The 114,869-nt window shown below is 40.4% G+C and overlaps 3 protein-coding genes across 8 annotated transcripts; all 3 read right to left on the reverse strand.

The window, feature by feature from the left end:
- Positions 1 to 1,768: 1,768 nt before the first annotated feature.
- On the reverse strand, positions 1,769 to 38,332 carry LOC124864728 (Na(+)/H(+) exchange regulatory cofactor NHE-RF1-like). The gene is made up of 6 exons (XM_047359603.1): positions 37,335 to 38,332; positions 17,280 to 17,450; positions 10,745 to 10,898; positions 6,337 to 6,380; positions 3,429 to 3,548; positions 1,769 to 3,342 (listed from the first exon to the last, which is right to left on the reverse strand). Exons 1-6 carry the CDS (start codon positions 37,947 to 37,949, stop codon positions 3,205 to 3,207), a joined length of 1,242 nt encoding a protein of 413 aa, XP_047215559.1. The 5' UTR covers positions 37,950 to 38,332; the 3' UTR covers positions 1,769 to 3,204.
- A 3,614-nt stretch (positions 38,333 to 41,946) lies between these two features.
- LOC124864746 (ras-related protein Rab-37-like) lies at positions 41,947 to 71,328 on the reverse strand. 2 transcript variants are annotated; one of them, XM_047359646.1, is made up of 9 exons: positions 70,764 to 71,321; positions 67,866 to 67,976; positions 65,081 to 65,122; positions 62,814 to 62,880; positions 62,637 to 62,689; positions 62,190 to 62,255; positions 60,518 to 60,574; positions 60,362 to 60,438; positions 41,947 to 45,258 (listed from the first exon to the last, which is right to left on the reverse strand). In XM_047359646.1, exons 1-9 carry the CDS (start codon positions 70,872 to 70,874, stop codon positions 45,153 to 45,155), a joined length of 690 nt encoding a protein of 229 aa, XP_047215602.1. In that variant the 5' UTR covers positions 70,875 to 71,321; the 3' UTR covers positions 41,947 to 45,152. The 2 variants fall into 2 exon arrangements, with proteins under 2 accessions (XP_047215602.1, XP_047215603.1); XM_047359647.1 differs by lacking the exon at positions 67,866 to 67,976 and having other exon boundaries at positions 70,764 to 71,328.
- A 17,278-nt stretch (positions 71,329 to 88,606) lies between these two features.
- On the reverse strand, positions 88,607 to 106,119 carry LOC124864745 (xylosyltransferase 2-like). 5 transcript variants are annotated; one of them, XM_047359643.1, is made up of 12 exons: positions 105,981 to 106,119; positions 104,609 to 105,620; positions 99,615 to 100,128; positions 98,552 to 98,727; positions 97,280 to 97,482; positions 95,153 to 95,233; positions 94,838 to 95,054; positions 94,348 to 94,524; positions 93,444 to 93,700; positions 93,151 to 93,346; positions 92,663 to 92,996; positions 88,607 to 91,550 (listed from the first exon to the last, which is right to left on the reverse strand). In XM_047359643.1, the coding sequence occupies exons 2-12, from the start codon at positions 104,738 to 104,740 to the stop codon at positions 91,228 to 91,230; spliced, it is 2,610 nt and encodes an 869-aa protein (XP_047215599.1). In that variant the 5' UTR covers positions 104,741 to 105,620; positions 105,981 to 106,119; the 3' UTR covers positions 88,607 to 91,227. The 5 variants fall into 5 exon arrangements, with proteins under 5 accessions (XP_047215599.1, XP_047215600.1, XP_047215598.1 ...); XM_047359644.1 differs by having other exon boundaries at positions 105,512 to 105,620; positions 105,699 to 106,105; XM_047359642.1 differs by having other exon boundaries at positions 105,699 to 106,105.
- Between the last annotated feature and the right edge of the window lie 8,750 nt (positions 106,120 to 114,869).

Consider the following 114,869-nt stretch of genomic DNA (forward strand, 5'->3'; position numbering starts at 1 on the left):
TTAAAAATAAAAAAATCATTTGAAAAGCATAACTCCTACAGTTTCTTTTTAATATTAGCTAGAACTAGTGCTGATTCTTTGCCAGGATTCTCTTATCAAGCAATTATAACAATCACTATAATCCACATTGTTGGAGTATCTTCTTACATTACCAATTTACTTGATTGTACCCTGATGTCCCACAATGTCATAAAGCCCAATTAAGTTCATTATCCCCCCAGAGAGGGATGGTGAGCGGCTCACAGAGTGACAGAGAGCTGTAGTAATGATGCCACGGCTGGGAGGAGAGTGGAGGAGCAGAAATGCCAAGGCCATTAGAGCGAGGCAGAGTGACACGTTGAAGGATAAGTAGATGTTCGCGCTGTCAGACGGGAAAATAGCGAGAAGCGGACAGCACAATATGACAATAAGTGGTATAGTTACATTAATTAAGGCCAACTTTAAATTTGTGCTTGCTAAATGTGATGTTTAGTCACCAGCTAAAGGAAAACACATCATCGCATGTCAAGCATGTTTGCATCAATGTGGACCTAAACATTGAGGTGCACAAGCAGGTTGAGTAGATAAATACTGCCTCATAAAACAACTTTTTCACCTTGTTTTTGTTACAGCCACAAACCTTACAGTATTTTTAGGGATTTTGTTTAACAGATAAACACAAAGTAGTGCAAATAAAAACCTGAAATGTGTGGTGTTCAGAGTTATTCAGCTCCCTCTACTGTGGTACCTCAAAATAAAATCCAGAGCAACCACTGGTGTACAAAAGAAACTCTGAGTCTGTTTGTTTGTGATTTAATCTTTGCTACCGAATATCATTGAAAAACAGCAACTTGAAGATCAAGGAACACAGCAGACAGGTCAGGGATAAAGTTGTGCAGAAGTTCAAAGCAGGGAGCACTGATCAATCCATCCACTGAAAATAAGAGGAGTGTGGCACCACTGCAAAGTCTGGAGGAGCTGCACAGACCTACAGGGATGAAGTTGTGAAGAAGTAAAACATTATACCAAGCTTCACGCATCTCACAGATCACTGTTCAATTCATCATCTGAAAATGGAAACAGTATGGCAGAACAGCCAACAAGGATGTGGCCATCCACCTAAACCAGCCAAGATGTCTCTTGCTTAACTGTTGACAGCACAGGTACCATCTGTGCACTTGCCAATTCTGGATTATATCAAATGGTGGCTAGAAGAAATCCACTGTGGAAACCTAGCAGATTGACCCGAAACATAAAGCCAAAGGTTTAGATCAAAGCATATTCATGTGTTAGAATGGCCCAGTCAAAGTCCATACTTAATTCCAACTAAAAATCTGTGAGAACCCCTAAAAGACTAACACAGGGAATTGCAGCAAATGTACAAAGTATTTGAATGTGCTTTACTTATTAGGTAACCTTTGAAGGCAGTTCTAACAATATCATCGTTTTAGGGGTGTCGAAGCAAAGGGGGCTTACTTTGCTAGCCATTTATTAGTTTTGTTATGCACTGACTAGAAAGCGATGGATGTTTTTTTGTGTGTAATGCACAAAATGACAAAGTTTATTCACTGATCATTCATACAAATGCCAGCCACACTTTTCAGGTTTTTATCTAGAAATGACTGTGAAACACAAATATGTTGTACTTAGTGTTTGTCATACAATCCCATTAAAATACAGTGAAGGTTTGACAGTACAGTGACAGTGTGTGAAGGCTCTGCGGAGATAGAGACCTTTGCAAGGAACTCTTCAGGGTTCAGAATTTTTCAAGCACATCAACTCAAACACATGGACTTGAGAATATTTTTATTCATTCTCAGATAACACAATAATGTTGCCATGACAGACACACTACAGAGTGGAAAATCCTTATTGCTTGCACAAAGTACAAATATCTTTCCTTAAACTCAGTTGTTGTCTCCACATTTCCCAACTCCAGTTATTACTTATGGAATCTATTGAAGGATAGAAATCCCATGTGAGGATCTAAGTGACACAGAGTAACAGTTTTTAAGACATCTCTTACATTCTCATTTCTCCTGGAGGAAGAAAAACCTCTAGCTGTTAACGTTTGTGATCCGAGCACCAATGAGCAGTTACAGCGATGGCCATAAGGGGGCGCTGAAAGTTTCCCATTTTACAATGTGGCTCACACTAAAGTACACATTTGTTATGGCTGGATAAAATCTTAAGAACTTAAGTCAGAAGTCTAAAAACATACATGATAAAAGACATATACACATACATATATTAAACAAGAATGCAATTTAAAATATAGTTAATTCCAGGTTTAAGCTGTTCCCCCTAAGAGCTGGATCACATTAAAACAATTTTATAACAAAGCAGCAATGTTTATCTTAGGTGAAAATTTAAAGAATTCATATGGGGGTTTTAGTTTAAAATGTCAACAAATATAATTTTAAAGGTGACAAGAAGGACAAATGATGGAAGCCCCGAAAGGCAGGTGATTAACTTTTCTTCCCCCCCCCCCACATAATATTTACATTGTCTCATAAAGGAATGGTATGACAAAATGTTCTATTTTCTATTGGCTTTATGGCTTCTTAGCAGGTAAAAGTAATCTTCTGACTAATTACTTCTGTAAAAATGAGGAATAAAAAATCTTTTTCACCTAAAATTAATGAACAATACATGAAACATTAATCATTTTTGGCTCGCCTTTCAGGACGGACAAAATAAAAGCAACAATAGGTATAAGAACGACAGATTTGTGTTTTTTTTTTAAAGGTTTTGCCCCAACCATTAAACCCAACCAAACCCGTCACACTTGGTCAGGCTGTTGGTCATGTGGGTGTTTGGACAACAAAAAAAGTCAGTGGTTTCAATGATTTTGGAGTGAGTCAATAAAATCTGCAACTCCTTCACATCTCCTCACGTGCCAAACAGACATGCTTGATCATACACAGACACTCACCAGAAATGAAAACAAAAACAAAAGAAATATCTAGCCCCACCTGAACAGAATATAGATCTCTGATTCATTGGCATATATAATTTCTGGTTAAAAGCACAGAAAAATATACATTATTATAAATGGGTTATAATAACATGAGGCATAATACCTAGAAGAATACTATATTTTACAGAACAGCATTAGTTTTCTAAGGTGTGTTTCTCTTTTCTCATAATAAAATACCTTTCTCTGATATCTCTTGGGAAGATTTCCTAAAATAAAAATGTGTGTTTTAGGTAAGCGGAGGTGTCCTATAGGTTGCTGAAGAGCTCGTTTTTCTTGGTCCAGTCCATGGGTGGAGCTCTCTTGTTGGATCGTTTCTGGTGGGTGAGCTCCTTGACCTGCTGCAGGGTGAGGTTAAGTGCTGGGATGGCATTTGTGATTGGACCCTGAAGGAAAAAAAATGTTATTAGCTGAAAAATGTTAACTCACCTATATAGAAGATGGCTAAAATCATATCTTTTCTGTGATGTACCTCAGGCGGGGTGTGTGCAGTTGGGGTTGTGAGTGAGGCGTTGGACGACGCATTGGACGGAGAAGGACTGATGGAGAGCTTTGAGTTCCTCTCTGGCTCTTTGGCCACTCTACCATTCACCTACACAAACAAATATTCATTAGAATCCCTTAATCATATTTAACCAAAGATCTTAAAGAGTTTATGCAATAATATTCGGATTTCAGTAAGTTAGCATCTTTCTTGTAGTATCTGAGTTGGCCACATGGGGGCACAGTTGGATTGGAGATGGTTAAGAAAAGAGACAGTTCTGACTCATTTTATCAAAATGTTAAGGTGGACTGGCTCAAATTCCTTAAACATTAATTAAATATTTTATTAAACGTCAAGTATTTATTGCTATTTGTTAAAATTTATAATCCTTTTTTGAAATAACTAAATAATCTAATTAAAAATAACAAAAAAATGTTTACCTATTTCGTCCTCGAAAAATTTTTTACTTGCTGCTGAATCAGCGGAAACATCTCCAGCTTATTGCTCATGAGCCTGTTAAACTGTTACCAGTTCAACATTTTTAATCACTAAAAATGGAGTCCTTCACCTCACCTCCAGCTTCGTCTCCTCCCTTCATAGCTCATCACTGGTTGTAACGCAACAATATGCGGAACAATTATCTTGCACATAACATTCCTGAATAACAGGAACTGCCGGTCAAGTTTCACTCTGCATATCTGGCCCAAAGCCAGGGTCAAAATGGTCAGCATAAACAAAGGAGTTTCTTTAAATTCTCTGTCCTGGTGTAGTCATCCAAAACAACATCACTAACTGTTATTATAGAGTATTTACACAGAAACTTTACACTAGGTAGCTGGCACTCATAGATTGTCTAGTGATGCAACATGGAAACAACAAACACAAATGCAAGGTTATGAGTTTTTTATTTTGTATCTGCAGTACTAGATTTCAAAGAAAATGTTTAACAATTTGGGAGATTTAGTGAAAAAGTAAACATTTATTTAAATGTTGCCTGCACCCCATATTACTCACTTTTTACACTGATGTCATATGTATTCTTCATTAAATTAATTAAAAAATTAATTAATTAATAGGCTTTCACGTACAAGACAGCCCATGTTTCACAGCTTCACTAATTGTTTTAAGTAAAAATGTATTTGTTTTTTAATGGAAATCCAGTCATACCTGGCAAATTAGCTGAAAGTGACTAGTATCAATTTTGAGATCTGGGAATGTTTGGTAATTTTACTTGATTTCACAGGTATATCAAATTAAAATGCTTATGTCAGTTTTCTCAGAGACAGAGAAGTTTCTAGCTTGCTAGTTTTAAACAGGCACAAAGACTATGAAGAGACCTGAAAAATTATTTCTGCTTTCATCACAGATCCATTAAACAACTTAAGTAGTTATTGCCTCTTCTTATTTAATTCAAAACTTGATAATATCGGAGAAATATTAAGAATGCACATTATCAGAATGTTACAACAAAGAAGAAATCAATGAATTTTTTTTTTTATCAAAGTAATGTTTGTTTCAGGATAATATATAAATGGCAGGGTTAGTTTAGCTGCAATAGCAATTATAAAAAATATAGCTGATATTGGATTACTTTAGTTTAGCTTATCTTGGTTTGGCTTATTTTAGTTTAGCTTTGCATAGCCTATCTCAACCTTGCACAGTTTAGTTTATTCTAGTTTATCTTGGTTTAGTTTAGATTAGGTTGGTTGTTCTAATTTTTCTTCTAGTCTATGCTAATTTATCTTAGGTTAGATTATTTAATCTTAGTTTATCATGTATTAGTTTTGTTTTGTTTAATCTGGCTCTTTTTTTCTTGTCCTAGTTTATGCTAGTTTATCTGAGCTTATTTTCATTAAACCTAGCCTACGTTTAAGTTTAGCTTAGCACATCTTAGCCTATCCCAGTTTAATTTTGCATACCTCAATTAAGCTTAGTTCATTTTGGTTTATATAAGCCATCTTGGTTTAGCTTAGTATAGCCAAGTTTAGTTTAGCTTATCTTGGCACATTCTATCTTATCCCAGTTAATTTCTCAACTGAACTAGAATCAGCTTACCTAAATATGTGTACATCAATTTAGTTTATCTTATCCTAGTTCAGCATAACTTCTCTTAGTTTAGCTAAGAATAGCTCAGTTTAGTTTATCATAGTTTAGCTTCGAATGTTGCCTAAGGCAGGAGAAAAACAACCAGCTTTCTCTATAAAAGATAATAAATCATGGCAAGTCTGGAAAAAATAAAAATGTGTCCCATTTTTCTTGTTCTCAGTTATTTTTCAACTTGTAGTACAATTTACGCTACATTTTCTCCATCTCACCTCAAACTCTAGCTATCACTTTTATGGACCTTCTAGTTGCATGCTACACAGCGGATCACATATTTTTATGTTCTAAATTTTTTTTATGAATACTTCATTTACAGCCTGTCAAACACACAAATCATGCAAGCATTAATGGGGAGTTAGTAGGGTGGAGTCTTTTAACAGATCCCCATACAATTAAGACAAGAATGGTCAGACAATAACAGGAAAGGCTGTTCTGTAAACGTCTCTGATTAATAACTCACTTCATCAGCGTTTCAGTTCTCTGATGTAACATGCCACTTAAGCAAAAAAATAGAGCACTACATCTTTGTTTTGAACGTCCTTGATTTGTTGAGCTGTATTGTGCCACACGAGGAGTTCTTAAAGCAGAAAATTATTTAGTTGTCTTTCTGCCAGGAAGAAGAAGCAGGATCAAAAGAGAGGGAAGTAACCTCTGTGGGAGACTGGTCACTTTTGCTTACTTTAAAGTTCAAATCTCACAGTTAGCTTTTATTTTAAAGGCAATTGTCAACAAAATACTATCTCTGAAAACTCAGGCTCCTCTCAGAGACGAGTCTGTTGCTGGTTAATCTTACCTTCTCTTCTGTTTCTCCATTAACAACAGGCTCTGGAAGTGGACCTGCAAAAAAAAGAAGATCATCACCGTAAATTATGCAAACAGAAATGTCCCAATCTGACCCAGGTAAAACGTTAATTCAGCTAATTTTATTGAAAAAAAGATGCACCAGTTCCTTTATAAACCGCATGTTGAAATGTTGCAGACATCATTCATCTTTAGCCTTACCTTCCATCCCATTGGCCCCCTAACTGCATGAAAAATCTTTAAACCAAACGATGACTATTTACTGTTAAAAAATCTATTTTTGAAGGTAATTTCAGATTTAAGGCCCCACATCTTGGTTGCTTACATATGTTTGTGACACATACTCTTAGAGAGGCCTCTACATGTCCTAGCCTGACATAAGTGATCACTTGGAGCAAGCACTTCATTAACCAAAGTGCTGTGCATCGAGGCTGCTTGGAGAAATGTAGCAGTGTGTGTCGGTTTGCCGAGTGATTGTGGGCAGCGTGTGGAGAGCTGGCAGTTACCTGGGAAACACCTCGCTGGAATCTTTCTTCTGAAAAGACCGTTATTATTTCTAATTCTGGACTGAGCAGAGAATGTATCTTACCACAAAAATATAGGCATGGGTCTGTAAAATATTCTAACAGTATGATTACAATTAGTTGGGTCATCTGCTCTGGTAGTGATGCTGCTGCCGGTTGCTTCACAAACCTGCTTGCCAGCTGTAGTTTTTAAACAAAACAACCTTAATAAGAGTCATGGGTGGCACTCCTTCCTTTAGTTTCTATTTCATAACTGATGGTGCTTTTGCAGAACCTGAATTTTTCTGTCTTATAAACAAAAAATGACCATAGAAATACGACACAAGCAATAAAATAGCATAAATAGTAACAATAACACAAAATAAAAACTCAGTTCTAAAACATTTCAACATATTTCAATGTACAAAACGTGCAAAATTATAAATAAAAAAATAGGACAGTTTTTAGTGTAACCCAGGGGTGTCCAGCTCCTGTCCTCAAGGGTCTTAGATATGTCCTAGGATGTTGCCTAGCTCTGCAAAGGCCTGATAACAAAACCATTCACTTGATTCAGATATGCTGAATCAGGGCAACATCTAAAACATGCAGGACTTTGGTCATTGAGGACTAAATTTGGACACTTCTTATGCATGTTACCACATAAGCATACAAATCATTGCACACAAAATATGCCATGATTTGTTCAATTAGTACAATTTATCTTATTTTTGCCATTAAAGGTGGACCCACAAACACAGAACTGATGAAAGGGAACCAGTCTGCTTCTAAAATTTTACCTCTCAAAGTCCCAAGAGGCTGAGCTAAGGAATTACTAAGCATTACTAGGGAACCACTGAACCAAGTAAACTTACATGCTTAATATAAGGAGACTAAAATTACAACCTTTTTGAAACAAAATAGAAACTTTGGGTTGTGAAATAGGGTCCTACTACAGGTCCTTCTCAAAATATTAGCATATTGTGATAAAGTTCATTATTTTCTATAATGTAATGATGAAAATTTAACATTCGTATATTTTAGATTCATTGCACACTAACTGACATATTTCAGGTCTTTTATTGTCTTAATACGGATGATTTTGGCATACAGCTCATGAAAACCCAAAATTCCTATCTCACAAAATTAGCATATTTCATCCGACCAATAAAAGAAAAGTGTTTTTAATACAAAAAACCTCAACCTTCAAATAATCATGTACAGTTATGCACTCAATACTTGGTCGGGAATCCTTTTGCAGAAATGACTGCTTCAATGTGGCGTGGCATGGAGGCAATCAGCCTGTGACACTGCTGAGGTCTTATGGAGGCCCAGGATGCTTCGATAGCGGCCTTTAGCTCATCCAGAGGGTTGGGTCTTGAGTCTCTCAACGTTCTCTTCACAATATCCCACAGATTCTCTATGGGGTTCAGGTCAGGAGAGTTGGCAGGCCAATTGAGCACAGTGATACCATGGTCAGTAAACCATTTACCAGTGGTTTTGGCACTGTGATCAGGTGCCAGGTCGTGCTGAAAAATGAAATCTTCATCTCCATAAAGCTTTTCAGCAGATGGAAGCATGAAGTGCTCCAAAATCTCCTGATAGCTAGCTGCATTGACCCTGCCCTTGATAAAACACAGTGGACCAACACCAGCAGCTGACACGGCACCCCAGACCATCACTGACTGTGGGTACTTGACACTGGACTTCTGGCATTTTGGCATTTCCTTCTCCCCAGTCTTCCTCCAGACTCTGGCACCTTGATTTCCGAATGACATGCAGAATTTGCTTTCATCCGAAAAAAGTACTTTGGACCACTGAGCAACAGTCCAGTGCTGCTTCTCTGTAGCCCAGGACTGGGGAATGTGGCACCTGTAGCCCATTTCCTGCACACGCCTGTGCACGGTGGCTCTGGATGTTTCTACTCCAGGCTCAGTCCACTGCTTCCGCAGGTCCCCCAAGGTCTGGAATCGGCCCTTCTCCACAATCTTCCTCAGGGTCCGGTCACCTCTTCTCGTTGTGCAGCGTTTTCTGCCACACTTTTTCCTTCCCACAGACTTCTCACTGAGGTGCCTTGATACAGCACTCTGGGAACAGCCTATTCGTTCAGAAATGTCTTTCTGTGTCTTACCCTCTTGCTTGAGGGTGTCAATAGTGGCCTTCTGGACAGCAGTCAGGTCGGCAGTCTTACCCATGATTGGGGTTTTGAGTGATGAACCAGGCTGGGAGTTTTAAAGGCCTCAGGAATCTTTTGCAGGTGTTTAGAGTTAACTCGTTGATTCAGATGATTAGGTTCATAGCTCGTTTAGAGACCCTTTTAATGATATGCTAATTTTGTGAGATAGGAATTTTGGGTTTTCATGAGCTGTATGCCAAAATCATCCGTATTAAGACAATAAAAGACCTGAAATATTTCAGTTAGTGTGCAATGAATCTAAAATATATGATTGTTAAATTTTCATCATTACATTATAGAAAATAATGAACTTTATCACAATATGCTAATTTTTTGAGAAGGACCTGTATTGTTGCCTAACAATGCTACAGATAAATGTCCTTTTTATTTAAACATTTCTGCCTGGGTGCAGGGCGCTCCTCTTTATTTCGTTGCCATGCGGTGGTGAGCATGTTTATATGAGTGATCACGTGACACAGAGTGGTTCTCAGGCTGTTTAATAAACCCAGACATGTTGACTCTCTGAAGCCACTATTCCACACAAACACACAAACAATACAAATCGCTAAGAATTGCTCAATTTTAGTATTCGTGTGGATTCTTGGCATTGGCATTTTCAGGTCCAGAACTGAGTACAATTTACAAGAATCTATTAAGAATACTGCATCAACGTTAGGAATCAGTTAACAATATGCCAGATGCATCTAAGAATCAGGTACGATTACATTTGAATTTGTTACTATTCTTGACAATTTGTGGGATTTTCCATCAAAATATAATAAAAAGTGATGAGTGACTAGCACCAGTTACTGTTGATATTTAGAAGTTAAAATCTTTTTAAGTGAAGTAATTGTTTTTTCTTATGAAAACTAAAAACTAAAGTGCTGTTTTTTTTAACAGAAAATGTAATAAGCTAAATGCAATAAACTAAAAAAAGAGAATTTTACTGTTTTATATTCCTTAATTTTTTTTATTATTATTGTCCTTATTTCTTTTTTCCAAGGGCAAAAAACAGCTTTAGGCGGTACAATGGCCTTGAAGGGTCAAGATAAAACTTCGTGAACCCCAGATTGAGTTAAGAGCTCCCTCTAGTGGTTTGTTAGATAAACTAGTTTAAATAGGGCCTGTTCTTTGCATTTTGTCTTGCATGCAAGGATTCAAAAGCTGACTACTGCATTTAAAAGTAGTTTGTGACCTTCACCTGCAGACTGAGACATTCCCTTACAATAAAATAATCACGTTTGAGAAAAGGCTGTCATATTATTCAAATATGTTTTTTTTTTATATTTCTGGTATTAATTAGCACTGACAGGCTCAATTCCAGAGAAAAAATCTCTTTGCCATCAAACGTAAACAACCCGGTTAGTTAGAGCCGTCTCACACTGATCCGTCTGATCTGATGTATTTATGTCGAAAAGATTAACTTTCCCTGCAGGGCGACAACATTAGGTGGGGGGGCAGGAAGTGGCTTAGTGTTTGTGATCCTCGACAGAAAAGAGAGAGCGAGTCATGGAGGAAAGAAAAGAGAGAAAACTATAGAAGAAGCGAGCCAAGGAACAAGAGGGGAGGCAGTAAAGTGGCTATAAATATAGCTGGTGACTGACAATAAACCTGGAGAGAAACATTACGAGATAATTGCAGTCATGCAATCAGTCACTGCCTCACAGTTGCTGCTGATGAGGGTAGGGGGTGGGGGCGGGTGAGGGGGTAAAGCATCTTCTCACCAGTTAAGTGCTCGGAGGTGGGGGTCACCCTGCATCTCTTGAAGAAGGCATCGGTGTCGGAGTCCACTACGAGCAACCGGGTCACGTCCCCGCCCGCTTTAATGGTGGCGACCACCTCTGAATGCGTCTTCCCCTCTACAGAAACACTGTTCACCTGCAGAAGATAAAAATACAATATTAAATATTTTTACTTTGACTAGGAACAGATCAGAAATAAATACACACATTCTTTATTCTTTCTTTTTCTGTATGTTTGTTCCCACACAGTTTATTACTGTTAGGACGTCTTTTTTCAACATTATCAAGCAGGAAATCCTGTGTCCACACACAAAGATCCTGCACACATTCTTTCATCTATTTACTCTTTTCAGGGAGCATCGTCCCTTAAGAACTGCAAAACCATCATGTTTCAGCCTTGAGATCAGATGATTATTTTTTGGTATAAATCTCCATGGGAAAGCATGTGAGAAATGTCTCAAACCTTGTGTGTGCTTGAGTGTGTGAGTGTGTTTAGGTCACTGGGTGGACCTCCAAGACTAAGCCCAGTCCTACAGAGGAAGCTGGACAATAGCTGCTTGGCCCGCAACAGCAGTAACAATGGCTGTCCGCTCCTCACAAAGCCCCCCCCATCCTCAGTGGGTGGCGTGGCTGTCTGGGGCCCACTCAGGGAGTGGAAACCTAACTCGAGACTCTGAAACACACCATGGTGTCCATTTAATCCCTCTGTTCGTCCTTTCATTAGCTTTTTTGTAGTGTTTCTTATTTTTAGGTGTTGCATTATTTGCAAGGAGGCATGCACCAGACCATGCTCTGACTGAACCATGTGGTGACATTGTTTTTCTTGCAGTATTGTCATTTTTTCTGCATGCCTACCTTTTTTTCTCCTATCTAACTTGTTCTGAAATTCGGTTTCTATGTAGATTTGGCCGAAGGTTTCTTAGGTGTGATGTAAAGCAATCGCCCTTTTGAAAATTTGCATAACAGTGATTATTTATTTAAGTCTGACTGAGGATTCTTAGAGTCCACAGACCTACCCAGCCTTTGCAGGGTTCGATTAAAGGTATTTAGGATTTAAGTATTTAACCTCACCTTATATTGGGCAAAGTCTCATTTCATTCTGACAGTAAGCAGTATATTTATTTAGTTCTGGAAACTGTATAGTGCCATAATAGCTGCAGATGCAAATTAAAAATTACATTTAATAAAATCTAATTTTTACAAACTTTGGTTCGATGTCTGACTTGGGGAAAAAACAGGAGGAAATTCAGTCGTTTATCCTATCTTAGTAATAGATCATTTCTCCATACATTTACTGACTTAACTTTTGCAAACCATTATAGCTACAGAGCCACATTTAAGGGCAATCCTGGTGTAAAAACCCTTAAAGGAGCTTAATGTCACTGCTCCAGTTGCCTAAAACTTATTACTCTGACAGTAGATATGAGCCATTTTAGGCAGATATATTTTCATGTAGCTATTTGTTGACATGTTGACTGTCATTGCCTGGGATCAAATTAGACTAAACCTTCCCTCATTTTAGTCAGTTAAGATTATCTGAATTATTTTTCTGCTAAGCACCTGTATAATATTATAGATAGTTATTTAGAGAAACTTTTATTACTTTTTTTCAAAGTTAGATGTACTACTTCTGCTTCAACAGGAACTGGGTCTCGGAGGCAGCAGACTCAGTAGAGACACCCAGACGTCCCTCTCCCCAGACACCTCCTCCAGCTTCTCCGGGGGGAGCCCAAGGCGTTCCCAGGCCAGCCGAGAGACATAGTCCCTCCAGCGTGTCTTGGGCCGTCCCTGGGCCTCTTCTCGGAACTCCCTACCTGGCGTCCCAGGCCCCCCCCTGAACCGCCACCTTAACCCCTCCTTTAACTGCCACCTTAACGTGGTGGAGGGGTTTGAGTGCTCGAATAATCCTAGAAGCTATGTTGTCTGGGGCTTAAATGCCCCTGGTAGGGTCTCCCATGCCAAACATGGCTCTGGGTGATGGGTCAGACCCCCATGGTTCAAGACGCTTTCATAAGGACCACAAAATCAAGGCACGTGATGCCGCCTGGTACGGCGGAGCCGGGGTCCCACCCTGGAGCCGGGCCTGGAGTCGGGACTCGTCGGAGAGTGCCTGGTGGCTGGGTTGCTCCTCGTGGGACACTGGGCCAACCCCCAGTGGGCCCACCCCCTGCAGGGGGAACCATGAGGGACCGGTGCAAAGAGGATCAGGCAGCGGACGAAGGTGGAGGCCTCGACGACCCGATGCTTAGGCTGGCTCTAGGGACATTGAAAGTTAGATGTTTTTATACAAATTCCCTTAGTATTTGGTAGCATTGCTCTTGTATGACAAACATTTTAGGTTTCCTTCCACAAGATTATCAAAATAGTTTCGGTCCATTCCTCCTGATAGAACTGGTGGAACAGAAAGGTGTTTAAGCTACCTTGATAATACAACTTTTCAGTTCTGCCCATAAAGTTTTGATGGGACTGAGATCAGGGTTAGTTGTCCTTAAAACAATTTGTAACTAATTTATTAAGTTTGAAACACCCATTTGTGCTTTAGTTTTAACAGGCCTATGTCTTAAGATGCTCCTGTAATGTTTCCATATAATGTAATTTTCAGTTCATGACAGAAGCGCACCAATCCATCCTGCAGCAAAACACCCCACAACATGATATTGCAACCCCCATACTTCACTGTTGGGATGCTGTTCTCAGGCTTGCATGCTTGCCTCTCTTTCCTCCAAATGTAACAATTGCCATTATGGTCAAACACTGAAATGTTAGTTTTAGCAGAACACAGGACGTGTCTCCGAAAATGAAGTTTGTCCCTGAGTGCATTTGCAAATTGTAATCAGGATTCTTTACATTGCTTTTGGTGCAATGGCTTCTTCCTCTCCGAGTGGCCTTTCAGCTCATGCCGATGCGGGACTTACCAGCGTCATCTTCACAAGGCTTTTGCTTTTTCCTGCTGCCGATGCACATATTTCCCACCTAAACACATTCCTCTCAAGGACACAGAAAAGATGAATGTGGCACCTTTATGTATTTGTAAATTGTACCTATGGCTGAACCAGATTTGTTAAGGTCCAAAGTTCTCTTTCTGATATTTTGTCTAATTTCTTTTGATTTTTTCATGGTGTAACAGAAGGAAGCAGTGTGTTGGGGTGTGTCTCCAATTAGCACAAATACATTACCAAACCGTCACATTCACTTGGGCTTTCCCAAATTGTTTAAGTGTCTAGTAAACTCAGAGTATGTAAACTTTTAGAATCTGAAGAAAGATCTTTTAAGAAAATCCCCTATTATTTTGACATTTAGCAAATAGAAGTCATTTTGCCCGTTCTGGATATATATCTTGATACAATGTTTAGTTTCACCTATACAGGTCCTTCTCAAAATATTAGCATATTGTGATAAAGTTCATTATTTTCCATAATGTAATGATGAAAATTTAACATTCATATATTTTAGATTCATTGCACACTAACTGAAATATTTCAGGTCTTTTATTGTCTTAATACGGATGATTTTGGCATACAGCTCATGAAAACCCAAAATTCCTATCTCACAAAATTAGCATATCATTAAAAGGGTCTCTAAACGAGCTATGAACCTAATCATCTGAATCAACGAGTTAACTCTAAACACCTGCAAAAGATTCCTGAGGCCTTTAAAACTCCCAGCCTGGTTCATCACTCAAAACCCCAATCATGGGTAAGACTGCCGACCTGACTGCTGTCCAGAAGGCCACTATTGACACCCTCAAGCAAGAGGGTAAGACACAGAAAGAAATTTCTGAACGAATAGGCTGTTCCCAGAGTGCTGTATCAAGGCACCTCAGTGGGAAGTCTGTGGGAAGGAAAAAGTGTGGCAGAAAACGCTGCAGAACGAGAAGAGGTGACCGGACCCTGAGGAAGATTGTGGAGAAGGGCCGATTCCAGACCTTGGGGGACCTGCGGAAGCAGTGGACTGAGTCTGGAGTAGAAACATCCAGAGCCACCGTGCACAGGCGTGTGCAGGAAATGGGCTACAGGTGCCGCATTCCCCAGGTCAAGCCACTTTTGAACCAGAAACAGCGGCAGAAGCGCCTGACCTGGGCTACAGAGAAGCAGCACTGGACTGTTGCTCAGTGGTCCAAAGTATTTTATTCAGATGAAAGCAAATTCTGCATGTCATTCGGAAATCAAGGTGCCAGAGTCTGGAGGAAGACTGGGGAGAAGGAAATGCCAAAATGCCAGAAGTCCAGTGTCAAGTACCCACAGTCAGTGATGGTCTGGGGTACCGTGTCAGCTGCTGGTGTTGGTCCACTGTGTTTTATCAAGGGCAGGGTCAATGCAGCTAGCTATCAGGAGATTTTGGAGCACTTCATGCTTCCATCTGCTGAAAAGCTTTATGGAGATGAAGATTTCATTTTTCAGCACGACCTGGCACCTGCTCACAGTGCCAAAACCACTGGTAAATGGTTTACTGACCATGGTATCACTGTGCTCAATTGGCCTGCCAACTCTCCTGACCTGAACCCCATAGAGAATCTGTGGGATATTATGAAGAGAACGTTGAGAGACTCAAGACCCAACACTCTGGATGAGCTAAAGGCCACTATCGAAGCATCCTGGGCCTCCATAAGACCTCAGCAGTGCCACAGGCTGATTGCCTCCATGCCACGCCACTTTGAAGCAGTCATTTCTGCAAAAGGATTCCCGACCAAGTATTGAGTGCATAACTGTACATGATTATTTGAAGGTTGACGTTTTTTGTATTAAAAACACTTTTCTTTTATTGGTCGGATGAAATATGCTAATTTTGTGAGATAGAAATTTTGGGTTTTCATGCCACAATCATCCGTATTAAGACAATGAATCTAAAATATATGAATGTTAAATTTTCATCATTACATTATGGAAAATAATGAATTTTATCACAATATGCTAATATTTTGAGAAGGACCTGTATATCCATTCGTTTAGAGGCATGTTCTTGGGTTTTTCCCATTTTGAACAGTGAGGGAAATGAGCTTCTGTCTCACATTGGTTGTACACCCCAAGGATTCTGGATGTCATAGATTGCTAATTTAAATCCATTTAATACTTATCACTTTAAAAAGTATAAATAAGAACGGTTTAGTTATATACATTTTAGAGTAGGCTGTTAGGAAGGTTGACTTTGTCTAAAAAATAGGACCTTAATGGGATTTTTTTTTTATAACACACAGTATGCATTATGCTTATGCAATGAAAGATATTATTATTTTAAATATGTCCACATAAGTTTACCAGTGGTGTCAGAACAATTTGGAGGGTACTATAAATATATTATGTAATAACTTGTCAAGTAGAAAGTACTTGCAGGCCACTAAATGTTTTTTTTTAACAGAAATTGCAAAAGCCATTTTATCATTTTATTTTTACTTGCTCAACAATAAAAGAAACACACAATATTTTAATGAAACAAACAAAGTAGTTTGATTTCTGCTGAAAAGAGATCTATAAATCACTGCAGATTTGAAACATAAAAAGGGTCTTGCAGGCTTGCATGGTTACAAAAAATAATATCCAAATTTTTTGTGGTTGATCATCTTTTTCTAGGTCTTTTTGTGTCTTTTCAGCAACAAAACCAGAATATGGCTCATTCTTGCTTTACTTTGCCAAGTTCAATAAATAGGAGAGCCCAAGTCTGCTTCTTTGTAAAAGTCACGAGATGTTTGCTGTCCTATTTACAATGAAATGAAATGAAATTAAAAGCAAAACATGTCTGACAAAAGATTAATACTTTGTATTGCACCTTATGTTTTCCATTTTAAGAAGATTTATATTTTTCTGTATCTCAGTCAAATTTGCACCCCAACATTTCTTTTTAATGTGTATCTGCATCAATCGCCTGAGTAAGCAAACCACATTTAGGCCTTTCTTGAATTGTGATTGAGGGCCACCCAAAATCGCTCTGAAGGCTGCAAATAGTCCCTGACTCGCTTTCCTTTTTTCTTCTTTTTTTGCCAAACTAGTTTTTCTTGTTGCCTGTTCAGCAAGTTCATACCCCCAGCCAGAATCTGCTACACATTTGAGACTACTCAAAATTGGCAAGAAGCATTCAAATTTCTAAATGTAATTTTTTTTAAATCACTTTATCTTTACTTCATTTAAGAACAGTTGAAACTGGTTCATATAGAAGACATTATTTCATTCCCTTACATGTAAAAGTCAGTGGATCACAGAGAGGTCCAGAACAAGGAACATAAAAGGCTTTCAGTCCTTAACCACACTGTAGGTGAGGCCTGATTACACAACAAACAATTCTTCTCCATTTTTGTCCAAGAAACCCCAGCCTGATGAGAGCGGAAGTATGCAAGACTAATCAGGATATGCCTGTGAGAATGTTTTCTGGTCAACTTTAAACTTTATTTCTATATGACTATTACAGGACTGATCCAATCAGACATCTAGTTAGTTTTAATGGTGCTTAATAATGTCTCCATTTATTACCTGTGGTGATTTACAGCCCTGTGTGGCATCAAAGTACTTCAGCCTTTTAAAATTACCTCTACTATCCTGTCCTGGGGCTGCAGACCGGCCCTCTCAGCTGGAGAGTCTTCATCCACTGCTCTGATGTACTGGCCCGGCCGCGCCCGCTCGCTATGCAGGTTGAAGCCATATCCGTTGGGCCCTCGCTGGATCGCGCAGAGACGTGGCCGCAGCTCACTGCGCACCTCCTGTAGGAGAAAACATGTTAGTGATCTAACCTGCAGGAGTGCCACAACAGGTCAACCCATTAAGAAAAATATATAAAATACTTTCACCATGGGTGTCGGTTCAGAGAGAACAAGGGGCACAAAGATGACGGAGAGCTCCTGTGAGTCGTTTACCATGAATATAAAGCCGAGGGTGAACATACAGGTGTCTGCTGCTGCATGCTGATGTGTTGTGCGTTGTGTTTTCAACAATCAGGGGTAAAGTTTAGCGGCCGTTTTCAGCCCACGTGATTCCGAGTGCTAGCCAGGAAGGAAAGGGGTCTGTGATTGGAGGTCTGTGGGGAAGGATTTCTGGAGTATTTGTGAAGGAGGCTCTACGGAAAAGGGACAGGTTCCGGAGCGGCTCCGAGGAGGACAATGGGAACTGGGTGTTGACCTCTGACCGCCTCTCCCATCTCCGTCTCGGCCAATCCTGCTCTGCGATGGCAGGAAGAGTATCGTCATCCAGGAAAAAACTTCAGCCTGATCCCAGAACCTCCCTTCCGCTGTTGAGATCTAACAAGTTCTAATTTTAGCTTATTTTAGCTCATTTTTAATTTTAGCTTCAGGGGGGTTAATTTGTTGTGTCATCAGAGGACATGCAATGTAATGAGCAAAATGCAAGAGCTTCAGCGTATACGAGAGTCAAGGTGATCTTTGTCACAGATGACCTGACCCTCCCTCACACAACAGAACAAGTGCTCACTCCCTCCCTTGCCTGATTAAAAGCACTTAAAACCATTAACTGTACGCATTTCAATACCTGAGGCAGCCTGACACAACAGTTTGTTCTGTAATGTACAAAGTATTGAGTGAGTGTCACTTCACTGTGTTGTGTAAGCCGGCCGTTCTGAGCTAACACCCCTCCCACATCCATCAAACTGCCCTGTTTTTCTGCCTAAGAAAGCACCTAAAATGTGAAATTCACAGCCAGGTTCAACGGAAGTCAGAATGTTTGGAGGAACATCTATAGAATACAGAAATGGAAACCAATAAATGCCACACTTTCTATACTGGAGGATGCAATACTAAGAACCTAATTTCATGTGGCGTTGCAGACGAAACTGGTAGCACCATACTTGTGTTTAATAAACCTGGATGCCTGTGACCCAACGGCTGACAGAAACAGAAAACTTAACGTCTGAGGTTAAATTGACTTAATATGAGTCAGCTAAAAGTCATCAATCAAAATGTCATATCAGACAAAAATAACCTGAGTAAATACAAAATGCGGTTTTAAAATTATAATTTTATTCATTAAAAGGTGGAAAGCTATCCAAAGCAACCACCAGCCTAGAAACTGCCCTCAATGTTAAATCATGAATTAACTGAGATTAAAGAGGAACTAAACCCCAAATCAACTTTTTTCAGCAGATAAACTGTAAAAAATGGGCCTTAAGTGTGCTATCTTTATGTTACTGTGCTATTTTTCTTAATTTCATGTAAAGTTGTTAAATTCTGCAATATTTGCTCTAAAACCGTCTAAGTGCTGCCCTCTTTGGGTTGAACGCTGGTTACTGCAGTTGAATTTTCCAATTGGTTCAAACAGTACCGCTTGGTACATGCTTACGTCACAGCCCCCGCGTTTGGGTAAAACCATCTCACTCCGACACACCCCGTAGCGAGTCAGGTGTTGGAAATGCTTCTCCACTGCCTCGGTAGCGCTGGCTTTGGGCATCGCAGAGTCAGCACCTTGAGTCAGCAGCTCAAACTGATAAGACTCAGGCCCGCTGGGCTCTGTAGAGCCTCTCTTAACCTTTGATGATGAGGGGGTGCTGCCACTTCTCCTCATCTTCCTGACCACAAATATCCTCAGCCAAGCAAGTTGAATTTTGAGAAATGCAGAAAAAAGATGTGCTTTCTTCCAAGATGTGATTTACAAATTTACTAAAGCAGGAAAGCTTAACTTCAGCATAAACAAAGAGAATGACAAGATAATTCAGCCTGAAGGATAAATTACCATTAACACTGAAAACAGGGGAAACAGTCTAGCGGACTTAAAGTACTATTCCAGATATCATTTCGCAATTCTTTCACTGTCTTTTTCTTTGTTTAATCCATTACAACCAACGTGTTCAAAACAACAGTTTACATGTGATAAATCCACCTCCATTTGAGGTCTAAAAGGAAAAAAATAGTTAAAAATTTAATCAAGTCCTTTTTCACCGCTTCAGCAGGAATGTTAACAGATTTATTACACTTCTAATGGTTATACAAGATCTTTCAACTTATTCAGTAGCAAGGATTTTATATCACTACACTGGCTCCCTGTATGTAAATTGATAGATGTATAAATTCTGATATATAAGGTACTAAAAAGTCTTGGGCCAAAATAAAATTTAAGTTGCTTCACATGTATGAACCATCTAGATCCCTCAAGTCATCAGAGACCTGCTAAACAACAAGAGGCACTATTTGGTTTCTCTGCAGTGATTACATTAAAATTATAATTTTAACAATTGTAAGGTTTTGTCATTTGAATGTTTTTCCTTTGATTTTGTGTAAAGTGCTGTGAATACCTTGTGTAAAGTGCTGTATATATAAGCTTGTTTTGTCTGGCTTTATATGAGTGCTTTAAATTACAAAGATGCAAGTAAAATTACAGAGCGAACAAAAAGGTGGAGTCTCCTTCTTATGCTTCATTTTGCGTCAGAGTGTCTAAATTAGTAGACTGTTTTCTCCAGTTATTGACGTTCCCTCAATCCTGCAAGAGCCCTTTGCACCATTTTTAGACAATGTTCAACCCAGTAAAGCATCATCTCTTGTGCAAAATTAAAACCTCCTTTGATTCACTGTTTCCTGACATCTGATCCCATACGTGCTAATCAACGAAACCCTCTATTCTCACGACACTGTGCGTAAAGTATGGGTTTCAGTGGTACTTGTTTTCGTGCTGATTTCTCTTTCAAGTTAGGAAATTGAGCCAACAGACGGAAGAATATTGAGGAAAGATGTGTCAACGGTTCCTGTGCTTCACTTCCTCTCTTCTCAAAGGGAAAGTATGAGTGCCATTGATTGTGTTCATTTCAAAAACATGCTTTAATTCTGGGAGGAACATTTCACAAAGCCTAAAAAGACAGCGTTTGAATTTGATCTTTCATCAAACTGCAGCAAATATTGATAAGCAAGCCAAGATGTTGGGGATTATATTTTTAGATACCTCAGAGATGAAGCGCTTTGAACGGGGGAGATTATGCTGTATTATTGTGTGTCATGTTACAACGGGAAATTAGGGATTTTCATAGCCCCTCTGTAGGCTTTGCATAACCAAACCAACCCTGAGTAAGCAGCATAAGTGAAGGATTCAGTCTGTTTTCCTTCCACATATCATATTCCTTCACATGATTTTGGATCTAGGAAGAAAACTAAAACAAATAAAATGTCAAGGATTATACAAATGCTACTGAACTGAGCTGGCCTCGGGCCAAGACTGAGACTGTAAGAAATGAATGCTCTGTTCAGTGTACACGATAGAGCATTGATTGTCTGTATTTGCATTGATAAGACGCTGCAGTATAAGACATGCTGCTGGATCAGTCAGTTCTGACGGATAGGTCCAACACAGTTTTAATAAACATGATTCCTCAGAAACATTATGTTTTAATGGACATTATCTGCTTGTCACATTAAAGCACTGAACAGCTGAAGTACAATCACATTTGCCAGTGTCTTGGATTCCTATCCCGGCTTGTGTGTGTTCAGCAGATTCCACAGACTGCCGACCCGCGTGGAGATTCCTAGGCCCTCCACTCCCCAGCGACACAAACTGTCCTCTGTTGTCTTTGCCAGAGTGTGTTGCATCCTGTCCAAAGTCACAGGATCTCTAACGTCAGCTGGGGTGCCCACCAAGGACCATGGAGTCCAGTGCCACAGCTGTAACACTCAATATTTCCCTGTCTGCTTTAAAAATCAACCTAAGCTCCTGCCTTTGTGTGCATCAATATATTTAATGTCTACAAAATAAGATTAATATGATCACAAATCATGTATGATTTGCGAGAGCACACATATTGCAAATAGCTTCTTCCAAGTAGTTTCTACAAATTGAAAAATGCACAAGTCAGCTGTTGGATGATTTTCAGCTCAATCTGCACTGATCTGTGAATGGCAGGTCCAAAACAAAATACAATTATTTCTTTCTATAAGTAAATGCACCATCCTTGTGTTTTTCCAGGTGGCACACCCATCAACACTCTTCAGTCTGGAAATTGCAACCAAGTGAAGAAGATTCAAAGTTAACTATTTTCAGTTTTGTGATGGGCTTGAATTGAAGGCGGAGGCAGCTCAGAGATTTAAGATGCTAAAAGAAATCGATTTTCAATTACATGGCTTTGCCACTTTATTTAGCAAGTTTTAGACCCAAATGAGCACTCCGTTTTAAAAAGCAACCAGTGAAAAAATATTTTTCCGGTATTATTGAAGCCTTTTGGAGAGCTTTTTATCCTGTTGCTCTGGGTTCACGGCACTCTGTGTAGTTCTTATTTTAAATAAACATGTAGCTGCAGAGACAGGAACATCTGGAGAATCTTGAAGAAGCATACAGTACATTCCAGTTGAACAACACCAACTAAACAATCTGACCTTATAGTTGTTATTTTTATGCATTCTTTAAAGTTTAAGTCACATTTCCAATTGATATACTTTCTGTGATTATATTCAACCATGCATATGCTTTTGAAAACAAACGTGCTTTCAAACTGCTTTTCTTGTTTGTGGTTGTTGGTTCTTAAATAGATCATAAGGTTAAAACAGAAGCCAGGCCTAAGAAAACTAATAATTTAAAAATAAATTTATAAACAAACAAACAAACAAAATCCTATCTAGCTCTGCCGGGGTATTTCTTTGTGGTCATTTTTTCAGCTCCACGCCCAGATAACGAGGGACAGTTACAACTTTAACATTAAGATTAGTTAGAATCAACAGAAGATAATTCTGTTGTACTTTTGAACATATTCAAAATGTTTGTTTTTTTTACTCATTTTGTGTTAATCACATAAAATTATTTCTGTCTCCAATAGCATCCGTTACAATGGCATGCACCTGGCTAATTATGCAAATAGTGATGTAATTTAGCAGATAAACGACAGCCAATGGCAACTTGCCTTACAGAAGAGTGAGACTTTCAGGAGACAACAGAAAAGCTGAACGTATGATGGCAAAGTTGCTTTATCATTTTGAGTTTCCAACCTACATTTGTTATGGAACATACATTTGGAAATGTTTGACAGCCTTTTGGGAAGTTCAGAGCTAAGATAAGTATCTAAATTGCTAAATTAGCTAATCACGCTAAAGACATCTTAAAATCGGAACCCCATTATTGTTCTGTGTTTGTTTGCTTTACATTCTGAATACTGTTCTTATATTATAGTTGTTAAACAGAAATTGGAGTTAGACTAGTTAAAATCAGTAGGTCAAAGCTTTACAAAAACTTTAGATTGGAAATCACCCACAAAACCTCTGACTGGTGGATCTCTAGACATGTCTGGCATTATCTGTTAGCTCCGCAGGGTGGACGATAAGATAATGAAAGAAAACCCAAGCACCATGAGAAAGCTAGAGAGCAAGAGATCTGAACATGAGGTTTGTGCTTGTTTGAGTGTCATACAACACGGGGATGGGGCTGAAAATCCAACGTAAAACCTTACTCATAGGACATGATACCCTTTAAAGTACTAAAACACTGACATCATTCTGGTAAAAAGTTAAACTGAGGTCACCGAACAACTAAATAAATGGCAAGCCTTTGGTTTACTATTTGTTTCCACTGACTCAAAAGCCCATTTTTATCATTGTGTGCTGCAGATTGTCATGCAGTTGTAATCTGTCTCCAGAAACCTCGTATATGAGAATACTTCACGTGAAAATCAAACAAAACTTTTTTTTAATTCTTCCTCACAAATAAAAAATAGAAATAAATCTTAAGCTTCAGCTCATGCTTTGTGTTTTGAGATGCAGTGAACAGTCATCCACATGGTCTGATGTGAAGTTGTTAAGGTCTGTTCTGGGTTTCCTCAGGAAGCTCTGATAGAAAGGACATATCACAATAAGGCAAAGTTCCGTTTGAGATAATGGCACCTAAAATTGAACAGTAGGAATAGCTTGTATTCTTGTTTTGTTTTTTTTTGCAAAAGATAAGACAAGTTTAAACATTTGAAAGTCACAATGATTTTTTTTTTTTTACCCTTTTATGGTTCTAGAAAATGCCTTTTGTGTTTGTTTTGTATTTTTTCCCTATCGCATAAACACAAAGAGGACATCTTTTGAACTTATTTCCTCTGCTTCCGCACATCAACAAGCATCCTGAGGACAAACATGGGTTGCTGTGGTTTGCACCCAACCTTTTTTTGACACTACTGATTGAACCAAAGAGCTTTTTATCAAAAACTCACCAACTAAATATGGACCACACACACACACACACACACACACACACACACACACACACACACACACACACATACAAAGCAGAAGAATCTACCCTAGTGGCCCGGTTGTTTGACAAAAAAACTAGTATCAATAAGGGCACTGAACAATTCTTCAATATTATGTCAATAAATCACATTTATCTCTCCTATATGCTTAAAACGTTACACACCAATAGTGAAACAGTCATAATATTTATTTCCTTATAGGAAAACTTGCAAAAACATACATCTGTAAAATCAGAGGAACTTCCCCAACTCCAACCTTCGAAATCCAAGATGGCCGCCTTATACATTTTTAAATGTTGCTAGCCTAGCCTTTTTTACACAAAGTGAGGGTAAAACTCTCATTGAATGTATTGGCCCCTTATTTGTATGTGTTGGATAATGCATGCTATAAAATGCTTACCTAACCAAAGAAAAATCCCCACTGTTTTTATGAGTCTATATGTCTGACTTCATATATAGTTAAGTGTCATATTTTCTTGTCTTTCCCATTTTGAAGAGATGCTAAGTGAAATGGGCCTCTGTATCAGATTATATTTACACTCCAGAGAAACAGGAAGTCACAACTTAAAAGTTCCTAGACACTCTAGATCAATTCAAAGAAGTCAAGCAGAAATCAACAAACGCTTTGATTATACTTCATTTTCAGGACTTGCTGTGGGTATAATAATTGTGGAACCATTGATTAAGCAAAATATGTATATTGTGTCTGGATATTTTTAAATGTTTTACTGTAATATCATGCCACTACAATAGAAGATGAATTTATCTCAAGGTTTTAAGTGTGGAGGGGACAACATAAGGATCTTATATGTCCTGAGAACATAATATCAGCCACATATAACATGCAAACCTATTCAAAGCATGACGTGTAATGCCTTCATTTTAAGTAACTAGTTGAGTCTTGATTTGTTTTATGGTGTCCTAAACAAAACAATTAAATAAATGCTGACAAAGTTGAAAAAAAGGAACATTTGAAAGATAAATTTATTACAGTTAATTATTTGACTTTAGATAATGTTTTAGAAATCTATGTGATTATCTCTAAAACATTTCAGTCAGGACTAAAACAATGGGCCAAAAATCATCCACACTCAATAGCAATTAAAATATGTTGCATATCAACAGGTAAACAGGATCTTCAGTTCTGAGTTCCAGGTAAGCTTGACTTATATGATGAATCTTCAGGGAGCGGCAAATGCTATGATAAACACCAATCATGTTTATCACCCTCCGACTGAGCCAGCAGTCATTTTGCATTATGCAGCTTGCTGCGCTGATAATGTTCAATGGAGGAGAGCTGGGGCTGTAAACCATCCAGTCTCTGGCATAAAGGGAGCAATCCAAGTGTGAGATTTCAGCTGCTGCTGCCCTGTCAATCAGCCATCCACTTAATTCATACTTTCCCTCATGCTCAGCCAATTTGACTACAGGCATAAAAATTAGAAGAAGAGCAAGCATTAAAAAAAAAAAAACATATAGCATTTATTTCAAAGTGTCCTTCTAAATTTTCCTTTAAAGCCACAGTGGTGCATATCAGCAGTTCATCTTCATCCAGAACAGCAGACATGCTTTGAAATCACACTTTCTGTAGATCATCAGTGACAAGGTGTCACGCTAATGGTGAACTGCCATTCCTCAGTCAGCTCTCTGTGTAGACTTTACCCCCCTTCCCCCTGTCTTCAAATGAAATAAGACAGCTCTCTCAGCAGTTTGGACTCTTTGATCAGCATAAACAATAACCACTAAAGTGACATGCAGCAAAGCACCATGGTTATTCAGTGACACGGGACACCATAAGCCTTGTGGTCCTTGTGATTGTCATGAGCACCCTCTGATGAAGATTAACAGCCTCAAGGTCAGAGTCAATAAATGTTGAACCTTGGTCGTTCTAAGGCACAGCACACATTTTTGTGCTTTTGGGGTGTTTGGACTAGATCGTTTTTTAAGCCAGGATGGGGGTGTTGGATTTCAAGCTGGACCACTGGACCAGGTGGAGGCTAGGAGAGAGGGGAACAAAGCCCCCTACAACAAAACTGGCCTCTATGGAAGAATGGCAAGAAGAAAGCCATTGTGTTAATAAAATCATAAGAAGTTTGGTTTAAAGTAGTTACAAGCCTTGTAGCTGACACAGCAAACATGTGGAATACGGTGTTATAGTCAGAATTGACCAAAATTGATTTTTTTGGGATTACAAGAGTAGGACTATGAGGAAAAGTAGTGCTGCACTAAAACCCTCATTACTCTGTTCCCACTATGAAACACGGTGATGGCAGCATCATGCAATCGGGATGCTTACTGAAACTGGTCAGAGTTGGCTAGAAGATGCTATCCATCCGTCCGTCGGCCCGTCCGTCCCTCTCCCTCTCTATGACATTCTCCAGCTCATTCTGGGGGGACCAAAGGCATTACCAGGCCAGACGGTATATATAGTCCCTCAAGCAAGTTCTGGGCTTCTCCAAGGTCTCCACCCAGCAGGACATGCTTGGAAAGCATCCAATTGGAGGCGTCAAGTGGGCATCCTGATCAGATGCCCAAAGCACTTCAACTGACTCTTTTCAATGTGGAGAAGCAGAGCTTCCAACGATAACAGAGCTCCTCATCTCTAAGGCAGGAAGCTGATTTCATCTGCTTGTATCCGGGATCTCATTATTACAGTCATGATCCAAATCTTATGACCATAGGTGAGGGTTGGAACGCAGATGGACCAGTAAATCTAGAGTTTTGCTTTTTGGCTCAGCTCTTACTTCACCATAACAGACCAGAGCAGCGCCCGCATAACTGCAGACGAAACTTAATCCATCTGTCCATCTCCTGTTCCATCAAACCATCACTCATGAACAAGACACCAAGATACCTAAACTCCTCCGCTTGAGGCAGAAACTGACCCCCAACCCAGAGGGGGCAGTCCACCTTTTTCTGGTTAAGAACCATGACCTCAGATTTAGAGAACCTGACGCTCGCTGCTCCACCCTTATCAGCAAACTGCTCCAGAGCACGCTGAAGGTCATGACCTAAAGAAGCCAACATAACCACATCATCTGTAAAAGAAGAGATCCGGAAATTCTCAAACCAGACACCCTAATATCCCCGACAACCCCATGAGATCTTGCCCATGATCACCACAAACAGGATCGTGACAGGGGCAACCCTGACGGAGTCCAGCGCTGGGAACAGCCTCGACTTCGTGCCGAGAATGCGGACACAGCTCTTGATTTGGACATGCAAGGGTCGGATAGCCCTTAAAAGAGACATATTGGATGATGGATGGAGTTAATGCTGGGTAATCCTGAAAGAAAACCTGTTGGAGGCTGCAGAAGACTTGATAATGGGGTGCTAAACATACTGTAAGTGCTACAATGTACTGGTTTAGATCAAAGGATATCCATGTGATGCAATGGCTCAGTCAAAGTGCAGACTAAAGTCCAATTAATAATCTGTGGCAAGAAAATTCCTATTTACACAAAGGCTCTTCATTTAATCCGTCTGAGCTTGATCTGTTTTGCAAAGAAAAGGCGAAAAACTGAACAACTGTCCAGTTGTTTTGTTTTTAACCTTGGATTTACCATGTCCTATATGACTAAGAATTGTCACCACCACATATAACATTTTCATTTTACTTCTGAATTATGCACTACTTTGTGTTGGCCTATCACATAAAATCTCGACAAAATACATTGAAGTTTGCTGTGTTAACATGGCAAAATTTGAAAATAAAGTTTGAATACTTTTGCGAGTGTGAATACTTTTGTGAGGCCCACTTCATCAGTTAAAGATCTTTGTTTTGGCATTTGCTCAGATTTATTTATTTTAATCAGGATTGCATGAAATCCACCCAGTAGCAGGGTCACCCATTTATACACCATAAAAACAGTCACACGTTAAATAATGTAAAAATGTAAAAATAATTAAGTTCATCATGGAAACAGGGTAACACGAAAAATAGAAGTGGTGACATTGAAAAAGCTGAGCAATCAGGGTTTGTTGAAAACAAGCAGAACTGGGCACGACATGAACTGGGCACGACATGAACTGGGCACTCTGTTCCTGTGGCCTTGCTGTGACAGTTTTAAAACCAAAGACCCTGGAAGCAACGCGATTCATGGCTCACTTGGCTGGGTTCTAACACTGGTTCACTTATGAGCCTGTGCTGTAAAGTTATAGATTCAGATTTGTTTTTGTGTGGGACCGTTTAGACAGACATTTATCTCACTACTACAGGGGTGATGGGTCTGGAAATGGTAGGTGGAAGGATCTATTCTTTTTCACCATTTCTTGTTTTACTTGGTACTCTCATCCCAGTGAATCTTTAGAATGTAGATGTAACTGTTATGTTTTGCAAAGGGACAGTGAGCCATGTGCTGTGACTTATACAGGACAAAAATATAATCCCAGATAGGTTTGAAAGCCCAAATTTGGGCTACTAAAAACAATTATGTCACATCTGCTGTGCAGAACCCAACATACTTTGTCTTCCCTTCTGGGTATTACTCCTCTCACTAAACAATAATGGATATATTAAAAAAAGACAATCATCAGCTCTTCTGGCTCATCTTGAAAAGAAAGTTGGAAATTCAATGTGGGAAAATTTCTAATTTAATGAAATGATGCCCGTTGGCCTCAACATGGTAATTGTGCCCCAAATTGGAAAATAATGTTGGAGTGACCACGATCTAGCAAATAACTTAGCTTTTGGTTAACAATAGATAATATCATTTACATTTTCTACCAATTTATCCACAATAATATCGTTTCTTTAAATCAATACTAGAGCCTCAAAAATAACAGTGCATTCGACAGGAAATTGACTCTGGATATAAATAGAAAGGGGCTGAGAGTATTACAGGGTGAGGGTTGAGTAATTTCCCCCTCCACCCCCTACAGGGCGGGGCGACCCTCCAGCTCATTGTCCAACAAGGGCGGTAAACCTTTCGCATAATGAAGTGGGGACTTGGAATGCCCCATTGTGAAGTCTCTGTCCAGTATCCCATGAGACCCAGTCACCATCAACACACACCCACAGAAAGGGTTCAGGTTCCACTCCTGACCTGAAGACAGTGGCTCTGTTGTTTGGGCTGATGTCACAAATGTTTCAGCAGGAGACAGTGCTGTGAATGGCCATGATGGCATATTGTGAAGCACTCTGCAGGTTGATTATTTGCTGTCACCTTGATTAATAAAACAATGCAATGTCCTTCACCTATTCAACTGATTCTGAACATTTACTGGAGGAAGCTTTTGTTCAGTATCGTTTGACATTTAAGCAACATAACATGGGAACATGAGCTGACACAAAAAATCTCACAGAGATTTCTTTGTTGGCTAAGGGTTAAAATGATAGGGCTCCCCACTAAAGGCCAGCGGAGGATTTTTGTTGCCCTACCCTTGTTTCTTCCTCCTCTCATTGCCTGTTATTGCTCTGTTTGGTTTTTATAAAATATATATATATATATATATATATATATATATATAAAAACATCTAAACAATAGAAAAATAACACCTTCTTTCTTTAACCAGTTACAATGTTATTCACATTTGTTTCTCTCTTTAGGTGCAAATAATGTGCAGGAACATCTCAGAAAATATTGCCTGTGGATATTTAATATTTTATGACCACACTTTACTTTAGGTTTCCCCACGATTACCTCTGATAAGGCACATGTCAGCTTTTAAGTTTTTAAGTCAAGGCAGCAACAGGAAAGACGTAATTGTAATCGAAATCTTTCTTTAGGCAATCCTCATGTATAAGCGCTACCAGATTGAGGTAACAACAATTTTTGGTGCTGACGCTGTTACTGACAGAAGAACTCTTAAATGGGCCATTCTCAGTATCATGAGGAAGTAAAGACATTTAAGAACCCATTTAACATCAGTTTTTAAGAAGAGAGTATTTTCTACAACATGCACAGACACATCAGCTTTTTATTCAGGCTGCGAGAAAGTGAGAAAGAGCAAGACTTTAGAAGAAAACAGAAAGGCTGAACAGAATGCAGCAAAAGTGACCTACTTAAATAAAAAAAACTGCCTCTCTGCATGTGGAGAACTATTACTGGAGCTGGAATGTATTCAGACTTTTTGTTTTATTTATTTATTTAACATTTTGTCTGCTTTCAAACTACCGTATTTTCCGCACTATAAGGCGCACTTAAAAACCTTTAATTTTTTCACAAAATGACAGTGCGCCTTGTAATCCGGAGCGCCTTATATATGGATCAATTGGTTAATTGGTTGATCCATACTGGTTGTACACGGCGCTCTGTCAAAATGTTTCAGTACGACTGGTAAACTACAAAGCCGCACCGCTTGCAGCATTACGGCTACCGTAGTCAGGGGTGTCGCCGAAGTAATAGCGGTAAACACCTGTACTGTGCTTACTCCTAGTCCAACACCACTTGTGTGTGTATAACGTTTGAATGTACTGTTGCAGGAATTGCCTGAACTATATGTGATTAGAAGCTCAGTGTGTGGGGTGTATGTTTCGTGTGTGTGTATGGAATATGTTGACATTACTCCTCCGGACAGAGGTGGCGCTGTGTGCTGCCGTAGCTGAGAATCAAGAGTGAAGGAGTGACGTCGATATTATTGTGTGTGTGGGGTGGGTAGAGACGGCGACCGGAGCAGCGGTGTATGAGTCTGTAAGCCCTGTGTTTTTACGTGCTGCAAAGTCATTAAAAAGAACCCCGAATCTCGTCAACAACTCAGTGTTTTGATGCTGTTTCTTCATGCTCAACTCAGCAACGTATAAGTGAGGGAGTTAACCCCGAGGAAACTAGTAACTTCGGCCCTGGAGAAAGTGTCTCCCCTGTGTCATCAGACTACGGTCAGGGGACAGAAACAGGAAAGGTTAACAGTACTAACGTTTGATTTAGTGCATCAAACTGTTTCTTTTACGTGTTTACTGAATCAGGGAAAAGTTCCCTTTCACGTTTTAACTAACGTTTGATTTCAACTTCCACTTCATAGACTCCAATGCTTTCCTAACGTGCGGTTGGCTCTATTCAATAGAATTCTATGTAGAGGAGACCTTACCATGAGAGTGAATGGAGTTATCAGAATGCTGGTTTGTAGTGTATTAATAAAGTTTGACTGACTGACTTATCTGACTGTTTTCTTGACATTCTCTTTAGCACAGCTCCATCTAGTGGATGCATAACGCAACCCCAGTCAAACGTTTGACTGCAGTAGCTTCTATTCTATGCGCCTTATAATCCGGTGCGCCCTATATATGAAAACAGTTCTAAAATAGGCCATTCATTGAAGGTGCGCCTTATAATCCGGTGCGCCTTATAGTGCGGAAAGTACGGTAAATACAATAACTTAAACAGATCATACATTTTCTTTGAATTTGTTACACAACCAAGGACACATCTACTATGAGGGTAAGCATTACATGATTTCTGATCTGGTCCTAATAGCAGTATTATAGAAGTGCTGTATATGTGCATTTGGTGTATTTCTTTATCTAGCTTGTGTTAATAAACAGAAGAATTGATTAAGCTTTTTGTAGACTAGAGGTACATATCAAGCTATACCTCTGGTGTCTCGTAAGGGAAACATGTTGCAATCAGAACTGCACAAAACTCTACCACAGTGCAAGTCTTATAAACAAGATAGAATTTGCTCCCAAATGCACTTGCACATACAAACATGGCCACACCAATATGTGCATACACATCACTGTGAAACACCCACACAGAACAAATATAAACGCAACTCATGTCCAAGTGAGAATCTGCAGGTGGTCAGAATGAATCATGCAGTACATCTGATCCTGTCAGACGGCACTTCACTATACAAACAAGGGATAATAACCTGGCTTTGTCACAGTAACTTTAATAGTAACCAGAGTCAGAATAGCAAAACCATCGGCTGGACAAATTGTTTACTTTTAGCCACAACTGAGAATCAATTGTTTGCCCTTGAGAGATGGATCAGAAAGGGATCAAGCTGAAGGATGTGGGAGAATCCTCCGCCAACAACAATGACAGGAAACCAGCACTAACGTCCTGAGGTCTGAACCTCCCACTGACCATCCTGGCTGAAATAGTTACTGTAGGTGTGCCCATTTCTCCGTCTAATGCAAATAAATTTCTCAAAGCTGACGTCTGTTCTATTATCAATCTTGTCAACCAGCTAATCCTTAATGTGTGCCTTTCAATATCAGTAACTTGAGAAATTGCTGAAACTATTATTGAATCATTGAACCTTTTTTTTTAATTCCAAGCACTTGCCTTCAAAAATCAATCGTAAAAAATTTGTACACATGTCCACTTGTAATTTATTCTCAGTATAACTATAAAGCCTCAGAAGTTTGTTAGAAAACATTTGTGAACATCATAAAGGCCAAGTAACACAGCAGACATGCCAAGAATAAAGTTGTGGAGACGTTTAAAGCAGGGTTAGGTTAAAATCCCAAGCTTTGAACATCTCACAGGTTGAACAATCGTTCAATCCATCATCTGAACATGGATACAATGCATCTGCAAACGTAACCAACGCACGGTCATTCTCCTAAATTGACAGGCAGAGCAAGGAGTACATTAATGTCAGTCATGACTGGAGACACGTTGGTTCCAACATCTTTAATAAGCAGCTTTTATAGGAATTAGATTAGAGAGAAGAAATGACAAACCCAGGGCATTTCAACAAAAAGTCTACCTCGTGTTTTACTAAATCCCCTCAGCAATGCGTGTGGTATGTATGAGTTGCACACACATACACACACACACACACACACACACACACCCACACATACACTAACACACAGATATAAACTTAGAAACGCCTCACTGCATTTGAGATTTCATCTGGGCACAGCCAATTTCATCTGACACAAGTACTCTTCCTCTTCTGTAATTACTGTTTAAAGACAAGCTTATGAAAGCAGCCAGCGGTGAAGAGCAGAGCTTACAAAAAAACATATCACACCCTCTTACTGCAATCTAAATCGTATACACTGTTTTTATTGGAAACACAAGAACAATTTGCTACAAATATACAATTTAAAGTTTTATGCATTTGGATGATTATTTATCTGCAAAGACTTTGATTAATGATTAAAAGAAAACACGTTTGCTTACCTAAGAGAAGATTTTCACATGGATCAACAATCATAAACCCTATAATTTCGGCTTTTTGTTGAAAATTATGTAGTTAATCATTTCTCTTGTCCTGCTAGGTGCTGGTTACATTTTAAAACAACTGGCTTATCAGGTCCAGGTTATATAACCACCCAAATTTACTCCCACTGTTTTTGTGCAGCTGCATTTATCAATAAAAAAACTATACTAAACTGAAAATTAAAATGATCATATCTTATACAAGAATTAGTCAAAAATAGTCAAAGTGATGTGCAAATTGAGAATGTTTTAAAAAAAAAATAAGGATTGTGTTTAATATGAAACCAACAGAGCTATTTGAAAAAAAAAAGGCTGACCTGGGGCATTTTAATGGCAGTGTTGGCAATTCTGAATACGTGTCTTTTTAATATTTAAGCTCTTTTAAAGATAAAGGTGTTTCTTTATTCTTTAACTCTACAGGCATGATGTCGGAAGAAGTCACAATGTTGCTCCAAACCCTAAGCATTTAAAGGGCATTAAAGGATGTGAAAGTTACCTATATCATTTGCACAATTCGGTCTGTCATTATTACCTCGATTATTAAAAATTTAGATAACATCTAAATATGTATTTTCATTTCAAGGTAAAAATCTTGATATGAGTAAAATTTTTGGGTCTCTTGAGGGACTTGTCCGTCAAATGTTGCTTTTTAATTTATAACAAGATTAGTTTTGTTTTATATGGGGTTGATTACCTTTTTTTGACAACCTTAATGACCAGTACATGGTGCACCTGCTTCACCCGCTGAGCTATGCAGTACCCCATAAAAAACTTAGTTCAAACAAAAACGAAACGTTTGAACTGAAGAGAGACTTATCAGAGTGCAACATTGTTTATGTTTCTCCAAAATGATACGACCTTGAGAACTATTTACTGCAGGTCAGACACTGACTGCTAATAAATACTCCACAGAACCCAACTTAAAATAAAAGAGTAAGCTATTACTTTAAGATATCAAGACATAGACTTGAAGAATATCACCATATTCTTCAAATCACTAAATTCTAGACTGTTTATGTACAAATTTCTCTAACAATTACCTCCTGCTCAGATTACCTCTGTTATACAATCTGGGCGCTTTATTTTTTAATATCCAGTCATTTACCGACGTGCTGTTACTGCATAAGCTTTCTTAAATAACTTTTGAATTTTAAACATTTAGCTAAATTGCTGTTGTAAAATCTAAGTATTAGCTTTGATTGACTACATAATTAAACTACTGCATTCTAAATTTCCATGCATTTTACTCCTAGTTCCAATGTTTTTATTAATGGGCTTACAGTGGAGGCTACATCCTCCAGGCACTTTCTTGCACAATGACAGAGTAAAAATTTTACAGCCTGGTAAACAGAGCAATGACCTTTGGAACGACTGATGTGTTTTGGTCTGTTTTTCCGTTCTGCAGTGACGATAGCGGATTCTGCTCTCCCGGGGCAAACAAAACGTTTTTGACCCTTAATCACTGCTCATCCATTTTTACACCTCCCTTCTCTTACACGTTCTCACTTCCACCTACCTCCATCCTCACGCACAATTCACAAGGCCTGCAAGCACGCACCCACATATACACACACACACACACACACACACACACACACACACACACACACACACATATATACACCATCAGTGTTGCCATAGCAACAACAAGCTTAGCCTCCTCATCTTCCAAAGACCACATTTGAAGTTCAGGCGCAAAGGTGAGACCAGACAAGTACAATTCGACTGTTGAACCAGGATGCAGGAAGAAAATTCCAGAAACAGTTTAAGTAATGCAACATACGCCCCGAGGTGGCACTGCAAAACAAAGACATAGCTTAAAAGAGTCTCTTAGAAGAGTCCAATTTTCACCCCGATGTGCTCTGATGTCTCCAGTTTGCTTTCTCACCTTGGGAAATCTTTCTTAGTGCAAAGAGAATTCCCAACGGGGATGGCTGCTCAGCATGAATTACTCAGAATCTTCTATTTTTTCTGCTATGGTAATGCATTTTGGGAAGCTGCTGAATCAAAACCCCAACACTTAAAACTGACTTTGTTGGGGAGGGCTATTGTTTGCCTCGACACCGCTTCCCCTCGGGTTGCATGCCAGACTTAAGTGAACTACCACAGCTCCATTAGGCCATCTGTGGCGAGTATCGAGAGTAAACACAAGAACAATTGCTGTGTATTCCTAGGACAAACAACATAACCCAGCAATGCTCAAGTACAGAGCACAAACAAACGTGGGCAGCTGCTATTTTCATGTGAGAAGGAAAGAAAAAAAATCTCTTAAATACCAGAAACATTAATCTAAATGGGACTGCCTGCACTTGAGAACCCAAAGCAGTCATATTGTTATGAATTAAGATGGATGTAAAGCAGCATTGGCTCTCACTTTTCAGATTCATTCAATCAACATAAAGGGTTTAAACTTACAAGACAGGGGCTTCTGTGTCTCACATATTTTTAAGTTTTAAGTGTTTGGCAGGAGAAAAAGTATGTGAACATGGCATATTCTACAATAAAAGCTGCAGAACCGTTCATCTCCAGATTTACATTTTTCCCTACACTGATTTGTCAACTGTCTAAACAGGAAAGAGGAAGAAAACAACTGAAAACTAAGAAAAAGTTTATATTTAACCAAGATATCAATGCAGCACTTGTTTGATACTGAGAGATAAATTAAACAAATGAGGCAAATAGCAGATCTTGCCACATTTTTTTATTTCTTAAAAACAAGCAATTAAAAGACGGTGAGTCAATAAGTCACGTGAACATGATTTCTCTATCAAAATCTAGTAGATTATAATGATTATGAAAAAAATATGTTGAGAACGTTATCAGGCAAAAAATAAACCAGCTTATCAGCTGTGAGCTGTCCTACTTTTCAAAAATTGGCTTTGGAATCAACCCATAAGAAAACTCTTATGGATCCAGTTTAGTTAATGTAATGATTGATTTTACATTGAACAGACTGATTCCTCTTAACTCTTATGTTTTCTATCTCTTGCCAGGCTCCTACAGCACAGTGGAAACTGACTGTAATTCAGTTTGTACAACATGCAATAAAAGAAGCTATAACAGGTTTTATTCTGCATTTTTCTGCCCTTTTTCCCATCATGAACTGAGGATGAGTGTTGGACACAGACAGAAACTGCCTCGGGGATAAACAACCAAGGCTCAACGAGGGGGCACAGCTGTCCTCGACTGGAGCGTCTTCTCCAGTGCTTTGAGTGAAACACAGCCTCCCTCTCACACACACACACACACACACAGACACACACACAGCTAGAACAGCGTGGCAAGAGAAAATAAAAGCAGACAGCAACAAGTGGCTGAGGAAGAATTTTTCCCCATAACGTCCAACAGGCAAAAATGAAAGCGTGACACAAAATCACGTAAGGGGATTCATTTCGTGAATATTAAATAAATGGAACCAAATTATTCCCTCCTGTTTGTGGTGGACGGTGCAGAAATGGAAGTGAAAGTCGATGGCATCTAACGCAGGAGCAACCTTTTTTTTTTTCTCCCTGACTTTCCTCTGCTTGTTTTTTCTTCAACCTTTTCATCTGGCTTAATAATTAAATATAGATGTGTCAGAATCCAGTCTTAAGTTTTCAGGTATGTGCTCGTTGAGATGGATCAGGAGAAATCAGTTATTTGAGAGCAGTGGTTGGCTTACATATGAGCATTATGGCTAACCGCTCAGGGTGCAACATTCTGGGGGTCGCCATAAGCATTCAAAAAAAAAAAAACTAATTATACATCTTGTCAGAAATGACTTTCTAATTGTTTATTTCTGGGTCCACCACAGTTAGCTAATGGCGCTAAAGTTGATAACTGCTTTGTTTTTGTTATTGTTCATTATTTGTTTTTTTCCCCTATTTGATCATCTCTTATTCAAAATCTAAAATACGAAGCCAGTTCAGGTTAGGTCTGAATTGGACTCTTCTAGTCTGAAAAAAAATTATTTAAAAAGCAATATAGAATTTATGAGCCCTTTATTTCTAAAAACAAAAATAAGAAATCTGTACGTTTTTTTTTTTTTTTTTTGGCATTGGGACCACCTTATATTGAGATAAGTTTGAGAAGCATGGGTGGTGGGGGCACAGCTAGGTCAGTAACTCTATTTCTGACACAAAGTACCCTTTCTTTGAGAAGCCCCCCCATCCAAAACTCTCCACCCCACCTGACTCTGAATGAAAGGACCAACCTGTCAGCTGCCATCAAAGCTTGATAATAATCAAGTCATTAGAATCAGGTGTGTTGGGACCCTATTAAAGCATCCGACAGGTGGATGTTGTGAAATGATGCAGGAACGTTCCTGTTTTTCACTCACCTTCTCGGAGCTGATCCTCAGCTTCTTCTCCACCTGTCCATGGACCTCTCCGTTCCTATCCGGTAACACAGGGGCCGGAGTGGGCTCCCTGGGTGTCTCCTCTTGCTCCTGCTCTGCCACCTCCTCTTCATCTTCCATCTCTGTCACCTTCACATCCCCGTTTTCTGTCCCGTCTGCCTCCGTGTCCTCCTTCACCACCACCACCTCCTCCTCTGCCACTTTCTCATCTTCCACCTCCACCATTTCCTCCACCTCCTCCTCTTCCAGAGGTACGGGGAGCCCCTCGGAGACGTACTCCTTTAGACACTTTAAGTTGTGCTTCTTCAGAAGCTGCTCCGTCTCCGGGTCCACCACGATGAGCTCCAGCGGGCCCACGGTTGCTCGTATCCGGGACACGACCTGCTGGTGGCTCTCGCTCTCCACGTCCTCGCCGTTGACGAACACCAGCCGGTCTCCGGCGCGCAGCCCCGAGGTCTCGGCGGGGCTGTCGGGCTCCACCAGCCGGATGAACTGGCCCGTCTTGCCCTTCTCCCCGTGGAGGTGGAAACCGTAGCCGTTATCCCCCTTGTGCAGCGTGCAAAGCCGGGGGCGCAGATACTGGCTTTTGCTCGGCATGGTGAGCTTCTCTCTCCTTCACAGTGCTGCTCAACCTGTTGCTCCCTCACAGTGGAAGTGACTGAGACTTCTCAGGATGCTGCTGGGGAGGGTATGTTTATGTTAGAATGAGTGGTATCCCTTAAAAAACATCCAGCCCCCGTCCTGTTGGGGAGATAAGTCCGCGCTGCAGAGTGTCCCACTCTCTTCTCCTCACTTTCACACAAGTTATTGCGAGTTCGCCTGGTTTAATCCTAACTGTGCTCTGGTGGGTCCTGACCTGGGTCTGCCAATCGGATCTGAGCCTGATTAAACCCACTCAGCTGTAAAGGCGTTTCGGTGCTGCTGCAGAAGTGGAAAAGCCGCTCAGGAAGAGGGAGGTGCGTTCACGGAACAGCCCAGCTGCTGGTTTATGCAAAGGGGGATGAGTGACTACAAACGGAGGCTATCCAGGAACACTAACTGTTCTTGCATGAACGGCTCCCTGGTATGAGGGACCAAAAATGACAAAATGAAAAATAAATATGTAAATAAATAAATACACATGTAAATAAATAAATACACATATAAATGTATAAATACATGAATAAATACACATATAAATGTATAAATACATGAATAAATACACATATAAATGTATAAATAAATAGATATAAGAAGAATTAAATACCCATATAAATATATAAATGCATAAATGAATAAATATAAAAATGAATAAATGCACATATAAATGTATTTATCTATTTATTCATTTATTTTCTCCTTTTTGTGCATTTAAACATTTATGTATTTATTCATTCATTTATTTATACATTTTTTCATTTATACATTCATTATTTATACTTTTATTTATTTATTCCTACATTTATTTCTGTATTTCTACATTTCCACATTTATTTATTTTTGCTTTTCTGTCTCCGTATGTTAATGAGGTGGGTGGTTCTAACATTTGTCCTCAGCACCATTGGTTAGAATTGTGTGTATGAACCCGATCCTGCTGCTACTGCCTAGATTCCGGTACCGAAGTTCTTTTGGTAGACACAACGGAGGGTTCTCTTACAGCCATTGCCAATGATTTAAGGTCATTGGCAAATGATATTGACCAAAATGACTACCTCCATTTTCGTTTTGCACGGGTCATGGAGGATTTCAATCAGCTCCAAGCTGAGATGGATGTGGAGGTTGACTCCACTATATTGGACAGTGGAGGAAGTTGGTCGTCAACTTACTTCGGTAAAGTTAGAAAGATATTCACAGATTTGGCTTTTCCGGATCAATAATTCATCAGCGGAACATTGCCTCTACAAAACCAACAGTTTTTTGGCACTACAACATGCTATAGTGAAGTTATTGACCATTTTATGCATATTGTATTGAATATTTGGCTATTTAAGCTATAGTCTTTGGGAAATTCAAATTGTTTTAAGTATTAATTTCCAATCCAAGAAATGTAGTATGAAAAACGTGACATCACATACACATACAATGATTTTAATGACAATACACCTCTCCTTGGTGATTTTATTGAATATTTCTCCATCATATTTTTCTGGTGTTGCAATTTGCAGATGGTCCCTGCGCATTTGAGGAGCAGCGAGCTCTGCATAGAGGCCAATGCAAGTCTCCCAGCGCTGTGTTAGGCTCGTTTTGAGGAAAATACGATTGATGCTCACTGTCTGCCTTGCTGTGGTTGCAGAGAGGTGTTGGTTTTGTAGAGGCAATGTTCCGCTGATGAGTTATTGATCCGGAAAAGCCGAATCTGTGAATATCTTTCTAACTTTACCGAAGTAAGTTGGCGACCAACTTCCTCCAGACTGTCCAATATAGTGGAGTCAACCTCCACATCCATCTCAGCTTGGAGCTGATTGAAATCCTCCATGACCCATGCAAAACGAAAATGGAGGTAGTCATTTTGGTCAATATCATTTGCCAATGACCTTAAATCAATGGCAATGGCTGTAAGAGAACCCTCCGTTGTGTCTACCAAAAGAACTTCGGTACCGGAGTCCAGGCAGTAGCAGCAGGATCGGGTTCATACACACAATTCTAACCAATGGTGCTGAAGACAAATGTTAGAACCACCCACCTCATTAACATACGGAGACAGAAAAGCAAAAATAATTAAATGTGGAAATGTAGAAATACAGAAATAAATGTAGGAATAAATAAATAAAAGTATAAATAAATGAATGTATGAATAAATAAATGTATAAATGAAAAAATGTATAAATAAATGAATGAATAAATACATAAATGTATAAATGCACAAAAAGGAGAAAATAAATGAATAAATAGTTACATACATTTATATGTGTATTTATTTATTTTTATATTTCTTCATTTATGCATTTATATATTTATATGTGTATTTATTTCTTCTTATATTTATTTATTTATACATTTATATGTGTATTTATTTATTTATTTATTTATTTATTTATATGTGTATTTATTTATTTATATGTGTATTTATTTATTTACATATTTATTTTTCATTTTGTCATTTTGGTCCCTCATACCCTGGGCCAGCCCTTCCTTTTCCGCCCCATTTACAAAAATATAAACTTATTTGTAATTTGGTCAAGGTTTTACCAGAAAACATTGCAGTTTTTACTCTTCTTAGGTGGCATTTATTAAAAACATTCAGCTATGGAGAGAGTATCTATCTATCTATCTATCTATCTATCTATCTATCTATCTATCATGCAAGTTATTTACTCAACACATCCTGACTGATTACACTCCATGTAGAGTCCTGTGTAAAAGTCTTAAGTTCTCCCTCATTTCTTCAGATTTTGCTCCGTAGTACTTTCTAACAGCCTTTTAGATGTGTTGTATTAATAGTTTCATGTGGTCCTAACCAAAACCCTTTCTTTAGACGTTTTCTGTTTTTTTTGTTTGTTTATTTTTATTTTTTTGTCAAGCCATAAAATGCTTATCTATTTTTATGAAGCATAACAAAACACCATTAACCTAATGGATGACTCAGTGTGTTTACAGAAACAGTTTAACAATGAAACTGTTTTGAATGGCATCTTTGGGCACTTTGTCAATACCAACCTGTCACTGAATCTACCCTGGAAAACAGTTTGATGGGCATAAAACAGTAGGTCAGCACCGGTAACATGATGTTCAAAACGTTATTGGCTGAAAACCTGGCATTCAGTGCATGATCAGATAAAAGATGATTAATCTCTCAAGTCTTTGCCGATTTCTAATATTTTAATCCTGGATCATCAGTCATGCTATATTTAAATGAGTTTGTTTTTTTACTGACCAGTTCTGATTTCAGGCCTCCATTTGGCCAAATGGTTTTTAAAAACCTTGGATAAAAGTTTGGGTGCTTGTGGTCAGAATATGTTTTGCTCAAGTGGCATTGGTGCCATCAATTAATTAATCCTTCAGAAATGTCCCATCATATCAGAGTGAGCATGAACAAACATGTCATTTCGGGAGATATCCCAACTCTTTTTCCTTTCAGATTATTATTATTATTTTTTTTTTGCCTATCAGCTTACCATAGAAAGTACTTCAAACTGATTTTCTTTTCAAATCAAAGAACAAAAAAAGTCCATAAACTAATTTCTGCATCTGCAGTGTGACTCATGCTATAGATGGATGTGAGGGGGCGAGTATAGGTGTAACAGCATACAGAGAATCACACGTGTTACATCACCCACTGTTACTTAAAAAAACACACTAATCCACCTCACTGCAACACACCATTAGCAAACACACCACAATTAAAAAGAAATTATTCATCCTTTTAAAGAGTTGCCTGTTTGATTACTATTAATTATAGAATCAACACTTAATTGCCATCTGTCCTGCAGTAGTAAAGGTGTACTTATTGCATTTATACACAGAGGAGAATAAACAGGGAGCTGCTGCCACACTGTGGCTCATTAACCTCAGCACACCCTGTTATACAGGATGGACTCCGGCTGTTTGACCAACACACACACACACACACACACAGCACCACAGACAAGACCGACTTCAATAAGGCAACATCACATACATTACAAAATATGCTTTTTATATCTTGTGTATGATAACAAAGCACTTTAATGGCACTTTGTGATCACTGTGACGCCTCCATAGAGGGAGAGACAACCAAACATTCATAATGAACAGTGTACAAAGTAATACACAATGCGGTGCATGAACAACTAGAGCTTGGCACAGTCTCAACAACAACATCCATCATTAGAAGAGACAACAATGCTTGGGGCAGTGGAAAATCTGAGTGAGTAAAAATACGGTTTTTTGTGTGTGTTAGCCAGTTAGACGTTTGCATACTCACAGGCATGATTGTCTCAGTAAACTTGCACTTTTAATGATTTATTTGAACTGTTCTTCTCCCTGAATTGACTGATGGTGCAACAAAAAACTTCAAAGATTCTTATAAACAAGAAATTTTAATTTGTTGTGCATTTTTTCTAATCCACATATGGCTAAAGTTATATGAAAAGGCTCAAATATAAACATACACCCCCACCCACTGACATTTGGAGAAAACTCCCTTTTAGCAAGTTGTAAAGAAACTTCACCCCTTTTGTAGTCATCAACAAGGGCCTGGCAATATTTGAACACTCTTTGAGGCAGAATAGGTAGAGTTCATTTAAATTGGCTGGGCTACTGAAAAAGGCCCAGCTTTCAATCACAGTCAGAACATTTATTATAGAGTTGAATTCTCAGTCATCCCAGAAGCTTAATGATAGTCTGTTTATCCATTCCAAACCCAGTTTTGATAGGTGTTTGGGATCATTGTCCTGTTGGAACACAAATTATGTAGAAGTTTTAATGACTTGACCCAAACAGCCCCCTTCAGATAAAAGGAAATTGTTAGGATGTTCATGAACAACCCAAGGATCACCGAGGGTTGAGGTTATCATGAACTAGAAAATTTTAGAATACCATTGTCACTCTTCACAAGGCTTTCAGACCTAAGAGCACTGTACCAGCAGTCAAGCATGGTGGTGGGAGGATCATGCTGGGGGCCCTTTTTGCTGTCAGTGGCACTGGTACATTGTACAAAGTGGATAAATTCTTACATCGCCATGGACTGAGAGGGTGTCAACCAAGAAAGACAGATGTGCTTTAATATCCACACATTCAAGTTCAACTGAAATTCGCAGCTGCCAACATGGACAAGCCAAATGCCTGGGGACAGGTTTTATGTTCAGATTGGGACAAATGTTGACCTGTATCAGGCACTTTCACACCATCATTGTTTGGTACTCTTAACACGAACCAGAGTTTTTTTTTCCCTTGGATAGTCTGGTGTGAATGGGTAGAGGTGAAAGCTCATTGAAACTCTGTTGTGGAGCTACTAGGTGAACCATGATACCTAAAAATGTTTGCTCACAGTGAGAATGCAACCAGACTATCCAGTGAACCAAGGGGAGGAAGTGAACAATAGGGAGGAAGTTACATATGATTTTTGGCTATTTATGCAATTACAAAACTTTTAAATTCTTGCAATAACTTGCTCAACATTAGTCCTTGCCTGCAGCTTATACTGAGCAGCTTGTTGTGATAGCGCCTCAAACATCTAAATGTTGTAACTGCATATATTGTCCAGGCAGTTTGGTCAAAAGCTTAGTGGGAAAGTAAACCAAACCAAATGAAGGGGTGAAATTTCATAAGGCGGCATTCCCCGCCTAATCAAACCGAGTTCCTTGGTCTTTCCCATTGTGAAAGCATCCTTAGCCACAATAACAAGAAGTGAGTTTAGAGGAGCCAAGGTGAAGCTTTCAAGCCTAAGAACACTGCACAAACTGCCAAGCATGTTGATGGCAGGATCATGCTGAAGGACAGTTTTGGCATTGTACTGGCTGATTGCTCAAGGTGCAGGGAATAATTACGAAGGACTACCTATAAATTCCTTAACTTCATTTGAAAATCAACAACTAGATCGTTGAATCTTGGGACCGGTTTGGTGTTCCAACGGGACAATGATCCGAAGCTCACAATAAAACCAGCTTTGGATGGACAAAGCCAGCTATTAATAATCTTCTTGAATAACCTCTCCAAAGCCCAGAGCTTAAGGCTACTGGACATTTACAGTTTATGTCTCTAAGCTGGGTCTTCCCTAGGAAACCAATTTAAATGAACTGTTATAGTTCTGATATGAAGAGAATTTAAAAATAAGCCAGAATTATGCAAGAAGCTTGTTGATGGCAAAAAAAAATTGTGGTTCCTCTGCAACTTGCTAAAGGATATTACACAACTAAAATCATGAGCATCTTCCAGTAAACAATAGCAATTGAACCAGTTCCTTTATAGCTAAAGGACATCCAAAATACAGAACAACTTTCATTGTGCAAACTTACTGTAGGCTAAAAGTTTCACACCATCTATGATCAGTGTTAACGGACTAATTTGACCCCCTGTGAATAAGAGAAAAGCCTAATAAATGAAAAATTGTGCATCCAGTTCTTTTTTTGGAAAAAACATTGAAGTTTAATGTTGTTAATGCAGCCCACATAGAATAGAACTGTCAAAAATAAGATTAAAAGCCTAAATTATTGTGACATTAACACCCATGATGAGTGTATGTAAACTAACTAACTGGAACTGTACATCTACAGTCTCTTGATATGAACGTAATGACAGACACGAGGTTGGTATTGCCCTCAAAATATTGTCTTTGTTCTATCTAACAGCAGTACAGATGTGAACAGACGGGGCCATTTAGCTACAATCTGACTGTGAGCTCTTGACTGAAGATAAAGACTGCAAAGGCAGGAGGAGGGGGCTCAGTTAACAGCCTGGTAAAACTGGAATGAAGCAAACTCTGATGGCAAAAAAGAAATGCTATATCCACATAAAGAGTCATTTGGGTGGTCCATGAAAACCTGCCGCTTATCAAGGGAGTCCCTGCAGACGGGTATAGAATTTCAGACTGTAAGTCTTGACGTGTACTCTGATACAACTGTCACCACAAAGATCACGAACGTTTCTACACATTACACAAACTATTTAAATTCACATTTCAGCAAGGGCAGTAAGTCCAGATTTGCTTTCACTCAGCCATTAGCTCCGCACAGAAGTCGAGAGCATCTGCCTCTCAAGGGGGTATGGTTGCTTGGATTGGCTTTTCATAAGAGAGACATTTTTCTTTATTCTTTTACCTCAACCCCATCTTCAATCCCACCCTTCCTCCCTCCATCTTTCTTTATCTTGCATCCGTCTCTCTGCGTGGCGTTCCAACATCTGCTACCCGAGGCTGCAGCAGCCAGACTTGTGCTTCTGAGAATCAATGTAGTCGTGAATCTTGAACTTGGGCTCATTTGGCTGCTGTGTCGCTCTGTGCTTCAGCTCCCTGACAGAGAAAAGGAGAAGGAGAGAGAGGGAGGCAGAGAGAGGAAGTTAGAAGCAGAGAAGTGGATGTGTGGGATGGAGCACAGAGAGGGAGAACAAATCAAGAATATGAAAAAGGAGGAGGGAGAAAGAAAAGCAGAGACATTGAGATTTTATCAAAATGCCTCTGGTGGAATGTCATTTATCACAGCTTATGCTTGAAACCAACAAATCGTCTATACTTAAGCCCAAAGGTGGATTTTTTATTTCTAGTGAACTCTGCTGAATATTAATCAAACGAAGCTCAATTGAGGGAAGATGTTCTGGATGTGGAAAAATTCTCGTCTCTGTTGCCAAACCAAATGCTGTCACCAAACAACTCTCCTTTCAACTCAGTTTAAAACACAGACTTTATGTCTGGCATATTATATTATTGGGATTAGGTATTGCAAGAAATAGAGCTTGTATGTTAGATTTTGTGAAATAAGTCCTCCTTATGCAGTATCTATGGAGACCAAGGTTTTGATCTGCTGGTATCTTTTCATCAGTAAGACCTTAGAAAAGATTTGTTTTGATTCATACTATATCTCTCTTTTAAGGGCAGTCTGTTTTTTTTACTACTCTACTCCATCCTTCTGTCTTTTCCATTTTAATTTTGCTCTACATGGTGACCAGTGACAGAGGCTTTCTCAGCTCATCTTCCAGTAATATGCAGCTGAATCAAACGTCTCTCAGCTGAAGGTCAGCAAACCTGTAATAAAACGGTGACAAACTGAATAGTTTTTTGGCCTTCAGTGGTGAAGAAAAACTACAATTTTGATGCTACTTCTTGACATGTTCTTCATCAGAGACTCTGGCGAAGACGCAGATTAATACCATATCATTGACTCTATTTGCATAAATAAAGCTGTAAAATATATTTCCAACCCCGGCACGAACACTGTTTAAAAAACACGCAAACCATTTTGTTTCTCACTGACATAAAATCGGGGTTGCTTAAATTATTTGTTTTCTAAATGCCACAATAATGAGAGATAATTTCTTTTTACATTTTTCAACCAGTTTTGTCAAGTTACACTCAGAAGTGTACATACATGTAATTAGCATGTGGTAGCATTGCCTTTTTATACTATATGGCATATGTCAAACATTTTGGATATCTCTCTACAATGCTTTGCTGGGATTTTGGCCCATTCTTCCAGACAGAACTAGGGGCTGAATCTGGTTTGTAGGCCACCTTCTCAAATAACTTTTCAGCCCTCCCCACAAATTTTCCCTGAGAGAAAATCGAGATCAGGGCTTTGTGGTGGCCACACCAAAATGCCAGCCACTTTGCAAGTAATTTGGCAGCATGCTTGGGTTTTATGCACAACTTTAAATTCTTGGCTGATGTCTTGAGATGTTGCTTCAATATTTTTGGCATCATGTTCTTTCCAATTTTTCCTGACTTGTTTATATTTTTCCATAATGCCACAAACGGAAGAACTGTGTTTGAAGTGTTACCTAAAGACACATCCACACCTTTGCCTCTGTGTATCTTAGATGTTGTGAATTAATGTATCAAGAGCTAACATAGCCATGACATCATCACCTGGTCTTTCAAAAATTGTTTAAAGGTGTAGTAATCTTAGTATATGTGAACCTCTGAATTTGACAAAAGTCTTTAATCTGTTATACTTAAAAAAAATATTATTTTAGTCCTAACTAACCGAAAGCAAGAAATATTAAGTCTGATTTATTGTCAGTCCGTGTGGAAAAGGGGTTTGTCTTTTATATAGTATAGTATGGTTTTAACTGGATGTTTCTTTATTCGACTGTATGTTTGTAGGTTGTTCTTGCAAGTGATCAGCAATACTGTATTTCATATTGGACCTTATTGTTTCAGACATGACATGCAATTGACAAAAAAACAAAAGATAGGCAGGAATCCGCTGATTACAGTTTATATGCGACTGTCTGAAAACCAGGTGTACAATTTCTGCCCTGATCTCAGATTTGGGACTTGTGTCCATACTTGCCTTGTGATACTTCAATACTATATTTGATACCGTCAAACACAATATTCTTTTATAGAGGCTGGAACATGTTCCATGGATCAAGAAAACTGGACTAGGCTGGTTTAAATCATACTTGATAGATTCCAGTTTGGTCTTGACTTACACATCAGAGTAACAGTGATGTGATAAAACATCTGCTTCTTAAAGATTTCTTCTCTTTTTGCGTTTGTAGTCACACTTACATGCAAACGATTCTCAACAACTTTTTAATATCAGAAAATTGTAACTTGAGTAAATATAAAGTACAGTTTTTAAATAATGATTTAATTTATAAAGGAATAAAACCTACCCAAAGCAGTCTTACCCTATGTAAACATATAGTTGCCCCCTTTCTAAATCATGAATTACCTTGGATTAACCCCTTTTTTTTGAGTGATTCATTTCACCCTGATCTGATAGCTGCTTTTTAAGAAATCATTTAAACAGAACCTGTCTGAAACATAAATTAGGATAAAACATCCCAAAAAGCAACACATCATACCAAAATCTAAAGAAATGCAAGAATGAATGAGAAAGTCTCTGACATCTGCCAGTCTGGATAAGATTACAAAGCCATTTCTAAGGCTTTAAGACTCCAGTGAACAGCTGTGAGAGCTATTATCCACAAATGGAGAAGAAATGGAACAGAAAGTGCATCAAAAGAGCCTAGAACAACATCTAAACACAGCAGGTCTCAGTTGCCTCAATAATAAAGAGACTTAGCAAAAATGGCATCCATGGGACAGTTCTAAGGTGAAACCACTGTTGACAAAAAACAACAAAAAGGCCTGTCTCCAACCTTTGTGTTATTTTTGCTCAGCAGTAGTTTTCACCTTGACATATTCCCAACAGTCACCAAATTTTATAAAAAAAACCATCTTGATGGTCTTTTAGGAAACTTTTAGGAAAATATTTGAACTGACGAAGCAAAAGTGTAATTTATGCAGAAGGTGTGTATCTCATTACATGTGGGGTAAGGCTAACAGTGTAATGGTCTGGTTCTGCTGTACTGCTTCTGGACCTGGATGACTTGCCTTAATTAAGGGAACCATGCTAGATCTGCTTTCTGTCCCAGTCAAAGTCCAGACTTAACTCTTATAGAGATGTGACAAGACCTTAAAAAGACTTTTGATACTTGAAACCCCACCAGTGTGGCGCAATTAAAAACAATTCTGCAAAGAAGAGTTAAACAAAACTCCTCTACATCTATTTAAAATACTATTTGCCAGTTATCACAAATGCTTAATAGCAGCTGTGGCACAACCAGTTAGGTCTGGAAGCAATTACTTTTTCTCATAGCTCATGATGGTTTGGACAGTTTTTTTCCCTTGATAAATTAAATAATCATTTGTATCTACCCAGGTTATCTTTGGCTAATATTAAAATTTGTTTAAAGATTTGAACTGTAACAAATAAGCAGCAGAAAAGAGTTGTAAGGGGGCAAATACTTTTTTATAGCTCTGTAGTTATGGAGTAGGGCAAGACTTGGTGCTTGGGCCAATTGCCTATAATTTCTATATGGGTTCATTTAAAATTCTTAGACAGCATGAGATGCATATCCATTATGTTGATGATACTCAACTATATTTATTTATGAATGAATGTTGGTTAAATTGAACCAACAGTATTTTTTGAAGACATAAATGCTTGGATAATGTTTCATTATCAGCTTTTGAATTCAGACAAAAACAGGTTGTCCTCTTTAAACTAGTGTTTCTGAAGAACTTTCTGGTTTGACAGTCACTCTACAACCCCAATTCCAATGAAGTTAGGACGTTGTGTAAAACGTAAATAAAATGTATTCAACCTATGCGCAGTTGAATATATTATAAAGACAAGATATTTAATGTTCAAACGGATAAACTTTATCATTTTCTTTTTATATTCACTCATTTTAAATTTGATGCTTGCAGCATGTTAAAAAAAAGCTGGGACAGGGGCAACAAAAGACCGGGAAAGTTGAGGAATGCTTAAAAACCCCTTTGGAATGATTTGGTATAACAGGAGCATCCCTGGAAGACTCAGTCGATCACAAGAAAGGATGGGGCCAAGTTTACTACTTTGTGAACAACTGCAAGGGCAAATACGCCAGCCGTTTAAGAACGTTTCTCAACATACAATTGCAAGGAATTTAGGAATTTTATCATCTACAGTCCATGATGTCATCAAAAGAATCTGGAGAAATCTCTGCATCTAAGCAGCGAGGCCGAAAACCAGCATTGAATGCCTGTGACCTTCGATCCCACAGGAGGCACTGCACAAACAATCAACATCATTCTGTAACAGATATTATCACATGGGCTCAAGAACACTTCAGAAAACCATTGTAAGTTAATAAAGTTCATTGCTACATTTACAACTGCAAGTTAAAACTCTACCATGCAAAGCAAAAGCCAAAAGCACCGAGAAACGTTGCCAGCATCTCTGGGGCCGAGCTCATGGACTGATGCAAAGTGGAAAAGGGGCATTGGTGTCCTCAGTTCCCAAACGCTTACTGATTGTTGTTAAAAGGAAAAGTGATGTAACACTGTGGTAAACATGCCCCTGTCCCAGATTTTTGAAATGTGTTGCAGGCATCAAATTCAAATTGAGTGAATATTTGCTAAAAAACAATGAAGTTTATCAGGTTGAACATTAAATATCTTGTCCTTGTAGAGTATTCAATAACATACAGGTTGAACAGGATTGGCAAATCATTGTAATCTGTTTCTGTTTACGTTTCACACAACGTCCCGACTTCATTGGAATTGGGTTAGTAGATGGGATTCATTAGGGCTTTGAAAGCATTTTCTTTAGATGGAAAGCATCTAACATAAAATGTAAATACATTTCTTAATGTATGTACTTAAAAAAAATCTTGCAAACATATTGACTCACCATCTTTGTTTTTAGATGTTTATATTGTTTTCGAGAAGCAAGAAACCTGCAGCACTGACTGAAATTCACCATAAATCTAATGCTTTTATTGGTGTAAATGATTGCTCACAAAACTGAACATGCTGTCATATGGTAGTGAGTGGAACCTGAGCTGTAAAAAAGATATATAAATACATAAAAAATGTTTTTTGCCCTTCAGCTTGAAAGGCATCCACACAAGGAAAATAAATTACACTGTAAATGTCTGACACCAGGTGTCTCCAACACAAGCAATACCATTAAAAAGAGACAACAGCTGCAGACACCAAATTAGCTAATAACCATTACTTTGGATTAGACGCTGGAATCAGAGACGAGACAGTATCCGTGCACAAATTACAACAATAAAAATCCCTGAGAGGAACAGCAAGGTTAACTCAGAAACGATTAACTGCAAGCATGAAGAAGATAAAAAAAAAAAAAAAACTCCCTAATATGAAACATAGTCGTCTGACCCAAATTAAGAATGATTCTCCATAAATTAAATTTTCACTTTTCTTTTATAAGCAGTGAAAGGTGCAGAATTTAGTGAAATAAATGGGTAGATTAACTTTTTTACTGCAGGTTATTCTGTTGGTAAAAGCTAACTGGGGTTTTGAAGTGAGAAGTATTTAATTTGGTAATACCTTTCAGAGGAAGAAATTAAATTACCTAATTTAAAGTTGCTTCAAATTTAGTGTAGGATGCACCATAAAGCCTATGCCTGATTATCTAATTATATCTTAAAAATGAAGGATTTCAGCATTTTCTTTCTCACAAGGTATTTTCAGGTTTTATAAAAATCTGAACAGTTGGGAGAAAACCGGTAAACAAGTAATGAGGGTTTAGGCAATCAAAGTTGAGCCTCGAGGAAGAAAGAAAAAGCCTGTGTTGGCAGATCTGACAGATGAACCATCAAAGCTCAAAATACTGAAATGGTTCATGCAGGTTTCAGTATATTCACTGTCTTGGGAAAGTATCCACAACCCTTGAACTTTCACATTTTGTCATGTTACGAGCATAGACTTTAACGTATTTTGTCAGGATTTGATGATATAGATTTTTTTTTCAAATAAAAAAAAGCTTGATGATCACTTGTATTCAGCCTCCGTTACTCTGATACTTCCAAATAAAATCTAGTGCAACACATTTCCTACAGACGTCACCTAATTAGAAAGTAGAGTCCACCTGTGTGTATATTAATCTCAGTATGAATAGAACTGTTCTGTGAAGTCGTCAGAGGTTTTTTAGAGAACATTAGAGAACAAATGACATCAAGGAACAAAGCAGACAAAGCAGGGATGCAGTTGTGGAGAAGCTTTCAACATCTCACGAGGCTCTGCTCCAGTTATTTGGACATAAAAATAGTACAGCACAACTCTGAAGCTATCAAGACATGGCAATCCACCTAAACTGTCAGGCTGCACAAGGAGAGCATTGGTCAGAGAAGAAGCCAAGAGGCCAATAGACAATCTGGAGGAGCTGCAGAGATCCACAGCTCAGTTGGGAGAATCAATTGACAAGACAACTATTGGTTGTGCGCTCTGCAAAACTGGCCTTTATAGAAGAGGGGTATGAAGAACGCCCTGAGTTGCAGTTTACCACAAGTCTTGTAAGCAACACACCAAACATGTGGAAGAAGATGCTGTTCTACAACGGAATATTAGAGCCAGTCTTTTTAATTACGAGAATAAAGTGGTAATATTACAAGACTAAAGTCATAATATTACGAGAATAAAGTCGTAATATTACAAGAATAAAGTGGTAATATTGTGATAATATTGTAATTTTATGAGAATAAGGTCGGAACGTTACGAGAAAAAAGTGATGACAACTCCTTTTCCACAAAACAAGCAATTTCTTCCAAGTCCTATGACATATGCACAATCATTTCAAAGTCCTGATACTGGTAATAACTTGATGCTGATGTGCTAAAAGAAAAATAATGTCCTTTGTGAAACTGATACTAAAGCATAACTTCACAAAATGCTCAACATTCCTCAATTTAATGCATGAAAGGCTGCGCTTTTTTGTAAGAGTTCTAATAAAAATTCAGACTTTATTCTTGTAATATTCCGACATTATACTAATACTCCGTCGTAATGCTCAGATATGCAAAACGCCATGTGCGGTAGGAAACACTGAACAGATCTCGAACACACCATGATGCTGCCACCACCATGTTTAACTGTGAGGAAGCTTTTCTTCAGCAGGGATAGGGAAGCTGGTCAGAGCTGAAGGTGGATGGAGCTAAATTTAGGGCAATCCTAGAAGAAAAACACTATTAGAGGCTGCAAAAGACTTGTGACTGAGGTGGAGATTCACCTTCTAGCAGGACAACTCTAAACACACAGCCATGGTTGGTTTTCCAGTTGTCAAGAGCTGGCATCCACCATATTTTAGATACTTCCCCGTCATTAGAATGGCCTAGTCAAAGTACAGGCCTAAAACCAATAGGAAATCTTTAGCAATTGTCAAAATAAGGTGAGATCTTTCCATGTAATCCATGCAACATTTAGTAACTGCTCACAGTTAACTCCATAAAAGTTACAATAAATATCCTTATGTGTAATCCATGCAATAGTTATTATCTTTTGCATAAGTATAAACAACAAATATCCAATGATGTAGAATGATTTCCAAGTATTAAATGCAATCAGCGATCTTTTCCATTTTTTTACAAGTATTAAATGCAATCAGTAATTTTTGATCATTAAGTAAAAAGATATATGAGTGAAATGTGGGTAAGAACTGAGAATTAAAGTAAAAAAACATTAAGGTTTGACATTCTCAATCATGAAAGAGATAATCATTTATAAAGCATGAATAAAAAGAATGAAGTGATGGTTTTGCAACTGTGTTTTAAAGTAAATGTTGAAAGCTGCAGAATGGAATGTGTAATACTGTGTAAAGTTTAAAACTGAGCAGATTAGGGAGAGAACTGTAAAATGACTAGGAGTGACGAGAGCCAGCTGCATGCTGACATCGAACCTTTTGAAGGCTAATGGGAGGAAGGGAGGATGCGACTACAGCCAGCTGCGTGGCTATTACCAGCATCTCCAAGGCCGAGAAACAGCATCAGTAGGTCACAATGACCATGACTAAAGTATTGAGCAATGACCAAGAAGCTGAGCTGAATAGGTTGCGCAATAACTGAGAAGCCTAATAAGGGGCTGACTGGTGAAAGCATCAAGCACCATAAAAGCAATGCTAAAGGAGGGAACGGGTTGTTTCCTCGCAGAAGACCAGCGAACAAGATCGGACGGAGAAAAGAAGCTTAGATGGAAAAGGAACAAAGACACAGCCCAACTGATCGACTGCATTAAAAAGAGGATCAATCCGTGGGCCCAGAAAGGACTGTGCCTCAAGATTAAGACTCTGATTTCATCTAAAGCCTTTTTATAAAGACAACAGAAGTGAACTTGATCGGTGAACAGCTGATTGCTCTAGGTTTCAGGCTTCTGGAAGTCCTCAATCAACCTCATTTATGTCTCCGGGTTTCCTTCAACTCTTTAGCCTCTGGAAACTACTGTCTTCGAAGACATATGACAACAAAGATCCTGTTTAACCATCGAAGCCTGGAGCATCAGTGCCTGCCACTTAAAGGAAGAAAACTGAAGATTAAGTCGTATTCCCTTCAAGAAACCACTCGTTGTTACCAGAAGAATCTTCTCCATCAGGTGCATGGATGAGCCTCCGTCTTCAAAGCCTCTCCAAACTCACTAGTTTCAGCATCAGGGAAAGACAGGTTGAGTGGATTGATTCATTTCTATTATTGAAATTATTTTGTGTTGCCGAATTTAAGCTGTTACTGACCCCTGCAAAAGCGTTACTAATTAAAGAAAGCATATAAAATTCTAGTTAAATCGTGGACATTGAGTTATTTGAGTCACCATATTTTTTGGTTTTTCATTGGTGGTAAAAAGTCTTGTTGCCTGGTTCTAAGATATTTTAGGAGGTTTTTATAGGTTCCCTTAGTCAAGTTTGTTAAAACAGGGCCCTTGGGGCTCGTGCCAAGCCAATAAAATTAACCTAGCCCATATACCAAGAGCCAGTTGTAAAATTAGGGAATGAGCAGCCGTGAACAAAAGTGACTGTTGAAAGTGTGAATGACTGCGATAGGCTACTCAGTCGTCCAGACCTCCAGTTGAAGGCTGTCAGAGGCTAGGCGAGTCATTTCCCGACACCAGCTTAAACGGAACTTTCAGTAAACCTGCTTAGTAAGATCTTTCAGGTTTAGGGAAGTCCGGACCCGTTGGATGGAGAGCTGGTTTGAGCAATCCCTTTAGACATAGGGAAGTAGGAGGGAGGGGTTAGCTCATCGGACAACAAAAGGTGCCGCCCAAACAGGGACGCTGACAGAGATAACGGGGCCCCAGAAGAAGGATGCTCAGCAGAAGGACGTCTCTGCCTGAGCACCCCGGACTGACAGCCTGAAAGGGAGTAAGGTTGTCTGTGACTGATAAGGCCGTCAGTCACAACCCTCGCAGTAACTGCATAGCATGCAGGTAAGGATAGGGCTTTATTGAGGGTAGACTGACCAGACCCAGACAGTAAAGCTAGTAGCCAAATAGTCTTAATCCATCCCTACTCGAAGGATCCTCGAGAGGCTTTGGAGACGGACAACTCGAGACGACAAAAACATATCGATGGACAAAGAGACTGAAACGCAGGAATGGATGGAGCGGGGAGCTGAAGGACCTCTCCCGTCAACCGACATCAACACCGTTACAGCTACACCGCTTACCTACCGAGTTGCTGTTAGGTGGGGACGGATATTTAACATGGGCTTCATCGGTAAAGAAAATGTTCTTCAGTTTCAACAAAGAGCAATCGAAAGAAGAACTAGAGAGTCAGCTAGCATACCACCTACAAAGAGATGAAGCATACTATTGTTCAGAGATAAAACATGGATTTAGACTGGTTGTGATACCATGCCCCAGAGCAGTCCAGAGGAAGGAAGACATTAATCGATGGTTACGATGGTGGACAGGGTTCCTTGAACTTTGGGGACTGGGGAAACCGGTGTTACTGCACAGTCCATCCGAAAAATATGACCCAATCGTAAAGATGGTTTCCAGTGAGTCTGGACTGAACGGGTACCTCACAAACCCCAACACTAGAGCCACGGCAAGGTTGAAAGAGTATGAAAAAGAGACCAGAAAGATGACCCAGTTCAAAGAAAAGCTCCGAGCCATCCAATATGATGACAAAGAGAGTTTGCTTGAGGAGTGTAATGAGTATGGCAGACCGGATCATAGAAAAGACCACAGAGCTGACTCAGAGATACCAACTTATGATTTAATGAAAGAAACAGAGAGTGAAGAAGAGGGCAACGAGTCAGAACAAGAGCAAGACCCAAGAGGAGCTGAACCCAGCCAAGGACCAACTATTACCCCATTCATCACAAGGCCGACGAGTGAAATCCATCAACGGATTGCTCAGGCCAGACAAGAACTGCAAGCGACTACCGGGCAGGAAGTCCTCTTATCAGCAGCCCTCGAGTGCCATAAGGGAAACCTCCAATGGATGGCCAACACCCCAAGCCACAGGGAGCATGACCCCACACAAAGTAAAGTAAGAGACCTTACCTTCCAATTTGAACAAGAAGCCAAAGAAAACAGTGCCAGTAACCAACTCAGAATGACAGGATTTTGAAGGAAAAGAGCCAAGAAAGGTTAGTCAGTAGTCAGACAGAGTCATAATGAGGAAAGTCCTAGACCCGATGCCCACAGATGCAAGACGGATTTCCCTGCAAAACGGGACTCGACTATACCAAGTTATCGGAGACCCCTGGGAAATAGGGAGATGGACTGTTAGTTTTCACAAATGACAACTTCAAGATCCACAATACCAAATTCAGGAAAAGGTTAAGAGCCCAGGCAAGGGAAAATTACAAAAAAGAGGTTCGAGAGCTGAGAAGACAAGTGAGCCAGAACAAAGCAAGCAAAGTGCATCTGACTAGTGGGGCCAACCTCACTTATTATACTGTCATCCACGCTCCCATTGCCGCTTACAAAAAGGGAGAAGATTTGAAAGAGTATAGAGAAAAAATGTGGGTAGTCCTGGAAGAAGGACTGAATGGTGCCATCAACCACAGCCTGAGAAGGATAACAATATGCCTAGACAGACTGAGATCGCATAACCTGCCATGGGATTTGGCATAAAAAGTAGCCGTTGCAACAGCACACCATGTAGTCAAGAATCTGCTGACAGATGCCTCACTGACCGAAATAGTCATCGTCACTTCCTTTAGCCAGCATGAGAGTCGGAGGAAGAGAGAGCTGGCGTTAGTAGAAAGGATGGATGAGAAGAAGTCGAAAGATCTAGTTGTGATGCAAGGCGCTAGACCCTCTTGCTTGAGGGTGTCAATAGTGGCCTTCTGGACAGCAGTCAGGTCGGCAGTCTTACCCATGATTGGGGTTTTGAGTGATGAACCAGGCTGGGAGCTTTAAAGGCCTCAGGAATCTTTTGCAGGTGTTTAGAGTTAACTCGTTGATTCAGATGATTAGGTTCATAGCTCGTTTAGAGACCTTTTTAATGATATGCTAATTTTGTGAGATAGGAATTTTGGGTTTTCATGAGCTGTATGCCAGAATCTTCCGTATTAAGACAATAAAAGACCTGAAATATTTCAGTTAGTGTGCAATGAATCTAAAATATATGAATGTTAAATTTTCATCATGACATTATGGAAAATAATGAACTTTATCACAATATGCTAATATTTTGAGAAGGACCTGTACATGTCAATCAGTACCCTGTCAGAAGTGGGGTTGGCTTATGAGACCTATAGACAAAGGCGGGCCATAGACGGATATAACCTTGCAGGACCACAGATATAACCTGATCATTGGCTAGTCTACCAGTGGACATGGATGTGGAAGGGGTTGGAACCTGGATTGCCTTACCCATCACCCATTTATCAAACCCTGCTCAAAGGACGAGTGGACAGAACTGAAGAAGCAGATCAACTGGAATTAGCAGGCTATTCCCAAGGATAACAATGCCAGAGACTTATTCAGACATGAGTCCTCTCAGTTATTTAGCTACTTTTAATGCCTAAGATGAAGAGCCTCCTGACAACCCTGACAACACAAGTCCCTTTGCTCGACCCAAGCTATGGAAACGGATAAAGATTACAGATAGAGCGTCTTTTGTTTTTCTTATCAGCATTATTCTTTTGTTAGTTATACTTTACCAAGCTGGAGTGGGACCATGGAACTTAACCCATGTTAAGGTCGCTCATGGCTCTTCAAAATATGCCAACCAAACTTGCTGGAACACAATCTCTCTGAACGTCTTTTTGCCTTGGACAGAATACCCTCCCCTAAAGAACCAGTCTGTGTTCTTTCATGAAAGCCAAGAAACCAATTTCACCAGACTGAAGAAGGTTCTACAGAGAAACCCAACATGGATAAACGACTCCACGACCCAACAACTTGTCAATCACAACTGGTCTATCTCCAACCTTGAACTCACTGAAGGAGTAATAATATGGGTGAAAATTTTGCACCGACTCATCCGTTGTACAATTCGCTGCAATTGGATTCACCCTGATCGAGGGGTCCCAAAGTGACACTGCGACTGGGCCTGTCAGCCCTTGGTACAGTTTAGAGGCCACTGTTATTGGGAGCCTGAAGTTATCCACAAGGCTCCTTCAAGAGTTGTGAGTTGCCCAGCCTGGTTTCCCCGTTGGGAATTTTGGGGGAAATATCAGTTAAATTGTGACGAGAATGTGTCCACTAAACCAGACGCATCCCAGCACACCAGCAACCACACCGACTGGGGCCTTGTCATCCCCGCAGGAGGATCCAACGCCACAGCGCAGAATGGCACATGCCTTCCTGACACTCCTAGGCCTAAAAACACTTTGTCAACCAGAAACCGTACAAATTACCCGTTGGCTTTTCGGAATCGAGAAGCCCTGCAGGAATGTATTAATACCAAGCTCAGACATTTGCCTAGCTGTTTTTGGAACATATTCACTCAGAACTATCTGCCCTTAGCCCCTCTTTATACTCATCGAGTCTACCTCTCCTTCATTACCTCCTGGTCGAAAACCATCTGGACTGAACATAAAGAATGGCTGAACACGACGTTTCCCAGGGTATGGAAGGCTTATGGTGTTCCCCACTTCAAAGGAGACTTCCCAGAGGGTGGAAGCCGAACACATGAATGTTTGAAAGGACCTTATTATGCAGATATATATGTCCAAAAACTACCTAAGCCAGATGAAGGCTGTCAGAGGCTAGGCGAGTCATTTCCCGACATCAGCTTAAACAGAACTTTCATTAAACCTGCTTAGTAAGACCTTTCAGGTTTGGGGAAGTCCGGACCCGTTGGATGGAGAGCTGGTTTGAGCATCGGACAGACTTGTACTGTACTGCCTGAATACATCCTCTGACATTTACAGGGGTTGGACAATGAAACTGAAACACCTGGTTTTAGACCACAATAATTTATCAGTATGGTGTCGGGCCTCCTTTTGCGGCCAATACAGCGTCAATTCGTCTTGGGAATAACATATACAAGTCCTGCACAGTGGTCAGAGGGATTTTAAGCCATTTTTCTTGCAGGATAGTGGCCAGGTCACTACGTGATACTGGTGGAGGAAAACGTTTCCTGTCTCGCTCCTCCAAAACACCCCAAAGTGGCTCAATAATATTTAGATCTGGTGACTGTGCAGGCCATGGGAGATGTTCAACTTCACTTTCATGTTCATCAAACCAATTTTTCACCAGTCTTGCTGTGTGTATTGGTGCATTGTCATCTTGATACACGGCATCGCCTTCAGGATACAATGTTTGAACCTTTGGATGCACATGGTCCTCAAGAATGGTTTGGTAGTCCTTGGCAGTGACGCGCCCATCTAGCACAAGTATTGGGCCAAGGGAATGCCATGATATGGCAGCCCAAACCATCACTGATCCACCCCCATGCTTCACTCTGGGCATGCAACAGTCTGGGTGGTACGCTTCTTTGGGGCTTCTCCACACCGTAACTCTCCCGGATGTGGGGAAAACAGTAAAGGTGGACTCATCAGAGAACAATACATGTTTCACATTGTCCACTGCCCAAGATTTGCGCTCCTTGCACCATTGAAACCGACGTTTGGCATTGGCATGAGTGACCAAAGGTTTGGCTATAGCAGCCCGGCCGTGTATATTGACCCTGTGGAGCTCCCGACGGACAGTTCTGGTGGAAACAGGAGAGTTGAGGTGCACATTTAATTCTGCCGTGATTTGGGCAGCCGTGGTTTTATGTTTTTTGGATGCAATCCGGGTTAGCACCCGAACATCCCTTTCAGATAGCTTCCTCTTGCGTCCACAGTTAATCCTGTTGGATGTGGTTCGTCCTTCTTGGTGGTATGCTGACATTACCCTGGATACCGTGGCTCTTGATACATCACTAAGACTTGCTGTCTTGGTCACAGATGCGCCAGCAAGACGTGCACCAACAATTTGTCCTCTTTTGAACTCTGGTATGTCACCCATAATGCTGTGTGCATTTCAATATTTTGAGCAAAACTGTGCTCTTATCCTGCTAATTGAACCTTCACACTCTGCTCTTACTGGTGCAATGTGCAATCAATGAAGACTGGCTACCAGGCTGGTCCAATTTAGCCATGAAACCTCCCACACTAAAATGACAGGTGTTTCAGTTTCATTGCCCAACCCCTGTAGATTTATTATGCACAGACGATGTTTTTAAGTCTTTATTTCTGCTAATTATGATGATTTTCTGCTAACAGCTAATGAAAACATTTAAGATTAGAATATTACATCAGAGCAATAACAAACATTTTAACATAGAAATATGGGCTTGATAAAAAGTATGTTTTTAAAAGGAGCCTTAATAAAACACATATTCTACTTTATTAAATATGTCCAACCCCTGTAATTCTTAATATCAAACATTTTGATGTCTCAACTTCTAAAAGTTTTTGTCCCCACCTGATGGCAGCACAGCAAGCTTAAAAAGAGGTAGGTAATCTTTCTTTTAACAATAAAGAATAAATAAAAAACTAAATAAAAAAACTCAAGGAAAAGCTCAATGTTAATAAAAACCATTGAGCAAATCTGGAGAGAACCTTTTGTAAGAGATTGCTCCTCATGAAACTGACACATTAAACATAAGACTTTTAATCTGTGCAAATGGTTAAATGAGAATCACAACAGCTTTAAGACTTACTTTGCTATTGCGAGAAAAGCCAGCTCCACGTTGACTCCTGTCTTTGCACTGGTCTCCATAAATGGCACCCCATATTCCTAAAACGGAAAAAACATTAGAAAAGAACCGAGGATGTTTTTAATGCGGATGTAAGCACTTTAAGACATCTATTATTACCTTGGCCAGCTTCTCTCCATCCTCAGTCTTCACCACCCTCTCTGCAGCCATGTCTGACTGTGAGAGAGAAAAACATATCAGGGGTCAAAGATTCACCACAAAATTAGTCACAGTGATGCACAGTCTTGTCAGCCTCTTTCTCTGGCTGCTGGGTTGCCTGAGATGCAGCTCCATGAGAACTGATGGGATGTCAGCAGCTCCACCCCCAGCAGAAGAGCAATGCTCACACAGACTTACAGTCTTGCTGCTTTCACGGTAAAAGATCTGAGCTGCTTCGTGACACCCACGACCCTTTGAGGAGTCCTTTCTGAACCACCAGAGGGAGCTTTTTACATAAATAGGCAGTGACTGGTGCTTTGAATGAGGGAAAGGATTTTTCTCTTTCAAACGCCTTAAGCTCTGTACAGACGTTGGCTCAGAGGCTTATAGCAAAAAGAGGGAAGCTAAGGGGGCCTGTTATGAAGTCTGTTATCAAGTATTTTTTGCTTTTTTGTCAAACTTTAATGTGTGATATCAGACAAAGATAACCTGACAGAATACAAAATGCAATTTTCAAATTCTGATTTCCTTTATTAAGGGAAAAAAGCTATCAAAGCCAGCCTTGCCCTGTGTGAAGCATCTAATACCTAGCTGGCCCACCCTTGCGGGCTACAACAAATCAAGCGTTTGTGATAAATGGCATTGAGTTTTCTGTGGAGGAATTTTAGCCCACCTTCATTGCAGAATTGTTGTGCCATCCACATTGGTGAGGTTTTGAGCATGAACAGCCTGCTTTAGGTTATATCTCAACATTTTAATCAGCTTGCTGATGTGCTTTGGACCATTGTCCTGCAGGATAACCAATGTGGGCTTAAACTTAAGCTAGCCAGACAATCTCCTTCAGCATTTTCTGTTAGACAGCAACAGTCTCAGAACATCACAATACCACCACCGTACTTGACTCTCAGTAAGATTGTCATATTCTGAAATGCTGTGTTAGTTTTATGCCTGGTGTTATGGGATACACACCACCCCAAAACATCCACTTCTCTCTCCTCAGTCCACAGAATATTTTCCAAACAGTCTTGGGCACCATCAGGATGTTTTTTTTAGCAAATGTGTGCTCCAAGAGCACACATTTGGATGCCATTTTTGCCCAGTCTCTCTTCCTTATTGTTGAAGCATGAACTCTGACAGTAACTGTGGCAATTGAAACCTGTGGCGTTTAAAATGTTTTTGTGGGTTCTTGTGTGACCTCCTGGATGAGCTGTCGATGAGTAATTTTGGCAGGGGAACTGCTGTTTCATGTTTTTGCTCCATTTGTGGACACTGAGTCTCACTCTGATTTTCTGAAGTCCCAAAACCTTGGAAATGGCAGGTGTTTGATTATCTGCAACATTTAACAGTGACAGAAAAAGTAAAAACTGAAGAAATCTTTGGAGGGGGAAATGCTTTTTCACAGAACTGCATTAGTGAGGACACATTTTCAATGTTTTACATGCAAGAATGGGAATGAGCAAACCACAGTTTGCCTTTCTGCATTCGTGTCACAGTGGAAGAATTTTCTGTCTTGTAAAGCGTTTACATGTCTGCGCGAATGTGATAAGAGTGTGTTAAAACTGCACTAAAAAAAAAACCAATATCCTTCCCATCGTTTATAAAAACGCACACAAAATAACAAAGCTTTGTTCACCTTGTTGCCGAGCAACATGATGACCACATCCTTCTGGGCATATTCGTGTATTTCAGTCAGCCAAGCCTTCAAAAGTACAGAAAGAAGAGGAGATGTAACCAAAAGAAACAGCACCACTTGAAGAATGCACTTTCTTCTTCTTTATCTTGTTCCACTCCTGAGCTGTGTTGTATTGTAAGCACGCTCTTATCAATCATGCCGACACTGAGTCATTCTTATCCTCAAGCACTTTTATTGCTTTTCATTACTGAAACTGGTGAGCGTGTAGCCAGGCAGACGACAGCATCGTGTCATTTCTAAATAGGTCTTGGAGGAAATGTTACAGGCCCAGGTAGTGCATCGCATGTGAAGAGACAGAGAGAAGCATCCAGCTCGAGATTTAGGAGCAGGAGGAAAAAATTAACAGACAGAGAATGATAAGACGAGCAGGTGGATAGGGAGTCTTACCCTGATATTGTCAAACGATGGCTTGTTGGTGATATCATAAAGTAGAAGTAATGCTGCAAAAGAAGAGAACAACAGCTCTTTCTGTCAGCACCTTCATTCATGCATGCACAGTAGACGCACACGCATGCACGCACACACTCACACGCGTGTGCTTGAAATATAAACAGCAAAGGTTACCCTGGGCATCTCTGTAATATGCGTGCGTTACGCTGCGGAATCTCTCCTGACCAGCTGTGTCCCAGATCTGCACAACAAGCAGCACAATTACACAGAATCCGACACAGAAAGACCACCCAGCTAATCCCAACCAGCCCATGGATGACTGGAATTTTAATGATCTACAAATACAGCACTTTTAGAAAGTACAAAGAAAGCACAGATTATAGTGTGAGGATTTTTTTTTAAAACAGTACTTAATATAATGTAACTTGATGTGCCTAGTACAGGTTTTCATACCCTTGATTTATTTGTAATTATTCTTTTAGATTTTGTGACATTAACACCACACATTTCTATGTTTTATTGCGATTTTAGGTGATAGACCAACAAAAAGTTCTCCATAACTGTGAAATGGAAGGAAAATCATTCATGGATACAGGTAGTCAATATTTATCAACTAGGCGACTTCTGAAGGTAATTTATTGTGCTAAGTTTTATTTATGAGTGTCAGAGTAAACAGGTATACACTACTGGTCAAAGGTTTTAGATACACTTTCTCCCTTAATGGGTGTTTTTACTTTCATAACTGTGAACTGTGAATGAACATACATGGGATTATATAGTACACAAAAAGTGTGAAATAACTGAACATTTTTCTATTTTACATTCGTCAAAATAGCCACCCTTTGCTTTGATTACTGCGTTGCTCTCTTAGCCTTCTCTCTATGACCTTCATGAGGAGGTCACCTGAAATGGTTTTCAAAAGAGTCTTGAAAGAACTTCCCAGACGTTCATTGAGAGATGGCCAAAGGTTAATATTTCAGTCAGCAAAGGGCGGCTACTTTAAGAAATCTAAAATATAAAACATATTTAAAGTTCTTTTACAATTTTTTGTTTGCTACAGTATGTGTTCATTCACTGTTAAGTGAGATTTCAGTGAGAATCTACATACAATGTAAATAGTCATAAACATAAAGAAAACCATAAAATAAGAAACTTTGGACCAGTAGTGTATTTAGGAATATCCATATTCCCAACAACACAGCCAACTCCCACAGCATGATGCTGTCACCACCATGTTTTACCATGGTGATGGTGTGTTCAGGGTGATATGCAGTGTTTTGCCAATATTTTGCATATAGACTAAAAGGTTCAGTTTTGGTCTTGTCTGATCAGATCACCATCTTCTACATGTTTGCTCTGTTGCTCTTAAATATCAAAACATATCTCAAACTCAGTTAGATTGGATGGAGGTTCTCTGCAGTCTCAATGTTTGCCACAGATAGGTACATTTACATCTGAACTTTGACTGAGCCATTCTAACACATGAATATGCTTAGATCTAAACTATCTAGCTCTGACTGTAAGCTTAGGTTCGTTGCCCTGCTGTAAGGTTATTCCCGTCCAGTCTCAAATCTCTGGCGGCCTCAAGTAGGTTTTCTTCCAGGATTGCCCTGAACTAGCTTCATCCATCTTCCCATCAACTCAAACCAGCTTGGGGTATGAATACTTTTGCTATGCACTGTGGCTGTTCATTTGACATTATGATTCTTCCACAAAAAACGATTGTACTTTCAGATCGGCACATCACCTACTTTTATTTTATTATGCCAATTAAACATTTGCATGATAGAGTACTGAATTAGCATATCAACTTATAGTTAGTAATCCCTAAAATCAGAGGTTTTGTCTATTTGCAGATTTATTTTCTTTTTGTTATGTCATCTTTTTTGCTTCCTTGACTTAATGTTTATGCCACATGTTTTTAAGTTCAAGAGAAAAAAAATCCCTGAATGAGGTCATTTTAAGGACAGACTTTCTGTAAACTCTAAAACGTTTTCCTCTGGTATAAATATGAAGTAAGAAAAAGGCCCATAGCCACTCTTCAAAATAGGAAATATAAGAGAACGCTTCTTTCAGATGAGGCAGATAATTCTTAAGTCAGGAAACTGCCCCGTAACAGTCAGGGCTGCAAATAAAAAGTTTGAAATAACGCAGATTAGGAGGGTGGAATGAGGATGAGGTTTTTGTACAAATCGTTATCAGATTTTTCAATAACTGTGTTGGATGCTGTATATTACATTCTGCTACAGTGTCAACCTAAAATATTAATAAAGAATTCACTTCCTCTTGGATTAAATATGGCAGCCAGGCGATTACATCAAAGCATGTTTCACATTGATCTATTTATTTACCTTCTACACAACCTGTCAGATGAGTTTGGGTGAGCGTTTAGTTTGAGCTGATATGATCAGAAAGGTGCAAAAAGAGAACCAGACTCTCACCTGGAGCTTGACTTTCAGGTTGTCAACATCCACCACTTTATTCTGTGGAAACAAGAGGGACTGTGAGTGAGAGACGAGACGGCATATGTTTGAAAATGACACGGGAGCGGCTGATGAACATTATGGCGGCCTAAAAAAGCATTGCGACTCAGCGTGTGACAGAACAAACAAGGCAGCTAAAAGTGGCTTTGAATGCTGGCAGAGAAAGTAATTTGCAACACCCACAGAATAGCAAGGTCCCAGGATTAGACTTAATTACAGCAGAGGGAGAAAGACGGCTGGCAGCATAACAACGGACTCCTCCGTTAATTTCCTGCCACCCTGTAGGGGTGCCCTCTGATTTCCTGTAGCCCAAAAACAAGTATGAAAAAGTTTAGCCCCCCTAAGTGTCATGGATGGGTGCTTCTAGAAGAGTGGAGATACCCTTTTATGCATAGCGGTTGTGTATTAATACGCAAAAGTATGCACACCCCTTGTGCTTTTTCAGGTTGTGTCACTATACAACCACAAACTTTGATGTATTTTTTTTGACATTTTATGGAATAAACCAACACAAAGCAGCACACAGTTTTCGTTTTTGTTCCCACACAACAATATTTTTTTTTAAACCAAAAAAAGTCTTGACTTTAACGAGGCCATTCTACCACATGAATACACTTTGATCTAAAACATTCAGTTGAAGCTCTGGCTGGGTGTTTAGGGTTGTCGTCCAGTTGGAAGCTGAACCTCTGCCCCAGCCTCAAGTCTTTTACAGCATTTAACAGTTTTTTTATTTTCAGGATTTCCTGTATGTAGCTTTAAACATCTTCCTTGCAACCAGTTTCACTAGTGTGTCCAGGGTGATGCACACTTGTTGTTTTCTGCCACACATAGTGTTCTGGATGTTAGCAAACAGCTCACCTTTTGGTTTCATTTTAAGAATGTTTTTCTTGCCACTCTTCCATAAGGACCAAAGATGTGGAGTGCACAACTAATAGGTGTCCTGTCAACAGATTCTTCCACCAAACCTGCAAAATCTGCAGCTCCTCCAGAGTTACCAAAGAATACATATTGCTGTGTTTGGTGTTGTGCCAATTAGTCATCTAATTTGCACTAATAACTAATTAGGTGACTTCTGATGGCAATGCTTTGCACTGTATTTTGTGTATAGGTATATCAGACTAAAAGGGCTAAATAGAAATGTACAACATACTTTTTGATTTTTATGTGTAACAATTTTGAAAACCAGGCATCCTTTTCGTTTAACTTCACAATGAGATTTTATTTGTGTTGATCTATCGCATAATATCTCGTGAAACAATGTTTAAGGGGTATGAATACTTTTTGAGACATTTTAAATGTACCATTGTTTAACTGCAAAAAAACACTGTACTTTCTTCCAGTCGTCATGACATGATGCTACAGGCACAAACCAGGTCACAACAAAGTTTGCAAAACAAAAACCACAAAAGGAAAAACAGTTGGTTAGAAGAAGGAAGTGAGGCAAAAAAGTGCACTTCCTGGAACACCATATCAGTGAGGTCATAACTGACAGGGCCTGCCTTTCTTGTGAAAGCACAAAAAGCACAAACATTCACTCACTTAACAAGGAAACACAGGAACAAACTACCTCAATAACAGTATAAAACCTACGTGTTGTGCGCCGAGCCATCGACGACAGTTAAAGCTGCCACCTGCTGAAGCCTCTGTCTTAGCAAAGGGAACTTGCATTAGTTCAACCCTTGCATTAGTTGCCATGGGTTTCCATTTTGTTTCTCTCCCCCCAATTATGACGTGAGAGCAGGCTGCATGCTGAGCAACTGCTGCAAGGAAGCATGCCCAAAATAGACCAGCATGTAAAAGCTGCCACAACAGCCTGCCTTGCCTGCCAAACCATGCAAAGAGGACATCCTCAACATATTGCCTCAACTGTTTATCTCAAATTGCTTTGTTACTAGGCTGCTTCAGACCCCTACTAGTGAACAAGGATGGAAACAGAAAGGCAATTACACCCTCAGCCTTTTTTTCTGAATGAACAGCATCAATTAATTATGGTTTTTAATTAATGTCAATAAGAGTCACTTCGCTTTTCAATGCATTTTAGCTGCTTCTGTATAACTACATGTGACATCTTAAGGGTTTTTTAAATGCACGTCAGATATGCATGTGCCTTTATGTCCACTGAAAGGCTAAATATCACTTTGGCTAATGCAACACTTTTCAGACTGTACACCCCTATACCTGACTTGCCATTAGTGCAAGTGTCTTTCTTTGACGGGAGGCGATCTAAAGCTTTTTTTTCCTCTTTCACAGATGAAGATGTTGCAGAGTAGTCATTTGCTTGAAATCCACCGACAGCCACTACCTGTGTTTGAATGTGTGTATGTGTCTCTTTGTGCAACAGATGCATGTGACAAGGTAGGAGTTTGTGCGACAGCAGGGTGACTCCTCCAGGGCTGCGCTGAGCCGCGGCCAAGCTTTCCAGGAGACGGGGGTACGTGGGCAGGCATCTGCCAAGACATTTACGAAGCCGTACACAGCTCCAAGCAGCACGAGTGGTCTGTGAACTTGACTGATTAGTGAGAGGATTTGTACATTTAGTGCTATCATTGTAGAGTGATGAAGAATTTTGTGAGGAAATAGGCGCTAATTGGGCCGATGGCACTCCTACCAGTGAATAACTTGTTTTTGTAGATGTCATTAAAGGAAAAAAACATTACTTCATCAGAAAAATTTGTAAAAGCACAAAAAATAACTAAATGGTTCATACAGTTCAGGTGTATCTTTTCTGGAGCATCTTTCTCACCCTAAAGTCTATTCCAACGGTGGCTATAAAGTTGCCTCCCAGAAATGCCCCATCTTTAAAGCGCACCAAGACACACGTCTTCCCCACCGCCGAATCTCCGAGCAGCATCACCTAGAGACACCCCACCATCAGAGAAGAAGGCGACAGGTCAGTGGCATGAATTTTATGACACCGGGTTCAAATGACTAAAACAGAATCTGCCGTTTAAATAATGTTGGAAACTGAAAACAACTGGGTTCATAATGTTTGAGTGTAGGTATGGGTCAGTAACCGGTATCAAGGTATATCAATGCTATAAGAAGAAATGCACCGATTAATCGGCCAGCAAATGGAATCTGAATTTTTCCTTACACAGCTCTGAAAGGTTAAGGTTAAATGCTGAAAAATGAGATTTTTTTCCTAGTAATGAAATTAATTAAAACTAAAAACTCAGACTATTTTTGGTGGAGGTGCAACAATCAATCAGTCAGTCAGATGTAAGAATTTCCCTTGATCAGCTCTGATCAGTGATCAGCAGATCAAACACTGACAAATTATTTTTTTTTCAGTAAGAATGAAATGCATCAAAACTAAGAACTCTCACTATTTTCTGTTTGAAAATCATCACCCAATCGCACATACTCTGATGCACCTTTCTAAGTTTAATAAAAAATCAGCTAAAGTTTAGGGATATGTGTTTTGATGCATTATTTTTCAGTCTTCTGCAGCCTCAAACGGGAGGATTCTTGGATTGCCCTGCATCCATCTCCATCAGTCTTCTCAGTCCCTGCTGAAGAAAAGCCTCCCACAACATGATGCTGTCACCACCATGTTTCACTGGGTTTGTGGTGTGTTTAGGGTGATGTGCAGTGTTAGCCACCACACATACAGTATCTCAAAAAAGTGAGTACACCCTTCACATTTTCATGTATATTATTTAATATCCTTTCATGGGACACGGGACAACACCATATAGCACTTTGAAACATTGCAAAGTACTCAGTGTACAGCTTTTATAGCAGTTTCATTTGTTGCCCCTTAAAAATAACTGAACACACAGCCATTAATCTCTAAACCACTGGCAACAAAAGTGAGTACATTCCTAAGTGAAAATGTCTGAATTGTCCCCAAAGGGTCAATATTGTTGTATGCCCACCATTTTTTCCAGCCCTGTCATAACTCTACCGGGCATGGGGTTCACTAGAGCTTCATGGGCTGCCACAGGAATCCTCCTCCTCTCCTCTATGACAACATAATGGAGATGGTGGATGTCAGAGACTTTGCGCTCCTCCAGCTGCCATGAGGTGCCATGTTGAGCTTCCAGTGACCAGAATGAGAGAGTGTAAAGAGCAAAAACACACACCTGCTCCCCATCACACCTGAGACCTTGTAGGACTAATGAGTACCTTGAGGGAAAACAGCTAATCAAACACAGTTTGCACATGTTCATTGAGGGGTGTACTCTCTTTTGTTGCCAGCAGTTTAGACATTAATGGCTACAGCAAATTTATACAGTTTTACAGGCTGCACACTGACTGCTTATCTTCAGCGTTGTCCTTTGAAAAGATATAAGAAGATATAAAAATATATTTACAAAAATGTGAGGGTTGTACTCACTTTTGTGAGATACTAGCAGTTGTCCCACTGACATATTCTTCAACCTGATTTGTAGATCTCTGCAGCTCCCTCAAAGTTACCATGACAACCTTGGGTAAAGATTTTAAGCCATTTTTGTCCTAAACATGTTGCAAATCTTTGAATTGATTTTCTTAATACCAATTTGAAACCCAGCTAAGGCGTACATAGGGTGCCCAACTGGTTTTGCACATATGGGTTCTATTAAGTCAACCCAAGATGGTTGACATTCATCCAGTTAGTACCCATCCAGCCTAAACAAAATCCATATGGCCCCATACACATGTTTGCTAGATCTGTTCAACAACAAGATATTGTACTCCGCAAGTCATTCAAAATGTTAAATATCCACTATCACAAGTTTTATTTTACACAGTTATCACACATGTAACCAAAGTAAGAAATGCATTTATAAAAATGACTTGTGTGGAAATTGTAGTACTCTTGCGCTAAGCTTAATTCGTTTATGCCTTGGGCTGGCTTTGGATACTCTGTAAACCGCCGAACAGCAAAAAGGCATTCAATTCTGCAAAACAAGCACTTTATAAGTACTTTTTTGATCAAAATTTTTTTGTGCCTATGTCTAATTGTAAAAACCGAAATAACAATAAATAAATCACTATAATTAATGCAGATCTCATAATCAATATATTAAAATATATTATTTTAGCAGTATTTAGATTACAGTTAAATTTTTGTTTTCAATGTTTATTCTGTTCATACAGCTGTTTGTATCACATGGTCTGAATCTCATACTGTCCCATGCCCACATCTTTTCTTAGAAAACTGTGGCTCTCTAATTCATAATCAGAGGAAAAAAAAGGTCGGGGTGATCGCAGCCAACCGCAATCATTTTACAACATGCAACTCTCTCGAAATACTAATCAAAAATAATTGCAACAGCAGGATGAGCAATTATGCAATCATTTCAGATTCATTTGATTACAACATTGCATGTCAGTCAGATCAACAGATAGATTTAAAAAGAGATCATCCCCTTGTCTGCTTGAGCAAATATTCAGGAGAGAAGCAACAAGTACTCCCTTGGTAAATATTTGAATCAGTAAGATCTCCCAACCATCTGCTGCATGGCTTGATATTAACAAGGACAATAACAAAAGGCAGACCAATCAGCTGGTAGTTAAAGGTTGCCACTACTAGTGCACATTCTCCAATTGCATGTTGTTCATTACAGAGTCTACACCCAGGTCTTCTGATCAAAACATGCAACAACAATAAAAAATAAAAAAAACACCACACTCAAGCCAAAACGGAAATACACACCTTGAAGGCAATATCATAGTACTCGTTAATAGAGGCGCATCTCTCCAACACATATTTTGACGTGCCGTTTTTAGCCTGCTTGTCCGTCAACGACGCCTTTCGCATGGACATGGTACTGCCAAGGAGAGCCGGAGCAGCAGCGGCAGCAGCAGCTTTTATACCTCCAAGATGCGTTCAAGAAAGAGAAGAGGCGCACGGTGTCAGTGAGCGATCAATCCCGGGCTGCGCCGACCTCCAGCCCCTCTGATCGCATAGTAATATGCAGTACAGACACTTCCCTCAGGGGTGGTGAGAAAGAAGAAGGAAGAAAGAGGGAAGATCAGACCTGAACAGTGTTAAAAACACGGAGGCGCACGATGGAGAAACTTGAGAGGCAGTGAGCTGTGGCGGCGGCGCGTCTGCCTCCAGCAGTCAGGAGAGCGGTAATGACGAGCAGGCGGAAACATTTCTCTGCTTTGGCGGAGCGGAGCGGCGCATCCTGGCGTGGGCAGATAATTAGAGCTGGCCACAGATGCACAGAAGGACGTCGACAGTGTTCGCTTATTGCAGCGCGTCTTTTGTGGCTGACATGGAGCTGAGGGGGGTCAGCGCATCTGAACCCAAAGGTGCACATACTATATTAAAGTGATCGCATTATGCCATAAAGTGATTCTCATCCACTCTTATACATTTTTACATCACAGCAGACAAATAATCGATTACTCTACTTCTTCCCTTCATATATATTTAAAATGGTTTCACAGATTCAATTTCCTAATGAGACAAAAAAAAAAACCATGAATGAATCTTTTCTTGCATTGTTTGTCTTCCCCTAGCGGTACAATCAGAAATCTAACTGCTCCGCCTTCTCTTGAGAGACAGCAAGCATTTGTGGCAGTGGCAGTCTGACTGCCACAGGGTGGCAGGGGATTCCGCGAGGATGCCAGAAAGTGCCAGACCGGCCGTAAATGCTTGCCACGGCTGTTGCCGCTGTTTTTTTGGAAGCTGATGCTGATTATCGGCAAACGGGATGTCATTGTTGTTATAGCCTGTTACCTTTAAATAATGATGTCATTATTGATTATTATTTAATAAACAGCTTTAGACCCATAACATAAGGTGATTGTATTTACTTGACATGGAAAATAAATACACTATGTGTATGTGTGACGTGTTGAAAGGATGACGAAGATTTATTGCACAAACAGCCGGTTTATTATAGAGCACGAGCGGCTATTCTGAATTATCACTCACAGAAAATTATAAATAAATGCTTAAAAACACGCTGGATATCCCAGGCCATGAGGCTGCCACAAGGATGCCACAGGGTGCCAGAGGGTGCCACAGGGTGCCAGAGGGTGCCACAGGGTGCCAGAGGATGTCACAGGGTGCCAGAGGATATCACAGGGTGCCAGAGGGTGCCAGAGGATGCCACACGGTGCCAGAGGGTGCCAGAGGATGCCACGGGCTGCCAGAGGATGCCACAGGGTGCCAGAGGATGCCACAGGCTGCCAGAGGATGCCACAGGGTGCCAGGGGATGCCACACGGTGCCAGAGGGTGCCAGAGGATGCCACGGGCCGCCAGAGGATGCCACAGGGTGCCAGGGGATGCCACAGGGTGCCAGAGGATGCCACGGGCTGCCAGAGGATGCCACAGGGTGCCAGAGGATGCCACGGGCTGTCAGAGGATGCCACAGGGTGCCAGGGGATGCCACAAGGTGCCTGGGGATGCCACAGGCTGCCAGAGGATGCCACAGAGTGCCAGGGGATGCCACAGGGTGCCAGAGGATGCCAGAGGACGCCACGGGCTGCCAGAGGATGCCACAGGGTGCCAAAGGATGCCACGGGCTGCCAGAGGATGCCACAGGATGCCAGAGGATGCCACAGCCTGCCAGAGGATGCCACAGGGTGCCAGAGGATGCCACAGGCTGCCAGAGGATGCCACAGGCTGCCAGAGGATGCCACAGAGTGCCAGGGGATGCCACAGGGTGCCAGAGGATGCCACAGGCTGCCAGAGGATGCCACAGAGTGCCAGGGGATGCCACAGGGTGCCAGAGGATGCCAGAGGACGCCAGGGGCTGCCAGAGGATGCCACAGGGTGCCAGAGGATGCCACAGAGGGTGCCAGAGGATGCCACAGGGTGCCAGAGGATGCCAGAGGACGCCACGGGCTGCCAGGGGATGCCACAGGGTCCCAGAGGATGCCAGAGGACGCCACAGGGTGCCAGAGGATGCCACAGGGTGCCAGAGGATGCCACAGAGGGTGCCAGAGGATGCCACATGGTGCCAGAGGGTGCCAGAGGATGCCAGAGGACGCCATGGGCTGCCAGAGGATGCCACAGGGTGCCAGAGGATGCCACAGGCTGCGAGAGGATGCCACAGGCTGCCAGAGGATGCCACAGAGTGCCAGGGGATGCCACAGGCTGCCAGAGGATGCCACAGAGTGCCAGGGGATGCCACAGGGTGCCAGGGGATGCCACAGGGTGCCAGAGGATGCCAGAGGACGCCAGGGGCTGCCAGAGGATGCCACAGGGTGCCAGAGGATGCCACAGAGGGTTCCAGAGGATGCCACAGAGGGTGCCAGAGGATGCCACACGGTGCCAGAGGGTGCCAGAGGATGCCAGAGGATGCCACGGGCTGCCAGAGGATGCCACAAGGTGCCAGAAGATGCCACGGGCTGCCAGAGGATGCCAGAGGATGCCACAGAGGGTGCCAGAGGATGCCACACGGTGCCAGAGGGTGCCAGAGGATGCCAGAGGACGCCACGGGCTGCCAGAGGATTCCACAGGGTGCCAGAGGATGCCACAGGGTGCCAGAGGATGCCACAGGCTGCCAGAGGATGCCACAGAGTGCCAGGGGATGCCACAAGGTGCCAGAGGATGCCACAAGGTGCCAGAGGATGCCACGGGTGCCAGGGGATGCAACAGGGTGCCAGAGGATGCCACAAGGTGCCAGAGGATGCCACAGGGTGCCAGGGGATGCAACAGAATGCCAGGGGATGCCACAAGGTGCCAGAGGATGCCACAAGGTGCCAGAGGATGCCACAGGGTGCCAGGGGATGCAACAGGGTGCCAGAGGATGCCACAAGGTGCCAGAGGATGCCACAGGGTGCCAGAGGATGCCACAGGGTGCCAGAGGATGCCAGGGGATGCTAGAGGGTGCCAGGAGCTGCCAGAGGGTGCCAGAGGATGCAACAGGGTGCCAGAGGATGTCATGGGGGTCACTGTTGTACATTTACTTTGGCTATACTCTTTAGTGTCCACAAAGACTAATTAGTCTGCCTCAAACCCAGCAAAATTGTTTAGATTTTGTACATCAATAATTTCTGAGCAGAATTTTTCGTAGTCCTCCTTTTTTCAAAAACAATAGTTTAAAGTTCAGCTGGAGAGCTGTCATCGTATTCATCCTCCCAGTTCTTTATGGCCTCGAGGGTTTCAGTTTGTTCAGTGTTGCCCATGTCAAGTACGTTTGGAAGTGTGACTCTACCCTCAAATGTTGTTTTTGGCACCAATCAGCTGCAGTCTGACTGTCAGTCAACATGTTGCTTCCCTGCGAAAAAAAGACGGTTTGTTGAGGGTATTGAGTATGTAGATGCTGTTACCTGTTAATATTGTTAGAGTATTAGCCTGAATTTTATACTAACATATTTGCTTTACATAATCAAAGCTCTATCAATCCCATATTATTGGATGAAGTTCGAGGACCGTGTGATTACAAGAGAGTTGCACATTGGGCAATGGTAGTGACTCCTGAATGCTTGTCTGCCTTCCTTACAGAAGCAGGACACCACAAATGTCTCTTAAAAACAGATACAGAATTGTTAAAAAAGCATTGCATACTCTACATGACAACAATAACATCCCATAAGAGACTTAAATAACATTCAATAAAATCATACCTTGATTGTTGTCAGAAAAATAAATTGCTTCTCTCTGGTGCTTTCTTAAAAGGTGACCACTGTTTCCAAGTTGTTTTTTTTCACAGAAGATACACTGAGCAGCAGCACAGGCCAGAAATGAATCAACATCAGAATAACTACTCACATGTAAATGTGAAATAAATTTGCCAATATGACTAAATGAAAATGTAAATACACAAACATTTGGCTTTCAGTTTTTAAAAACTGTAGCTACATTTATGTTCACAGACCAGTTAGTTTTTATCAACTTTCTGGGGCATAAAATCCACAAATCAAACCTCCGCTTTTACAGTGATAGCAACAACATACGCAGTTTTCAGTTAAGCTATCTAACTTATTTGTAGTTGTTATTGGACAATAAATTCTTGACATAGCCCTTTATATACTGCTCAAAAAAATAAAGGGGACACTTAAACAACACAATATAACTCCAAGTAAATCAAACTTCTGTGAAATCAAACTCTCCACTTAGGAAGCAACACTGATTGACAATCAATTTCACATGTTGTTGTTCAAATGGAATAGACAACAGGGGGAAATCTTTGGCGATTAGCAAGACACACTCAATAAAGGAGTGGTTCTGCAGGTGGGGACCATAGACCACTTCTCAGTACCGATGCTTTCTGGCTGATGTTTTGGTCTCTTTTGAATGTTGGTGGTGCTTTCACACTCGTGGTAGCATGAGACGGACTCTACAACCCACACAAGTGGCTCAGGTAGTGCAGCTCATCCAGGATGGCACATCAATGCGAGCTGTGGCAAGAAGGTTTGCTGTGTCTGTCAGCGTAGTGTCCAGAGCCTGGAGGCGCTACCAGGAGACAGGCCAGTACACCAGGAGACGTGAAGGAGGGCAACAACTCAGCAGCAGGACCGCTACCTCCGTCTTTGTGCAAGGAGGAACAGGAGGAGCACTGCCAGAACCCTGCAAAATGACCTCCAGCAGGCCACAAATGTGCATGTGTCTGTACAAACGGTTAGAAACTGACTCCATGAGGATGGTATGAGGGCCTGACGTCCACAAATGGGGGTTGTGCTCACAGCCCAACACCGTGCAGGACGCTTGGCATTTGCCAGAGAACACCAGGATTGGCTAATTCGCCACTGGCGCCCTGTGCTCTTCACAGATGAAAGCAGGTTCACACTGAGCACATGTGACAGACATGACAGAGTCTGGAGACACCGTGGAGAGAGATCTGCTGCCTGCAACATCCTTCAGCATGACCGGTTTGGCAGTGGGTCAGTAATGGTGCGGGGTGGCATCTCTTCCATGTGCTCGCCAGAGGTAGCCTGACTGCCATTAGGTACCGAGATGAGATCCTCAGACCCCTTGTGAGACCATATGCTGGTACGGTTGGCCCTGGGTTCCTCCTAATGCAGGACAATGCTAGACCTCATGTGTGGCTGGAGTGTGTCAGCAGTTCCTGCAAGATGAAGACATTGAAGTTATGGACTGGCCCGCCCGTTCCCCAGACCTGAATCCGATTGAGCACATCTGGGACATCATGTCTCGCTCCATCCACCAACGTCACGTTGCACCACAGACTGTCCAGGAGTTGGTGGATGCTTTAGTCCAGGTCTGGGAGGAGATCCCTCAGGAGACCATCCACCGTCTCATCAGGAGCATGCCCAGGCGTTGTAGGGAGGTCATACAGACACGTGGAGGCCACACACACAATACTGAGCCTCATTTTGACTTGTTTTAAGGACATTACATCAAAGTTGGATCAGCCTGTAGTGTGTTTTTCTACTTTAATTTTGTGTGTGACTCCAAATCCAGGCCTCCATTGGTTAATAAATTTGATTTCCATTTATGATTTATGTGTGCGTTTGTTGTCAGCACATTCAACTTTGTACAGAACAAAGTATTCAATGAGAATATTTCATTCATTCAGATCTAGGATGTGTTATGAGTGTTCCCTTTATTTTTCTGAGCATTATATATTACATTTTGTGTGTATTACAACTATTTCTTACCTCCCTTGTGTAAACAAGCATCATACCGCATAGTAAGTTTTCACTGAAACTTTAAACAGGATTCAGCATTCAAACATATCTGGCAACCATTTCAAATTGATCCCACCAGCATATCCAGAAATAAAACCTTAACTCATTTGCCAAATAAATGTACTTTATTCTGTCAGTCAAAAAACATCTTTTATCTGTTTCTATGTTTTGCAGTTGCGCTCGCACACCCTAATTTACAGACACCCTACACACTGGCATGGGGGCCGTTGTCTAGGGTGCATCATGTGTTCTTAGTACATTATTAACTGCAGCAAGTTTTTGTAGCCTAGACCAAAAATGACATACAGAAAATTATACTATGATAAGTTTGTATCTTACTGTTAATTAATCCTTTCGTGAACTATGGGGTTATGTTGTATTTCGCGAACTGATCTAAAACTATCATAAAGCATGAATACAAGCAGAGAAGAAGTAATTCAAGTGCCAAAAACAAACTAAGCAGAATGAAACAGAGCTATGGACCATTGAGCAAAAGAGATCAAAAAAGTATGTCTGTCAATATTTTTCTATTAAAAATAGAAGTGACTTTGAATTTAGGTTAGAATGTTGGTTAAGAAACAACCAATAACTGCATCATTGTCTGCAGCTAACAACTGAGTAACAGGTTAGAGCTTCGAACAATACATGGAGAATGACCTATCAGTCTTGTCTCTCTGGCATCCCCTGACACCCTGTGGCATCCTCTGGCGCCCTGTGGCATCCCCTGGCACCCTGTGGCATCCCCTGGCACCCTGTGGCATCCTCTGGCACCCTGTGGCATCCTCTGGCACCCTGTGGCATCCTCTGGCACCATGTGGCATCCTCTGGCACCATGTGGCATCCTCTGGCACCCTGTGGCATCCTCTGGCACCCTGTGGCATCCTCTGGCACCATGTGGCATCCCCTGGCACCCTGTGGCATCCCCTGGCACCCTGTGGCATCCTCTGGCACCCTGTGGCATCCTCTGGCACCCTGTGGCATCCTCTGGCACCCTGTGGCATCCTCTGGCACCATGTGGCATCCCCTGGCACCCTGTGGCATCCCCTGGCACCCTGTGGCATCCTCTGGCACCCTGTGGCATCCTCTGGCACCCTGTGGCATCCTCTGGCACCATGTGGCATCCCCTGGCACCCTGTGGCATCCCCTGGCACCCTGTGGCATCCTCTGGCACCCTGTGGCATCCTCTAGCACCCTGTGGCATCCTCTGGCACCCTGTGGCACTCTGTGGCATCCCCTGGCACCCTGTGGCATCCTCTGGCACCATGTGGCATCCCCTGGCACCCTGTGGCATCCCCTGGCACCCTGTGGCATCCTCTGGCACCCTGTGGCATCCTCTGGCACCCTGTGGCATCCTCTGGCACTCTGTGGCATCCTCTGGCACTCTGTGGCATCCCCTGGCACCCTGTGGCATCCTCTGGCACTCTGTGGCATCCTCTGGCACCCTGTGGCATCCCCTGGCACCCTGTGGCATCCCCTGGCGCTCTGTGGCATCCACTGGCACCCTGTGGCATCCTCTGGCACCCTGTGGCAGGCTCTGTCACCCTGTGACATCCCCTGGCACTCTGTGGCATCCTCTGGCACCATGTGACATGCTCTGGCACCCTGTGACATCCTCTGGCACTCTGTGACATCCTCTGGCACTCTGTGGCATCCCCTGGCACTCTGTGGCAGTTCCGGTGGCAGTTCTGCCTGCCACTGCCACAAATTGAGCTCGGCCCTGCTGCTTCTTTTTGTGTTAATGACACAGGAGCAGAGATTATTGAAGTTGCATAACTGACATACATTCACTCCTTCACACATATGAGATCTTGACTCCCTGCTCCATCTCTGCGATGAGCACAATGACAAACACTTTCTTTAAAAGGGGAGCAGAAGCAGAGCCAGACCAAGGCACAAGCAGAATGTGTGGCTGCGTAGGGGCTCCTTGCTGGCCTAGAGGCCCCCAAAGTACATGAATAAATATGTAAAAGGGTGTCAAATCAACAAGGTGTTAACATACAAAATAAGATCTAAAGTTTCATAATCATGTCAGGGAATCAGAGATGGGAAAGTGCCTTCTTCTGCTGCCACTGCAAAACCTAACACTGACCCACTCTCCAGATGAAACCAGAACATAGACAAAAGGGCAAAGAGTTCCAGAGCATTGGGGCTGCAGCTCCAAAGCTCTGTACCCTTTAGTCTTATGCCTTGATTTAGGCACAAGCCCTTCTCAGTTGACATCAGGGTCCTGGTGGTGGTGTACGGTCATAGACGTTCATCACCATGCAGAGACTTAACACGTTAAAAAACATAACCATGGATCAGCCATGCATGAGATTCCATATTTTGTGTGCTTTAATAGTCAAAAATAGCACTCTACAATGATGACTCTACAATAAGCACGTAAAGTCTTATTCACACTTCAGCTCCAACTGGATTAAACACATCTTATTACCTGCAGAGCTCTCTCTCTTTCACAAACCTTGAATCACACATGCACTTACTGTATATGAATAAACATATGCTAATGTAAAATGGCAAACCAATTTCACAGCTCCTTACTGATTCTTTCCCATTTTTTTTTGTGACGGTCACAGATTATTCAGTGTCGCAGTAGATTAATCACTCCTTAAATAAACCCCCACACCTCTACTGCTTGCCTGACTCTGCCTCACTGTGTCTTAGTGTCCCTCCCCCATCATCTCCCACCTAAAACCTGTCACAAAGCATAAGATCAGCCCCGTCTGCCACAACTTTGTTACACATCTCCGTTAGCAAGCAGCTCAGCTCTGTGACATTCATTAGCTGCGCTCTCTTCCCAGTAATTTAATCTCAGCACTGAGATCGTTGACCATAATCATTCTTCTCAAACTGCTAGGATCGTAATGAATGCAGTGAGGAAAGGAAAAGTAGCATCCCACTCAGGAGAGCACCACTGATTCATGCTTCCACACTGAGGGCGTCAGAGAGGATCTGCTCGGGCGTTCGGTTATGTCACGACTTAAGTACAAACAGCCCAGTGGAGTGACATGTCCTTCTCACTGGGCTGAAGACAACACCACAACAGGAAGCAGCAATAGCACAGACAGTGGGAGTGTGTGTGTGAGTGTGGTGGGTGGATGGGTGGGGTGAACTTACAGTAAAGCCAATGCCCACGGTGGAGGTGAACGACCCCGGGATAAACTTGCCCTGGTCAAACTGAACCAGCAGGGAGGTCTTGCCCACGCCACTGTCTCCCACCAGGATTGTCTGCAGATTGAGTCACACACACAGAGACACACAGGAGACATCATGTTCTGCAGCCTAGCACTGTTTTAATCGCCTGAGGCAGTTCCACTGTGTGGGCACGCAGAGTGGGCTATTGTACAACATCATCTGGTGCTCAGTGTGCAGCCCTGCATTGTCTGATGCTTTGTGACAGCTGGATGTTGGCTCAGTGTCTTCAGGAGAGAAGGACGGCGAGGCGATGAAAGCTGGACCTGCTTCTAAATCAGCTGCAAGGTCATGAAACCTCCTTGAGTGGACCACAGAGCAGTTTTCCTCCTTTATTTGTCTACCCTGTGGATATACATTCCTCTCAAGGATCCAGACCTTATTGCAACATTAAAGTGGTTTTAATCCATATCTCTTCACACTTTCTGAAACTCTTTAAGAGCTTTTCTTTTTTTTCTGCTTACAGCCCATCACCGGGTTCAGGGGAATATTTTTTATTATTATTTTCAAAGCCAAACAACTCCTAAGGCTCCCAAACAGAGGGGAATAAGGGTTGTTTCTACTGTTACTGGTAGATTTTATATTTCCTTAATTTTAACTTGTTCAACTTCACCATTTTCATACACACACTACAAAACATGCAGCCAAGGTCCATTTAGGAATCCTTAAAAACTAAGCAAAATAATAAACACAGTGCCTTGAAGAGTTCATTCATGTTTTTATTTTCATTAAACTGCATCAACAAGCTTTATTGTATCTTATTAGGATTTTATGTGATAAGACCTACACAGAATAATGATCAAAGTTTAAGAAATACAAATCTGAAAGTGTGCTGTGCGTTTGTGTTCAGCCCCCTTTACTCTGATACCACCAAATAAAATCCACAGCAGTCAATTCCCTTTAGAAGTCAGATTAGACACAGATATATAGCTGTTGTGTAAAGGCCTGATATGTTTGGTTGAGGCCCATGGTAACTCTGGAGGAGCTGCAGAGATCCACAGCTCATGTTTGAGAATTAGTTTTGCACTCCACAAAGGCAGAGGGCTGGGTGCCCTCTGCCTCATCCCCAGTGTAGGTGTGAGCATTTGTGACAGCAGATAGGTGAATGTTACTTGAGAAAGTGACTTGGATGACTTGAAAGTATTTATAGGTTTTGTCAATTTACCAAAAGGTCAATTAGAATGATTATTTTTGCAAGGCACTGTATAAAAAATGTCTGTCTGCTTATAAGCATTGCATGCTTTAAAGTTAGCTAAATATTACAGCTAATTTAATGTGGAGCTAATAAAAGAAACTTTTTTAGGAGACTGAGTAATGAGGCAGTTTTTCCTCAACAACTTTCATCTAAAAGTCTGCCTCAAAAAGATTAAGTGGTCTGCCAACCTGAAACCATTGCTCAGGATGTGGGAATCAGCTGACCTTATCACTGGTTATTGCCTCTCTCTTGAGAGTTGTAGTACCAATAGAGGTACTTGGCAGCAGATGTTTACTTCTGTTGTGGAAATTTATCACCTTACAGCCACAGTCCTCTCTCTGTCTACCTCTCCCTCTTTAACTTCTCATCCAGCTGGCCTGAGTCTTCTCCTTCTTATGTGCAATCTACAAGAGCCCATGTACTGCAGACAGTGACAGCATGCAGGGCTCCACTGCTTGTAATAGGCTCACCTTAATCCCTCACATGCACATACAACACGTTCGCTTCGATGTTCCATTAAACGGACAACTTGGTGAGGGTTTGAGTAGATGGATGGGATGGGATGGAAAATCTGAGGTTATTCGGTTCATGGAATGAACATTTTGCTAGCTTCTTCACCTGCACTTCAGTATGGAGCAAGTGGTTATTTATCAAATAAAGGAACAGGATGGCAAGTTCAAATTAACAGTGAAAGCTGAATTTCACCAATTTATGGAAGGTCAAGAGGCACCTGGGGTTTTTACCAGAAAATTAAGAGGTGCAAAATTAAAGACATAAATCAACAAAATGTATAAAAGTCAACATCACAGCAACAAGCTGGAAATTATTAGAATTACATGCAGTTTCAAGTAAATTAAAAAATAATGTGACAAAATGTTGAAAAAAAAAAAACTATCTCAATCTCCAGAAATGTGGATAATTAACACCATGAGACATAAAACCATCATGCAAAATGTCAACAAGTGGATGCATGACTATTCAGTGGCTCTCAAACATCCACTCACCCTCTTCAATATGTCATGTTTTTATGATGTAAAAAAATGAGATTTTTATAAATAATTTCTAAACTTTTCTCTCAAACACTTGACATACAGGTCCTTCTCAAAATATTAGCATATTGTGATAAAGTTCATTATTTTCCATAATGTAATGATGAAAATTTAACATTCATATATTTTAGATTCATTGCACACTAACTGAAATATTTCAGGTCTTTTATTGTCTTAATACAGATGATTTTGGCATACAGCTCATGAAAACCCAAAATTCCTATCTCACAAAATTAGCATATCATTAAAAGGGTCTCTAAACGAGCTATGAACCTAATCATCTGAATCAACGAGTTAACTCTAAACACCTGCAAAAGATTCCTGAGGCCTTTAAAACTCCCAGCCTGGTTCATCACTCAAAACCCCAATCATGGGTAAGACTGCCGACCTGACTGCTGTCCAGAAGGCCACTATTGACACCCTCAAGCAAGAGGGTAAGACACAGAAAGAAATTTCTGAACGAATAGGCTGTTCCCAGAGTGCTGTATCAAGGCACCTCAGTAGGAAGTCTGTGGGAAGGAAAAAGTGTGGCAGAAAACGCTGCACAACGAGAAGAGGTGACCGGACCCTGAGGAAGATTGTGGAGAAGGGCTGATTCCAGACCTTGGGGGACCTGCAGAAGCAGTGGACTGAGTGTGGAGTAGAAACATCCAGAGCCACCGTGCACAGGCGTGTGCAGGAAATGGGCTACAGGTGCCGCATTCCCCAGGTCAAGCCACTTTTGAACCAGAAACAGCGGCAGAAGCGCCTGACCTGGGCTACAGAGAAGCAGCAATGGACTGTTGCTCAGTGGTCCAAAGTACTTTTTTCGGATGAAAGCAAATTCTGCATGTCATTCAGAAATCAAGGTGCCAGAGTCTGGAGGAAGACTGGGGAGAAGGAAATGCCAAAATGCCAGAAGTCCAGTGTCAAGTACCCACAGTCAGTGATGGTCTGGGGTGTCGTGTCAGCTGCTGGTGTTGGTCCACTGTGTTTTATCAAGGGCAGGGTCAATGCAGCTAGCTATCAGGAGATTTTGGAGCACTTCATGCTTCCATCTGCTGAAAAGCTTTATGGAGATGAAGATTTCATTTTTCAGCACGACCTGGCACCTGCTCACAGTGCCAAAACCACTGGTAAATGGTTTACTGACCATGGTATCACTGTGCTCAATTGGCCTGCCAACTCTCCTGACCTGAACCCCATAGAGAATCTGTGGGATATTGTGAAGAGAACGTTGAGAAACTCAAGACCCAACACTCTGGATGAGCTAAAGGCCGCTATCGAAGCATCCTGGGCCTCCATAAGACCTCAGCAGTGCCACAGGCTGATTGCCTCCATGCCACGCCGCATTGAAGCAGTCATTTCTGCCAAAGGATTCCCGACCAAGTATTGAGTGCATAACTGTACATGATTATTTGAAGGTTGACTTTTTTTGTATTAAAAACTCTTTTCTTTTATTGGTCGGATGAAATATGCTAATTTTGTGAGATAGGAATTTTGGGTTTTCATGAGCTGTATACCACAATCATCCGTATTAAGACAATAAAAGACCTGAAATATTTCATTTAGTGTGCAATGAATCTAAAATATATGAATGTTAAATTTTCATCATTACATTATGGAAAATAATTAACTTTATCACAAAAGACGTCTAAGCAGAGTTTACATTGTCTGTAGATATCTAGGCTAAAATGTGCATATATGTCCATTAAAAGTGAAAGCTTTAAGAAGTCTAAATCAGTTTTAATAAAAGTCTAAATAAGGAGCTGGTTTAGCCAAGCTCGAAGAGCACAAAAAAAAAAAAATAGAAAAGAGCAGAGAGGAGTGAACTGGAAACAAACTCAGACCTTTTTCCTTACAGCATCTTTACTAGATGAGTTGTGCAACTGCACATTTCACAGTGCAAAAAGAAAATATATGTGAAGGACTTTTCTGTGTGTACAAGTCATGGTTTTATTGTCATTGCTATAACATTGATAAAAAAATCTTTGTTTGCACAAATTAAACTCACTTCCTTATCTGCCCCCGAGATGTTCTCTCACCGCTGCATCATCTTTGTTTTACACGCAACTCAGTCACAGAGGTGCTGCCGCTGCACGAGTGTAGAAAATTATAATTCATGTGGAACTACTGCCATTTTTTAAAGAAACCAAACTCAACTTTGATTCTCTGCGCAGCACAGTCTGTGCTGTGGTGATCCCATTTAGATCAGTCTAACCATAGACCAGTTATACATGTCTAAGTCAGTGCTATGCAAAGATTCATGTAGACCTTGTCCAAACAAGGTTTACATGAAGCCTCAACACTAATATTGGGACTATTGCTCAGTGGGAACGTAGTCTTTAATAATTAGAAATAATATAGGAAAACAGTTACATTACAAAAACTGGATATTACTCCAAACCTGATGAAAAGATGAGGCTGAAACTGGCCAGAGAGGCTACAAAGAGGCCCGAAAGCATCAAATTCCACCAAGTCCACATTGGGTTCTATGTGTGACGACAACCCTCTTTATTGTCTTTATGTCTGAACTAAGGAGTAGAGTTGAAAGGCATAATTGTTTTCTTCCAAAGAAAACATCCAGGTTGGATGAGAATCTGCCAAAACATTGGGAGAAAATGACCGTGGTGAAATATGGCGGTGGGGTTTTCATAAAGGTGGAAGAAATAATGTACAATTTTATTTTTTATTCTATTTACCACAAAGCTTTTTATTAAAAGGATTTCATTTTACAGCATCTCCGTGAGTCCAAGCATACATCCAAATCATCCAAAACAAAAGAATGACTTCATAAGAGAAAAAATGTAAGTTTTGGAATTGCATAAATCTGATCTAAATCGGACACAAACTCTAGGAACACCGAGGGACGCCCGTGGTCAACAGATGTCCTTGTGTTGTCTTGTCTAGTCAAGATGCGGCAAATGTCAAAGAGTCAAACGTGGTTAAACAAGTAATTAGTTTAAGGATGTTCACTCTTGTGCAGCCAGGTTATTGCACCTTTTTTCATTTTTTCCTTCTATCAGATGTACTTGTTTTTCAGTTGAATTATACAGGATAAATCCCACATCATTTGTGGAAAAGTTAATTACATCATGATCACATTTTTACACATCACAAAAAAACTGCCATTTTAATAGGGGCGTGTACACTCATGAGATCCACTGTACTGTATAGCTGGAGATACAACCATCCATGTTCAGAGCTGCAGCAGCCTGTGTACCTTAAAACATCCGTTTCATAAACCCTCCTTGGTAACGCAGGATTTTTATTTCTGAATGGAACGCAGAGAGACGTGGTTGCAGAGGCAGGCGGTTGATGACCGTGAACAGCGTGAGGAGGTACAGGCAGAACCCGTACCTGGAGAGCAAATGATGCAGACCGGATGAGATGCTGATGACTCAGTGTGAGGGGATGTGTTGTGCTGGGTCTCAGAAGCCCATGTGAAATCAGCTTTTTACTATTTTATCGCTCCTGCATTAAACATCGATTCCTACATGTTAACATTTTTTACAACGGAGCAAAGCAACAGACACCAAAAATATCCACAGATGATAGTGTGTGGAGTTCATGAAGACCTCATTGTTCTGATAAGAATGTTAATAGTATGATGACAAGGTATTTATTTATTTTTTTGGTGATGTGTTCTGACACTGAACTATGGAAACCAATTCATCTCACTATAGAATATGTTGCAGTGGATCAGATGTTAAATTCACCTTCTGTCCTAAAATTCAGTAAAACATTTCAGAACTAAATTGATATTTTCATAAACCACCTCCCTAAATACACCGATTACTGTTAAACAGATTTCCAGTGGATCTAGAAAGTCTGCACACCCCTTTTATAGCACCATATTTATGCGACAAAAATCCTCAGCTCCATCTGTTGTAACGGGACCCCACAGCATGATGCTGCCGCTACCATGTTTCACTGTGAATACGGTGTTATTTTTTTTATGCCAAACAAATATTCAAGTTTCATTCGATAACACCAGATTAAAACATTCTCCCACAGAGTTCGGGAAAGGCCTGGATGTTTTCTTGGGAATAAAAGACATCTGTTTTGCAACCATATGGAGAATACAGGAGATCTTTGCTGTCTTTGGAAATCATTATGAGCCATTGTAATCTCTGCAGGGACAGCTCTGGCTAAAGAAAGTGAACGTAAAAATGGCAGGAAAGTCTGCCTAGAATAGCTGAACTTTAGTTCAGGTTCATCAGATTCCCCATCATTGATGGCAGGTGTGAACACAAGAAAGCTGAGTGATGAAATTAAATCAAATGATGCAAAGTATTAGTTCAAGACTGTGAACAACTACGCAATATGATTACTGTAGGTTTTAGGATTTAGGATTAAAGATTAGCTTCTATAGGACTAAAGGCGATTTTAGTTTTTATTCATTATACAAACTAGGTATTTTAACAGGGGTGTGAACACTATTGAGAGGCTTTGTCAAAGGATAAAATTTTTATGGGGTCTTAAGTTTGTTATGGGCAACATAATAAAAAAAAAATAATTGTCTTGAACCAGAAGATAGGATGAATATATACTTTTCTTTGGTCAGAATTCACATTTAGAGCTTTCAAAATGTATTATTTTACATATTATTTGCCGCTTTCTCATTAAGCTGATTTCTCAACCAAACACTTTCAAAATGGACCTGCAGCTCCACCTGGAACAGCCGAGATCCGACTGGCTCAGATGGCGGCAAAACGAGAAAGGAAAACAGAAAGCCGGAGCCATCCAAGTGTGGCGCCTTTTGTTGTTTCTGACAAGCCCTTACTGGGCAAACCAACAAATACAAGCTCAAATTTAATCAGCGAAGAGGCAGGAGCTCGATTTCAACTCAGCACGAGGTAATAGTGGTTTCAACAGCCAGTAATTACAATCTCAGATATCCACTAATCCTGTTAGCTGGGGCTGTTAGGATAGCTGCATACTGCTGCAATTAAAAGCCTCAATCTGTTTGAAAGGAGCGAACTTTAACCTCCAGAGCAATCGTGAGAAAACCTGGACTACCTAACAGTGACAGAGGCAGCAAAGACTCAGCAGAGGGTTGCTAAACTGTTGGCTGACACCAGTATCCTGTCATCTGCGTACATGCAACGTGTGCAGACGTGATTGGCTGCTAGTTAATCTGTTTTTGAGATAAATATTTTTAGTGTAATTATTTAACTGAAAACACTCTCATTAGTTTCTTAAGCTATTAGAAACCAATAAATGAATAATTAATATTTGAGATTCCTTAACTTACCTTATGTGTTAGCTCTTCATTGTAGGGAAAGGCTTTGGAGGGGAGGGTCTGCGTGTCCTCCATGTCAATTACAGACGATCCAGATATGCTGTTCAAAGACAACATGGTTACCTGCTTCTTTGCCTCATGGAAATGATCCAACAGAGTTTATCTTAAAGATGAGATTTCTACCCAGAAGCAAGTGAACTAAACACAAAAACCTCTCCTCCCTTTTTTTTTTTAAGCTTTTAACCTACTATCACAACATCTGACCCTCCTTCTCTGCAGGTTTCCTTTGCTTCCATGGGGTTTACATCCAGGTGCACAGATGGAAAATTGCTTTGTACTGTGCACTTGTGCAGGGAAACACTTTAAATATTTATATGGAAAAGTTTAAAGGTGGAAATGTTGTTTACAGTATTTATGAAGGAAGGAAATTAGCTTTCAGTATCCCGGGGGGTGTTTGTATCCCTTCTATAAACAGTGACTTGCAAAACTATTATATTGCTTGAACTTCTCCACATTTTTGTCCAATTAAAACCATTATGTATTTCATTGGGTTTTTATGCAATACACCTAACACATAAGAAAACTATTAAGTGGAAGAAAAATGATAAAATTATCTATAAATAAAGACATTAACCGAAGAAGCAGCCAAGAGGTCCATGGTAACTCTGGAGGAGCTGCAGAGATCCGCAGCTCAGGAGTGAGAATGTGTTGACCTGACAACTATTACTTACATACACAAACCTGGCCTGTCTGGGACAATGGCAATTAAAAAAAAGCCAGTTTGTTAAAACAATTGAGTGGGCATAGCAAACATGAGAAGGTCGGTTCATAATTTCTGTCACACTTAGGGCTTGGCTAAATGGGACAGAGAACTAGGACTGCAGATCAGCATGAACATACCACCCTTACCATAAAGTGTGGTGGCAGCAGCATCATGCTGTGGGGACATTTTTCCTGATGAGCTCATGGGACCCATCGATGGGGTCAAATGCAGAGCAAACCAGGAAGAAACTTGTTTGAGTTTGAAAGCTCTAATTTGCAAAGAGGAATGGGTAAAGTATTGACTCAGGAGGCTAAATACAAATACTTGCCACACTTTTGTCGACAAATGTAGAAAACCACAAAACTTTTTTCCCTTTGCAGGATGTACCACTTCTCTCACTAAGTGAACACTGAGGATTCACACGAACCCCGTTACAGCTCTGCAAGGAATAAGCAGGTATAGAAAATGGATGCGCTACTTTGTCTATTACAAATAATCCCAATAAAAATACATCAAACCTCAAGTTTGATCATTTTAAAAACATTTGAAACTCAACAGGATACAATATTTGCAACAATCTGCTCCTAACAAGGACAATGCCGACTCAAATGAGCCGAATCCAGACATGTTGAAAATACAAACAAGTAAAACAACAAAAGCTTGAATACAGTCATCCATTTATTGAGTTTTCAGTCAGAATGTCCCTTTTATGATCCTCTCCACAAGCAAGTGACAGGCTCCAGTTCCCTGCAGATGGGAGCAACAGAGCTGAGGATGAGTCACCATCCAGGCTGTTGTGATAGTCAGGAGCAGCCTGACTATCAGGAAATCTCAACCTCCCAAAACCCAGAGGAGCTGCTTCATGTGACACCAAACAGGTGTACAAGTCAAATGTAACACAATTAGGGAGCAGTTTAAACAGCTCAGAGAGCTCCTCTCCAACAGGATAGAAAAATAAAGTTTAAGACCCATTAATCTCTTTATTCTCCCAATAAAACCAGGGCTTCACCGAAGCAACTGTACTGTGCAAGCTAAACGAGGTCACTTAAAATCAGACGCGTTGGCCGGATGTTATTTCAGAACACAGCAGTAAAAACTAGGGGTGGACCGATCGATTGGCCCCAATTTGCTTAATTATGGGGGATCGGCAATACATTCACCGATCTTATCCACCGATCTATCTATTTGTCTAAGCTGTTGTGCAAGTTTTGTTTAATTTTAAAATAGGTAAAATGAAAGATGTATTGTAACCTTATAACACCTGACAGTGACAGTTACAAAAAAAAAAAAAAGTAAAAATCGGCATCGGCCCAAAATAGGAATCAGTAGGTCAGGCTTTTGAAAGATTGGTAATTGGTGATCAGCTAGAAAACTGCAATCGGTGCACCCCTAGCACAAACTCAAAATAAAACCGTCAACCTTTACCACATAAAGGCAGCTTACGTTTTCTTGACCAAACTAAAATAATACTCAATAAAAACTAAGAGTAAACTTTGTACAAGGTGTAAAAATACTAAAATGAAAAAGCACGAGAACCGAAATGTAAGCAATAACCATGAACAGTCATAATACAGCATCTGCACAGATAAACAGCAGGTATAACCATCTGTTGCTTCAATGCCTTCCATTTAATGGAACAGAATGACACCACTTTTAGTGCTTAAATATGAAACAACAAGCTCGACCAACTCCTGAACTTCTAAAGCCAATTAAACACTTTAAACTAAATTAGAATGTGTTGGTTTTACTTTCACAAAAACCAACCAGAAGATGATCTTTAAATTTCTGATTCAGCAACATACGGACATGACTGATTGTCAGTCTTCTTCCATCACAACAAAACTTACAAATAAGTGTAGTTTTCAAAACCATTTTCCTTATAGTTTTTAATGTAATGCTGTAAATTTCAGCTGGAAGTTTCATTTTCGATGCTACAAACAAGACTCCAGTTCATCATGTATTTGTCATCATGGGGACCCTTCAGTTCAGGTGATTGGGTTTCTTTTATCCCACTGATTTGAATGCAACACTTCCTTAAACTGGGTGGGGGGAACGACCCCAGAGGTATTGTTGCAACACTGTAAAAACTATTTAAGTCTAACACACTAGCTAAAATAAAAACAAATGCTTAAAAATATTTTTTCCCCCCAAAAGATGACAAAGTGTCTTACAAAAGTATTCACACCTTTCAAAGTTCTTCAAATTTTGTTGCATTACAAGACCAAAGTGTTATAATCACGATTTCTGTGTTAGATAAGCACAAAGTAGCGTAAGGAAAGGTTTTTTTTCTCATTTATATTCAGCCACCATCTCTCTGATGCCCCTAAATAAAATCCAATGCAATCAAATGGTTTTAGAAGTTGCAATAATTAGGGCACTAAGTTGAAGGCAATACTTTTTAAAACAAAATTTAAAAAATGAATGCATCATTTTTCTTCCACCACACAACTATGCACTCTTCTATGTAGGTTTGCTATAATGAATCCCAGTCAAATACACTGACTTAGGGGGTTGTAATGTGACAAAATGTGAAAAAGTCTAAGGGGAGTAAATACTTTTGAAAGGAAACATTAAACATCCACGTATTTAGTGAGTTGTTGGTACAAAAGAAAGTGACTCTGCAAAGATATGTGAAAACATCTCCCATACTGTAACCAAGGGAACTCTGTACCAACATCTTGCAGTAAAGTGCACTTCATGCATCTCTTGTAATGCTTCAAAATAAGCACATTAATAAGATCCAGAGGTTCTACTCTCCCTTGAAATGAAGATGGAGCACAGCTGCTTTTAGGAGACAGACGGACACTGTGCCGTGCGTGCTCTTGCATTTCCACTGAGACAGTTGTGTGACTAGAAAAATATGTGGCAGCTAAATTCATACCAAAACATGTGTTGTTCATGTACCCATTCACCAAATCATGACACGTTTTTCTTAGCGCTTGCAGTATATGTGCAAATTTTCTGCAGTCCTCTCCTTGTTTCTGCTTGTAACATCTTCTTAGTGAAGGAGGATCATGGTGTATGTGCCCATCAGCTCATTGCTGACCTCAAGGACACTCAGGCTCACCCATGTAGGTTCAGCTCTGCAGCAGCATTTCTGGGCATATTAAAAGTCAGCAGTAGTTCCTCTTCTCCTTGGGCTACCTGATCCGCCCATCACTTTTGACCGGGCCCAGTTCGGACTTTGGATCTGGAGAAAGAGAGCTCCAGGTGGTTTTTGAGCAGAGCCCCACAGCTGGGCAAGATGAGGTCTTTGTAGAACAAAGGTCGCCTATGACCCAGAAAGTCCCCACCAAGCTGTCCACCCACGCTTCAAGGTGCTGGCCCACAAGCTGAGCATTACGTTGGGCCACCTGCATGGCGGGCTCCTGAGGAGGCAGCTTCAGCACAGAGCTCAGCTGCTGGAAGCTCTGATCCAGGTACAAGTTGCCAGGAGGGCCTGAATGGAGCCAGCTGTCCTCCTCTGTTACAGAAAAAAAAAAAAAAAAAAACACAAAAAGAAATGAGTCTCTAAATATTTCTCTCATCTCCTCAGAATCACCTCTAGCTCCATATTTTTCCAGTTTCCATTCCTAAAACTTTAACGGCTATTCTCTGCAAACTAAACACCTGATGTAGTTTTTGCACAATATTTTAAAACAGGTTTTGACATATTTTACTGAATTTATTTTCTAGTTCTGAGCCATTTTTTAAATAAAATGTTTAACCTGTAAAAATATACAAATAAATAAAAGCATTGCTAGCACTTGAACTTTTTCACATTTTGTCAGTGTATTGGATTGGATTTAAAATGACAGATACAGTTGTGAAGTGGAAGGAAAACAACATATGGTTTCTGTTTCACTCCAAGTTAAAATTTGAAAAAAGTGTGGCTTGCAGTTATATTCACCCCCCGAGCATATCGACACATCTGTTGGGGAACGTCTCAACCAATTTTGCTCATTTTTCTTTTCAAAATAGCTCCAGCTCAGCCAGACTGGATGGAGAGTTTCTGCTTCATAGATTATCGATTGTATTTAGGTGTGGACTTTGACTGGGCCACAATGTTTTGATGCTGCAGATTCTCCCACCTGAGCTATGGTTCTCTGCAACTCCTCCACAGTTACCATGCGTCTCTAGCCGGCTTCTCCGATTGTGGCTCTTTTTGCCCAGCCTGTCAGCTTAGGTAGATTGCCATGTCTTGGTAATCTTGGTTTAATAAAACAGTAACTTCTGAATTCAACTGGTCTTTATTTAAGGATATCAGAGCAAAAGGGTCTAAATGCCATTTTAGGCCACACTTTCCAGATTTGTATTAAAAGAAAATGAAAAACCATGAATAATTTTCCTTCCCCTTCCAGGTATCTCCTAATAAAATACACTAATGTTTGTGGTGTAATGTGATGAAATGTGAGAAAATTTAAGTAGTCTTTACAATGTTTAAGTACTACTAAATATAAGACCATTAATAAATGAACAATTAAACATATTAACAGATCAGCAAAAACTGATTTTAGTCAATTTTAGGCACAGAGTAATGCATTAATTATTTTTATTTGCTTTATAAGAAAAATTGTCCTTAAATGTAAAACATACCTCTGCGCAGTGGCTCTTTATTATTAAAGGTCAGCGGCATTACAAGGAAGCGAACCTCCGCTACGCGCTTCCACTGTTTTAACACCCGCACTGTCCATGTGCCAGGCCGTAGGGGGTGCTGTAGAGGCGGTTTGTACTGCGTGTACTCTGCATCCATCTCCACGGCAATGTCATAGGATGCTGCTACAACCTGAGCCGGGTCGATCCACACTATAGTGGCTGTGAGGTTGGCACCAGGGGCCCACTTCTGGACTGCTAGCGGCTCATCTAGAGGGCCGATGATGCCGCCGAAGTTACGGAAGATCCTTTCTTTGGGATCCCAGTCTGCCCCGATCTGTCAAGGAAAAATGAGTTAAATATCTCTAACTTGTCCATTTTATAATAGACGTGTTGGCTAGATGTTATAGTTCACATACAGTCAAACAGAACGTTCTCATACTGCAGTTTTGGTGAGGTATCATCCATATTAAAAAGTGGAGCATCCTTACTTCCAGATTCTTGAGCCTCTCAAACTCTTTGAGGTTTGTCTCAAAGGTGAGTGTAGCTTGAGGCATGGCCCACAGCTCGAGCGTCTCCCTTTCCTTTGACTCCGCAGCCTGGACGTTCTGACGAACGAGGTAGCCTTGGAAGCGGTCATCATAGAAGTACAAATTAACAGACAGAGGGTAGCCTACTGGTTCAAGCCTTAAAAGACAAAACAAATCAAGAGAAGAAGGTCCTTGTAACCATATTCAGTTAAAAGTCACTATATATATATTTAAAGGAGAAAGAGAAGATGTACCTGCAGGCTTCTGTCTTGCTCTGAGAGGTCATCAGACCCTTCAGGGTCAGACGAAAGAAGGAGGAGTAAGATGTAAGAGCCACGTCACCGAGGGAGCTGACGCCGTCCAACAGCTCGAACACGCTCTCCCAGTAGGCCTTGATGGCAACAGTTCTTGGAGCATACTGGCCATACAGGTGGGTGTCCAGTATGTCTATAGCCTCCTGGTTCACCGTCGACTCAAATTTTCGGGCAAAAAATGTTGGGCGAGTCAATTGCTGCGAATGAAAAAAAGATAAAAAAATGTAAAAAACTTATTTTTGCACATTAAATAAATCAAACATTGATAAAACACAACATTCAGGATAAGTCAGGATGTGCAGTCTAGTAAAACTATCCATGCCCCTTTCATATTTTTGCACATCTAGAGAGCGAGATTTATTTTCTCCATTCGTACTTGTGAAATAGATCAAGATCAGATCAGTGTGTGTTCACTTGTGTGTGATATGGGGTGTTAGTTGTCTGTCACACATAGCATTTGGCATGTAGGCCCATTTTGGTCTCATCTGATCAGAGCACCACGTTTCGCATGCAAAAAAAGCCCGATTTTTGGAGAGCATAACTAATGCTAGTCGCCTTGTCTGCAGATTCTCACACACGAGCTGTGGATCTCTGCAGCTCCTCTAGCGTTACCATGGGCCTCTACCAGCTCTGCTTTCAACTTCACAACTTTCTCCCTCACTTTTCTGCTGTGTTCCTTCATGATGATGTTTGTTCACTAATGTTCTCTAACAAGTTAGAACAGCTGGATTTATAATGACATTAAATTACACTCAATTTAATAATTGGGTATTGAGTATAAATACTTTTGCATGAGACTATAAACCAAGAAAGATGAGACACTGCCCTCTTGTGGTGAACTCACCTGAATCCGAATGAGGTCTTGTGGTTTGAAATCATTGGGGGAGCAGCCGCACCAGTCAACGATGTGCTTGTACTGGCATTTACAGCCCAGCTTACGGTTCCAGTTGGTGACACGCAGGTTGTTGTCCACCAGGGTTTCACACATATGACTGTTCCCAAGCACCGTGTGGAAAAACGACTGAGAAGAAAGATAGAAGATAAATACAACGAGGCAGACAAGGCTACATGAAAAAAGGGGGAAAAATAAGCTGGTTCCAACCACAAAGTCTACATTGCAAAAGGTCACAGATGGACAGTAGTTCCTCCTCTGGGACTCAGCTACACTTGTAAGTACAAAGAACCTTCCTCTGATCTGGCACGGCTGCTTCAAATTGTGCTGCGAAGCTTAAAGTCTTACATTATCCCACCCACTAGGCTCCTCTGACAGGCTTGTAAATCACGCTGTGAGCCTCGGCTATAGCAGATAAAATGACCTCTGAGGGCTCTCTCACCTCAGCAGGGAGCAGGGCGTAGGAATAAAACTGCTTCAGACCCAACACTAGCTCGTCCCGGGAGCTGACAACATAGTCCACGAAGCGGCGGGTGAGAGCGAACCAGTCGGAGCCACCAGAGACCTCCAGGCCTTCTGGAATGTTGCGCTCACCAAGACGCCACATGTGGTTGTCGCACTCGTGGAAAAGGCGGTCAAGGCCCTGCTTTTTAATAAACCTTGAACACAAAGCACAGATCAGCAAAATTACAGGCAGAGGAACCAACGGTAGTCAAAGTATAATTTTGAGCTTTAATAGGTTGCCCATCATGCCTACCTTGCATTCTCCCTGCCATGGGACTTGAGGAAATTCTTGTCTCGGTGCAGTGACAGAAACATCACCAGTTCATCGTTGGTCCTGTGTGAAGGCATTGTGGTGAAAAGGTTTGAATAGGCAAGAAAAACAACGAAGAGGAGATGTTGTTGAATAAAAGACTGCCTTTAAAGCCGTACGGCTGTAATAAGCGGCTTTACAGAGGGACAAGTTTGTCTCTTATCAGAGAAATGCAGGTTAATTCCCCTAGGGACAGTTCAGGTGGACTATCAGCTGCTTTGATTGGAACACAAAGCTGCCCCAGAAACCCAGCTGGAGACTATTTTCTGTCCTCTCTGTGACTAAGTGACTAGAAGAATTTATTAACTGTAATGCTGCAAACAGATTCATGTTTCTATCAGGCAAAATGAGACGGCTGCTACTTTCTTACACTGCTAGAGTCAATTAGAGACCAAAACATGAACAGACCTTTAAAAAGAACCCTTTTACCTTCAGTCACCAAAACAACTGGGCTTTGACTAATTACAAATATCAATGCATTTTTCTATGCCATGTCTTTTATTGTGTTTTAAGTTATGGTTTCAAATTTTGCTAAACTTTTGTACCACTTGTATTTGGAGCACAGAATGATGCAGCACCACCCCTCTCCCACCTGTTGCTGGTTGAAAAACAGGCAATTCGATAAAATCTAGCAGATTTAGCAGAGGTCTACAGGTGCACACAGATTTTCATTTATTTCAGGTTCCAGTTATAAATTCAATACACATGGAATGATATACAAATGCTTCTCTTTGTTCATTTCCATGATGATGGGTTACAGCTAATGAAAACCAAAAGTTCAGTTTCTCTGAAAATCTCAATATTACATAAGACCAATTTAAAAAACAGTTTTTAACAGAAATGTTACATTATGACAACAAATTCGCAGGAAAGGCTCCTGACATGATAGTTGAACCAGCAGCCACTAATTAAGACCCTCCATCATTACGGTATGCTACACAAGCTCATTGCTATGGAAGCGGGATGTTCACAAAGGGCTGTGACCAAGCATACTGATGGAAAGTTGAGTGGAAGGAAACAGTGTGGCTAAAAAAAGACCAAAAGGTCCCTAAGTAACAGGGATACGAGCAGCCTTGAGATGATTATGAAGCTGGCATATTGAAGAGTTTGGTGGGAATTCACAAGGCGTGGACTGCAGCTGGAGTCGGTGCTTCAAGAGCCACCAGAGTGACGGATGCAAAACCCGGGCCAGAATGTCATGTTGCTTGTGTTAGGCCACTCCTGAACCAGAAACAACATCAGAAGCATCTTACGTGGGCTAAGAAGAAAATGAAATGGGCTGTTGCTCAGTGGTCCCAAGTCCTCTTCTCAGATGAAATGAAAATTTGCATTTCATTTGGTGATCAAGGTCTGGAGGAAGAATGGACAGGCTTAGAAACGACGTTGCTTGAAGCCCGGTGTGATGTCTCCACGTGATGCCCTGTCATAAAATATGCTGGGTTTGGTCCACTACGTTATTATGAAGTCCAAAGTCGGCGTAGTCGTCTACCTGGAAATCCGACAGCACTTTCATGCTTCCTTCTGCAGACAAGCGGAGATGCTGATTTTTCTGCAGGAATTGGTACCTGCCCACACTTCCAAACGTACCAAAAGCTGCTTTAATAATCCTGTAATAATCACTGTCCTGAGATCAGCAGCAAACATCACCAACCTAAACCCTAGAATTAGAAACCCTAGAAGGACGGAGATGACACAAAAAAAATAAAAATAAAAAGAATAGAGACATACTGAAGGCTGCATAAAAGGCAACCTGGCCTTCCTTAACACCACCACGCTGCATTCATACAGGAATTCGTACAGAATGAACATGAACCAAGTATTGATGGCATATATAGTACAGTACATGGACATAGGCTGACCTTTCAAGGTCAAACTTTCCTTTTCTATAAATTGATCTTAGGTAATATTTTAGTTTTTAGATTGCTTTTCTGTTTTAATTAAAAGCAGTTTTAATACCTTGTCGCTTTTTTTTGGTAAGGTTTTTCAGGGAAAATCTCTTACCAGCTCCTTTCTAGAAACATGTCCCACTTTATTTAACTTCACTGGTCTGTTTATTTTCATGTCGCTAACCTGGTTGGGAAGTCGGTGGCGCTGAGATTGATGAAAAAGTCCCATTTCCATTCCTGCAAGGCAAGCAGGTCCTGCATGGTTCTCAGGTAGGCTTTCAGAAGGCTGGCTCCTCCCCAGATGGTGACCATCCGCCAGGGTGTGGCACGCACATTCGGGTACTGCTGGGCTATCTGCAGGACCTCCCGATGCATATAGGCGGACCTCTGGAGGAGATGGATCAGATCAGACAATGTTGGCTCAGCTTTAAAGAGAATGTGATCACAAAAAAACAAAAACCACATGGTGCTTTCAACCATGACACATCAAGATAATGAAGAGAAATAAAACTTCCATCTAAAGTTCAGATTAAACATAAGAGTGAGCGTGCTTTAGTGCTTTAAGTGTCTGAAATGTGCAAGAAGCCAAAATTGTGGGCTCCAAATAGGAGAAACAAAAAACTATTTGGTCCTTATAGATTAATTAGATTAATTAAAAGAAGCTTGTTAAAAAAAAAAGGTTACTTAGATTCTGAAGCGATAAATGGGCAGATTAAGGGAAAAATACGCCTTAAAATAGATTGTCTGGGACAACAAAGTCCAATTTTGTTAAGAGAAGAACAAATAGTATATTATGAGTCTCCCAAGAGAAATGAACCCGGGTCAGCAAGAGTGGGCAAGAACCTTTATAGGATTTAACAAGATGACTGAATGTGGGTCTCCTCCTGGTGTTTGGAAGCAAGACAATAGGAAAGAAAAGGCAAAAGGGGCAACCTAAACCAAGCCTTCAAATGTGGACAGCAATAATAGAGGCTGGTTGATGAAGCACAGAGCAGGAGGCAGACTCAAATATAACCCGACTCGTTTAGCTCAAACAGGGGTTTTCACAGAGAGATGGAAAAGGAAAAGTCGACAGACTGTGCCGATGACTTCTTGTTCCTCATGGTGCTCAGAGAGCTGCTCCGTCATCCCTTGGCAGCAGAACAGAAGAACTGACCAGGCGTTCAGCTACAACAGAAGTCCTGCTTTACCTAAACCTGTCTCTGCCAGATTCAGCAAACTGTCCCCTGCTTTCCTATTAAACACAGCTGCAAGTTTCCCACCACAAATTTGAACTCTTAAGAACAACGACAACTTCTAAATAGAGGCTGACCCCTTTTACTGCACAGCGAGGACTGAAGGATGAAGTTCACTTCTGCAATGTAGGAAGATCTGAAAACCAATGCTCCAATCAGTTAATGTAAACACGACGTAGCATCTGATAGGAACTGTGTGCTAGTACATGTGCTGGGTATACCTCGTCTACATGGATGTAGTAGTAATGATCTCTGTGGTAGATGGCCTTAATGAGACGCTTGAGCTGCCGTGCTGCTCGGCCGTGGACCATCAGCACAAACACCACCCTGACAGGGTTCTCCACCTTGGACAGGTTGAGATCCACTTCATCAGCAGCCTGGACTGGCTGGGACACACCTGGCCAGAGAATACAGAGTAAGAGACCAGACACAGTTTGGCAAAGGCAGAAAATGTTAACTTTAAACAACCAAGTAAACTATTGACACCCACTGATTTCCTTTTCCATTTCTTTCAAGGAACAAGCACACACTTCAATGTCTGTTAGGAGTTTTTTCTGATGAATGTAAGTATGAAACATGTGGGGTGCATTGTTTGCCAGTCCAGTGCAACCATTTACCTTCAGATGCCACCTAATTATTTAATGTAATTATTGTAATTGTAAACATAACAAGACATGGCTGTCCACCTAAACTGCCCTGAACTGACAGGACAGGCAAAAAAAACAATTAGAAAAGAAAAAAGAGGGGGGGTGTCTGTAACTTTGTGTATTTTTTGTGTAATGTTGTGTATTTCACAGAAATACAACATTTGATAGACAAACAAAAGCAAACATGTGGAAGTGCAATGGTAAAAGCGGATGACAGCTGCAACTGTTTTGCCTTGATTGCAGCATGTTCAGCCTGAACACTAGTTCCATGTTAAACATAGTAGTGGCAGCATCATGCTGTGGAATTGCTTTCCTTCAGCAGGGGTAAGGAGAAGATGAATGGAAGTAAACCCAGGACTATCCTGGAAGGAAACCTCACAACGGATTGGACCAATTTATTATTTTTTTTACATAAATTACATCCATCAGATGGGAAAAGCTGGTAGAGACACGCTTTAACACACTTGCAGCAAAAAGGGCTTCAACAAAGTTTCGACTCAGTTGGCCTGAATACAAATCATTTTCCTTCGCCTTCACAGACGTGATCACCTCTGTTATAGTCTATCAGATAAAATCACAATAAAATACAGTGAAGCCTGTGGTTGTAATGTGACATGCAGCTATGAGGCTTTCTCACCGAGTTGGGGGCAGAACTGTGGGAGCGCTTTTGGCATGAGCTGCCCCGTCTGATGTTGGCACACAATGTTGGCGATCTCCTGCCTGCACTGCTGCGACCCGGCGCGATGGAGAGCTGACAGTGCATCCTTGCCTGTAATGTCACATTTAGGCATAAAGTCACCGTTGGGCGCTTGGTGGGCGCCGTCCACACTCCCTGGCTCCCCGGGTATCCCAGCAGCTTGTAGTTTTGCTGCTCCATCCAGGCTGAAGTTGCGGCTGCTCGACAGGTCATGGGAGACCACGGCGTCTAACCCGGCCGCCGCCATCCCTCGCTCCTGGGGAGTCTTCTGTCTGACGCTGGGCCTTCCTGCTCGGCGGCTGCTTCCTTTCCTCTGCGTAATGGCCGCTGTTCCCCTCTGCCTCTCCAACCTTGCACTCCATCTGCCCCTGTTCTGCCCAGACAAAGAATTTGATTTGTCTCTCTTAGAGTCCTGGCTGTTGGGGTCAGGCAGCTTGGATCGTCTTGTTTTTCCCTGAAGAAAGAAACCAGAAAAAAAACAAAAAAAAAACAGGACAAATTTGTAATCCTGTTCTCTTGGCAGTAATTCCATAAAACATCTTGGATAAACATTAAAGAGCAGAGGGGATGATTCATACGCTCGCTGGCTAACTTAAAGGTAAACATAGATGGCCACTGAGCCATCAGCAGAAAGCCCTAGAGGGAAGGATGTGTTTACTTGGTTCTTGTTTGGTGTTTTTCTCTCATCTGGGATATTTTTAGCAGCGCCGCTGCCAAAAACAATCCAGTGATTCACAACACGGGCCGCAACAAACCCCAGTTGCCTTTATTTATTTCACAGGAAGGCTCCACACTCGTGTAAATGTGGGTCAGGTGTGTGCAACGTTAACACGCAAACAGATTGTGGATTATTTTTGGTACAATGGTGAAGGGAGCTGTGTGTTTCATTCAGACATGCTAAACCACGGTTGTTCGAGGTGTTTGAAATGAATTTCAATTAGGGTTTCCATTTTGGGACCGATGTGAGGAACCAATTAGGACTTGGCATCACATATCTGGGTTTCATTTTCCACTGAACTGTGAAGATTTGGATTAAGATTTAAGAAAAAAAAAAATGCCTATCAAGAACACATAGCACACACTTTCACAAATACAAGGCATCCTATGAAAGGACAAGAAAAAGAAAATGGAATTAAGACATTTTTTTTAATCTTCCCACCAAACAGCATCACAGCGTTGGCACTCAACACTAGGTTTTTAAAAATATGCACATAAAATAAAAAATTAAAAACAGGAGAAGTAGTGAGTGGGCAGGAAACTTTCAGCCGCTTTAAACCAACATGGTAGACTGCAGGCTCGCTCGTCTCACACCGCTGGCATGCAGACTGCGGGGAGATGCTGGGAACCGGAGGACAGACCGGGGCTTTGAGGTTGGATCAGCGGCCAGATGATCCACAGCCAACAATAGACAAGCCGCCAGCCGATACAGGACGGTCAGCCCTGCTGGCCAGGGCCGGCCTCAGGCTCGTTATAGTGGGAGGCGCTGTAGTGCAGTTCTAAACATTCACAGCATACCGGAATTACATTATATCCCCAGAGTTTCGCTTAGGCGTGCGGTCAATGTTCAGCTGTGTTACAATACAAGCTGTACACTGTGTGTCACTGAGCTCCATAAGTCCATGGCAAAGACTAAAGACACGAGGATTTCAGTTTGAAAGGATCACATTTAATAAAAAATGTACAGAAAATTTGCATAGTAATAAAATGAGGGAAGAAATGCTTTTTGAAATCAACCTACGGTGCCTCTAAAAGGATTCTTGAACTTTTCCATATTTCGTCACAAACTTTTATAATTCTGTTGAGATTTTATGTGACAGAGCAGCACATGGTTTTCATTTTTTTAAGGAAAATCAGCTCCCCATAGCAAGTCATCCCCACAGCATGATGCTGCCACCACAGCTCTGCTTTCTTCAAAGCGTGTCAGGTAATTACTAAGGGTGCACCGACTGCAGTTTTCTGGCCGATTACCGATCTTTAAAAAGCCTGAACTGCCGATCCCAATTTCAGCTGATACAGATTTTCTTTATAACTGGCACTGTCAGGTGTCATAAGGTCACAACACACCTTCAATGTTCCAATCTTATGTTGTCAACAGCTGTAAACCGCGCACGTGCAGACGTGAAGGTGTATTCTGTTTACTGATCAGGTAACTTCAGAAGGCAATTGGAGGCACTGGATTTTATACAGAGCGATCAGGGTACAAAAGGGAAGAAAACAACACACTTATCTGTAAAGGTTTTGAAAACATGCATCATTTTCTTTCCATTTCGCAGTTATGTACTACTTGGTGTTGCTCTATCTCTTCAATACCAATAAAATAGAGGAAAATTTGCAGCTGCAATGTGACACAGTCTGGAAAAACACAGAGATTGCATCTATTTGTAATGGGTTCTCCCTTTAAATGATGGCTGAGCATCTTGAAGACCAATTCAGATTTAGTTTTACGTGCACATTGAAGCAAAATGTTGACAAGTTGTTACTTGGCAATCGGTTATAATTCGGATTTCTGTTTTTAAATTTGCTACTTCACAACTGCAAGCTGTGCATAATCTTCCAGCTTTGGCTTTTGTTAGAAAGATTCTTGCAAACGCTCCTTCCTCTTGTACATACAGCACCCATGAAGCCGTGGCTGAAGTTTTAATTATCCTTATCAACTGGCTTTCACAGCTTTTAATTAAAATCATTGTGTCAGAAATGTATGGATCGAAAGGCAAGCGAGGCAGCGTCTTTACTTCCCAATTAAAAGTTGAGCAAAACCGTATCGGTGTCACCATCTGCCGGAGCGGGACTTGGCAGGGAGGAGGAGGGTAAGCAAGAGAAGGGGAACAGGAGGAAGACTCTGGTTTTCGTCGGTCCCTTCTCTCTCCAGAACAGAGGGGTTTTAATACAATGCATGTGAGTGAGCGCGCTCGCACGGGCCCAGAAAGCCGCTCCTCGGACCAACAGCAAGATGATGTGGGGACAGTTGAGCATGAAGGGGCCGGTCGGTAAAAGCATTCTCTGGGATGAAATGTGATTCTGCATCGGTGAGTGTGCAAACACACAAAGACTTGGTGCTGACATCTGCATAGCTGTCTGCCAACACAGTGGAATATACGGCTGACCTGTGCACTAAGGAGAGCTCTCTTAGGTCTTAAGCTAGGGTTTACAGGGAATAATGAAAAACCGATTGAAGCTTACTTATTTTACTATACCTATTCATATACTGATCAACCTTTGTCAGGAAACTGGAGAGCAAGTCCTATTTCCAATTGAGGTTTTTCCACAGCACATTTGACCTTTAACTGCAATAGATTACCTGCACAAAGCCAGACATTTATCTTTGTGATTTCTGGTACGAGCCTAAACACATCTGAGGCAGCACAGCGTGAAGGTTCACATCTGCAGCATAATGAGCAACAAATCACCAGTGCTTTTACATTTAAATGAAGGCATACCTTTATTTAAGATGCCACAATATATGCTGACTAAATGGACGAAAGCCAGGCTTCTGCCAATTAAGCCTTGAGCTCACTGATTAGCTTGGGGGTTTAAACTGAAGTGATCTGTAATAATAATCTCCTAGGAAGACCCAGGAAGTCTGTTGTCAACCTTTATCTGAGGCAAAGGTCATGAAATCCTGCCCTATTTAAGCAACTGTTCATCTGCTGCCTCCTGCAAACCGTGAAGGTACAGGCCACCAAAGTACCCTCCATACTAGGAGAGCGGTTACACCTTCCACACTTATCAGATCTCATCCTCAGGTTTCAACGTGCATTCCTTCCCAATCACATTCATCTACGAGGTGGCACTTGTTGAAACCTCATCTTAGCAGGTTTGAAGGAAGAAAAGGTAACAGGCAATGCCTCAGGCAGTGCACTCCCGGTGTGGGAGGTAGACACGGATCCCAAATGCTCACAGGTAACTAAGAACTGCTTCATGGCCAAGACTGAGCAGGCTGTTTACTCTTTAACTTCAGTTTTTATCCAGGCCATATAGTCTCTATATACTTTCAACTAAGCAAATACCAGCATCAAGAGATTCTGATAAAAAAGGAACTTAAAAATAAATCAGAAATACCCTGGCTGTTCTATAAATGATTTGCAGGGTACCAACACATTTTTCAATGGGAAAATTCCACATTTGCAGAAACAAAATCCCAGGGTATTAGTTCATTTTCAGTTTTTTTTGTTTTTTTTATACAAGTAGAAACGTTTTACTACGAATGTATTACAGATGTTTCTACATATTCTAGTTATCCCAGGTTTTGCATGTGAAATCTCCCAAAACAACAGACTGGAAGCAGATGTATGGATGGTTGGATATAACATTAAGACATAAAGTTAGGAAATAAAGTCTAGACATAAAATTCTGTTACGATTTAAGCTTTTTCCATAATTATCCAGACCAGGGAAATACTGTAATCAAGATTACAACATTTTTCAACCCAAGGCTGGAACTTTGGCTATGAAAAAGAACCTCAGATTGATCATCTGCCTGCCATCAGTGGGTCTTAAATCGCTTTTCCGATTTCCGCAGCCTAACTGAATTACCCAATTAATTACTTCCCTTTTAGATGACCCGTTTCAGTGTTTCCTGTCTTTACTTTTCTCTACTCGAATGAGTAAAATGAATCAGCATGACAACAACCAACATAAAAACCACTGTTTGCTTCTTAAACAAGTTCATTTTCATTCAGCTTTTCTCAATAAGAACCAGAACTTTACAGTTATGGACATGAGACTCCCTGTGCTCCCTCTTCTCTTTCTTGGGGGATTGCGATAAGTGACAGTCGGGACATGGCTGGTCCAGCAAGAGTTACATGTTTCTGCTAATAGCTAACATAAGCTACCGTTACAGTATAATAACACGTTGAGCTCAGCTAAGCGCTAACGGCTAATCCAACCAAAATCACAATCATGTCTAACCAAATACTGAGCGGAGCGGTTTCTCACCTCCGCCTGGCCTTCTTCCAAGCTTCTCAGGCTCCAAACCACAAGTCCCTGGATCAGGAGGATCATTAACGCAGCGGAAATCACTAGTTTATACCGTCGAAGCAGCTTTTGGACTCGTACGCTGGCCACCATTTTTCCAGCAGGCTACGTTCTGAGCCGAGCGTCCACGCGGGGGCGCTCCTTGCTCATGATGAGAATTCCGGTTCTTTTCAGGGATCCAGATGATTTGGCTCAGCTCACCAGCATGAGTCGGCTCTTTTGGCGCTGAAGCGGACTCTTCACTCTTGGTGTTGCTTAAATGATTTATAATTAGGGTGGTTTTGGTATATTTCGACCCATAACTTACACCTCTATTTTCTTCTCACCTAAAGACTTTATAAACAGCAGGTTGCCACCTTTTAAGCAGGAGGGAGACCAGGGTGAGGTCAGTATTAAAAAAAAAGTGGGATTTATACGTTTAAGCCAGAACAATAGTGTATGTTGAGCAAATAAACAGCCAAAAAGGTGTTACAATGACATTTAAAACTACTGAAAGATTCAAAATATAATTGTATGTACAGATTAAAACACTGCTTATGAACGCTCAACTGTATTCTAGGCATGCAAAAGTATACATATGTTGGCAATCTGTGTGTTTCTGGTTTGTTTTGTTATTGTTAAAGCTTTTCTGTCATTGTGGAAGGGAATAAAGTAGTATTTCCAGTTAAAACTTTTTAGATGGTTCATTAATAAACCAAATGCTAATTTCCCCAAAATCCTGCAAACAACTTCATTAAAGAGTATACAGCTGTTATACACTCATACTATTTTTAGTTCTTAGCTTTTGAAATACATGCTAAACCATTTCGATCAGATGTCCAAATCTTCAAGAAACATCTTGTCATAATGTTGAATTTACTTAACTCTGGAAGTGACACAGCCATGAGGACAGGACCGCATTTTAACAGTTTGATTATGCAAGCAGTTAGTGTTTGAGCCCGGACTGGAACTGCTGAAGGGATCTGGATCGTCACTGAGGAAGGAGAGGGGAGAGGTTACTGAAGCTTCGGGAAGGAAATAGAGATGGTTGCAAAGATGATCTGAGGCTGACTTCCAGTTCATGGGTGATGGAGGCTTGTTAGGGGAGAGGAGTCTTTTCCACAGTGACTAAGACTGGCAGATAATGTGGAACAGAGCACTGCTGATCTTTCATTCTTTCGGTGCAATCCAGGAGTTGCTCTGCTGTGTTTGACCATGTGGTGTTGGAGGGTGGACAGGCAGGTGGGCAAAAGTTAGGTGTTCCCACGAGGTGGTTCTGGAGTGGCTGGGCTGGAGGCAGGAGTGGAAAGAGACTCATGGCTGGATCGGCGGGGTATTGGTTTCCAATGCTCACCTGTGCTTGATACGGAGACCAGGAACTTAGGAACCATAGAGCGTTGTCACACCAGACCAGATCTGCAAGGCAGGACAAAAACAATGCAATCAAAGCAGGCTCAGGAGGACCACAGAGACACACAGTCAGTTTACCAAGCTGGCAGAGACAACAAGCTGACATCTCCTTCTTCTTCTTCTTCTGTGTTGTTTTTTGGCAGTTGGCAAATAACTTGAAGATGTGCATTACCGCCACCAACTGGTATGGAGTGTGGTTCTTCATGGTTTTAAATCTTATTTACTATTACAACAATCAAATTTTATTTATTAATTTAGTGCTTTTGAAAAATCTAATTATAATTTGAATATGTTTGCTACCTAAACTTCTTTGCAAAGTATCTCTCAATATAAAATTTTCTTTAATACCTACAAATTCTCTCCTTAAAATTGTTCTTTCTTGTTCATATTTCTGACACTTCAATATTACATGTTCTATTGTTTCCTCCTCTCCACAATGATCACATTTTCCTGTATTATGTTTCTTTATCTTGAACAATGTAGAATTAAGTCCTGTATGTCCTAGTCTTAATCTTGTAATTAATCTTTCCTCTTTTCTACTCCTTCTTCCTGTTCTTACTTCTCCTACTATCTTGTTGATTCTGTAAAACCATCTTCCTTTCTTTTCTTCATCCCACCTTTTTTGCCACTCTTTCCTGATTCTCTGTTTAATTATATTTCTTGCCTCTGACCTACTAATATTTATTATAAAGCTAATGTTGTTTTGTGTTGCCTTCTTTGCTATCCTGTCCGCCTTCTCATTCCCTCCAACTCCTACATGTGCTGGTACCCATAAAAACACTAATATTAATCCCATTCTTTGTATTCTAAATAAAGTAAGTTTTATTTCCAACAAATGTCTGGTCTACCCTCTGAATGATTATGTTTTAAACTTAATAATGCTGAACTTGAGTCTGAACAAATGATTGTTTTTAATGGTTTTATATCCTCCACCCACTGCAATGCTAACAATATTGCTAATAATTCTCCTGAATATACTGATAATCCATCTGTAATTCTTTTTCCTACTTTTATTTTAAATTCTGGTATTACAAATGCTACTCCTATTTTTTCATCTGTTTTTGATGCGTCTGTGTAAATCTGGACATAATGATAGTAATTGTTTATATATTCTTGTATTATACTTGAATCTAATCTACATTTTGGATCCTTTTTCTTTTCCATCAACGCCATATCCACCACTGCTTCTGGTAACAGCCACGGTGGTACTACTGGCAAAGGCAACATTAAACTTATTTCTTTTTCATATATTTGAAATTTTTCTGCTATATTATTGATAATCCAACCAAAACTCTTAACTTGTTTTTTTTCTTTTTCCCAGCATGGTTTTAAAATATCACGTGTGGGATGATCCGGATTATTGCTTTGTAAATTTATCCAGTAATTTAATGCTAACTGTTTCCTTCTTAAATCTAATGGCATCTCTCCCATCTCTACCTGAAGTGCTGCTATTGGACTGGTTCTGATTGCTCCTGTACAAATTCTTAAAGCTTGATGTTGTATATTGTCTAATTTTATAAGATGAGTGTTTGCTGCTGATCCATAAATTATACTTCCATAATCAATATTTGATCTAATTAATCCTGTATAAATTCTTTTTAATGATGTTCGATCTGCTCCCCAATCAATACCAGCCATACATCTCATAATGTTTAATATTCTTTTGCATTTATCTATGATTTTTTCTATATGTACTTTCCATATAATTTTTTCATCAAACCATATACCTAAAAATTTTATATTTTTTACTTGTTCTAAAACTTGATTGTATAATTTTAGTTTGATATTTTCTCTTTTCCTTTTCTGTGTAAACACCATTAGTTTTGTTTTTTCCACTGAGAATTTAAATCCCCATTGATTTGCCCATTGTTCTATTCTAATAATCTCATCCTGTATTTTCTTTTCAATAAATTTGATATTACGACCCCTTTTCCATATAGCTCCATCATCTGCAAATAGTGAGCAACCGACGTCCTTACCAATATTTTTAAATACATCATTTATCATTATAGAAAACAATAACGGACTTATAATACTTCCTTGAGGAGTACCATTATCTATTATATATTTATCTGACAATTCTTGACCAATTCTTACTTGTATTGTTCTTTTTGTTAAAAAATCTTTAATCCAGTTAAACATTTTTCCAGTAATACCCATTTTATTTAATTTAATTAATAATCCTTCAACCCACATCATGTCATATGCTTTTTCTATATCAAAAAATACAGCTACTACATTTTCTTTGTTTATTTGTGCTCTCCTAATTTCATATTCTAAACATAATGCAGAGTCATTTGTGCTTCTCCCTTTTCTAAACCCATTTTGATTTCTAGATATATATCCATTAATATTTAAATAATATGTTAATCTATTATTAATCATTTTTTCCATTATTTTACAAATATTTGATGTTAATGCGATTGGTCTATAATTTTCTGGTTTTGTGTTATCTTTTCCTGGTTTAGCTATTGGAATAATTATTGCTTCCTTCCAGCTCTGTGGCAGCTCTCCCTCCTCCCAGACTTTATTGTATAATTCTAATATTTTGTCTTTTGCTTTGTCATTAAGATGTTCTATCATCGTATAGTAAATTTGATCTTTTCCAGGTGATGTATTTTTTGTTTTCCTGGTTACAAAGTTCAATTCTCCTTGTGTAAATGGTTCATTTATTAATTTATTTGTATCTACATTATTTTGCATTAATTCTTTATATTTCATCTTTGTGATTTCCCTACCTTTCTTTCCCTCTTCACTAATATTATTTGAACTATGAATTTTACTAAATGTTTTAGCTAATATTTCTGCTTTTTCTTTATCTTCCATTATAGTTATATTATCTATTTTTAATATAGGATATCCATATTCTTTTCTAATACCCTTCATTCTTTTAATCGTTTTCCAAATTTGATCAATTTTTGTTTCTCTCCCTACGGTATTACAAAAGTTTCTCCAATATTCTCTTTTTGTATGTTTAATGATCTTTCTTACCTTTGCCTGCTTTCTTTTGTACTCAATTAAATTCTGATAAATTGGGTTACTTTTTAACATTTTAAATGCTTTATTTCTTAATTTTATTACTTCACTACATTCTTTTGTCCACCATGGCACAATTTTTTTATCGTTCTTTCTTCCTCCTTTTTTTATTGATTCTTCTGCAGCCTGTAATATTTTTTTACAGATATTTATATTTAAACTATTTATATCAATTGACTCATCTATTTCTTCCAATTTCTTTTGACTTAAATATTTAAATTTTTCCCAATCAGCCTTATTAAAGTTCCATCTTTTATATAATCCTGTATTCCTGTTATTTATTAATATTCCTGTTATGATTTTAATGGGGTAATGATCACTGCCTACTGTTGTATCTTTGTCAATGTCCCACTCACAGTTATTGGCTAAACAATTTGATACTATTGTTAAATCAATCACAGATTCTGTACCTGTTTTTACATTAATTCTTGTTCCTTTTCCATCATTTATACATACCAAATTTTTTATTTCCATTATTTCTTCAATAACTTGTCCATTTTTATTATTACATTTTCCCCATAATGTGCTGTTAGCATTAAAATCTCCACACCAGATTACTTTTCCTTCTAAGTATCCCATTAATTCATCCATCAACTCAAATGATAATATTTTACATGGATTATAAAAATTTATTATTTTACACTTTTCCTTTTTATTGTAAATTTCAACTACTATATATTCTAACTCTTTGCCTTTTCCTAATATCTGATATTGTATCCCTTCTTTTATAAATATTCCACATCCTCCTCCACTTCCTTCTATTCTATCCCTTCTGATACTATTATACCCTTTAAACACAAAATCTAGGTTTGGTTTTAACCACGTCTCCTGTATACATATAATTTCTGGTTTTTCTTCAATTCCATCTATATACCCTTTAAATTCCTGTCCATTAGCGATTAAACTTCTTGCATTCCACTGTAATATTATCATATATTTCTATCAGCTGGGGTTCCTCCTTGCCTTCCATCTGTTTCCAACTTTTTATTAATGTTTTCCCAAGATCCTTCTTTAAACCCTAAGAACTTTTCTGCTCCTCTGACTATTATTTTAATCTTTTCTGTTTTGTGTTTAGCCTGTTCAGTGCAGTTAATGACATAAGCTATGAATAATATCAGTTTTTCCACAGACATTGTAACATTTTCCTCTGATTCTACTTTTCTTTGTTGATAATCTTGAATCCTAATTTGACCTTCATCCCTTGATCTTTCTTTCTGTACATTTTTGACTGCTTCGGCATAGCTTATGTTTTTAGTCATTTTAATTTGTTGGATTTCTTTTGCTTTCTTCCTTACCTCACATCCCCCGAATGTAACTCTATGTTGCCCTCCACAATTGCAACATTTTTCCTGCACTTCTTCCCCACAATCTTCAATTCTGTGATCTTCTCCACACTTTGGACATCTTTGTTTTCCTTTACAGACAGCTGCTATGTGACCATATCTCTGACATTTAAAACATCTTAGTGGTGGAGGAATGAAAGGCCTCACAGAAAAACTCAGATATCCTATTTTAACATTTTGTGGCAACACCTTTTCTTCAAAATCTATTAAAATTGACAGGCTTCCTACTCTTTCACCATTTACATTTTTTGTCAGTCTTTTGAGATTTTTTACCTTTGCACCAACAATGCTTTTTTTTAACTTGTCTATATCTTCCTCCATAGGAATGCCATAAATTACCCCCCGAATGATTTTATCTTCTCCTATAATCTTCCTCTCTGTCACTGTTTTCTTGCAAATGTTTTCCACTTGTAAAGCCTTTCTTCTTTGTTCTTCAGTTTTACACACCACCAGTATATTTCCATCTCTCAAGACCTTCACCATTTCAACATCTCCTATCTTTTTTTTAATTTCTCTAGATAGTGAAATAGGACTCAGGTTCTCTTTTTCTTCTTCATTTTTTATCTTTAATATTATTTTACATTCTTCCCTTCCGATTTTCCTCCTAACTACTCTCTCTTCTTCAGAACTGTTTTCTTCCAACTCTCTTTTATTCCTTTGGCTGTCTAACATTTTTCCTTCTTCTGCTTTACCTCTTCCGCGTCCTCTCCCTCTACTTACTGGCGTCCATTCATCAAAGTCCATATTATCCTCCTGTGTATCCATTCTGAACCATTCACATACCAGTTTATGCCTTTTACTGCCACTTCCAAAAGTAAATATTTCTACCACTGTGGGGTTCTTAGTAGACCAACGTTTTCAGATCGAAGTTTCGCGCCAAGATCCTGCCTCCAACCAATCCTTTTTCCGCCCTGCCGCGTTGTCTCGTCCAACAGCGACACCTCACCTGCCGAGGGTCACTACTCCAAGACTGATCTGACATCTCCTTCCAGGTTCCAGCTCCTTATAAAGCTCAGTTGATTATGATCAGATTAGGAACAGCTGTGCAGCAGCACCTGTCAGTCACACCCTGAAGCAGAGGGAAAAGCACAACACACACACAAAACTGCACATAGCCAGTGTGGGTATGACACATCTGGCTCCTGTCATGAGATTGGTTGGATCAAATAAGCTCTGATCATTGTCAACACAAATAAGTTGTTATATAGTATTAAAATGCCTGCGATTGTGTACAAACCTTTGACTTTCGTACTTCAAAAGCAGTTCCCTCACAACTGTGTCTGGAATACATAAAAAAGCAACAATTGCCACTGTGTTTGGAATGGGCAATCACAAACTGCACTTTAAATAAAAAGATGCTTTGCAATGAGCTTCTTACCTGTCCCTCATTGGGATGTGACATTTATCAGGGCAGAGCAAGTGAGGTAGAAATGGAGGAAAAGCCTGAACCTCAATTCAGAAAAGTGAGAGTCAGCAACCCTTAATTCAATTCAATTCAATTCAAAAATATTTTATTAATCCCAAAGGGAAATTAAATGTTGTTGTAGCTCATTATGAGGGTTTCCTCAAAGAGCCGTTGTAGATGCTGATGGCTGTGGGCAGGAAGGATCTCCTGTAGCGCTCCGTCTTACAGCAGATCTGAAGAAGCCTCTGACTGAAGACACTCTGTTGTTGTAGGACAGTCTCATGAAGAGGATGCTCAGGGTTCTCCTTAATGTTCTTCATTTTATGAAGAATCCGTCTTTCCACAATGATCCCCAGAGGTTCCAGAGGAGTCCCCAGAACAGAACCAGCCTTCTTTATCAGCTTGAAGAGCTTTTTTAAGTCCCTGGCTCTGATGCTGCTTCCCCAGCAGATGATGGCAGAAGAGATCACACTTTCCACAACAGACTTATAGAAGATATGCAGCATCTTGCTGCAAACACCAAAGGACCTAAGCTTCCTCAAGAAGTACAGTCTGCTCTGTCCCTTCTTGTAGATGGCTTCACAGTTGCATCTCCACTCTAGTCTGTTGTCCAGGTGAACACCGAGGTATTTATACTCCTCCACCACCTCCACTTCTTCTCCCATGATAGAAAGAGTTTTTGACTTATTCCTGTTTCTCTTAAAATCTACAATCATCTCCTTTGTTTTAGTCACGTTCAAAATGTGATGATTGTTTCCACACCATGCCACGAAGCGGTCCACTACCTTCTCCTCTAGGGCTGACATGATCTGGACCTGCAGCCTTATTCCGATTCAGTCTCTCCAGTTGCATCTTCACTTGACTTCTTGAGACACACAGGTGGAAGGGGGAAGCAAAGGAAGCATCAGCATCTTCTGATATGGTTGAAGGCAAACATGTAGAAGCAGAAGGGTCTAGGGCTGAGGTGGAAGATGAAAAATTTGAGGTGTTACTGGACAGCTGTGGATCCTGTGGGTCAAAGGAGGGTGGAATGTCTGTTTGGCTGTGAGCAGGAGAGGAGGATGTGAAGCTTGTTTCTGAACTGAACCTATTGAAGAATGTGTTCAGTTCATTGGCTCTGTCCAGACCTCCATCGGTCTGATCATCCTTCTGCTTGAAGCCTGTGATCTTCTTCATCTCTGTCCACACATCTCTGATATTGTTTTGCTGGAACTTGCTCTCCAGCTTCTTCTTGTACACCTCCTTGCTGTCTCTTATCTTGACTTTAAGTTACTTCTGTATACTCCTCAATAATTCCCTGTCTCCCTCTCTGAAGGCTCTTTTTTTCTTGTTAAGCAGGTCCTTCAGGTCACTGGTGATCCAAGGTTTGTTATTGGGGAAGCATCTCACGGTTCTGGTGGAGATGATGTTATCCACACAGAAGTTTATATAGTCGGTTACACACTCAGTCATGGCATTGATGTCCTCTCCATGTGGCTGGCACAGTGTGTCCCAGTCTGTAGCCTCAAAGCAACCTTGCAGAGCTTCTTCAGCTTCCTGTGACCATTTTCTCACAGTCCTCTTTATTACAGGTTGCCTCTGAACAAGGGGCTTATATTTTGAGCAGAGCAAAACAAGATTGTGATCTGATTTGCCTAGAGGAGGTCTTGCTGTAGAGATGTATGAGTCCTTGACATTTGCATAAAACAAATCCAATGTTTTGTTTTCTCTGGTAGAGTGCCTGACAAACTGTTGAAACGTTGGAAGTGTAGCAGAGAGTGAAGCATGGTTAAAATCACCAGAAATTGCCACAAAAGCATTGGGGTTTTGTGTCTGTAGCTTAGCAACAACTGAGCTGATGGCATCACATGCAGTGTTGGCAACAGCGGAAGGTGGAACGTAAACTGTTGCCAAAATAACACTGGTGAACTCTGGGTAAATAATATGGACGAAAACTTATTGCCAACAGTTCAATATCTGGAGTGCAGAGATGACACTTCACAGTTACATGTCCTGGATTACACCATCTGTTGTTCACAAGTACTGCCAACCTCCTTTACATTTGATATGTTAACTGTTAAATGATAGGTTAACTGGTGACCCTGTTATTCTAAGGTCGGAGTGTGTGTCTATGGTTGTCTATTCTGTGTCTCAGCGTTGCCCTGGGCTACCAATCTGTCCAAGGTGTCACCCCCCCTCTTGTATTAAGATGATTCAAAAGGTATAAGAGAAGAAAATCTATGTATAACTGGACGTATGGCATGATCTATGTTTGTCAGCGTGCCTGATTGGTTTCATGAAATCACTATATGTTCAGACAACTGACAGAAAAATGCTTAAATGTTTTTAGCTTTTGCCTGCAAACAAATGCAAATCAAGAGATTCAAGAGACAAGAGATTCCCTCTATTGTCTAAAGGAGTCGGCACATCAAGCCAGCTTGGTCGCTGTCAACACATCACTGTTCCATGGTTTCTCGCTCTTTTTTGGGAAAAAAGTTAGAATCATAAAATAATAAATCAGTCAATAGAAATATGTAGTTAGTTAAGACAATCTAAGTTAAACTAAATATATATGATTATTTTTACGAATAATTACAGTGCTTTGAACAAGTATTTACCTCCTACTGATTTTTTCTGTTTTTGCTCATTTAATCGCACTTAAAACATTCACATCATCAAACAAATTTTTCTTTATATTAGAATAGAATAAATGAGTGAACAAAAAAACTAGTTTTCAAATTTAGAGAAAAAAGCTATGGGCCCTATGTAAAAAATTTTAAATTGTCTTTGTTCAATCTTACCAGCCACAGGAAGTCCTGATTTCTGCCACACTTGTAAAATCAAGAATTCCCTTACATGGAGCTATTATCCACAAATAAGGAAAACAAGGTACAGTGGAGAAGTTTTTCAGAAGAGACCAGCCTACAACAATTACTTTAAGACTGCATGCACAACTCATCCACTATGTTACAAAATGACCCAGAATATCATTTAAACCCCTGCAGGAGACATTTGCTATCGTTAACGTCAGTGCTCAATAAGACAACAATCAAAAAGACACTGGGCACAT

This window comes from Girardinichthys multiradiatus, chromosome Y, assembly GCF_021462225.1.
Source record: "Girardinichthys multiradiatus isolate DD_20200921_A chromosome Y, DD_fGirMul_XY1, whole genome shotgun sequence".
NCBI classification, from domain to species: domain Eukaryota; kingdom Metazoa; phylum Chordata; class Actinopteri; order Cyprinodontiformes; family Goodeidae; genus Girardinichthys; species Girardinichthys multiradiatus.

What these genes read in the sequence shown, in the direction of transcription:
- LOC124864728 (XM_047359603.1), bottom strand. Translation starts at nt 37,949, where the DNA reads ATGCCGAGCAAAAGCCAGTATCTGCGCCCCCGGCTTTGCACGCTGCAC. An exon ending in CCCAGGACAGGATAGTAGAG is followed by an intron (nt 10,899 to 17,279) that starts GTAATTTTAAAA and finishes TATCTTCTGCAG; the next exon opens with GTGAACAGTGTTTCTGTAGA. An exon ending in ATGGAGAAACAGAAGAGAAG is followed by an intron (nt 3,549 to 6,336) that starts GTAAGATTAACC and finishes TTGTTTGTGTAG; the next exon opens with GTGAATGGTAGAGTGGCCAA.
- LOC124864746 (XM_047359646.1), bottom strand. Translation starts at nt 70,874, where the DNA reads ATGTCCATGCGAAAGGCGTCGTTGACGGACAAGCAGGCTAAAAACGGC. An exon ending in TCATGTTGCTCGGCAACAAG is followed by an intron (nt 60,575 to 62,189) that starts GTGAACAAAGCT and finishes TCTCTCTCACAG; the next exon opens with TCAGACATGGCTGCAGAGAG. An exon ending in GCTTTTCTCGCAATAGCAAA is followed by an intron (nt 45,259 to 60,361) that starts GTAAGTCTTAAA and finishes TTTCTCTGTCAG; the next exon opens with GGAGCTGAAGCACAGAGCGA.
- LOC124864745 (XM_047359641.1), bottom strand. Translation starts at nt 105,709, where the DNA reads ATGAACTGGAAGTCAGCCTCAGATCATCTTTGCAACCATCTCTATTTC. An exon ending in AGCAAGACAGAAGCCTGCAG is followed by an intron (nt 93,347 to 93,443) that starts GTACATCTTCTC and finishes TTGTCTTTTAAG; the next exon opens with GCTTGAACCAGTAGGCTACC. An exon ending in TAAAGAGCCACTGCGCAGAG is followed by an intron (nt 91,551 to 92,662) that starts GTATGTTTTACA and finishes TTTCTGTAACAG; the next exon opens with AGGAGGACAGCTGGCTCCAT.